Here is a 144179-nt window from a genome sequence, read left to right on the forward strand (position 1 = left end):
ATGTCCTGATAAGAACGCCCGGCATGCCTGTTGCAAGTCCGTCAATATATACACTTCCTCAGGAACACGGATGGCGTATCGAATTGCAAGAGCAACACCGACAATTTCTCCGTAAGCGGTCTTTTTTCCGCGCATTGCAGCAGAGTCTCTCCGGGATTCGGTGCCATCCAAAACTACCGAGGTATAGCCCTCTTGAGTGCGTGATGTGTCCGTGTATAAAGTATGTGTTTCCGGGATGTTTGCAAGCATGCGGCCAATGTATCGTACACGGGCTTTGCGCCGCCTTTTGTCATGCTCGGGGTGCATATTACGTGGCAATGGATGAATACTTAGTGCTTGGCGTATCGCTGACGACAAGATCGTTGGACGGGTTTCAGACTCAAGGGGTGGGACAGAATATCCTAGCCGTGTGAGAAGATGGCGGCCAGTAGGTGTGAGTAGGAGGCGATGGCGATGGCTGACCCAATGTGCCTCTAGCAGCTCGCCTAGTGTGTTATGTGTCCCTAAGTTAAGGAGACGGCGTGTGGAAGTATAATTCGGGAAGCCATGGGCCAGCTTCGTCGCTTTGCGAATCATTGCGTCTATGCGAAGTTGTTGCGCTTGGGTCAACCGCTGAAATGGGAGATGGTATGTAAGGCGGCTGAGCACGCATGCCTCCACCAAGCGCAGCAGGTCCTCTTCTCGAAGGACCGAGCGCCTGTTGGAGACCCTCCGGATCATGGCCAGAATTTGCTCAATCTGTCTGGATAGAAGGGAAACAGTGTAGTTTGACCTGCCATCCGCTTCGACGTGTAGGCCGAGGATACGAGCACGATTAACCTGTGGTATCGGTGTGCCATCCACGTGCACAGTGATAGGGGGAGTGGAGGAAGGGCTCCGGGGGCGAATGATTATGAGCTCCGACTTTTCCCGAGCGCATCTTAAGCCGCATTTTCTCGCGTACTAGGAAACTGTATCGACTGCTTGCTGCAGTCGGTCCTGGATGGCTCCGTCGGAACCCCGTGTCGACCAGATAGAAATGTCGTCCGCATAAATAGCGTGGGCGACATCAGGGGTCTGGTCTAGTAGCCGGGGGAGCCCTGCGAGCGCGATATTGAATAGAGTAGGCGAAAGAACTGAGCCCTGGGGTGTCCCACGTCCTACAAGGCGAATCGTACCGGATCGATGCGGTCCCATTCCTACGGTGGCTGTGCGATCTTGAAGAAATGCGCGGATATAGTTGTACATACGAATTCCACAGTGTGAATGTGCAACATTGCGAAGGATGACGTCATGTTCAACATTATCGAATGTCCCTTTTAGGTCTAAGGCGATGAGTGCTCTCGTTTGGACGGACGACGGAGGTCCTATGACTTCCTCCCGCAATTGTACAAGCACGTCTTTGGCAGACAGATGAGCCCGATATCCGAATTGAGAGTTAGAAAAGAATGATTTTTCTTCGAGGAAGGGCTGCAGAAGCCGCAAGAGTACATGCTCCATGAGCTTACCAATGCAGGATGTTAGGGAGATGGGTCGTAAGTTTTCAACCTTAACAGGCTTGCCCGGTTTGGGGATCAGTGTGATGTCGGCGTGTCGCCATGCTTGGGGAAGCTTACCCTTGCACCAGCAATCATTGAGGATATGGGTGAGGTGGTTAATATGTGCGTCACTGAGGTTACGAAGGGTGGCGAATCGGATGTGGTCGGCTCCCGGTGCCGTGTTGCGGCGTAGGTCTTGTAGGACGACCCGCACCTCGTCAGATGTGATGTCTGCATCGAGCAATTCGTTCGCCTCGCCTACATAAGGATAGTCAGGGTACTGCGGCGGCGGGCCTGTGGGTATGAAATGCTTCTCTAGCTCTCTGAGGAGTGTCGAGACGGGTCATGCGTCCTACGTACTCCTGAGGAGCAGAAGCTTTCGATCAGCAACGCCGCGAGGAGACCCGGGAACGAGCTCGTCTACGCCGTGCTGATGCTGCAGCGCGGACACAAGAACAGACTCGTGCAGCCGAGCGCAAGCAGCAACTGCGTACCGAGGATCCGGCAGCTTACTAAGCCATCGTTTAACGAATCGCTGGGATTAACCCAGTGGCGAACACCTGGTCCGCACTTCTCAGCTTCGCTGATTAACCAACTGTACGAAGTGCTGGGCCGGAGAATCTTCTTTTTTTTTTTTTGCTATGCCCGTGGCTTAACGCTCCCTCGCCCTCTATGAGGAGGCAAAACAAACTAGTAAGGCATGTGCTGACGCCTGAAATAGGAAGGCTACGAAACCACCCAATACATAGTTTCATAGACAACTCAAACGATAGTGTATACGCGAGCTGCAATCGGGGCGGTTTAGACAGCATTGGAATGATGGGAAGTACATGGATTCACCCAAACTTTGTCATTCTAGCTTTAGGCGTCTTTTCGACTGTTTAAATCTGTCACTTTCAACAAGTAGTGTGTAACAAATACTAAAATTTCAAAATAAAACGCGAAGACGCCGCCTTGCCCGCAAGGAATTCATAAGGAGATTCTGTGCTGTTTGTCGATGCGTGCGACCGTGGCGTAATGGTCTCAACGTCTGGCTGCTGTGCTAGACGTCCTGTGTTCGAATCCTGCAATAAATATTATTAAAATCATCTGTCTGGAATATACGAACACACGACCTCTTGCGTGCAAGCAAACGTCGTGAGACGGTTGGCGCGTTTCAATTTGGACATCACCAATGCTGCCTCACTTCGAACGAGGGACTCCGAAATTGCTGGAAAAATGGCTATTGCACTAGCCCTGCTGGATAGCTCACAGAATGTCATCTATAGTGATTCAAGGTCTGCAGTCAGAGCATTTGAAAAAGGCACCGTTTCCAAACAGGCCCTCAGATTTCTTGGGGGCAAGGCAATCCCGCACCACTTCATTTATTGGTTTCCCGCACATCAGGGCCAGATAAAGGGTGCTCCTCCCAACCTCAACGAGTCGGCTCACGGGGCTGCGCGTGAACTTGCCCACCGCGCTACCCTCGACCAATCGGAAGTCGACTCCCCAGAGAACAAGGACACGCCCTCCACCTACTACGAGATTACTAAACACTACTATCTCAGCCATAGAACCTACTTTGTTTCGCATCCGCGACTCAATAGAGCTCAAGCATTAAAGGTCCGTCTACTACAAACGAATACGTATCCCAATCTCTCGCTCTTACATAAAATCTATGCGGATACTTACACCAATGATACTTGCCGCGACTGTGGAGAAATAGCCACGTTAGAACACATGCTCTGGCGGTGTGCCCGGTCACGCTCTATCGTCGATAACAGCTCGGTCAGATGGGAGGCGGTTCTCCGCAGCCTTGTTCTGGCTGACCAACTCTGGGCTGTCCAGCAGGCCCATGATTTGGCCGAGAGGATCCGCCTTCTGGTTCCCACGCGGGAGCGGCCTGCTTCGTGAAGGCTCACGATCTGCAGGACTTCAATAAAATTTTATCATACCATGCGATACCTCGACAGCCATTAGCCATTAGTAGCGATTGTGCATGCTCGCAGAGTATTCTACACACGCGGTAGGTAAAGGTACCCTAGATAAGTAAACCTGAATCATGGAGTTTTCCGTACCAAAACCATTTTCTGATTATGAGGCACGCCGTACTGGAGGACTCCGGATATTTCGACCACCTGGGGTTCTTTAACGTGCACCTAAATCTAAGTACACGAGTGTTTTCTTTTTTTTTTTCTGTTCTCTCTTTCGCCTTGGAGGTGATGCATGTCAGTACGCGAAACATTGGTGGCCCTGCCAGCGAACATAGTTGAAAACTCAAAACTTCGTTATAGTTGTGACTTAGCCATGCGAAGTGTATACTGCGGCTATCGCCATAAAAAGAAATCCCAGGTGTACGTGCGAAAAACACGATATGATTACGAGGCACGCCGTATCGTGGAAGTCCGGAATAATTTTGGTCACCGGGGGGTCCTCCTACGCGAACCTCAATCTAAGTATACACGAGCGATTGCGGCAGGTTCTTGTGCTCGGATTATGCTACGTCTTGCTCCACACGTGCCCTTACATGACGGCGAAACGAGCAGCCGAAAGCAGAGCCGTCATGAGCACAATACTCGTTTGATGCTTTGAAAACTGCTCACGGAGCGAAGAAGGTTATACGGCCCGCAGATTTCGAAGTGTAATGCGTTTCCGGCACATTAAAGGGACACTAAAGAGACAAATGGTTTCTTCTGTATCAGTAAATTACCTCTCTAGGACACCGAAAACACCACTATTACTGCGATAAGACGCTTGATAAGCCAGAAAAAGCGTAAGAATGAAAGACGGGTGGCGACGCTCCTTGAAGTTCTCGCACCGGTTGGCTGTGACGTGGCGCTAGGCGGGAAAGAATGGCGTGCGGCGCGTCTTGCACTGTAACGAATAAATAAAGAAGCGCATGTTATTATGTTAGACGATAATAATTGCGCTGAGCTTTGCTCATCCGGCATGCACACGTAGTTTAACGTAGTCCGTTAAGCATAGGCTGCGGGCACGCGCGGCCTAACTCCGCACTAGAACTAAACTTTTCAGCAGAAGAGTTTGGTGCCTCAGTACCAAAGGCGTGTTAGCTGCCGTTTCTTCTACGAAGTAGAGCTCAGCGAACCGGGAAATATTGTTAGCACGGGCGCAGGCTTCGTCAATGAAGTGCGCTTAGTTTTCCCCAGAAAACAGAAATTAGCATGAGGTAGGATAATTTGCAGTGTTCAAAAATAGAACAAAGAGTGGAACTGAAACTGAATAAAAATTACAGTGAAATCTGTTTCCCAGGCCCTGATAAGTCTTTTTTTTTCTTGCAAGGCATACTTTATTAATATTTAGTAAATGATTATATATCATCTCCCGCTGAAGTTCAATGTGCATCATTGTTATATTTATTGCGGTATCTATATTTCACCACTCTATTTTCTCTCTTTCAATTTTCTTCTACACATGCATCCTTATTGGTTGCTTTTATTTCCCATTTATTCTTCTTTGTTTTCTAAAACTGGCGACGTTCTTCATATATTTCAGCTTTTTTAACCTTCTCCTTCTCTTTCTCCTCTTTTTTTTCTCTCGTTTATAAAAAAACCAGAGCGTATGTTTTATTCCTCCCTGCTATGTGGAAGAATGAGTAAATGTCAGGTAGTCTTTCAAGTAATAAAATCTGCAAGGAACCTTCGTCCAGGCTAAGTTCTGCTGCAGGCATAGTTCCAACAATTAAGAGAAGCACGAAGATTTAAACTATAATTACAATCGCAAAATGATGCGTGTTTGTGAAGATATTCTTTTCATGTGCCGTCTTCTACACGCGACCAGTTATGAAATATCCACGCGGAAGCAGACGTTGTCAATATATTAGAATTAGTTTTTCTTCGAAAACACTCTTTTTTTCTATAGGGCGTCTCTTTACTGTTGTTAGTTTTAGTGGTGCTCTTGTCACAGAATTAAGTTGTGCTTGGACCAGAGTATCATCTCAGCGTAATGAAATAAATAACGTTACCGAAACCTGGAACACCTTACCAAAAGAATACAGACAGAAAAAAAAACTAAGGAAAAAAGAAGATGATAGTGCTGTTAAAATTTGTTGCGGAAGAATTCCCTGCGCATAACCACACCATCGTCGTAATCCATGTAAACACTGTTTCCGTGGATTTGAGAGCGTGCAGGGAACTTACACGCGAAAATCGGAACGTCAAAACAACGGGAAAGGGACGAAGAAAAAACGCCAAAGCTGTGCTGCAAAAATTTCGAGCCTCTGAGGTTCCGAGGTTCGATTCCAGGGCGCGAGACAAGGACGCTTCACCGTCGCCGCGGCGGCTCCACGCTTCTTGCCTACAAAAGCTGCGCCCAGTGCGCGCGACATTTCGCACGTCGCGTCGCAGCCGTCTGCATGAGCCCAGATGTGCGGAAACCGATGGCCCAATCGGCAAAAAGGCCATAAGGCGAAAAGTATAATCGAACATATCTCGCCTAGAATAGAGGTAGAAAGCAGCGGCAGCTGTCTTAACTGTCTTTGCTGAACTATTTTTTTTTTTGTACAAATAGCTAAGGCCTCTTTCAACTCATCCACATTCTTTCGTATTTCCTAAGTCGTTCTTTGAAATGAATTTCACTCGGAGCTTCCCTCATTTCAAAACATGCCCAGTCCACGTCACCCTGTAGGGCTTCGTCTGTAGTATTCCCGTGAGCGCTTAATGCAAGGCGTTCTACTTTCGTTGCTATCGAGTTCTCAATGTCCGTCTGACTTCAAGAAAGCAACTGCATTTCTGAATGTAAGTGCTGGAACCATGACACTTTTCTACGTACCCGGGAGCACCTCATATCTATTGGGTCCCCATAGTGATATGTTTCATTGCATCCGCCTTTCTCTTCGCCTTTGCTTTTAGAGACGTTTTCTTGTGTTTCTATGTATCTGTGGCCCTCGTTTATCCATACTCCAATGCATTTGTATACTTTTCTGCCGATGTATTTTATGACCCTGTATTGCCCCTTTCTGTTCCCTATTTTCATTCAATACCAAAAGGTAGATTTCTAACGCTCAATTTCAATCCTAAGTTCTCACCTTCCTGCCCACAGGTATCAGCCAGACGTTCCATATCACGTAGCCTGTTTTCAAGCAACAGAACGTCGTCCACAGAAGACAAACCAGAAAGCTGCTTCTCAATTATCGTTCCCGCCTGTTTGCATCCGACATTAAGCCCGATATTTATTCCTTCTAGCGCCCGTTCCACCCTTAACGTGTACATCATAAACATTATTGGAGACAAAGGGGACTCTTGTCTTAGTCCTTTGGAGATGTCAACTTTAACGTCATCCTTTCCCATTCAAGGCAAACGGTATTTTCAGGTAAATCTCCCTCAAAACTCGTATACAGTCATTGCCTCAGCTTTCTCCTTCCGGAATGTTGCACTTAACCTTGGCACGCTGTCCGGAAGTGTCTAAAAAGCCACATATGATGCTCTCCGTTCTTGTCAGTTTATTTCTATGCACTAAGTAAGAACAAATAAGTTATGATCCAGACGACTACCGAAGTCCTCCTAGTATGCCATTATCTCCTGCCCGTGCTTGCAGTTTTAATTTATTTGCATACATTGCAAACGTGTATATTACCGATCAAATCGACAACAGTCTATGTGAGTAAATTCTATATTTTCCCCCCTTACATTTATTAAAGTGACTCGACAACCCTGCGACATTGGCTGTCCAGCGAAGCTCTTGCAACACCACCACTGAAACTGTTGAGGGGGATATGCAATGCTTTATTGATGGCTCGGATGCTTGTTTTGAGCTGTTGCTGAGCTTTGAGCTTTGTTGCGAGGTGGCGGTTAGGCCAGGAATCCACCAAGCCCGTCTACGAATACGTCCGGTAGCAGGAGTGAAGGAAAATGGGTTTATTTTACATTAATTACAATTGCTCCAGAAGTGTAAGCCTATTCTATGCAGGAGCATATTAAATGTCTCAATTCACATCAGCACACGTCAGCAGCACTCCCTCTGTGCGAAAGGTCTGCGCTTTCAATGCCACTGTCTTTCCGAGGCTACTCGACTCGCCAATCTGAAGCCTTTATCCCGGCCAATGACAATCGTCGAATCGGTCTCGATATGCCGCCCCATGATATCGCATCGTTCCACCGCACTACACCTCCGATGATGCTAAATAAGCCCGCGCATATTTAGCAAGCGCGTAGCATTCTGGGAATCCAAGGTCGGCGCCGTTCTTCGGCAGCCGTCGACTCGGGCCACTTTCATTCATTACTTCATCTTCTCAACTTCAGATAGAAGGGCCTTATGTGCACCTGTCAGCAGTCAGTGCCAACGCTGCGCTGACTTCCGAATAGGCGTTTATGAATCGGTGGGGTTGCCTCGTAGAAAACGTCTAATGAATGCCCTTGGCCATGTTGAGACGCAACAGACACCTCCGCTGCCAATAGATTCGACCTAAGGGTGACCAGCTGTCGGGTTTGCCGAAGCATCAATGTTCGGTCGCGACCTCGGGGATTGTTCTACAACTGATGGCTGATGTCACACTGCAGCTCGAGGGACCAGCCCTCGCTTCGTTGTCTCCCTCTCTGTGGGTATACACAGGCCCACAGACAAACTGGTCTGGGTATACACACAAATTGGTCGGCGTGCTCGAGCGACGCGCCTACCGGACGCAATGCTCTCCGCATCGCTTTACAATGCTCTACCCCTCTCGCTGTCTCGCTCTTTTTTCTATCATCGTCAGCGGCCGGCAGGACATAAATAGGTTGATAGGTGTCTGAATAACATCGATAGAGATTCGTACAAAACACGTTCCTAAAATATACCCTCAGTTCTTTTAATAAAATCCCCGGCTCAAGCCATCTCCATTCTTATTCTGGCTCTCTTTCCTGTACTTGACCTCGAAGTTGTATTCCTTCCGAATGAGACCATCTACGCAGTCTCCCTTTTTTAAAAAACGAAGCTTTCTTTGCCTTTTCCTTCGACTTTTTCACTGCTGCTGCTGATTGACACACCGCGTCGGGGGGTGGTTTAGAGCTTGTGTATACATGACAGGAGTGAGGCGGTGAGGAAAGACGATGCGAGAAACTCGTTTTTACCTTTGCACCACGTGGAATGTGCACGATGCCCTCTTGAGCTCCCTGTGCGTCACCGTCTTAAACTCTTGATAGCTGTAATTATCCGTGACGCCCCACAAACGCATTGCAGGAATTGCAGCGCTTATCTTTCTACTAGCGTGCAAGTCATGAGAGAAACTAGACGAAAAGGTAAAGGAAGCAGAGAATGGTTAGAACAGCCTTGCCAGTTGCCATAAAAGGGTGAAGGGGGGGGGGGAGGAGGCGATTTGGAGAAGGGGACTTGAGAAGGCAGGAAAGCGCTACGACAGTGGTGGCGGGCAAACGGGATCAATTTAAGTTCAAGGTACGGTACGGTATGTTCCTAACATTTCTCATAAATGAACACAATGCAAATTTGTCAACCGGACAACCTACGCAGGGCAAGCCGAAGTAGAGCATTACTAAAGCACACTTTAGGATCTAGGCGACACTACGGAAGCGGTCGCATGTCATATCAATGCTTCTGTGCCCGCCACGGTAGCTTTGTGGCTATGGCATCGCTCGAGGTCGCAGGATCAATCCTAACAGCGGCATTCAGATTTCGGCAGGAGCGAAATGCCAAAAACGCTGCTGCACTTAGATTTAGGAGCACGTTAAAGAGCCCCGGGGTGTAAAGATTAATCCGGAGTCCGCGACTATGGCGTGCCTCGTAATCTCATCGTGGTTTTAGCACGTACAGCCCCGTAATTCAACTGAGGCTTAACGCTTCTGCTACGATGTGATGTGCAACGTAAGGCAACGATAATGCTCAACCTTTTCAGAGATTATGAACAATGGCGTACCACAACGCCTCAAGCAAACAAGTCTCCCTGTGTGTTCTGTGCACTACGCAGACAAACGGCAGCGTGCACGTGAAGTAACGTTTAACATTAGCTCGCCATTACGCTGCAGAAATCAAACATTCGCCGTCAACGTCACCGCTAATAATTGTCCATCAAAGCAAACAGAACATAAAGATTCGCTTACATCGATTCCCACAGTGCGTGAGATGCGCATTTTCCCCCCGACATTTGCTTAAGCCATGCAAGAGGGCAATGGTCGTTCTCTACCCAGAAGTTCGTTCTTTGAATATAGCATCTTAGGTTTTGAAGAGCCCATACTATGCACAAACACCCTTTCTCCGAGGTACTATACGCCTCTTATCGCAGTGTCAGTCTTCAACGAAAGTACAGCACGGAATGCTCTTCATCGCGCTTGTTAAGCTGGGCAAGGACGACACCTAGACCACGGGGTCTGGCGCCACACTAGAGAATGATTTCTCCGTAAGTCTGGCGAGACAAGCACAGGTCGCGCAGACAAAGCTGTCAAAGCAATCCACATATTTCGAATAAAGCTCTGCAGATTTTTGACTCTCGTGCTACTCACGCACTAACATTTTCTTTCTCTCGTCCACAAAGGACCCGCACTAAAGAAATAATTTTAAAAGGTTGCGTAAAATACGCGCTCGAAACTACCCCAAGATTCGACCTCATTTCCAAACATTACCACGCACGCTCTAAGCGATACTCAAAACGCTGTCGGCTTATGACTGAACGTGCGAGACACGCACTAACTCTTTGCTTTTTCTCCGTGCTAGACGCGCCTTAAATTAGCAGCACAAACACTTTCTAAATTGTGCGGTTCACCCATTAGCAGCAAGCGTACTTTTAAAAGTACAGTACCCTTTTTATGGATACATATTTGAAGACAAAACACACAGTGTTCCTGGATACGCCATATTGCTCAGAAGGGTCCTGCGACGACGACCGCATTGTAGTTTTTGTCAGCTGCAAGATGTGTGATGTATTCATCGCCAAACTTGTCACGTGCTGAATATACCAAGTGCTGCTGTACTTGCTGTTTCCTTATTTTGTCAAGCATAGCATACGCTTCTCGAAGCCGAAGTTTTCGGGTAAGCTTTAGAAAAGAAGGGTGTAAACGATGAACTTATGATATTTCATGCACAATACATATTTATACCGTCGCAAGAACATGAACGCAGGTGTACTTTGTAAAGTACGTGAGCCTATATGTGTATGCAAGAGGGGTGTACTTGATGTCGAAGCACACGCGAGGTTTTTTTTTACCTTTATTTCGTCAAAATATCTTTTGCTGGCTACAACAACTTCAGAGACTGTTGCAGGAAAGAAATGCATATAGGATTACATCAACATTGCTATTTTTCCTCCTGGTGTCTTTCTTGCTGCCGACAAAAGTAATGATGCTCTTGTAATCTGAGTGAATATCATAGCGAGCAGTGTTAGAGTAAATTTATGTCAATAGAAACCATTTAGACATCATATGAAGAATATTTAAAAATATAACTCAGATAACTAACCCAGGGCAACCAAGATTGGTGAACCAGATGAGGACCCCACCGCTTCGAAGAACACGAAATTCTAACAAAAATGACACCTAGAAATCATACAACAGCATTGTAATGCAAGAACTGATTATCGTTGGAGGAGCTGTCACCAGCCTCTTGAATGTGTCAATTACCACTGAACCCAATGCTGGAACCCAATGCTTTAGTTTTGAATTATTGTATTCATCGCAAATTATCGCTTATAGATTTGCGTCAATAACATATTCGCGTTGCGCGTGCCTATGAAAGCAACAGCAAAGCCCTTCCTTGCTACTTGATGAAGTCATGTTACACATTTGATAAGTAAAAACACCTCCATAACAAACAATATTTCCCACTAAAATTCTAATTTTGCTGCCAGAAGGTTACGCTGGCACACGCGAAATTTCGTTTGACTCTTCGCTGCAAGCCTTTTTTTGTTTTTGGAAGCTCCAAGGTGTAGCATACACATTTCCTACCCTATAGTAGGTTTCGCTTCCATAAAGAGCCAGCGTACTTTATAAAGTACACTATCGTAACGTTTCGAAGAATAAAGCGCCCTTCAAAAACATTCACAATGTCTTTACAGTGTGAAAAGATCGTCTGACACGGAAAATCAGCAAAATGTAAATGGTATATTTTTCTTGGGCCTTAATAGGTTAAACAATGGCTCCTCTAAATAACGTGTTTTGCTTTCAAGGGAAAGTCTCACGAGCCTTTCAAAAAGTGAACTGACACTCAAGCGCGAGGCTACACTTTTTCAGCAAATAACCTAGACTTTGCGTTCTCAGCGTATCTTACAAAAGAATTGAAGCCTATATGTTTAAAAACAAAGAACTACCTATTTAGAAAACAAAGTTTCAAAAATCTACGCGCGCCCAAGCCATCTCTTTCAGAATATCGACGAGCTTCTAAAGCAATCTAAACGAAGCTCGGAACTTGCTTACCGAAATGATCTCTACTCTGGGACATCTCACATTTCACGAAACTCTAAATTAAAGAAACGAACAAACTGTTGTTTCTACAAAGCCTGATCGTCGTTATTCATCCCGGATAACCGACGGTTGCGCCATCTCTAAGCGGTACGCGAGGGGGGGGGGGGGCGCGGTCTGAAACCTTTTGTAAACCACGTCAACCAGGGAATGCAAAGGGCACGTAGGCCATTCCCCTCGTTAGAGACCCCTGACACGCCTTCTAAGCATTGCACTACGAAAAATTGGTATGACAATTTCGCGTCGCCCTACCATCGCGCTTTCCCGTGTCATACAGGTTACACTTCGAAGCGAACTCAAGGAGGGGAAACACAATTGCCCCCATGGGTCCTTACCCTTCTCGGCGTCGAACGTCGCTTTCTTTTCTTTCTCATCAGGCGGCTCGGAGGCGCTCTGACTAGAAACCTTAAACGCGCCCTTCGAACTCTTTCCTTGCGTTCCCCACATGGTTTAGTGGTTTTTGATATATTCGACCGCGTGGCCTTCTCTGTCGCTTTTCTGAATTTCTGACGCCTCTTGCTCTGAGCACACTTTGTGGTGCTTATTTCCGAGTGCCTTTCTTCCAGTTGGTGGCTTCTCAGCCTGACCCTCTTCGTGAATTTACATCGAGGAAATCGCCACGATTTCCCCCTCCGGCTGAACTACGTCTCCGGAGCTGGCTGTTTCTTCCTTTTTCCTTGCACTGTGTTTAGCGTCGAAACACAGCGCCTGAGCCTCCTCCTGAATTTGTGTTGCGGAAATAGGAAAGATTTCCTCCTGCGGCTGAACTACTTCTTTTGAGCTAGCTTTTTCTTTCGTCTTTCTATGCGGTTTGCTGCCCCCCAGGGCAAGATTGGGGCCGTGGGGAAGGCTTTTGATCGTATTGTGCGCTACTGCGCTGTGGCCTGACGCCACGACTTGCCACATACTCATCGGCCAGCTGTGCTGCACTCCTTAGAGACACAGCATCCTGCCTGTCCTTGACCGAAAGGCGCACGTTATTTGTCAGGGTGTCGTCAAACCCTTCTAAGCAGATTAAATTTCCTGTTTACTTATGTTAGCCGCCCCTGTTCCATTCACCCAATCTGCAAAATTATCTTTTAGCTGACACGCAAACTCAACAAAGCTCTCATTAGGCTGCTTTCTTTGCTCTCTAAATCTTTAGGAGATGCTAAAGAGCATCTCCTCTTTGCTTAAACAGTGTGATATCCATGCTGTTCCGAGAACTGGCTACAACTTCACCTGTATTGACCACACACCCTGTGGCGATCAATCAAAGTAATTTTCCGAAAGAACCCTGTCGTTTTCGTCTGGCATAACGTAGTCGCTCTAACATTCACCCTAACTCGAGCTTGCGAAGATCGTGTTTACCGGAGCTACGTTCTCAGGTCCGCCAATCCCATACCATGAAACTGCCTTCTGCTGCTCATCCTTCAATTTCCCACCAGTCATCCAAGACTTCACGCCTTTACTGGGACGGTTGTGCCTTCATGAGCTATGAAGAGAAGCTCTGCTGATACCGGATTCCCAGAACTCGCTCTTAGGTCCGCAGTTTACCTCGATCTTCCGAAGGTCGTGCCTGCCGGAGCCGCGTTCTCAGGTGAGCCTAGCCCAGACATTGAGGATGGCCTTCTTACTCGCACCGCTACCAATCACTTTGTTGCTGATCGAGGTGGCGTTTGGACCAGGAATCCACCAAGCCCCTGCATGAATACGTTGAGTAGTATGAATGAATGAAAAAAGGGTGTGGAACCACCAGCCACAGTTAATTAAGTGCAGGGGGATTCATCTTCAAGAAGACGAAGTATCTTCTTGGTAGAACGCTTCTATCTGTATTCTCTGGTTTCCGGCGAAATCTTCGGAATTTCCTGGTGCCTCTGCTTCCGGTCTTGTGGCCATGGACGCGGAGCCTTCCAGAGGCCCTCCTGGCCACAGGTCATTAAGGCCGTCCTTTACGAGGAAGAAAAGAAGCTTGCTCAGTGACACCGAGGACACTGAGCTGTACTCCGTGCCGGATGAAGACTCATCGGATGATAGCTTCATCACTGTCCGCAGAAAGAGGTCCAAAACAAGGACTGTCAACGCGAATACATCAACGCAAGCTTTGCACGGAGACTCTGAAGTCAAGGCCTGAACGCTGGCCTCACGCCATCGTGTTCGTACCAAAGGAACCCTCAAGCAACCTCCGATTGCTGAACAGACAAAAACTCTGTTTTCTTGGAAGGGGTCGTGCCGAATGAAATTAAGGACATTCGGATAAATACACGCAAAAATTTCCTTTTAATCGATGTTTCCTACGGGAGTGCGCTCGAAAAACTGAAGCAAATCTCGGAGCTAGGGCACATCAAAGTGCGTTCCTATATCCCGATAGATGATGCCTCCACAACAGGTGTAATTTATGACATTGATGTCGCCATTCCCAATGCGTACTTGCCTATCCTCGTCAAACTAGCAAGTGAGGGTGATGTCATCACGCGTGTGAGCCGCCTTGGAACTTCGCGCTGCGTCAAATTGATTTTCAAAGGAGATTGCCTGCTATCTCACGTCAAAGTCGGTCACTTTCGATACCCTGTTCGGCCCTTCGTACAAAAGCCTCTTCAATGCCGTCAGTGCTTTAGGCTTGGACATGTTAGGGTGTCTGTCCAAACTCGTTAATGTGTCCCCGGTGTGCTGAACCTCACGTGGAGGACACGTACCGGGTACTGCCCTAAAGTGCGGCAACTGTAATGGTTGCCATGCTGCCTCGTCTAGGGACTCCCCTCGCATCAAGAAAGAGGTCGCTGTTATCAAGAAAATGGTTTGGGACAATTCGACAGACAGGGAGGCTGCGGAGACGATCCGGCGTCGGCGTGGGCGTCATCGAACCTCCTCAAAAAAGGCAGAGACGCGAAAGGAGAGGGGCCCTTCCATTGTAGCTCCCACATTCTCGAATCAGGCCAAAAAGGGGCTGAACAGCACAAGAAAGTCAGCTGAAAGCAATCTTTCTCAGGAAGAATGGCCTGCGCTTCCGAGCCAGCAACATCCCACAGAACCACAGATTGTCAAGCCCGCTCGGGAGCCTATTCCTGCCGCAGATGACACGCCCAAAGCACATCGAAAAGTCATTTGAATGCTACGTACCCTCATAGATGCCATTCGAGTGATTCCTTCGAACCTTAGAACTACGTCTGCTCGAAGGGCACAGAAAGTACTGGACGCCTTAAGCCCATTGCTTGAGTCTCTCGAATAGACACATGGTCAACCATCGCCCATCCTTTCGAGAAGAAATCAAGGCGGCGTCAAAAATCCAGTGGAACGCAAGAGGTCTAAAATCACGCCTTTCAGATTTTCGTCAGTATGTATATACTAATTTGTTCCCAGTCATTGTCATATGTTAGCCTAAGTGTCAAAACCAGTCAGGTTATCGGTATACGAAGTTGTTATATCCGCAACAACTGATGCATGCAGCAAAGTCATCGTTCTTATTCGTCGAGAACTGACCCATGTTCGCCAGCCGATTCCGCCTCATGATAGCAATCAATGTTTGCCTAACAGTTACAAAAGGCAAACTCATGTTTACACTTGTAGGCGTTTATATACGCCTTCAAGTATTTTTGATCCCAAAAAATTAACGAACATCTTGTCGATGTGCCCTGCGCCATATGTCATCATCGGAGATGTTAATGCGCACCATATAGCATGGGGAAGCACGACGACAAATACAAGAGGGCAAAGACTTGCAAACTTCGCCTGCAGCCACAGCCTTTCACCCTGAATGATGGCAGCCCAACGTTTATACGAGGCGTGAATTATGGCAGCTGTCTTGGCCTAGCTTTCGTCTCCAGCTCTTTCACAATATGTGTTAAATGGTTTTCGGATATCGAGACATTCGGGAGTGATCACATTCCCACGTACCTCGTCATCAAAGGGATGTCCAGGTACTTCCCACGGAACACCATTCGATTAATTGACTGGACTAATTTTACTTCCGCCATGGAAGATGCTTGTCGAGAGGGCTTGTCCTCTCGATTAGAGGAAACAATCAAGCATGCAATGAGAGACGCCACGCGCACGGTCACGGCTTCGTCGAAGCACACGGAATCGGATATAGAGTTGGAGCGACTTCGTGCACTCCGTCGACGTGCGGAGCGGCGTTACCGGCGTAAAAAATCCATCGAAGACCTTAGGACAGTCAGACGACTAAAACAGAAACTTTAACGTCGCACGGATAGATTGGCATCTCGAAGTTGGATACGTTTTGCCAGTCACTAGACTTCCGAGAGCCACTTTCCCAGATCTGGAGCCACGTCCTGTAGACCGCAACGTAGACCACGTCCCATACGTGGTCTACGTTGCCTCCCTGAACAACGCTTCCCATTCAAAGCGCTAGCGCTCTTCCAGAGGCGACTGGATGGTGTTGTTGCAGAAGACCTTTGTGCAAGGATCGCTGGCCAAGCAGCCGGTCCAGCCTTTCCAGCCCCCAGTCACATCCCTGTTTCACGGAACTGGCGCATGGACCTTCCTTTCATAATGGAGGCACTAGAAGCGGCTCTTGCTCTGTGCAGGCGTTCTTCATCCGCGGGACCACATGGAATATCCTACCGCGCCTTGAAAAACCTGAGTGATGGCGCACGGAAAGAACTGTTACATCTATACAACGTATCTTGGCAAGATGGCATGGTTCCCGAAGGATGGAAGACAAGCCGCTTGGTCCCTCTCTTGAAGCAAGGCAAGTTCCCACATGAACTCACCTCATACCGCCCCATAGCGCTGGCCAGCTGTGTGGGAAAGATAATGAAAAAGACGATCCTTGCCCGCTTGGAGTTGTACCTGGAACACTACAGCATGTTACCTAATTGCATGGCTGGTTTTCGTCGAGATTGCTCATCAGTAGACAGTGTTCTTGATCTTGCTAGGTATTTCCAGCATCAAAAGTCACGCAAAAGATTATCTGCAGCTTTGTTCTTGGATGTCAAGGAGGTATACGATAACGTATCTCACGAGGCTATCCTCGATGCTCTTGAATGGTTGGCTTAGGTGGTGGAGTTTTCCAGTGGATTTCTCATTACCATTTTTATGAGATCGTTCTTTGTGTGTACCGGCGATGGTAAAACCGCACGGCACTACACCTGCCGAGGTATTCCTCAACGCGGTGTACTAAGTCCTACCCTATTGAACCTCACACTCATTGGTCTCGTTTATCATCTTCCAGCAGCGATCAAGATATCAATGTATGCAGACAACTTATGTATATGGACTTCAAGTGTGACACGTCCTCAGATACGTAGCAAGACTTCAAAAACTGCTACTCTAACAGCTTTATGCCTCCGCAACCAAGGTCTTGAAATGTCGTCCGACAAATGTGCACTGATGGCATTCACTCGTAAACCACCGACACCCTACGCCATCTCAATAAATGGCCAGATAATTTCTTGTGAGAAGACTCAAATTTCTTGGCATAATCATTGATAGAGATCTCTCATGGAGCCCACACGTGACCTACTTGAAACAGCGTCTGACAGCAATCTACCAGCTTTCCAAGTTTCTGGGCGGAAAGACTTGGGAAATGTCAGTGCATGCAATGTTGGAATTGTACAGGGATCTTTTTTTGGGCTTCGTGAGATACAGTTTGCCCGTACTGACCAACACTTGCCATACAAATCTTCGTGCTCTGCAGGCTATTCAAGCTCGGGCTCTCAGAGTTTCTATTGGTTTGCCAAAATGCACATCGACAGTAGGGACTATTGCGATCGCCCGGGACCAACCCATACAAACACACATTGCGGTGGAAGTGTTGAAAGTGCACATTAGGCACGTTGCCCGAGCCCGTTCCCACCGTCTCGCAACACTACCACCAGAAAGGCTGCAGGCATCATTGTGTACTCTGATTAGAATTACTAGACCTGCCTTCCATCATGCTTCCCCCCCGCAACTAAGCCATCCATTCGTCCATGGTGTTTGGCTCAACCTGCAGTGCACCTCACCGTACCAGGAAACAGGAAAAAATCTGAGCTGTCATCACCTCTTCTTAAACAACTCACTCTGCTCCTTTTGCACGAGAGGGACGACGATCACGTACATATTTATACTGATAGATCGGCAACTCTCCGCTGTTCCTCTGGAGCCGTAGTTTTCCCAGAGAAAGCCAGCACCATCAGTTTCAAGACATGTCACCCAACGACAGCGATGGCTGCGGAACTTGCAGCTCTTCGCGCTGCACTTCGTCTCCTCAGACAAGAACAACCTCGAAGATCGTTAATATTCAGTGACTCGAAGGCAGCACTGCAGACTTTGCTATCAGCCCTGGGGCGCGGACCACACGAGCAAATGGTATTCAAGATTAGAAAACTAATCCATACCTTGACTGAGAAAGGACACCACGTGACATTTCAGTGGTTTCCAAGTCACTGCGGCGTCATAGGGAAAGAACACGCCGATAATGCTGCTCGGTCGGCTCTTCAAGGGGACGACGGGGATCCGATACCATTATCAAGGACAGATGGCGCTAGAAAGCTTCGAATGCTCAGCCATGATATCGCGTTCTCCTTTTGGAACAGAGGAAGTTTTCAAAACAACCGGCTGTACAACCTGTACTCCTCTCTACGCATTTAGCATTCCAGCTGGACTCTGCCGTCGCGAAGCTACCCTGCTTTGTCGAATATAGCTAGGGGTGGCTTTCACCAAATCTGTTGCTTATCGAATCGGATGGGCCGAGGACGCCTCGTGTGATGACTGTGGTAGCGAGGAGACTCTTCAACACCTTCTCTGTGACTGTCCTCGCTAAAATTTACAGAGACGATCGTTCGATATCGCGATAGCGCGCTTTCACCGAAGACCTCTAACAGAGGAACTTATTTTAATATGCCGTCATCACAAGCCATCGCAGCAGAGGGCGACGAGGGCACTGTTGCAGTTTTTAAAGGCAGCATAATTGGACAAGCGGCTGTAGCCTGAACAGATGTTTATAGTGCTGCAAGTGCTACTGTGCTATGCTGTGACAGTATGCGGCGACAGTGACCGACTGTGACTGTATGTCTATGCTCCTTTCTTTCTTTACCTCTACTTTGTTTTCACTTTCCCTCCCCCTCCCCTCTCTCCCCAGCGTAGGGCAGCAAACCGGATCTTCCCCTCTGGTTAACCTCCCTGCCTTTCCCCTTGTCTATGTCTCTCTCTATCATCTCTTACGCCATATCCCACTACTCACTAATGTCTAAAACCAGCAACGCGCCATAAGAAGAAGAAAAGTTTGCCACAGATACCCCCCCCCCCCCCTTCCTGCGGACAAGTGGCCGTGCATGGTCACTTGAAGAGGTGGCCAGACGGAGCTTTCGATAAGGGCAGCCGGTGCGATCCTTGCGATAACAACTGTTTCTTCACGCCCATTCCACAGGATTGTGAAGTGGTGTTCAGAACGTTTGATGACGGTGAAAGGACCGTCGTAGCGGACCAGAATAGAACGACGAGTCGAGTCAACAAAGACAAAAAGGTGTGAGGATGTTTTCAGGCTTGAGGTAGGGAAATGTCGTGCTTGCTCGTGTGAGCAGAGGTTGGCGATAAACGCAAGTGGGGCACGAAAATGCGCAGACGCTGGACGAAAGAAGATGGACCTTGATCATTCGGCATAGTTCAGGGGTTGACTAGGTCATCGGGCAAACGGATTGTGCAGCCGTAATCATCATCATCATCAGACTATTTTTGTCCACTGCAGGACGAAGGCCGTAAACCATCTCAACTACAGAGCAGGCGAGTTCTGGTCAGAGTGTTGAACGAAGACCGAGCACCTTCATCAGAAGGCGCAATACCCAATCCTCCGCGTGAAACTGAGCGGTGAGTGCAGCTTTCAAGTGTCGATGCATCCTCTCGACGGTGACGCTGGATGGAGGATGGTGAGCGGTTATGCGAATGCGCAATAAACCCAGAAGAGATGTTACAGACGTGAAAAGTGCCGGCTCAAACTGCCTGCCTCGATCAGTGATCACCTTTGGTGGCGTACTAAAATATCTAATCCGTGTAGACAGAAAAATATGAGCAAGTATCTCCGCCATTATGCCAGCCATCAGAGCTGCTTCAGGCCACTTAACCAAATACGTATAACCACGGCATGGTGACAATGGTCCAACGATCTCTAAATTCATCATCATCAGCCTGATTACGCCCACTGCAGGGCAAAGGCCTCTCCCATACTTCTCCAACTACCCCGGTCATGTACTAATTGTGGCCATGTTGACCCTCCAAACTTCCTAATCTCATCTGCCCACCTAACTTTCTGTCGCCCCCTGCTACGCTTCCCTTCCCTCGGAATCCAGTCCGTAACCCTTAATGACCATCGGTTATCTTCCCTCCTCATTACATGTCCTGCCCATGCCCATTTCTTTTTCTTGATTTCAACTAAGATGTCATTAACGCGCGTTTGTTCCCTCACCCAATCTGCTCTTTTCTTATCCCTTAACGTTACACCTATCATTCTTCTTTCCATAGCTCGTTGCGTCGTCCTCAATTTAAGTAGAACCCTTTTCGTAAGCCTCCAGGTTTCTGCCCCGTACGTGAGTACTGGTAAGACACAGCTGTTATACACTTTTCTCTTGAGGGATAATGGCAACCTGCTGTTCATGATCTGCGAATGCCTGCCAAACGCACCCCAGCCCATTCTTATTCTTCTGATTACTTCACTCTCATGATCTCTAAATTAGCGGTGTCGAAACGTGCATCTAGGAGAGGGAATTTGCCCCATCGAGGCTTGTTGTGTCGTTTCACTTTGATACGTTGACACGCTGTACAAGTGCGCATCTACGCAGTCTCGTATATCAGCGCGCATGCGCGGCCATAAGTAACGTTCGGTAATAAGGTCTTGATTGGCACGTACGCCTCGATGGCAGATTGAGTGCAGTGTATCGAAAACAGCACGACGATGAGCAGGAACATAAATGCGGGTACTGTTAGGTGAAATGTCACACGAGAGTGTGACGTCGTGGTCAGGAAAGTTGACTTGCTACTGTCAGACGGATGTAGAAGTTTGGAATCGTGGAAGTTCATCGCCCGATGCTTGAGCCGCCGCGAGTGAAAACAAGGAAAGGTGGACAGAACTTGTCGTGGGCCCCAACATTTTCATTTTAAATAAATGACAAGCACATGCCTTCGGCATAAAGACAAAACAACACTGGGAAGGAGGCACCTGACGCACAAAGCGCTGGAATTTAATCGGGGCTCCCAAGGCTTTAGCAACAATTATTCGTGTGGTGCAATTCCCGTGCTCCAAGGTTATTCCCTCTGTGATAATGGACGCAATATTAATGTAATCGAGAAATAACATGGTGCATACAGTCCAAAGCCTTCGCGTTTACGAGAGATCCAGCAATTGTTGCTACATCACCGGCCTTAGGTATAAGTGCATCATAATATACCTTGAATGGCAAGAGTAACATTTCCTTAAAGTTGACTACAAGAAGTGGACGCAATTCAGGTACGCGGCTGATAGCATACTTGGTCCGCTTGACCGAGGTTTACACGTCACGTGGTTTGCTCATGCTTCGACAGCGGCCACACCAAGCCGACAGCGAGCCGGGCACGCTTCTAGCCGGATAGCTTCATCAAAGCTATCTTACATACGCCGTGTATTATACAGCTGATGTAATTTGCTCAGTTTCAGACACGTGGCACACTTGCAATGGTGACGAAAGCGGTACCACGCAACCTACACCTTTTAAGAACAAGTCCGCGCTGCCCATGGCAGACGCTACTCATCACGTCACTGCTCTAACGGAGCCGCCATGCCGACCTCGAGTTCTCCTTGTGCATTTGCGTCGGCGCAAGCCAAATGGCACGTGCTTCCTTAGCTTGTGTATATTGCAGAACTTACTGTCGCTAAAGCTACGATGTTTACTTCGGGGAGAATATAACATATGCTGCTTTCGCATTTGTTGCACCGCCGCCATGACGTCACTGTGATTTTTATCTTTCTTGAATTGCTGCCGCGTCCTGAAGCTGCTACTCTGACGTCAAACATAGCTGACATCGGCTCACAAGGAAGGAAATGCCTTTGTTATGGCGCTCGCACGACTTCTCAAAAGAAGACAATCGCCCGCGGAGTCCGTCTGTAGAGGAAGGCTGCAGAAGCTGACGCCGACCAACATTTCGTAGCACTTCTTTCGCCTATTATTTCTCCTTTTTCTGCTATTGTCTACTTCTTCTCAAGATCAGGAAATTCTGTTTCTGTAGCTTGTTTTACCACATATCTTTATATCAAGGCTTAAAAGTTATAGTATGCCAGTGCTATGCAGCATCGAAGATAGATGTATCTCGAATACTATGTTAGATACTCTTTGAGTATGTTGCATCTGTGTCATGATACGTCTGGCAAGACGTGTGTCTGTGTTGATGGAACATGGTTATAACGGAGTGATTTGAGGACATGAGACAGAAAGAATGCTCACAAGACAGCCGCCAAACATCAGCTGAGCTTTACTGCGTAAACAATATACGAGCAACAGTTGCTGCGCAGAAACTTTGGAAACAATAGTTCCACAGCGAACTTTGTCAGCACAAAAGCAGTTCATCAGGCCACACTTCACTACTCAAAGTCCTGATCTGCGCAAGAGTAAAGACAAATTTGTAACCACGCTATAACAGATTCTACGCTTCTCATGTCCGTGGACTTCAATACTTATTGTGCAAATATATCTGTTGTTCTCTCGATACATTAAGCGACCCGGTGCTAGATCAATCTTCTCCCTCTTTTTTTTATGCCTGTGTCAAACAATTCCTTCACTTTATTTAGAAACTTCCGAGTATACAAGTGCCTCTGTACACTGGAGTAAACGGGCACCTTTTGCAATGGCCAGCCAAGTGACCCTCCGCTACGAAAGCCTGCACATTTTCTCGATGCTGCCAAAGTACGCTGTGGCAATATTGTTTCTAATGTCTCTGCGCAACAACTGCTACTCGTGCAATTTTTACGCAGTAAAGCTCAGTTGAAGTTCGGCAACAGTCGTTTGTGCATTCTTTCTGCGTCCTCTCCCGGAATGGCGCCGGTATAACCATGTTCCATCAAGCCAGCAACCAACTAGCCCATCTAAGTCAGTTAATCAGTATCTGTATTTCCGATACAGGAAACAATTTGTCGTGTTTCTTAAGTTACAACGATAGCCGTCGCAACGTCACCGAGCGAAACAGTATAGGTTGGCTGAACTTTGCTTCTCAGGACGATACTGCTGCCGCTAAGCCCCCAGAGTAAAAGTAAAGAATGCTGCATTCTTTCTTTTATCTTTCCGTCACAACCCTCCAGCGAGGACAGGCGATCAGGCATGCGCGGGCCTATTGGTGTAGCAGAGCCATGGGCAGGCGTTCGCGCAGCCTCGACTAAAACAAGCGCGCAAACGTCAGCGCGCAGCCGACCTTTCGTATTCTAGATTTTTCTGTCTTTAGTTTGGTCGGTGCAATTGACGCTTGCTCGCAGCCACCGCGCCATGCTGCGCATACTGATGCGTGCGGCGTCTTTCGCGCAATATCTGATGCCGCCATATTGTCGTCATAGAAGTTGCTCTTGCGTGGTGCTTTGTTACGAAGTCTAAAGAATGCAAGAGCGGCGTGGCCTTGCGTCCACTGGATTTCACACAGCAGCGACTTGAAAGGTCTCGGGGACGTAAGTTTGACTGCTCTAAACCAAAGCATGGATTGCGCTGCTTCCGGGAGACTTGTGCATAAGGCATTTATTTTGTGTGCGTGAAATCACTTTTGTGGACTACGTTACGTGAAAGTTTCTTGCGCGGCAGATGTTTTCTCGTAGAAGAAAAATCCTAAAACGACTGTACGGTAATGAATATGTATTTAACTAACGCATTCCGCCAGTAGATAAGTAGAATATGAAAGGTCATTGCAGCTTGAAGTGCTCTCTGCATACACGAAGCGTCACAAAAAAATCTCGCCATCAAGTTTCTTGCTGTTGTACAGCTGTACAGCTGTCCGATAATCCGGCATTGCAGAAACGGTGTACAGGGAGCGCGTTGCTTTTGGAGAAAAGTGGTGTATAAGCACGTCGTGGCGAGCGACATAAGTAGAGAAAGGACTGCGTAGTGGGGTCGGCCACAATCTGCGCAGAGATTCAAGACGCCTGTGACGGTTAGCGATCGGCGCGGAAATTTGCGCCTATCAATGGCTTCTCTTGCGTCGCTCCCGCAGGTTTTGAGGTTGCGTTTGTCGGCACGCATGGTTTCCTGCACGCATAGTCTACTAGCAGCAATACTAGTAACGCTGTGCGCAGCGCTACCATCCCCCACGCATTCCAAGAAAGCAAGTTACCGCGCTCTTAGCAGCAGAACGTTGCCGTCCAACCCAAGACAAGCCTCTTCCGCATTCCAGGTGATCACAAGACCGCGTTCATATGGGCATTATATTGCGGTTGTCGCTACTTGTGACACTAGTAGTCTAGCACTTCCCGTATTTGACGGGATCGTGACAAAACATCCAACAAGCAATGACATCAAGGAAAGCATAGAGAAAAGTACTTGATGTCCTTAACTGAATTATTTCAGTGTTTGGTGTCATTGTTAGGTTCTTATGATATCAGTAATAAAAAATGGCACCCTCGGATATCTTTCCTCCCATTTATTACACAGTGAGGGACTTCAGTCTGGCAGCGTTGATGCCTTTCGGTTTCATGTGTCGGTTTATTGCCCAAATGCTTTCAACCCCCCCCCCCCCCCCCAAAAAAAAAGAACCTCACCTAGACGTAACGCGGTCTTCATTGCCCGAGCATGTGAGCGAGATAGTCACTGGCCTACGACAGGAACTAGCGGGTCTCCGAGCGACCATACAAGTGCTTACAGCGCAGCTTAATGACGCGAAACAGGAGATTCAAAACCTTAAAGCTCCCAAACAAGCACCACCCCAGGAGACAAATGTAAAGTAAGCACAGCGAAACGCAAACCACCTCCGCTCCCAGAGACGGAAGAAGAGTGTAATGTACCGCAAGACACCCTGGACGAAATTCTGCGCCTCACGCGAGAGAACCTACAAAGTATTCATACCCTAGCAAATCGTGTAGAGGTTGTCGAATACAAAGTCGCCATAAAAATTAAAAACAAAGCTAGCCAGCCACAACAAATGGACACGACTACGCACCCTTCGGCACCAATAAATTCCTCCCAAAACCATCATGGCTAACACGGCACGGGATACTTTAGAAATTTGGCAGTGGATTTGCGCTAGCTACGCGAAACGCAAATCCTCACTGCAACAGTACCTCAAAATTCAACCCAAAAGGCCGCACGTAATACTATTACAGGAAACCCTATGCGAAACCCTTACGCTCTCAGGGTACTGCACCGTCTCAAAAAGAGGAGAGGACGCCAGGAGAGGCATCGCCACGCTCGTTAGTAGAAAATTCGCGCACATCGTTCACGACGTCCTATCAAAGAACCGTCGCATCGAGGCGATCCTAATCAAGCTCGTACCTAACCGATTCTTAAAATAAAGTGTTTTTGTAATAAACATCTACAGTTCCCCCGCGCACTACAACCAATACTTCCACGCGATCCTCACTAAAGCCACGTCATTGGCACGAAACTCACCGCTCATTATCGCTGGTGACTTCAACGCCCCCCACACGTCGTGGGGTTACCCCACAATCAAGCCTAGCGGCAACAACCTCTCGCGCGCAATAGATAACCTGTCCCTCACCCTGGTGACGGACCACAGGTTCCCCACCAGATTGGGTACGTCGACGCAGCGCGATACTACGCCGGACCTCACGTTACTCCGAAATGTTGCAAACTACACATGGACGAACACGCAAGAGAATCTGGGCAGCGATCACTTCGTCATACGCACAGAAATACCGAACACGACGGCCCCACCCCGATCTTTCACCCTCACAGACTGGCATACCTTCCGTAAGTTACGGAAGGAAGATACGAATACCTATGACTCCTTCGCGGAAGTCCTCTCTGCGATAAAGGGCGACGTAACCAGAGCCACAAAAACCATACAGACGGAACTGGAAGTCCCAAGGGTTGACCCTCACCTCGCACACTTACTCGAGGCCAAGGCTTCGATACTTGCGCGATGGAGAAAGCAACGTCTCAACAGACGCCTGCGCAAACGCATCGCGACCCTCAACCGAGACATAGACGATTACTGTACGGAGCTCACATGACTCCAATGGCACGAACCCTGTTCGGCAGTCGGCGGCCGCATGCGGACAGGAGGTAAGTGGAACCTCCTGAAACGCATGTTAGACGACAGCCAAACGAAGGATAATCAAAGCCACGCGCTAGACCGACTTCTACACTCACATAAAGGGAAAGGGGAAACGGAAGAGTCCTTCCTGGAAGAAATTGCCAAACGGTACCTTCCGCTAGGCGTCGCTCACCCCAACGATTACCCGATCCTAAAGTGCGAAACCACTCCCGAACTAGACGCTGCCTTCACAGAAGCAGAAGTCCGAGAGGCGCTACACAACCTAAACAGCAGGTCTGCTTCAGTACCCGACGGTGTAACCAACCGACTGTTGCGTGACTTAGACGACCAAGCCGTTACATTACTCACGAAAGACATCAACCGCGTGTGGGAAACAGGAGAGGTACCAACGCAATGGCGCACTGCCATGGTGGTCCTCATCCCAAAACCCGGCAAACCACTTAACCACGACAGTTTACGACCCATCTCTCTTACGTCATGCGTGGGTAAAGTAGCCGAGCACGTAATTCAAAACCGAGTGTCATGCTACATTGAGGAACACGAACTCCTCCCACACAACATGATAGGGTTTCGACCCTACCTATCCACCCAAGACGTAATGTTGCTCCTAAAGAGACAGATCTTCGACGTTAAAACAAGTGACGTTCGAGCCATCCTCGCCCTCGATCTCACGAAAGCATTCGATACCGTCTCGCACCGCTTCGTACTGGAGTCTGTGGCAGGCCTCGGCCTCGGCCAGATATTTCAGGAGTACGTACGCTCCTTCCTAAAAGACAGAGAAGCCCGACTGCGAGTCTCGCAACTTACGTCGTACCCCTACACGCTGGGCTCCGTCGGAACACCACAAAGCTCAGCCATCTCTCCATTACTATTTAATATAGTGATGAAGGGACTCGCAGACAAACTACGACACATCCCAAACGTAAACTGCGCTCTATACGCAGATGACATTACCATCTGGAGCCCGGCAGGCTCCCTGGGAGACATGGAGCAGGCATTACAGTCTGCCCTTGATGCCACGGAAGAGTACCTATTAAACACAGGAATGAAACTATCCTCAAAGAAATCGGAACTATTACTATTTCGCAGGTCTTGCCAAGGAGTCCGCTACCTAACACCTCAAGACGAACTTCCGCTCGCACCACACACAAGAGACGGACAACAGATTCCGCGAGTCAACCACATACGCATTCTTGGGCTCCTAATCGAATCCACCGGATGCCACGGACACACGATCAAACACTTAACCGCCAAAACCGAAAACATGATCAGACTCATACACAGAGTCTCGGGGCGCAGGAAGGGTCTCTGCGAAGATAACCTTCTACGCGTATACCACGCGTTCCTTATGAGTCACATTAATAACGTCGCCTCTGCCCACAACTGGACGAAAATAGAAAAGACGAAGCTAAACACACTCATGCGCAAGAGCATCAAACAGGTCTTGGGAATTCCACAAAGAGCAAGTACAGCAAAGGTTGACCAGCTAGGCATGCACGACAACATCGACGAAGTGATCGAGGCTCAGACTATGGCGCAAATACTCCGCCTATCCTCGTCCAAAGCCGGTATGCTAATCCTAAATGAAGCCAATGTCTCCCCTTCTCCCTATCTCGAGCACGTGGTTACCCTACCGAGCGAAATTAGAGACAAATACAAAGTCACCGTTTCCCAGAAACGTCCACCCACAACACAGCGTGGGTAGGCGCCGGGACCGCGCCCGCGCGATCCTCGACCGCATCGACGCGGATCGTGAAGCCACCGCATTTGTGGACGCGGCCCAGTACGGCAGCACATCCACTTTCGCAATAGCGGTCGTGGACGGCAACGGAACGCTACGATCATCCGCATCGGTTAAAACGGGCACCAGCGCTAAAGCAGAACAAATAGCCGTAGCCATCGCCATGGCAGACCCCACATTTACTTATGCCTTCACGGACTCGCGTGCCGCAATTCGGGCCTACGAATGCGGCAACATATCTAAAGAAGCAGCACGTATACTACTAGCGAGCTCAAAAGAGAGCAAACGGTGCCTCTCCTGGTTCCCCGCTCACATGGGGAAAGGCATTCACCCGCAAAAAGCTAACCTCAATGAAACGGCCCACGACTGTGCGCGAGAACTTGCCGGCCGCCACGGTCCCACGGCCTCAGAGGGGCTGGACATTCAGGTTAATGACCCGCTGCTCACTTACCTAGAAATCACCTCCCACTATCGGAAAGGTAGAACCAAATTCCCGCTCCCACACGCCAAACTCGAACGCGCGCAGGCGGCCGCGTTTCGAATGCTACAAACGGACTCGTATCCGTCACGAGGCCTACTAAGTCACTATAACTCAGAAATCCCGGCAAATTGCCCAGACTGCCCAGAAATTCATTGCTCACTCTCGCACATGCTATGGCAATGTACCGCGTTACCAAAGGGCCCTCTCTCCAGTGAGCCCGAATGGGAAGAAGCCCTCAAAAGCCCGAACCTCAAACTCCAACTCAAGGCCATCCAGAGGGCCCAAGAACTGGCGAAGCGTCACCACGTTCCCGTCCCGGCTTGGGCGTCGCCTACGGTTTCTGCCGGAGGAGTTCCCCGCGTGGGATCTCCAACGGATTGAAACTCCTCAGGACTTCAATAAAGTTCTTGACTGACTGACTGACCTAGACGTCGCGCCTTCGGCAGAAACTATGTTCTACGATCTGGCGCCAAGGCCTTCACTGGTGGCGCTAGCAAACTTTCACAGGATTAGTGCAAATATATAAAACGTACGTACCCCACAAAGTGCAGGCGAATACGGCGCCGTGGTAGTCCGATAGGTAAGAGCATCGCACGCGTAATGCCAGCACGTGCCTTAGTATCCCATGTACTGCCAGTTGTTTCTTCATCCACTTTCATTTCCTTTTATTTATATTATCGTTAGTTCAATTTAGTACTACAATATACCCTATTCTGCCTGTGGTGTCATTGCTAGATATATATGTGTGTTGGTCAGGCACGTACTTAGGGCGGCCGCACCCCCCCCCCCCACGACTACACCACCACTCCTGACACACATTCCTAAAGCGCTGACAATTAAATCAATCTATTCGGTAGTCAACATTTTGCTGCCTTTTACAGCGAGAGCTCTATATGACTAACCTTACATAGTTTTTTCGCCATCCGTCAACAGAAAAAAATCATCACGTGGGCCGATCCTGGTGATAGTGCAAAACGGACCAAGCTCAATGGCGTATACCCCTGTGGTCTCGGGAACCTGTAACGCGCCCTTCAAAATCATCGGGATGGGCCCACGTATGCGGAGAGCTTATCGCCTGCTTCACCTCCGTGGCGGGTAGGCCCGGCAATGCACTACCGCCGGGCCGACCCACGGCGGAAGTGAAGCACTTTGCTTTTCGTTTGAGAGCTTGGACTGTCGTCGGCTCTCGCCGTCATTCCATCTTCACAGAGTGGAATGGTCGTCCATTTTTTCACTCACTTTGGATGGCGCTAGTTATCGGCATCTCCTGGGTTGTGAAGGCCAGTTTTCTCGTCGATTCGGTGCCCGCGCGAATAACTCAATATCAGTTCAGTTGTCACCATCTATTCAACGATCAAGCGCATCGCCGTTGCTTTGTTAATTCAACCTTTGTTTAGACTGATCCTGAGACCAGGAAAGGGATTCGGTTCGTAGTCAGCTGGTCTGTATGCTCGTGGAGCGAGTTGCGCCCGGAGAAAACGCCAGTTACGTTAAACTTTTCCTTTTGCTTCATTATTTCCTCGAGTGAAGGCTCGCCACGACGCTGGCAGTTCCTCGGAAGCGTATACCCGCGATATGGGTTAGATAGCGTGTAAAATAAAATAAATTGCGAAACAGCGTCCATCGTCAAACCCTCTAATAACCGTTAAAACTATAAGCCATATGATTGTCACCCATTACCTCGTATGGCTTTTCCGTAATTGTACAGCGCTTACCTGCGAAATTGGCAACTGGAAAGAAGTGCCACAAAAAGTTGAGAAATTTAGCGGTCTACTAAGGGAAAGAGCCAATGCAACAGCCAAACAGGAATGAAAAGGGAAAATCAACAAATTTAACCGTTATTTGTGAATCGTCGTGAATTATTCGTCGTGAATCGTCGTGAATCGTGAATCAGTCGAGCCGCCTGACGTAGCCACTTCTGTGCTGTGCTTGTTTTTGTGTTTCTGTGTTGTGCTCGAGTGTTTTTCTAACTTTCCGCGGTGGGCGCAATTCGTCTAGAACCGCAGTGTCCTGCGCTCTACGCGGTTGTACGGGACTGGTGACCACGCATCGTTACGCAACTTCCCAAATAACAGCACGAGTCGGTTTTGGCGCTTAAATTGGTACACCAGTAAACGAGGGATGCAAAAGAATTGTGATTGTTCCGCAAACATATATATTTCTCTATAATTCTTCCATGGCTAATTCAAAAAACGCTCCTAGAAATCTTTATTGTATACTTTCGATTGTTTACTTGTTCTTGGTAGCGTTCTTTCTGCGCTTCTGTCATGCGCGAGTCCATTTGAGGTGGTTCCTTGTTTGCCAAGTAATGGAAAGGTGCGTCTCACAGGCGTACCTGAGAGGCACACCTTACTTCAATTCTCTTTTGCGGGTTTGCGCGTCTTTATGGCGAATGATGGGCATTATTATTATTTTTAGTAGTAAAGCTACCTCCCCCCCTCATTTGCATAGAATGAGTTACCTTGGATTGCCCCCCCCCCCAAGAAGATATCCTGGGTACGTGCCTGCTGTGTGTGTGTGTGTGTGTGTGTGTGTGTGTGTGTGTGTGTGTGTGTGTGTCAGCTGAAGAACGAAGTCCTGCTCCTTCTCCCACAACCTCGCCTCACCAAAGAAAGAAAATAAGATATCTACAGTGTATGCAATAAATCACGCTTTACTATACGCTCTTGTTGCTCATTCGGCTCTCTTGTAAACTCGTTGGTGTGCGTCCCCTTACCTTTGGCGCACAAGATCAATTCTAAAGATCCCTTATGTGTAGGGTAATCACTGCACTTTTTCTTCTTTTTAGAATAGAAAAATGTTTGATTTATTTATTCAAGCAACCACCAGCAATTCCGACATTTTTTTTTTCAACAGCTGCGCAGCGCAAGTCGCTACAAAGTGAGTGGAATATCGTGGTTAACAAATGCTCATTCAGGAAAACATGACTTGGTGGTGGAATAGGATCGCAACGACGTGTTCGAAGCATCTTAGTGGAGCATGCGACATAGCGGCACCACAGGTTTAGGCAAGGCACCCTCAGTTACTTCCAATTTCCCGCTTTAATATTCGCAACGCACGACACTATAGACACGCAGATACGGTGCACAGAGAGGGCTATTTTTATTTGTCTGATCTTTCTTTCCCTACAAGTTCTCGAAACTGTCTTTTGAGATAATACTTAGCCGGTGCATAGACATTTTGTCCGAGTCTGACAATAAGCATATCCACGCAGAAGCGCGGGCACAGTGAACGAGTACCACTCAAGGCAGCGAAAGAGCAACAGGCTATCGCGGAGATTGTAATGCGAATGACATTGAGAAAGTGATCAATGATCAGAAAGATTCTGATCTTTCAGAAAGAATTCTGATCAGAAAGAATTCAAAATATCAGACAGAAGAGGAAAGAAACAAACGACAGATTATATATGAAGAAAGAATGCGCACCGCCGCGAACGCTTTCCTTGGACTTTGACGCTCCATGAAAAGGGCACACATATTCCTCAGTGAAAAACGAATATGTAACGAAGCACGATTGTAAGAGAAAACGCTAACACAAAGATGACATTTTCAATAACCTGCAGCAACGAAAATTTATTGACATTATTGGAATCCAGATTGTGTGTCTTTAATGTCAACTGTCGAAGGGAACGCTGCTCACCTCCAGAGATCTCGTCAGAACCTGCCTACACTGCGGACATGCGATGGTCTGGGAAGACCCGAAATCGTTGTTTCACTTACGTTGTCAACTCTTATCGGGTTCGCAAGTGGCTGCCGCTACTGCACGTCGTCCTTCTCTTCTTCGCTGCCCTCTTAATGTTCTTGTTGCTGCTGATGCTGCTGCTCCACTGCCTTTGACGCACTGTAACATGGCTCCCCTCGCAGACGGAGCCCAGTGGGCGAGTCCAGTGCGAACGCGTCCGGTGCACTGTAACGGTAGCCTTTCTTATATGCACGTTCGGCATACAAACATAGATTTAGAAACACGAACATCCTGCCTGTGTGGCATTTATCATAAACAAATTCAGTCTTCCGTGGAACCTGCAAAATCGACGAATGAGTTGGAACATTCCCATTGCATTATTGAACAAAAACTCAACCCCACCAATGCCTATGGCCCAATTCTTACAACATACCAGAGGATCACTGATACATTGGCAAGGTCGGAGAAGTGACAACGTATGTTAGGTACACGCAAAACATAAAACATGATTAATCACAGAAATGAGGCACTTCCGTGTTCCAAGGTCTCGAATAACTTTTAACTAAAGAAAGCAATAGCACGCACCTACGAAGCAAAACGTTTCTAATGCACATTCTAGTTTTGCTTTCTGACCGCCTGTTATCACACATCCATCACTTCATGATTCAGAAAGTTGGCTGACACACCCACAGAAAATTTATCTTGTTCTTAATGATGGTCAATACCTACTTGATGGGTTCTCACAGAACTCAGATTGTGTGCCTGTAACATGAAGCTAAGACAAAGAAAAAACATTAACAAGAATGTTCTGCATGACTGACAAATGATCCTAGTCCTCCTTACGGAAGCCTTGTTCGTTAACACTAACTTCTCGAAGCGGAGAGCTTAAGCATGTAGTAGTACCTGACCAGGGCATCCTGCGAATCTTCTGTAGTGTGCATGGCAAGTGACCCAACATGCTGCCATAAAATCGACATAGCTTTGTTCAGAAAATAGCAGGTCCAACGGATTGGAACTTACATACAGCAGAGCTTTGACTGAGTACATAAAGTGCCGAAAGAGGAGTTTGTGTTTTTAAATGTACGCACAAAGAGACAGGGATGGCTTTGTCCGGGCATTGTACATATCCTAATGCGATGTCTTCTAAACGAATCACATGTGGACTAGATCGTGGGGCATCCTGGCGTTTTTCCTGTTCTTTCTTTTTCTTTCACCCGTATGGCCGCCGCCGCCGCTGCCAAGGATGCATGACTGGACGGACGTTATTAGCGTGCCCTTTCCTAAGGGGCGGAGGGTTGCGCCACCAAGCTCTCATTAGTTTATTGCCTAATGTCCTACCTTTGTTAAGACAAATAGAAAAAACACGATGAATTCCCATAACCAAAATTTCTGAACCCCCATTGTGAACTTTGTTTTTGTATGCCTCCGTCGTTTGTCGTGTCTCTACTTTTCTTTCACCACCCTTCCAATCGCCTCTTAATAAACTCTATTGCGGATATGTTTGCTTTCGTCCTGCTCTCGCTGAACCCAAGTGCTTCCAGGAAGCCAATGGTGCCTAAATCGACCACTGGGTAGATAGCTTCACATTCTAATAAAAAATGCTCCGTCCTTTCCCTAGCTTTATCGCACCCCCCAGCACGTGCTCCATCCTTGTTATATTTCTCTTCATAGGCGCGCGTTCGAAGGTATCCTGACCTCGCTTCAAGGAGTACTGAGCTTCCCTTTGAGTTGTCATCAATTATTTCTTTTCTGATTTCGTTTTTTTTTCTCTTAAATATTTACTCATGGCGGGTTTCTTTTCCATTGCCGCCACCCACGAGAGTATTTAGCCTCTCAGACTTTCCGCTTGACGTTCTTGGTTGCGGTGTTGTTCACCGTACAGGCCGCATACTTGCTGGTACGCTTCCCAGTTCTTTTCCTCCACTCTGGATCAATGTTTTTTTCTGCACAAGGATGCGCGGAGGCTAGCGCCACCTGGTGGCGGTGCAATTAACCGAGCGGCGGCGACGTCGTGCACGCCCTCCTCTGCCATTTGTTGAGCTATTCGGCAAGAGAACTGCTACGCAGTACCCATGGTACCGCAAACGTGGATGCGCTCGCAGAGAAAAGCTCCGGTCTCCAGAGGTCAATGCTATGCTTAGAGGTTGCCACGTGCTTCACAAGTGCGTCGTAAGCGACATTGTTTGTTTTGATGTGATATATGTGGTGCTTCAAGGAGTTTTCGAAATCACCTTTTTTTTTTTAATTGAAAACGTTGTTGTGGCTGCAAGCGCTTTCAAAATTCCTGCTTTTGCTTATGTAGAGGGAGAGAGCGAGAAAGGCTCTCTGTTGGAGAAACAAAGATTTTATCCCAAGCGTGTACACAACCATTGGCATGCGACTGTGTATAAGGATATGGAATGGGATTCAAACATTCCAGACGAGAGTGAAAAAAATGATCGAGAATTTCCCGACCACTTTGTCGACACTAAGTGACATTGTACCATCGTCTTTGACTGAACGTTGGATACATTAACAATTACCTGCACTGCATAGGGTTTGCCACTACTCCCTTGTAGAAAAGTCCACGCGTGGTATTATTTATATAACGCTTAAAACTATTCCTTCTCCAGTGTCTCCTTGACACTCTCTAGTTTACGCTATAGCTAAACTTCGCGATGGCTCTTACCAGAGCGAGGTATCCACGTTCGTTTCTGGAGTAATTCTGCTCAGAACGAGAAAGGAGTCGGCTAACGTACGCAATAGCGCGCGACAAACCATTCTGTCGTTGGGCAAGTACAGCGCCGATGCCATGACCCCATGCATCTGTACGAACTTCGGTTTCAGCGGTCGGGTCAAAATGGGCAAAAATGAGTGGGTTTGTCAGTCTAGTAATAAGTTCGGAAAATTCGGTGGCCTAATCAGGTCTACACGAAAAAGAGACGCCTTTCTTGAGAAGACGAGTCAAGGGACGAGCGATGTCCGCGAAGTTGTCAATGAAGCGTCGAAAGTAGGAACGTAGTCTTATAAAGCAAGGAACATCGTTCGACGAGCGTGGAAGCGGGATTTTTTTTACAGCACGGACTTTGTCAGGATTAGGCTGTATGCCGGCAGCGTCGACCAGGTGATCAAGTACTTCGATGTGACGGCGCCCGAAATGGAATTTAGCAGAGCTGAACTGTAGACCAGCTTTTCCGAAGACGGCAAATACGGTAGAAAAGCAATGAAGATGGCTTTCGAAGTTGGCCGAATAAACAAGAATATCATTGAGGCAGCAAAGCCTTATGGAATTCAGACCTCGAGGAAGAGAGTCATACGTCCGAAGTTGGCAGGGGCATTACTGAGCCCGAATGGCATAGCTTTAAATTTGTAGAGGCCATCAGGTGCACCAAAGGCTGTTTTCCGGCGATAGTGGTCGTCAGCAGCAACGTTCCAGTACTGTTGCGACTGGGCGTCCGAAGATGTGGGAATGTACATTGCTCCTGGAGGAGTAAGGGAACGTGAGGCTGGCCCGATATTCAGGACGTTTTACAAATCCGTATATATTTTCACATTTACAAGAAACTTCAAAGTAATACAGAAAAATTTCATGATGCAGTTGTAGCAGCCGACAACTCCCGCCGGCCGTTGCTCATTTTATGCCCTGCGTGGTCATTGTTCAGTCACTTCCCCAACCCGGCGTCAGGAGACCGATGATGTCAGGTCCCATCAATCCGGAGGTCGGCTGCCCTTTCCCTCCGAAGGGAGCTTTGTCGGCAACGCACGCACATCGCTAGACACAAACAGGGGAAGCTGACTCCGATTGTACACTGACTCCTTCCGCGACGTGGACATGCCAATTAGAGCAGCTTACTATAGATAGATCATATCATTGCACTGACCCCGTCTCCGATGTGGAACTGTCAATTTTTGCGGCTCACAAGAGATGGCCGTATCCTTCCTAATTGCCCAAACATCTCCTGACCGAGGTGATCCCGCGATGGTCATAAATCATCTGTTTTGAGAACCATTTTGACGAGACCGTTGGCCCGTTCTCCATGATAATGCTAGCCGCGACTGGAGGGTGTCGCGGGATGTACGGCCGATCGCAACATCCCGTCTGTCGCCAGGAAGAGGGGTCGCAAGGGGGCAGCCCATCAGTGCCCCATGAAGAGGCCTTGGCTGCTCAGCAGGCTCAGCTCCGGCTCGAAGTCCCGGGCTCACCCGGAGGATCACGTCTAATGGCCATCTGGGACGGTAAGTTAGCTGCAGGTTGTAAGGGAGGGGGGGCTGGGAACTGGCATTTAGTGATAAAATACGCTCAGCGCCCGAGCAAAGACACAGCAAACGCACAAACCCCCTCCGAGATATGCCAGATAATCACACCCTCTCCCATAATTAATCCCAAGGTTACAACCAGAACAGCACCAGAAAGGCAGCTAAGGGAGCGCCGCGCAAGCGACCTTAAACAGGTTCAAATAGTAGAGTGACGAAAGTTTTGATCAATTTGGTTTTAAGCGCGTCTTAAAAAAGGCGCAACCCACGCAGCTCTGAGACAAACGACAAATAGAGGCCGTTTAGAACCTACAACACACACACACAAGCAAACACTCTTTATGCTCCCTCTCGGGGCATAAACGCTTATCGAAAGACATAGCGCATGAAAATGACAAGAAATGGAAAAGAAAAAGAATAAATAAAGGTCTGAATCAAGTCAGCCCAGCCGAACTGAAAGGCCTTACCTGAGGACAACTGCATTTTGTTATTTCCTTGCCCCGCTGTGCAGTGAAACTTGAAAATATGCTTGACTGAGTCACCCTGTCATAGTATGCGACTGTCTAGGAGACATACATCACAGCTGTCAAAATGGGCAATTAATTGAAACGCTGTCAGATGTGAGAGGCATGCGGCGCAGAAAGAAAGGAAGAGGACGATGTGTGCGTATCGGTCCGAATGGCACGAGCCCTCGAGGCGCGTGACCCGTGCTGTGAAGCAGCGCTTAGCTGACATTATCGACTTGGCTCTGGGCCAAGAAGGTTGTAGCGTCAGCATCGCACTGGCGACGGGAGACATGGAGGTTCGGTCACGTCCGTGACGCTGGCGGTCCAGGGTGTGGCCGCGACCTCGGCGACGTTCGAGCGAGACTTCTCGCACCTGCTGCAGCCTCTCACGGCAGTGCCGGGCACCCCAGGAACTATCTCCCTTCAGAGGCAGACCAGCACGTACGATAGTCCCCTGGGCCTCTCGTCGGTACTCAAAGAAATAGTGGCGATACCCGGAGTTAAGCCTAACTGGTGTTACGTTTCGCCTACAACGCGCGGTAATGCCGGCGCGGATGCAACGGACGCCGGGGCTTTGTTCAAAGCGGCGGACATTTTGGCCCGTTCAACGACGCCGCAACGCCTACCCGCCAAGCGTGTCCAGGCGTGTTTCAGTGCCACGTGTCTTCGTGTGTGCGTGTGTGTGTGTGTGCCCTCGCTTGTCAAAGCGCGGCAGCCGGGGAGCGGAGTTCCCCGAATGAGGGGCCTGGAGGTCTCTCGGCTCAACCGCTCGCGCCGTCGTGGGCCCCTGCTGCGCCGTCCCGTGACCTTCATCCCGTGACCTTCCCTCCTTCCCTTTTGGACCGCGACGCCGAGAGTATAAGAGCAGCTGCCCCCGGACGCCAGGGGAGAGGCTCCGATTTGTACTATTGAGTTACGTGCTCTCCCGTCTCTCCACTTCGGTCGAACTGACCGGCCGCTCTTTTGCTATGTTAGAATAAACAAGTTGTTTTGTTACCAGTCTTCTCATGCTTTGCCGGGACCTTCGGATGCTTCCAGTGCCCCAGGCCGTCAGGCCAACGCTACCCTTGGGGCTTGCGACCCATTTGCAATAACGGGCGTCAGCACCGAGACCCCAACAAATCGTGCCAGCGGTGCGATTCCAACATCTGGTTGCCAGCGGTGAGATCGCGACAACGGAGGCCAGCAGCGAAGAGATGCGGTTGAATGTATGCTGAGCAGCACAACGACCATCCGGGAGCAGTGCAACGAGCCCTGTGTGATGACTGGTTGCCTGCAGCGGAACGACTGCGCTGAAGTCTTGGCTGCGAGGTTTGGTGAGTGCGGGACTTTCTTCTTCTGAGTTTTGCCAGGCTTTTGTTAGTGTTAGAAACAGAGCTGGTAATTGTGGTTGTCGTTGCTACCGGGTTAGTTTGCGGCAAGACAATAGTAGGCAGTAGAGAAAGCAGCATTCAGAGCAGCCATGGATTTGAAGTCGTTGCGCAAACCGAAATTGCTGGAGCTTGCGAGAGAGTTGGGTCTGGATGTCTCAGACAAACTCAGAAAACCAGAACTGCTAAGGGCTATTCTTGAGTTAGAAGCTGAGGATGACGAGCTGTCGGAATGCCTTGAGACCATTGAGGAGAGGGAGACGGCAAAAAGACAGGAGCGCGAACTTAAAGAGCAAAAAGAGAAACAGGAGCGCGAACTTAAAGAACAAAAAGAGAAAGAAAAAGAAGAGCGCGACCGTCAACACGCGTTGGAAATGAAGCGTCTCGAGTTAGAGATGGAACGCGCTCGTAATGGAAGTCAGGCACACGGTGCAGGAGAACGAGTATTGTTCAAAATGACTGACCTGATGCGGCCGTTTAAGCTTGGAGAGGACATTGGTTTGTTCCTGGTTAACTTTGAGCGAACGTGCGAGAAGCAGGGGTTCTCTCGGGAAACGTGGCCACAGCGCTTGCTCACTTTGTTACCCGGCTAGGCGGCCGACGTAGTCGCTCGCTTGGAGAGAGAGGAGGCAGAGGATTTCGACAAAGTGAAATCGAGTCTGCTAAAAAAGTACCGGCTGTCAGCGGAGGCGTTCCGTCGGAAGTTTCGGGAAAACGAGAAAGGCAGAAGTGAGTCATATACAGAGTTTGCGTATAGGCTTATGTCAAACATGCAGGAGTGGCTCAAAGAAGAGAAAGCGTTTGGTGACCACGAGAAAGTTCTGCAGTGTTTCGGGCTGGAACAGTTTTATAGTCGGTTACCTGAGAACGTGCGGTACTGGGTCTTGGATAGGCCAGACGTTAGTACGGTGGCTAGAGCCGCTGAGTTAGCCGAGGAGTTTGTGACGCGTCGGGCTCGTGGAGCTAAGGACGGTCAAAAGGGTGAATTTGGCTCCAAGTTTGAGAGGCCAAAGTTCACGCCCATGAGAGCAAAGGGGGACACACGTAGTGCGGATGCGAGTGAAAGCAGTCCGACCGAACGTAAGGAGACGGCGGCAACCGAAGCCGAACGCAGAAAGCGGTTCGAGATGAGGCAAGCGCGCGTTTGTTATACGTGCCAGAAGCCGGGTCACTTTTCGGCGCAGTGTCCAGAAACAAAAACACAAGTCGTGTTTTTGTCTATATGCAGCACTGACGAGAACATGAAGCTTCTCGAGCCTTACATGCGAGACCTCCTCGTGAACGGGAAAGAGTGCCGAGTGCTTCGCGATTCCGCAGCTACAATGGATGTAGTTCACCCCTCTTACGTAGAACCCGATATGTTCACGGGCGAGTGCGCATGGATCAAGCAAGCAGTGGAAGCTCATAGCGTGTGTCTGCCGGTAGCAAAAGTGCTTGTTGAAGGACCTTTCGGAGCACTTGAGACGGAGGCCGCAGTGTCATCTATGCTGCCCCCCCAGTACCCGTACCTATTTTCGAACAGGTCCGATCACCTCCTGCGCGAGAAGGGGCTTTTGTTTGGTGAGGCTAGCGTTCAGGCCTTAACCAGATCGAAGGTTCGGGAGCTCGCTGCAAAGGCGGTAGTTGCGGGGCCGACGTTGTTGAACGATGAAAAAGGGTCAGAGGCGCAGCAAGCTAGTATTCAGAGCACGCCCGAACGGGATAAAATTGAGCCTGTAGCGTTAAAGGCACCAGATACTGGAGAGGAAATTCCCGATGCGGGAAAGTTAGAAGAGCTTCCGGTCGAGCTTCCGGGACTAGGCTCAGTGACAAACAGGAAAGACGCCGATCAAGTCATTAGTGACTTAATAAGTAAAGCATCGCTGTCGCCTGAGCAGAAAATAGAACTACACCAGCTCTTACAAGAGTTTCAAGGTCTGTTCTCTGAGAGGCCTGGTAGGACTTCTGTCCTTACTCATGACATAGAACTTACCTCCCCAGAGCCAGTACGATCCAAGGCGTACCGGGTGTCACCCCGCCAGAGCGATATTATGGAGGCTGAGGTAAAGAAAATGCTACAGCTCGGTGTTATTGAAGCGGGTGAGAGTGATTATACCTCCCCTTTGATTTTAGTTGAGGTACCGGGCAAGGAACCTCGTCCTTGCGTCGACTACCGCAGGCTTAATTCCATCACTAAGGATCAAATTTATCCGATCCCTAACATCGAGGAGCGCCTTGAGAGAGTGAGTAGCGCTCAGTTTATTTCCACCCTAGATCTTGTCAGGGGTTATTGGCAGGTTCCACTTACAGAAGAGGCTAGTAGGTATGCGGCGTTCATTTCACCAATGGGGACATTCCGTCCTAAAGTTTTGAGTTTTGGTTTGAAGAACGCGCCATACTGCTTTTCAAGCCTCATGGATAAAGTGTTGCGGGGACAGCAAGAATTCGCTTTACCGTATCTAGACGACGTAGCGATATTCTCCGCATCCTGGCCTGAGCATATGGCGCACTTGCGGGCAGTGCTAACCCGCCTGCGCGATGCGGGCTTGACAGTCAAGGCTCCCAAGTGCCAGTTAGCACAAGCCGAGGTTGTCTACCTCGGACACGTGATTGGTCGGGGTCGACGCCGCCCCTCTGAAATAAAGGTGGCCGCTGTGCGAGACTTCCCGCAACCGCGTACGAAGACCGATATTCGGTCGTTCTTAGGTGTCGCCGGCTACTATCAGAGGTACATCCCCAGGTACTCTGATATCGCGGCTCCCTTGACGGATGCTCTAAGAAAGACAGAGCCGCAAACAGTCGTCTGGGATGAGACAAAGGAAAGAGCTTTTAGCGCCCTTAAGAGCGCCCTAACAAGCCAGCCTGTGCTACGATCGCCCGACTACACAAAAGGGTTCGTTGTTCAGTGTGATGCTAGTGAGCGAGGCATGGGCGTTGTACTGTGCCAACGGGAAAATGGAGAAGTAGAACACCCCGTCCTGTATGCTAGTCGTAAGCTGACGAGTCGTGAGCAGGCGTATAGCGCCACCGAGAAAGAGTGTGCGTGTATCGTGTGGGCCGTTCAGAAATTGTCATGTTACCTAGCTGGCTCGAGGTTTATCATTGAGACGGATCACTGCCCTCTCCAATGGCTGCAGACCATCTCTCCCAAAAATGGTCGCCTCCTGCGCTGGAGCCTCGCTTTGCAACAATATTCCTTTGAGGTGCGTTACAAAAAGGGGAGTCTCAACGGTAACGCCGATGGCTTAAGTCGAAGCCCCTAACGTGGGAATCAGCCTCAAAATTGCTTGTTACTGATGTTTTTCTTCCTGAGGCAGGATTTTTTTTTAACTTATTGCTTTTGTGTAGTGTTTCAAAGTGATGATGTGCTTTCTAGTGCAATTTTCCGATTTGTGGACGCGTTCTGAGTGCTGCTAAACTACTGTAAGGAACTAGGCAGCAGTAAAAAAGGGGAAAGAGCCTGGCAGGGCTTAGTGAGGGTTGTGCCGTGCTTGCTGACTGAGCGGTTGACTTTTGGCGTGGTTCTAACGCTTGCCGGAAACGAGAACAAAAATGTCAACTCTCCCGAAGTCACTTTGCAGTGTCCTGTGTGCACCTGAACGTGAGAACGAGGGCTTCTCTGTGCGCTGCGCTCAAGAAACGCCAAAGGACGCCCGACTTCGGTTATGAGCATCATCGAGCGACATCCCTCCGGACAGCGGATGCAGTCCCCTGACCATCGGGATCTCCTTCCCCCGGCGGGGCGGTCTGTTACGTTTCGCCTACAACGCGCGGTAATGCCGGCGCGGATGCAACGGACGCCGGGGCTTTGTTCAAAGCGGCGGACATTTTGGCCCGTTCAACGACGCCGCAACGCCTACCCGCCAAGCGTGTCCAGGCGTGTTTCAGTGCCACGTGTCTTCGTGTGTGCGTGTGTGTGTGTGTGCCCTCGCTTGTCAAAGCGCGGCAGCCGGGGAGCGGAGTTCCCCGAATGAGGGGCCTGGAGGTCTCTCGGCTCAACCGCTCGCGCCGTCGTGGGCCCCTGCTGCGCCGTCCCGTGACCTTCATCCCGTGACCTTCCCTCCTTCCCTTTTGGACCGCGACGCCGAGAGTATAAGAGCAGCTGCCCCCGGACGCCAGGGGAGAGGCTCCGATTTGTACTATTGAGTTACGTGCTCTCCCGTCTCTCCACTTCGGTCGAACTGACCGGCCGCTCTTTTGCTATGTTAGAATAAACAAGTTGTTTTGTTACCAGTCTTCTCATGCTTTGCCGGGACCTTCGGATGCTTCCAGTGCCCCAGGCCGTCAGGCCAACGCTACCCTTGGGGCTTGCGACCCATTGGCAATAACGGGCGTCAGCACCGAGACCCCAACAACTCGTGCCAGCGGTGCGATTCCAACACTGGTGAGGTCGGGGTGCCATGTCATTGACAGAATTCGGGACGCCAGTGTCAGGGACGGACGAGTCGGCGGGCCAACACCAAGGTAGCAACGCTTGCGAAGTCGGCGAGAACAGCGACTATGAGTAAGATCTGAATCGCATCGGACTCGGAGGATACGTGTGACGTCTGTAAGACCGCTTCTTTCTCTTAGTGCAGAGCCATAGGCTAGGGTTGCCTAAATTTCGAGTAGAAAGTGCCAAGGACTGACGTGACCGGCAATACGGACATTTTAGTCACTGTTAGGTAGGTGGCATATCTACTGGTTGTTGTTCACATGAGTTTTATTTTGGCTATGGGGTAATTAAAATCCCTTTGCTGAGCTGCTCTGCGTCTTCCAACCGTATGTCTCGTTGCATCGGCACGTCCCCGAGATCGGTGACGCACGACAATTGGCAAGCCCGCGAGGATCCGTTCAAGGATACGTGCCAGGATTCTATTTCGGCCCTGTCACTGTCCTTCAAGTTTCAAGTTTCAAGTTTATTCATCAGCGATGTGAGTTTTTACAAAGAATTGTATACAGAATTAGCACTACACAGGGAGTCCCAAAGTTAAAAACTGTCAGGGGGACTCCCATACATGAACAAAATAAAAAAAGAAGATACAGATCAAGCATTGGTTACGGTCACTTTACAAACAATTTTATAAAAATAAGGAACAGTGTGAAAAAAACAAGAATATAAAGGTGTTTAGTAAAACAAAAATTGCGAAGAAAACTTCTGTAGTGAACAAGTAATGCGAATTTACAACACAATAAAAGTAGGAGTAATATAACATAGTACAATAGCCAAGTGAAATATTATTACAATCACAAAAGTCAGTTGTTAGGATGAAGAGACTTGCTGCTTAAAATATTTCTTGACTTGGTTCTTGAATATATGCTCTGTGGGGGATGATTTAATGGTATGTGGAATTGAATTCCACAGTTTTATTCCCGCAAATGTGGTGGTGAACTTACCATAGTTTGTGCGCACTTTAGGTAAAAGACGATTATCGAGTTCAGAGAACCTAGTAGTGTTAGTATTTACAAACGTTTCAGCAACAAAGCCATCTATATGTGCACTTTGCGAAATAACTTATAGATCACGATTGTTAACTTGAACTGAAAAAGCTGGTGAAGAGGCTGAATGTTTAAACGGCAATAAAGTGGCGTAGAATTGGATAGAAAATGGCTGAAAGTCATGAGACGAAGCGCCTGATTCTGCAGGCGTTGAAGTTGACTGAGGTGAGCGAGGTATGTGTTTCCCCAGGCTGATACGCTGTAAGATAAATGGCTGTGAACGTGCGCATGAGAAAGGGAATGGATAATGTGCGGCTGAAAATATGAGCGAGTTTTGATTATGGCGCGTATTCCAAAAGAAATCTTACGGACAAGTGACTGCGCATGGAGAGTGAATTTCAGATGCTTGTCTAAAACTACGCCAAGAAACTTTGCGCTATCAGATATTGGTATTAAGTTGTTGTCGAGACACACAGATATAGATTTCGAAATTAGTGTCGGGAAGGAATGAAAAACCATAAAAACCGTTTTTAGCGGATTGATGCGCAACATGTTCTTTCGGCACCAGGAAGTTACGTTATGCAGATCAATGTTAGTGTTTCGCTGAAGCTCGTCGACATTATTAGCGTAAGTAAAAATAGTCGTGTCGTCTGCATATAATATACAGTCGGTAGTGGTCAGAACATTAGGCAGGTCATTAATAAATAGTAAAAACAGCAGCGGACCAAGGATCGAGCCCTGAGGAACGCCTTGACATATGTTCTTAGAAGATGAGAGTTTGCCGTCAATCTGAACAACTTGGGTACGATTGGTTAAGTAGCTAGAAATAAACTGAAGTGGCGGGCCAGTTATGCCGTAAGATTCGAGTTTATGTATTAGAATTTTGTGATTAATGGTGTCAAAAGCTTTTGTTAAATCTATAAATACACTTCCAACCAGCAAGCCTTGGTCGATTGCTCTCTTGACTTTATCGGTGAAAGTTAGAAGCGCAAGCTCAGTTGAGTAACCCTGCCGAAAGCCATACTGTTTAGGTGATAGTAGATTAAATTTTGCTAGATAGGATGATAAACGTGTATGAACTAGTCGTTCAATTATTTTACTGAAAAATGAAAGAATACAAATAGGCCTGTACTTGTTCAGAAGTTCACGATTGCCTTTTTTGTAAACAGGTGTTTTTTACCAACTTTCAGAGAACTGGGAAATGTGCCTGCTTTAAACATTTTGTTAACAATATCTGCTATGATAGGAGACAGTTCATTAGAAACTAACTTGATACGAGATGGATGAACAGAGTCTAGGCCAGGTCCTGTAGACCTAAGTGAAGATATAACATGAAGAACTTCCTTTGCATTCGTAGGTCGCAAATAGAATGAATGAAGATGACGAGATAATGTCGGTAATGGGGGATCTGTTAGAGAATCGCAAGTACTACTAAAATACTCACTGAAGGCATTGGCGATATCAGCAGGGTGGCAGTATGTTTGTGTCTCAGTTTTTATTTTTGGTAAATTCTCATCACATTTATTATTTAGGAATTCATTGATGACCTGCCAGTTGCGCCTCGTATTATTCCCATTATTCAAAATCTTCTTCTGAAAGTAATCTCGTTTGGCACATTTAAGTGTGGCTGCAAGTGTGTTAGAATATGTTTTGAAACGAGATTTAAGTTCACAGTTAAATGGCTCACAAATTACCCTTTTGTGGAGCCGATTTTTCTTCAAGATACATCGAAGTAGCGCTCTCGTTACCCAAGGTTTTTGAGGGGAACTGAAAAAAACTGAAAGGAGTTATGATAGCTGTAGTAGTGCATTCATGAATACAGAGTGGTGGTTGATGGTTTAAAGATGGAGTGGGAACGTTTGTCGGCGATCAATTGCCCTAGGCAATTGATCGCACTTTTCGATGATCGGAGGGATGATCTGGATGCGTATTTGCATCGGTTTGAAATTATAGCAGTCGGCCAAGGCAGAGAGAGGAGCGAGTGGGCTAATGCTTCAAGCCTCTGCTTAGTGGGCGAGGCTCTGAGTATCTTTGGGCGTATGCCAGCAGAGGAGTCGTTAGACTATGACAATCCGAAGAAAACTTTGTTGCAGAGATACAGGTTGACCACAGAAACGTTCTGGGAGTTTAGGTCATGTAACCCTGAAGATTCCGAAACAGGGAAGCAGTTCGCATGTCATCTAACAAATTATCTTGAGAAGTGGATAGTGCTGTCCGAGACGGACAAAACATATAAGGGGTTCGCTACAAAGTCGTTGGTGAACAATTTCTTGCCCGGTGTAACAGGACTTGGCAATATCGTTTAAATGGGGATATGAAAAGTACAAGCTGTGGAGGAGATGGCAGAACAAACAGACCAGTTCGTAGATGCACAAGGATTGAGAAATTTGATAAAGGGGCAACAAAGATGCGCATCGACAGCAGTGGGAGAGATGAAGAACCAGGGGCAAATTAGTAGACAAAGGGGACCCCAGAGATGCTTTCTATGTTACCGGTTGTGTCATTTAGCGGTGAACTACAGAGTGAGAGGTAATTGTCACGAAGCACCGGTGGTGTGCCAGTTGTGCTAAAAGAAAGGTCACAGGGCAGATGAATGCAGGACTAGATCCGTGGATAAGACGGTATGTATAATGAGGTCAAGAAAGGATAGACAAGAGAGAAGAGTATGCCTGTAATGGAAGTCGAGGTACAAGTGCGCAAAGCTACGGTCTTGAGAGGCACGGGAAGCAATACTATCTTAGTAAGGAGGAGGCTAGTACCACCAGAAAGCATGACCGGGTACTTTAAACGAGTAATCTTGGTAGATACGTCCATTAAATCTCTGCCAGAAGCACGCATTAAAATATCGACACCCTTCATACAGGGCTGGTCACAGTTAGATGTGTGGAGGAGCCCCTTATAATTTGATTGTGGGAATTGTACCTGAGGTGAGGAAGGCAGACGATCCAGACCCAAGTTGGAAGAGGACAAGGAAGGACGTGGAAGAGAAAGAACACTCAGAAACGCAAAAAGGGGGTATGCAAGAGACAGACGTAGCGGCTGCAGTACAAACACGAGCAGTAGTGGTACCAAACCTCGGACAGTATTGCAGGTTACACCCATTATTGGATTAAATATAGCAGCAGCAGAATTTAGAGAATTACAGAACGAGGATGAGTCAATACGAAAGTGTGAACAAAAGATAGGGGAACTGCTGCGAAGGAAAAGGAGCAGGGCAGTAGTGGAGTTTATAATGAAGAATAACCGATTGTGCCGGAAGTGTGTGTTTAGTTCAGCTAGGGAAATGCTACAGTTGATGCTCGCGAAGGAGCTGAGGGATACAGTACTAAAGATATGGCACGATAGTGTAATGGCAGGTCACCAAGGAATAAAAAGAGGTTAGAAAGGATCACCGAAGAGTTATTTTGGATCGGGGTGCAGATAGATGTGAAACGGCATGTCATATGATGTGATGTATACCCAAAGATGGTGGCTAAGGGACGTGTAGGAAAGGCGATAGAAAAGGGGAAGAACGAGGAGAGGACTGGAGTTTGCATGGTGATTGCCGAAGAGAAGGACCACGGGGAGGTGCACACTTATATCGATAAGAAGACCATGGGGGTAGAGAGTATTAGGTTGAACCAATCCCTAGCGGCAACATAAGTAGAGAAATTGAGAGGGATAATTCACAAGTTTGAGGAACTGTTTACAGATCACCCCGGGCGGACAGTAGTAGTGCGGTGCGAGCTACAGTGTTCAATAGCAGAAGCGGTGCATGTAAAGCATTATCGATTACCCCTTGCAATGCAAGAAGTCGACGAGATGTCGACGCAAGGGAATCATAGAAAGCGCTAATTCTCCTTATAACGCGCCATTAGTGGTGCTTAAGAAAGCCAGCGGTTCTAACAGAGTATGTGTTGACTTCAGACGTCTCAACAACGTATTGAAAACAGACGCAGAACCAATCCCCAGGATAGACGCGGTAGTAGCAAGAGTGGCAAATCAGCTATAATTATCAAAACTCGATTTGCCAAAAGGAGATTGGCAGATTCCTATGAAAGAAGCGTCCAGAGGTGGCTTTCTCCTGCTCAAAAGGACTATTTCATATAAGTATATGCGATTCGGTCTAAAGAAAGCGGAAGCAGTGTTCACAAGATTGATGAGATGGGTGCTACACGGTGTGCCACACGTTGAACACTATACTGACGACATACTGGTTTCCACTGATACGTGGGATGAACACCTTAAGGCCCTTTGAAAAGCTGCTAACGAGAGTAAAGGACGCGGGGTTGACGATAAAGCCAACAGAATGTGAACTAGGGTACAACGTCATGGAAGTTTTAGGGCACAAATTGGGAATAGGACAAGTCGAGCCCAAGTAGGATACTCTATACAACATAAAAGCAGTAGGTCTAAGACAAAGAGACAAGCGCCATGTTTTTGGAGGCTTACAGGATTTTATAGAGAAGTTATCCCAAAGTACTCTTAAGTAGCCGGACCAATAATAAAGTTTACGAAAAAGGGGGCAAACAACGTAGTGGAGTGGAGTGAGCATCAACAAAAAGCGTTTGAAATGCTAAAGAAAAGCTTAGCACATCCACCGGCGCTGTTAGAACCAGACATACGGAAGGAGTTTCTTCTACGAACTGATGCCTCCGATAAGATATCAGGAGCGGTACTCCTGGAAGAGAAAGACAAGACACTCTATCCGGTATTTTTCGCTAGCAGGTGAATTAACAATGCAGGACGGAATTACTCAACCGTAGAGAAGGAATGTCTCGCCCTTCTATGGGCGAGACATTCCACATCTATTTATTTGGCAAACAATTTAGGATGCAGACAGACCCCCAGCCCTTAGAGTATTTGAGCAAAGCTAGCTCATGGCATAATAATGGGATGGAGGCTCACCTTGCGAGAATACTGTTTCCACATAGAATACAACAAAGGTTGGCAGAATCTGGGGGCGGATTCCATGAGTAGGGCGATGAAGTAATGAAATATCGAGAGTGTAACGCGGTCGGAACAAGCGTAAACGTGTAAAGTGGTGGGAACAATGAACTCGCAAGCGTTGTGCACGGTGCTTGTGATGAAATGTGGGTGAAAGTGTGGTGATGTGTCGTGAGCCACGATATAAAAAGCACCCAAGTCACAACAGGAGAGTCAAATTCGCCACCAAGAAAACCGACAAAAGGCAGTTTTTTTGAAAACAAAAACTCCTGAAAAGGGGCCCCATGTCACATGTAAGAGGCATGCGGCGCAGAAAGAAAGGAAGAGGACGTTGTGCACGTATCGGTCCGAACGGCATGAGCCCTCGAGGCGCGTGACCCGAACCGTGATCGAGAGAGAAGCGGCGCTCAGCTGGCATTATCGACGTGGCTTTGGGCCAAGAAGCTTGGAGCGTCAGCATCGCACAGGCGAACGGATCCATGGAGATTCGGTCAAGTCCGTGACGCTGGCGGTCCAGGGTGTGGCCGTCGACCTCGGCGACGTTCGAGTGAGGCTTCTTGGACCTGCTGCAGCCTTTCATGGCGGTGCCGGGCACTCCAGGAAGGATCCCCCTTCAGAGGCAGACCAGCACGTACGATAGCCCCCGGGGCGTCTCGTCGGCACTCGAAGAAGTAGCGGCGGAAACCGGAGTTAGGCCCAAGTGGTGAAGTCGGGGTGCCACATCATCGATGGAGTTCGGGACACCGGCGTCAGAGACGGACAATATGACTGCCCAACACCAAGGCATCAACGCTTGCAGAGTCGGCGAGAACACCAACTATGTGGAAGATCTGATACGCATCGGACTCTTAGTATACGTGTGGCGTTAAAAGTCTGTAAGAACGCTCCTTTCTGTTAGCGCGCAGCCATAGGCTAGGGTTGCCTAACTTTCGTGTAGAAAGCGCCAAGGACAGACGTGGCCGGCAATAGAAACATGTTTAGTAACTTAAGCAGGTGGCATAGGTGCTGGTATCGCTTCATGGTGTTGTAGTTCACAAGAGCTTTATTTTGAGTTTGGGGTAATTAAGATCAGTTTGCTGTGCTGCTCAGCATCTCCCAACACCATCTCTCGTGGCATCCGCACGCCCCCGAGATCGGTGACACTAGACAAACGCGTGCAGCCATGGAGCAGGCAGACCCACTTTCAGCCACCTTTGTACCTCCCCCTTGAAACGGCCCGAAGACCGCTGTCAATTCGGTCACGGTACGGCGATGTAGAAATTCGATGAAAGAATTGGGACCCTCTCCCGCCAACGTATCCTACGTCTTCAAACTCTTACCTTTCCGAACTAACATTTCCCATATGTGGCGAATGTTTCTCAAGCAGCCGAAGAAAAAGAAAACAAAGGCTTCCCTTCTGAACCACGGGGTTCGGTACAGCGATTGAAATGGTCAAAAGGATCAAGGTCGCGTGCCAAGTTGCTCATTTGGTCAGTGCCGGCTGGCAGTACCAGCGCCTCGAATGCTAAACGTACTGCGCTCTGCTGACCGCTTTTCTCGAAACTAAATTTATTCCTACAGTGGTATTTGCAACCTAAAAAAACAAAAGCTGCACTCTATCAGCGCGCAAGAAACCTTAGAAAGAAACGCTTTCCTATCGCGAAACTATTAGAATAAAAAGTAATACGACCTTAAAACTAACACAAAAATTACATTGCGCACTAATTACAAACAAAAACAACAAAAGAAATTTATGGATGGGTCCTACTCGACAATTACTCTCTTAATGGTGCTCGACTGGGCCGCTGACTGACAACCTTTGGGCCACGCTGAGCACAAGTAGTGCGAGACCTACATTTCTCTCCGCCTTCACCTGCCACTCTGTGCGCTCGCGGCTTGCTGTCTCGTCCCTGAGGGGGAGGCCGTAAACGCGGCAAGAATACCCATTCTCCCTCCGTCTCTGAGTTCGCGGCACATTCCACCTCAGTGACTGTTCGACCGACCTAGTTCCGACGCGCCTGTCTCAGCCCAGTTGAACTTTTCAGCCACACCCCCTTACTCGCAAAGACGTGCCCTCTCCTGGCCTTATCAACCTTTCGCGACGCCTCTGTTTCCTGAATCGCCGCAACGAACCTTTTTCGGCTCTGCGAGATGGCCTGTGTCTCTGTCTCAAGCGCGACGATGTGGCGACTTTCGCGAGTTTTTGAAGCGCCGAATACTTAGCTCTTTTGAGCCTGTGCCACCTGAACCGATTTTTCGCTGCCAGCTGGTCACAGAATGTGGCGCTAGAAACCCCGAGCGTCGGGTTCCTGCCCGGCCTGGCCGCTTTGGCATTCCCTTCTTTTGGCGATTCTGGAACGTCGCTCAAGTGCGGTGGTACGTGGAAGGTTTTCAGCGCCTCCTTTACAGTGTTAGGTTAGGAAAGGCGTCCCCGCAGGGGCCGCCTTTCGTAATCGTCACTGTCTCTACATCTTTCTCGATTCTCGGCAATGCCAGAGAGTCACTCAAGTGCTGACGCACGAGCAAGGTATCCAGTCCTACACTGACCCTCATAGGGTGTCTGTAACAAGCCTCGTCCCCGCAAGAAGGGCTCTTCAGGATGGCCGCTGGCTCGGTTTCGGCGAACAATGGCATTACACTGTCACCGATGCTGGAGCCCTGAGTGATCTCCGCTCCGTTCTGCTGCGTCGAGGACTTTCTTGGCTCGGCCGCCACCGCATCTGGGTCTATCGTAGACGATTCCGGAAAGTCGCCCAAGTGCTCGGATACGCGAAGGTCTCCAGCGCCTTCTTAACGTTCACATGGCCACTGGAATAAGCCTCGTCCTCGCAAGGGATGCCCTCCGGAATGGCCCATCTATGTAGACCGGCAAAGGCCTCGCTCTCGACGGGCTCTGCCTTTGTCGATTTCGCCACCTCGCACTTTCCGTGCTCTTCACTTACTGGCGCAACCTCAGTCTCTTCGAAAGGACAAATTTTGTACTGGTCACTTCGATGTTGTCTCTCGCTCTCCACAGAAATACCGAAATGGCGCAACAATGCCTGTTCAGCCAGGTCATGCCTCTTGAGGTCGACATCATAAACGCGAGCTAAGCAACAGGACACGCCCCAGGAGCGTATTTCCAATAGCTAGTAGGTACAGCGGGGCGTGGCACTTCCGGAGACGACGGACGTTTGCGCGCATGCGCGAGTAAGAGCTGATGCGAGAGAAGAAATGCGGGGAATTTTGCTCCCTGAAAATACGACTCTGCCTAGGTACTACGGAGGAGTTTCTTGGTGCACGTTGTATGCGCTTGTCCCTAGGCGTGCCGGCAGAAGTCGCGAGGCGCGGTAGTGCTGAACTTGGTATCGCAAGATGGCGGCTCGACGCAATTATGTTTACTTAATCATGTTTGAACTATTGAAAACAACGTGTCATTATTTTGCATTATTGGCGGCGTCTCCAAGACACCAAATCGGCAACGGGGACACCAAAGCTAGAACTCGGACTGGTCCGTGGGTTGGGGCTCGCCGTGGCCTGCGCGTACCAGGGGCGTATAAGATCGGCTGTCCGCTCTCGCGAACAAACATTTTTTTTAATGTGAACACCCCCTGACACGCTTCGGCCTCCGCGGTCCCTACCCACGGGCCGCCCTGCTTCCAGCTTTGATCCACCCGCTACAGCTTGAGTGCCCCAGAGATCCTGCGCCACCTGCCTTAATATAACCTCAGGTGCTCTCCTGAGGCCTCCGTTTGTGCTTGTTTGCGTTTGAGCAGCGCTTGTAAAGAATCCGATCAATCGTCGCAACGAAAAAAGCTACCCGCGACTTATACAGCACCAGTCAGAACATTGCCCCTTCAGACAAAGAAATCACCAAGCGGCATCCGCGCCCACTGCCTCACCATGCGGGCAGCCAGTGACGGAGCGTATAAACAAGACCGCACTCCGCAATGCCGTCGTGTCTAGGGGACAAACGAATACAACCCGCGCGAAGAAACCTCATCCGTAGTGCCTAGGCTGAGCCATATATTCAAGGAGCAAAAGCCCCAAATTTTCTCTCTCGCGGCCGCTCTTACTCGCGCCTGCGCAGAAACGTCGAACGCCGTCAAAAGTGCCACGCCCCGCTGTACCTACTAGCAATTGTAAAAACACCCCCCGCGAAGTACCCCCAGCAACTCTGCCGACCAAAAGTCGCGGTGCAGCTGCACCTCTGTGCAAACATTCTCGGAAAATTCAAGAAAGCATTCTATGTTTTCGCAATCCTCGAAATCGTGCAGCCTATACTGTGCCTGCAGCGCCTTGAGCTTCTGGATTTCCTGTCGATTTCCTCTCTGTCCCTTTCGCGTTCTCTGTCCCGCCTTATGTCGGCTTCTCTCTCGCGTTCGCTTTCATCCTGCTCTCTCTTTCTCTGGTACTCGCGTTCATCCTGTCCCCCTTTTTCTGGTCCTTAATATCCTCCCAAGCCTCCGCGATCTCCTCGTCATCTCTGCCGCTTGCCTCCATCCCATCAATGACATCCGCCTTCTTTAGCTTCTTCCCACAATCAATCCCGAATTCCCCACATATCGTGTATAGGTCCGTTCTGCGCGACTTCCTCCAACCCATGGCTACTTCTCTTTTGCCGACACGTTTCTCAAAGAATTAAGTGTAGAAGCAAGGTGTCTTTCGACAAGGCTTCTAACACGCTTGTTACCAGGAAGAACCACGTTAAGCCTGGCAACTCTCAAGGAGAAAAGGTCGTGCACTCACCATGCACTCACCGCTGCCATCCAATGTTATGACTGGGGGTCCGAAGACCTGGAATGTACTTTGCTCATGGAGGAGTAAGGAAACTTGAGGCTGGGCCTGACATTCGGGACGTTTTACAACCCCGTTTACATTAACATATATACAAGAAAATTCAAAGTAATACAGGAAAATCCATGATGAAGTTGTAGCAGCCGATGACTCCTGCTGTCCGTTGCTCCTTACAGGCCCTGCGTGGTCATTGTTCAGTCACATCTCCCAATCCGGCGTCAGGAGACCGATGACATCAGGTCCCACCAATCCGGGGGTCGGTTGGCGTTTCCCTCCGAAGGGAGCTTTGTCGGAAACGCACGCACATCGCTGGGCACAAACAGGGAAAGGAGAGAAACGCTGACTCCGATCGTATACTGATTCCGTCCCCGGCGTGGACATGCGAATTAGGGTGGCTGACAGGTGATGGACCGTATCATTGCACTGATCACGTCTCCGGCGCGGACCTACCAATTCGTGCAGCTGACAAGTGATGGCCGTATCCTTGCTAATTGCCCAAACCTCTCTTGACCGAGGTATTCCCTTTTGACGAGGCCATTGGCCCGTTCCCCATAATCGCGCGACCTCTGACCGGTGGTTGTCGCGGGGTGAATGGCCGATCACAACAGCCTGTCTGCTGCCAGGAAGAGGGCTCGCAAGGGTGCAGCCTATCGGTGCCCCTCGAAGAGGCCTTGGCTGCTCAGCAGGCTCAGCTCCGGGTCAAAGTCTCGGGCGTGCCGGGAGGAGCCAACGGCCGATCACAACGGTACCTAGAGCGGAGGTCAATAGAGAAGTAACTGGCGCCGTGCAAACAGTCTACCGTATCGCCGACCCGTGGAAGAGGGTACACGTGCTTCTTAGTGGTCTTGAATTGGCGATAGCCCACCCAAATCCTCCAAGTGTTGTCCTTTTTCTTCACCAATATGACTGGGGAGGCCCAAGGGCTGGAAGAAGGCTCTACGATGTTCTTTTCAGGCATTATGTTGACCTTGTTTTGGATGGTGGCGCGTTTGGGTGCTGCCACACGGTAAGGTCTCTGGTGTATGGGAGGGGCATCGCCTGTGTTGATGCGATGAGAAACCAAGGTGGTCTGGCATAATGGACGGCCACCAAATCGAAAATATCTTGGTACAAACCTACGAGGGAGCAGAGAGCATTTGAGTAGTCAGGTCGCAGGTCAGGGCAAATCGCTCGGTGCAACGGGTCCTCATGGGTCCTCATAACGTGGAAGGAGCGTTGCCGGCTCCTCCCACGATGCCAAGTGTTGGTAACAAAAATCGCGGATGCAGCATGCACAGATTGCGTCTTTAGGGATTCCGTTTTTTTTTTTTCAAGAGAGTGCTCTACTTGATTTCGTTAATAATACTCGCGGGGGACGTTGAACTAAATCCAGGGCCAACTAACACACCGGAGATGGAACTGCTGCAATTTTTGCACAATGGGCAGGTTTTAATCTGCCTGGGTTATCTTGGTGCAATGATACGTGTATAAGTTCTGGCGGGTGCATGAACCTTGCGATGAAAAATATCGTAGCCACGTTTGGTCTGACGCAGTACGTTACCAATCCTACTCTCAATGACGCTGTGTTAGACTTGCTGTTTTGTAACTCGCCAGATTTCGTAAAGAATGTGACTGTAATTCCGGGAATCAGTGACCATCTGGCTGTTGTTGCCGGTATCCGTAAAGAAAAAAACCGTGTGAAGTTCTCTACGAGTAGAAGGGTCTACTTTTATGAGAAGGGTGACTACGATGCGATTTCTGAAAAACTTCGCAATTTATTTTCTATTTTCGAGTGCTTATCTGAGGAGCGTAATGCGAATGATATGTGGGAAAATATTAAGAATATGTTACTCGAGCTGGCAAGTGTACATATCCTCAATGTTGATTCTTCACGACTTAAAAAGCACAAACAGCCATGGGTAACAACACATATACTAAAACTTATCAAGAAAAGGATGAGGGCATTTAACGCATTCAAGAAAAGCAAATCAGCTGCTCATTTTTCAAAACCACATACGATTACACGCGAATATAAGCTAAAAATAGGTAAAGCTAAAGATGACCACTTCACCGAGCTGAGCAACAAAATGAAATCAAACCCTGAAATGTTTTGGAACTACTTAAAACAGTGTGGTTCAGATTTCTTCGGAATACAGGAGTTAAATTATAATGGTAACATAATTACGGAAGACAGGGATAAAAGTGCGTGCCTAAACAACTTTTTTCATTCGGTATTCTTACCCAACCAACCTGTCATATTCATCCTCCTCCAGCGAATATTTCGCCTATGCTTCCTGTTGAGCTTAGTGTTAATGGAATGGAAAAACTATTGAAGGATATTGATGCGAGTAAATCTAGTGGTCCGGATGGAATTTCCCCACGTGTGTTCAAATGTTACTCGGGGCCAATTTCTATGTACCTTTACTTAATTTTTGAAAAATCTTTATCGACAGGTATCTTACCACATGGCTGGAAAATTGCACGCGTTGTTCCGATACATAAAGGTTGGTCCAAAAAAGACGTTGGTAAGTACAGGCCAATATCACTTACGTCTATCCCGTGTAAAATACTTGAACATATCTTATATAAACAAATACGAAATCATTTAAGTAAGCATGAGGTACTAATTCACGAGCAGCATGGATTTCGTAGGGGACTATCTTCCACAACACAACTAGTTGAGTTTTATAATGACATAATTTCCAGCGTAGATGCAGGAGGACAGGTAGAAGATGTGTTCCTGGATTTTCGGAAAGCCTTCGACACGGTATCGCATTCACTCTTATTGTTTAAGCTTAATACCCTAAACATTGATGCAACTGTTTTAAATGGATTGAATGTTACCTTTCCCAAAAAAGGCAATGTGTAATACTGAATGGAAAATGCTCCGAATGTGCAGATGTTACGTCAGGAGTCCCACAGGGCTCTGGTCTCGGTCCGATATTATTTTTTATATACATTAATGCTATTCTGCCGAAATTTCATCTTCTATACGGTTGTTTGCGGATGACTGTGTTGTGTACAAAAAAATGCCCATCACAATGATACAATTGAACTTCAGAACGACTTATCACTTATTCATGATTGGTGTGCTAAATGGAAAATGACTTTGAACATAACAAAGTGTGTACATCTCTCACTTACTAAAAAGAAGAAACCAATTCAGTCGCGGTATCATCTGAACAATGTACTATTGAAGCAAGGCAGTACGTATAAGTATCTAGGTGTGCTACTGTCGTCAAAATCTTCGTGGAAACCTCAGGTAGACAGTATCATAGCCAAAGCTGGTAAAGCTTTGAATTTAATTCAGAGAAACCTGCTCTGTTCACATGTGAATTTAAAATATATGGCATGTACAACTTGTGTTCGACCACTCTTAGAATATGGCTGCGTTGTGTGGAACCCCCACGAGGTAGCCTTCACTGTCGCTCTAGAAAAAATACAAAACCGTGCTCCCAGGTTCGTCTTGGGTCGGTACGGAAGGAGGCAGAACTGCACTGCAATGAAGGCTGAGCAAGGATGGGAATCTCTTTCTGGCCGCCGCAATAACCTGAGATTAAAGTTTATATGTTCGATTTACTATAATAAAATAGGAATTAATATGGAAAATTATCTACAGAAACCTCATTACATTTCAAAACGAACTGATCATAGTTGCGAAATCCTTGAGTAGGCTGCCAAGACGAACATGTATGCCAATTCATTTTTTTGTTCGTACACTTAAACAGTGGAACAGGCTGACTGAAAAGCAAGTGCATTGTGTGAATGAAGATGTATTTTATTACATGTTATAACCCCCCTGCTGTAACGCCTTTGGGCGCTGCAGGGTAATTGATGAATAAAGAATAAAGAAAATACGTAGAAATTGAAGTCGACTGTACAGCAGTGAAGCTGAGAATAAGTAGCCAGTGTCAAAACAGTACAGCGCTGCAATGAATTCACCGTAGCTAGGGAAATATCTAGCGGAAGAACTTGGGTCAACGAAGTAAAGTTCAGAATGGGAATGCACGCTTAATTATTCCGAACTGTAACCATGGTGTTAGGTAACGTAACATGGCGGGTTAAGAGAACCTCCAGAACAGGATATTCCGCGTAGTCTCCCTCAGGGAGAGCCGGGAAGGGCACCATTGAGAGGTATGGTTCGACCTGGGGTGGCAGACGAACGAATTGACCCCACCCAAGACGGGGCTAGTCTGCAATGTCGTCGGCAGTACATTGGTGTCAATATTAGCACACGCCAGGACACGGCCGGTAATGTTAATACGGGCAGAACATAGGCCGAGTACGCAGTTCTGCTGCCATTGGCAACTCGAACGGGAAAGGAGGCGCCAAGTGTGACCACTTTCTTAAGACGTCGGCCGAGGGCGGAGCTCATTACAGATGTCTGGGCATCTGTGTCTATTAGAGTGGTTATGAACAGAAAATCAATGAAAACTTCGATACGGTTGTATCGAGGAGGAGAGGTCAAAAGAGGATCTTCGTTTCGGGTCGTCAATACAGCGTAACCTCCGGGCGCTGCATTATTTAGTTTTCCGAGTTTCGACTGGGATACGACGGAGGCGGCGAACGTCGACGCGGCGGTGAGCAGAACTGTCGAGCTTGAGGCGAGGGCGAAGGGCTTGGAATAAACGAAGGAAGGGGGCGTCACCATTGGAGGATTGGAGCGAGCATAAAATTGGCCGCGCGGGTTACATGCCGAGCTGTGATGAAAAGTGATGTTGGGACGCGGAGATGAGTACGAGTGGCTGCGGCCGTTCATGTCACGTTCGCCATTTACCTGGGCTTTGATAACGCACTGGTGAGTACCGCCGACTCGGTGCAGCTGAAGCGACCACTGGAGTATTTGGGAGTGGATGGCTGCTTCCTTGACTGTGGCGACCCATGTTGGCAAACTCTTGTCGAACGAGAGATTGAATGAGTGATACGGTCGTCACATCATTGTCGTGCGATCGAGGATAACGGATCGCTGGAGCAATGGCTTACAGTTCCCGACAGACAGTCTCTGTCACGGTAGGTGAGCTTGATGGCTGACGAAGCGTTGGAACGTCAGTCCAGGAAGAAATAGCGGCGGTGATTGGCAGGCGATCAAATTTCTGAGCATTGCGCCGGCTTTTAACTTGTTTAAGAGTCAGTACGCCGAAAAAGCGACATCAACTGTCGCACAATCCTTGCACAAAAGCAAATTGAATGTTTCGTTTGCCATTCCCTTTAGCACATGGCTGACTATATCCGATTCCGACATATCTTTGTCTGCTTTTTTTACAAAGAGCCAGCACGTCCTGTATATAGGAAATATACGAATATGTGGACGATTCAGCCCGTGCCGCACGCTCTTGTCTGGCTGATAGCTGACGACCTTGAAGGTTTTCCAAATACGTCACGCATCTTTTGTTGGAAGACTTCCCAGCTAGTCAGGTCTTCTTCGTGTGCGTCATACCACATGAGAGCCGTGCCTTGGAGATAAAAGATTACGTTGACAAGCATTATTGTCACCATCCGTTATGGTCGCGGACGCGTTCATGCCAGGTGAGCCACTCTTCAACATCCGTGCCATATGTGCCGGCGAAAATCTCTTGGTCACGAGGACGCGATAGCACTAGATCTCATAAAGCCTGCGGGGATGTAGACCCGGCGGGGTCGTTTGAAGACATCGTGACGGAACCGATGTGGCGTTCATAACGGAGATACAGCGCAGCGTCGTAGTGACCGTACCCCGCACTTCCCACCACATGTGACTGCGTAGAAGGTCTGCACCGGTATTTACTTAAACGCAACAGCGAGGGCTCCCAACCATAGCATCGGGTAGGGTAGGATATCCTTCTACGATGGCGCGTACTTACTGCAAGCAATCGGTCAAGAATTGGATGGAATTAGGAAGGTTCTGTTAATACAAATATTGGTAAAGGTGTCAAGTGGAAATGTACAAAGATAATGTTTGAAGAATTTAGGATAATCGTCTTGAAACAACTATGACTTTTTCCACGGCTGAGCAAATATTCCTGTGGTAGTTTCCAAGAGAGGAGGTTCCTCGAGAAAGAATATTTGGAATGGAAAAATGTAAACCAAGTTCCTTGAACGTTAATTCTAAAATGATTTTCCTTAAAGAAGAAAACTAAAACGGCGGCCTAATAAGAAAAAAATATCTATGGTCTCATCTTCTGCACATGCAGATTGGGCATAGCGTGGAGGGTCCCAGACCAGGCGTGTGACGATAAACGTTTAACACTGGTATTCGACAGCCTAATCGGGTAAGGATTACTTCAGTTTTGTTGTTGTGAAAGGAATTTTTGTGCCAAGCGAATAGGAGGTGGCAATATTTTGAAAAATTTGCTATCGCTTGGTTCATGAAGTCTTGATCAATTTCATATATCCTAAATCAAGCGGTAATTAGCTAAGCTGATGTAGGACGTAATCATAGTGCAGGGCCATTGAGGGCCGCTCTCGCGAGACTGTCATCCATTTCGTTCATTTATAATCCTTTATGACCTGGCATCCAAAGTAACCTAATTAAGTTCATGTGGGCATGCACACCATAGTAAAACAGTCAACATCGTCTTCTTTCGTTGTCGCGCTGCCGGCATATACCATATTGCAACAATATGTATGATGTCGAAAAAAAGAATTTCAAGCGAATTACAAGGGAACAATAACGAGGCGGAGCACTGGGCCGCCTCGTTTAAAACACTCACTGAAACAAGGCTCCCATTAATACCAAGAAAAGAAACTGAATTCAGGCAGTATTTCGGGGTGAATGGAACGGAAAAGCTTCACTGCTCTATATCTCAGAGAGATTGGCGGTGGGCCGGTGTCTTCATGTCTTGAGTCCTGGCCGCTTCACAAGGTTGGCGCCCCTATTCCAGGGCACCGCTGAGTCTTGCTGCCTCGCAGCCTACTGCACAATTGCCCATTGGGCTGCGAGCTCGCTGCTGGTGAGCAGACCCTCCCATTATTCCGCACTTGGGTTATTTACTTTATGGAATGCGAAATTACGTTTGCATTCCCACGTGATGTGGTATAACGTGGGGGTTGCCCCGCACCACGGACATATATCCTTGTACTGCGTAGAGAACATTTTGTGTAGTGTGTGCAGGTTGAAGAGCGTGCCTGCTTGTAGTCTTCGCCAGCTGACTGCCTCGTGTTGTGTGAGCGATGTGTGGGGTGGGGGGTATTTAAGTCTCCTTCCTCTGTAGTGGTTAAGTATTTCTGCATACGTCGGCTCCACCGTTAAGTAGGCCTCTAGGGTTTCCGACTGCCCTGCTCGGTGCGTGAGTTCGCGAACTAGGCTGTCCACCCTTGAGTTGCCCTCTGGGAATTCCTTGCTATCCAGGTCACAGCAAAAAGTTGAAGCACCATAATGACAACCATGCACCTGCATACGCAAAATGCTGCGTTATAGGTACTATTACATACTTGAGGTTGCAGCTTCGAGCAGCTAGTCTATTGAAAAAGGCTTCCGTACGGCAGTCGAAACGTATAATTCTTATTACCACAGTTTGATCGGCCGCGACATCCTTTCTCTTTTATTATATGAATTCTAGAACTAAGAAAAATACGAGCCAAACTCAGCAAAGAATCATCACCGCAACCATATATAGGAAACTGACTCATTTCGCCAAATACCTGAGCTTTGCTCAGATACATATACACCTCAAGGGCCAGAAACGCTCGGTGGCGGCACCTTTTTTCAAGCGGGCTTTGTACCGACGAACGCTTAAGTAGGCCGAAAGCGAAAAGAATAAGAAACGACCTGGCAAGCAATGGCTACCTCCGCAAACTACTACGTCAGAAAGAACGCCGTTGTACTGAGCGCCTCCGCACCACCACTGCGCACTCCAGAAAAACAGCACCCACTCCGTATGCTCCCTGTGTAAGTGAAGCAGTCGCAAAAGTGTTCAAGGACTGTAATACAGTCAAACCTCGATATAACGAACACGCATATAACGAATTATTGAATATATCGAACTCTTTCGAAATATTTTTGTCAAACACATGTATTTTTAACTTCCTATAGCGAACGCGGTTTGGCATAAAACGGATATAACGAACTTCGCGACGCCAAGCCCTACCTCACTTTAATAGCAGGCGGCAGGCTTCGTTGCACTACAAGTGTGTTGTGACGATGGTGATCGTCACCATCATCACCATCAAGTGACGATGGTGACCATCCCGACGAAGCAGAAGCAGAGCTCCGCGAGCTCGATGAGGCCTGGAACAATTTTTCGCGTTTTGTTGGTGACATGCCCGCAACAACAACACCCACTCCGTATGATCCCTGTGTAAGCGGAGCAATCACAAGAGTGCTCAAGGACAGTAATATTCAGATTGCCCACGTGCCCACGCACAAGCTAAGGAGCCAAGTGGTACGCATAGAAGATTCCGCGCCAAGGCTGTGGTGCATCGTACATCGGAGAAGCAGGACACTTCAGATATTGTATCATGCGGCACCAAAATGACGTATCCAAGGGTCGCGCGGCCGCCAACGTGCTTGCCGGACATCATCTTATATCAGCTCAACTCATTCAATGGCATTTTGCCGCTATCATCGCCGCGGAGAAATCAGTCTCAATAGGCATAATATGTATTCAATCCAAACTTCATACGCCTAATCGGGTACGCGGGAACCAATAAAATAAACATTTAAAGCACCTATTTTATCTGTCGTTTGTTAATCGATCTGTATCTAGTTTAAAAGAAAACAGTACAGTGGGTGGTTCGGTCTCACAACTTGGCACAACACCACAGTGAAAAGTGTGATTAATTAGCAACGAATCAGCTCTCGATATGAACGTTGTTTGCGGCTTGATTTTACACCTGACAGCGCATTTGCGAGGCTGCTCAATGTGTGGATTCAGGAAGAAGCGAAAGACGGGCAAATAACGCGTTGGTATGGCGGCTTCATCGGTCAGCCAGCGCCGCGGGAGAAACACCTGTTGCGACAGCCTGCATAAATCTGACCAGGTAGAAACCGTAACTTCTAAGTTGTGCAGCCCTAAACAAGAGGGAATAACGAGAAAACGACCAAGGCCAGCGTCCTTCCATATTGCTTCGCGTTGCACCACACCACTTATAAGCATCAATGCCCAGCGTGTTACTGCGCCCGATCTTTTGCTATAAGAAATATCGTTGGACTCACGTATCCATCTGTCTGAAATTAGCGTTCAAACTAAATATTGTGCAGCTGCTCTGCGTAGCCAGCACGTTTTCTGTTACCCACCACTACAAGTAATGGCTACAGAGTTCCTGAGGCCGCGGTTCGATACCGGCCGAGTTGGCCGCATTTCAATGGGAGCGAAATGCGAAAACGCTCATTTACTTAGACATCGGTGAATGTTAGGAACCCCAAGTGGTCAAACTTATTCCGGAGTTTCCACCTTGCCGTGCCTCATAATTAGATCGTGATCTTCAAGAACATTCAGTAAGCAAACAGAAAGGTTAAAAAACATCAATTCTGTGGTTCTGCAGGTCAACACCGCGATCTGATTATATATTATTTAACACCTATATCCGAATAAGGATCAGCACAGATATAGTCTATACGTTTTCGCAGGTGGTTTTTTAGTCGTCTTGAAACGACGGTTGAAAGACGCCTTAGCTACACCTAAACAAAAGGCACTTTAACAAAATGTCTTCCAGAGATTGAAAAAGGACGCTTTGTAGCTGCCTTTTTTGCCCATTTTGACTGGTCTCAAACGACTACAAAACACCTTGGGTTCAGTGGGCAAGAAGCTCCTAATCGGTAGCCAGGAGGTGCCCAACCTGACTGCGAAAGCTATTCCAGGTTTCATGAGATCAAGGCTTGCATTCATTTGGGAAAGAAAGGTTGACAATCCTCTTTATCGTTAGTTGTGAGTGTGCACAAGCAAACGGGTGCAACCATTTTCACAAGTCTTAATGAGCCATAAAACGTCGTCTGTTCAAAAAGTTGTCTTCAATTTGAAAAGGTATGTTTGTATCGTTATGAGGACTCTTTTGAGTAAAACCCAAAGGGGTAAAGCACTCCCTGAAAACTGCGAGACCCCGATGAGCAAGTGAAATATATCTTCTCCACTCTATAACTTGTATTTTACTTGCTCATCGGAATCTCTCAGTTTTAAAGAGTTTTCAGTTTCTATAGGAACTCGTCCTATACAGGCCCATCAGGAGGGAGCCCAAACTCCAGGGCTCGATGCCGCCGTCGGCAGTCGACATAAACCTCCGCACGAGTAACGGTAATCCTATTCTCGTGGTGGACGTCCTCGGCATGCTGACAGAGTCGAACGGCTGTAACGGTCTAGCGATCAAGAAAATCGCCACGAAGACGGAGAACATGATCGGACTAATCAACAGAGTCTCTAACAGGCAGGGAGGCCTCAGAGAAGACAACCTCCTCAGGCTTTTCACGCCTTCCTCATGAGCCACATCCCGCACTTGGCGGCCATGCATTGCTGGCAAAGCCGCGAGAAGAAGTCGGACACGTAACTCGATAGAGCATAAAGAGGGTGCTGGGCATTCCCATACAAGCCAGCACCGAGCGACTCATGCAGCTACAGGTTCACAACACCCTGGAAGAGATCATCCATGCGCATGAATCTGCCCAAGTAGCTCGGCTGTCTACATCCTTGTCTTCTGCATATTAATCTATAACCCAACTCTTTCACTCTCTCTGTTAAGGTCCTGAATCATTTGTTGTAACTCGTCTGCATTGTTGCTGAATAGAAGAATGTCATCAGCAAACCGAAGGTTGCTGAGATATTCGCCATCGATCTTTACTCCTCAGCCTTCCCAGTTTAATAGCTTGAATACTTCTTCTAGGCACGCAATGAATAGCATTCGAGAGATTGTGCCTCCCTGTCTGGCCCCTTTCTTTAAACGTATGTTCCTGCTTTTCTTGTCTCGAATTAAGGTAGCTGTAGAACCTGTGTAGATATTTTCCAAGGTATTTACGTAAGCGTTCTGTACTCCTTGATTACGTGATACCTCTATGACTGCTGGTGTCTCTACTGAATCAAATGCCTTTTCGTAACCTATGAAAGCCATATAGAGAGGCTTATTGTAGCCGGCTGGATGCCCGCCGTCGTTGCTCAGTGGCTATGCTGTTGGGCTGATGAGCACGAGGTCGCGGGATTGAATCCCGGCCACGGGGGCCGCATTTCGATGGGGGCGAAATGCGAAAACACCCGTGGGGTACTACGATTTAGGTGCACGTTAAATAATCTCAGGTGGTCGAAATGTCCGGAGTCCCCCCCTACGGCGTGCCACATAATCAGAAAGTGGTTTCGGTACGTAAAACCCCATAATTCAATTTATTTTACGCCAGCCGGAAGCAAGATTTTTGCAGTACTCGGTCTCAACCCCACGCTCGTTGCGGAGCGGTGACATCAGCTTTCTGACGCTGAAAGGGCCAGCATTCAGGGCTCTCATTTTCCTCGCAACGTTCATCCACAGCACAGCGTCGGCAGGCGCAGGGCCAGTGCCGTGGCGCTTCTGAGACACGTTAGGGACGAACCTCGCTCAGTTTGCTTCTTAGATGCCGCCCAGTATGGCCGCTCGACTAGGTTTGCTGCCGTTGACATCGATGACGAGGGTTCGACCCTCAATTCCGCATCTTTCAAAGATTCGACTCCATCGAGTGCCGAGCAGGCGGCCATATCTCTCGCCCTTCTGGACGATATTAGATCACAAATCTACAAAGGCTATAGATGAGCAGCTTGGGCCTTTGTTGCTGGCTCTATTTTCGTCGAAGCCAATGAAATTCTTGGCAATAAGATTATATCCCCGCGCACCATTACTTAGTTTCCGGCACATCTCGGTTCTTACCTAGACTTCCTCACCAACCTCAAAGATGGCGCTCACTCTCCGGCGCGCGCCCTAAACCTCCGCAGTAGGGAGGACGCAGGTCTGCAGGATAGGTACGGGGAATTTAAAGACATTTTATTCCCCTTTAACGAAGTCGCTTAGTACCCATTCTGTCATCCTAATGGTCCAACGGTTATCTAATCCGCGCATTACATGACCTACGCAGCGCCATTTTTTTCTCCTAGTGTCTATTAGAATATCGTCTATACCCGTTTGCTCTCTGATCGAAGCCGCTCTCTTTCTGTGTTTTAATGTTATGCCTAGCATTCTTCGTTCCATCGCTCTTTGCGTGGAGAAGGGAAGCGCAGTAGAGAACGGCAGAAGACTAGTTGGTGTGACGAAATGAGGAAATTTGCGGGTGCTATTTGGAATCGGTTGGCTCAGGACAGGAGGAATCGGAGATCGCAGGGAGAGGCCTTCGTCCTGCAGTGGACATAAATAAGCAGCTGCTGCTGTTGCTGATGATGATTATTATTAATGATGTCACCAAGTACTATCAAATGGGAAGGGAGGGCTTTCCCGCCTCCGCACGGTAGAGTCTCCAGGTCTCACGAAATTACACTCGGAATGTTGCAGGCTAGGTCATATCCCAGTTTAGATTTGCTCGGCATTATTGCCCCGTACGCCTTCGAGTCTATCTGCCCGGACCGCGGGTCAATTAGCAGCTGAGAACAGATGCCCTGGTGGTGTCCCTCGTTACGGGGACTCAATCGAGTCACTGAGGAGGAGTGGAGCTCTGCCATCAAGAGTTCCGAGCTTCTCCGACAACTCCGGGCTGTCCAGAGAGCCCACGATGCGGCGGTGAGGCTAGGCCTCACCGTCTCCATGTGGGAGCGGCACGCGGTGCTGCTCTGAGTGCGGCGCTTCTCAGAACCTCATTAAAGTTCTTTGTCTGTCTGTCTCAACTCTATAGTCAATAAACACAAGATAACGTCGACTTTGGGACAAGTCTTAACAGTGTTGCGACCATCTAAAGGAACATGTAAATTATGTCATGGCGAGCAAGATGAAAGTCGGTGAAAGTGAGCATTAATCTTTGATCGCCGAGATCTGAACCATAGCATTGTGATTGTTTCCCTACTTCTGACGAATGTACATTAGTGAAAAGCATCCAACAAGGCTAACAAGGTCAATATTGCAAGTTCTTTTGAAATGGGCAATGCAAGAATGAACGTCAGCGGCCCTTGCATGTGTTTTCCTGGTAATTAATTCAAATATATTTATGCAAATTAGTAATGGGTGATAATAAACAAAAGTCATGGTCGCAAACAGGCTTATCCTCGTATAAAGCTTTCAGTCGCCTCTCAGCGCTGTCTCTATGTCGTGTATCTCTTTTTGCCCTCTTTGTTTGCACTACAAGGGCCCTATAACGTAAAACTATTCCAATATGTTTTTATTCCAATCTCCTGATGTCAAATTTGCGTAACCGCAGACGCAAGCATCGGGCAGTCACCCGCAGGCTTGTCTGAACAGACCAATCAAACGCTCTCCTCGTTCATAGGAGGTCACTTTTGTTTGCTTGAAAAACGAAAAACATTGTCTACACTGAGCGGCTTGTCTTATCTTATTGGCTGACAAGAGGCGAGGAGCACGCTCAAGTGGAGAGGGATTCGATAGGGCCGAGCCACTGCACTGAAAATCGATAACCGGATGACGAGGGTGGCGCCGGCGCCTGCGATTGGTCCGCTTTCCCTTACTTTGCTTGCGGTGGCTCGTCGACAATCGCGGCGGCATGCAACGGAAACTTAAAAATGACACTAAAACGGATCCTCAGCAAAGAAGAGTTGGCAGAACGAGGTCGCAGACCTGCCGGAAGTGCTCGAAAACGTTACACGGCCACGCAAGAAGTTTTATTACACGCAAATAAACCCATGCTCTCTGACAGGAGCGAGTAGCCAATGCCTGAGCGATCGGCTGCAGCCATCTTTTATTCCTTTCGGAACGGGGCAACCTGCGCCTATTCAGAAGAAAATTCAGTTTTGTTCGGCCTTTTAATGCATCTTTATAGCGTAGACGTCACTTTGACGCGGTGAGCTTTTGCAGTTTTGTGACGTCACGTGAGAGGCAGGTGAACTGGGCGCAGCCCGATAACTTTTGACCAATAGCCGAGGGCTAATGGCGAAGAGGCTTCGAATCAGAAATAACTATTTTTCTTTTGTTCGGTGAAATCATGCATAATCCGTGTGAACGTGCTATATCAGATGGGGAGCTATGGCGGTTTTCGTGACGTCGCGTGATAGGCAGTTGAAATGGGGGCGGACCAAAAAAGTTTTTGCCCAATCCCGGAGGGCTGATTGCAGAATTGGAATAGAAAAGTTTGGAATAGTCTTACGTTATAGCGCCCCAAGTCAGTCATCAAGAACTAACTGGTCCAAGAGCGCTTGAGTAAGCACATTTACCAGAGGTAACATAAGTTAGTATAAGTCAGCGTAATTAGGCATCGTTCTTTTAAAGAAGTGTCTTGTTGTCTTTCTATTCACATTTTTTTCTAGAGAAGAATGTTTGCCAAAAGACACACGTGAGGTCGCACTAATGCAACCTTCAACACGAAGTGATCTGTCACAAGATATTTTAACAAACTTGACGGAGAATTCTGAAGCTTCTGATAAACCTCATTACGCGAATTTGCGAAGCTAACAGTCAACAAGTAAAGAGTATAGCCTCACTTTTGCTGAAAGTTCGGCTTCGGAAGGAGCCGTTTTGACTGATGCAATTTCTTTCGAGCAAACAGCACTTCTTGAGACAGACACAGTGTATTCGTGCTGTTAGAATTGCAGATACTGTATGACTGTAGCTTGATCTTCCTGATACACACGGAATTCTAACTAATAAACACGAGGCAATCTATACACGCGCACGTGAACGCAGTAACACAAACATGGTTAATTAGATAAAGCCTTTATATAATGTAAAACTCCATTCGTTATAATCAGGTGCAAGTGAAAGGTGTTGGCACTTACTAAAAAAAATTTAAGATTAGGAGTTTATTGGATGTGTTGTTTTTTGTGCAGTGCAGAACAACGGCTATCATGGCGGATATCCGTCTTCCGCATCTCTTACTCGGCCTGTTTGCGTTAGCAGCATTTGCCGGATTTCTTCTCATCCGCTTTGGATACATGAATGTGGATGAAAAATTGCACCAGTACCGTAACAAGGCCGAGGTCAATGTCCAGGATTCTGTCGCCTTAAACGGCGTAACACTCGTCAAGCCCACTGCAAGGTGAACATTTCTCACTTTCTCCCCGACAATCTCATTTACCTCTTAGTTCAGATAACAGAAAAAAAATCCGCTAGAACCCAACTCAATATCGCTGTCGAGGTTAACGCTATTGGCATTCAAGCAGTGCAGTGACGTACTGTATACCGCCGCCGAAGCGCATCACGGCTTAGCCGTCAACAGCCGGGCGTCTATGTTACGGTTTCCTCTGGGGACGCTGCGCCATTTACCGTCACTCACGCCAAGCCATCGTGCCTTTGCCTGGCCTGCGATATTTCACCGGCGGCTCTCCGGTGCGTGCTAACACTAACAGTTATTCTCCAGGTGCTCGCGAGCGTCCGTGTCGCAGCGCTGAAGCTTAAGTCTGGCTGCATCACTAAATGAATTTTAAGTATCTTCTTGTTAATTATTGAAGAGTCGCATAATTCCCATATCTTCTGCGTACTTTTTATCCTTTTTGCAGAATAAGCGGAGTACGTTAACCAAAGTGTACAGGCGTGTACTTCTTGTTTACTTTTGGGGCATGCGAGTTGTCAACCAGCTATATAATTTTCGGTTGAGAAGTTCCGCTGCATAGCTGAACAAGGCACGAAGAAACGCGATGCCACACACAGGGTGAAGCGCAGTGTAACAACTGTTTTATTCTAAGGGTTGTGGCAGTAATCGCAATATTGAATACATATCCAGCGAACTTTTCGACTAGATTCATAGTTGATTCGATGTTCACTGCTCAAATTTGTCGAATGTTCGTTCCTTTTTCTTTTTGTCATATGGGTGATAACAAATCGATACGGCGCCTATTGGATGTCTACAGAGCGTAAGACCTATCCAAGTGGAGACAGTTCTGAATGCTTACGTTACAGGGGAACCATTGTTGTTCCGGAGAGGCACCATTTGTTGAGTTAAAGCGATAAGCTTCTCGCTTTTGCTCGAAAGACTCTAATCTTTCAATAAGGGTGCCTGACCTTCTAGCTGATGTTCAATAACCTGGCTGGAGAACGGGAATTTTTTTATTGGCAGTCAGCCTCTGAAGCCTATGCAAGGGTACATTTATCTAGGCTAGTCAGTCAGAGGAGACCCTGATTATGAGAAGGCAGATTACGGATGGAAAAATGTGTTGCAGTTCACATGCGAAAACCAAGCCAAGATCAGCAGCTTGCCGCTTTCTTTAAAGGAAGTGCTTAACCATTGCACTCTACTGGCACAAACCTAAGACCAGAAATTTGAAGGTTTAAAGAAACTTTCGAAGTAAGGACCGTACAACGAGCGATAGACTTAGACGTTATGCGTAACGTTTAGAGACAGGAAGATGTGGACTAGAGAGCAAACGGCAATAGCCGATGTTCTTGTTGACATTGGAAAGAAAAAATGAAGCTGTACAAGCTTCGCAATCCGTAAAGCAGATAACCGGTGGTCTGTTAGAGTTACAGAAAGGGTACATAGCAAGAGAATGAAGCTCATTCGAGGACGGGAGAGAATCAGTACAGAAAGGGTACATAGCAAGAAAATGAAGCTTATTCGAGGACGTGAGAGAATCAGATGGTGTGATGACATCAGGAAATTTGCAGGGATAACTTCGAATCAGCAAGTGCACAACAAGGGTAATTGGAGGTCGCTAGGCGCAGCCGTCGTTCTGCAGTGGACATGAACATAGGCGGCGGCGGCTGCTGATGCAGTGGTGGCGGCTGCTGCTGCTGCTGATGCTGCTCATGAAAGAAGAGCAGGAAGTTAACTCAAGTACACAACTATTTTCTCCGAGGCGAAAGGTTACTTTACATCTAAAACGAGTTACTTTGTTTTACAGCGAGAGAATGACCCTGGTGTTCGTCATATGCGAGAGGCATTTTGATCTTGGCATCGTTGCTGTGAAATCAGCTGTAGCCTACTCAACGTCGAGGCTACACCTAGTCGTCATCACAGATAAACAGAACGAGGAAAAGATTCGAAATGAGGTAAGCCGGTAACGTATGTCGTAAATGCCGTATGTTGCACAGATGCGTCAGCTTTTTCTGAGAGTCACGAGATTTTCAGGCGCCCTAGCGAGAAACTATTCGGGTGGTTTTCCGAGTCGAGCAGCAATTCTTAACGATCGATTCTACCCATACACTCGAGAGGCAAAGCGGTATTCGCTTTCTTAACAACCTATATAATGGTGCAAAATTCTAGTTATTCAAAATATAGTTGAACTTTCGTGTCACAGGTGTGTCCCAGTCTCTCCATTTGGTATTCGTTTATGGCGCGCTACCTATATACCACATGTTGTATTGCCAAATCGCTGAAACCGCATAGATTATTTTGAACTGTATTTCAATATAGTTTGTGACTTCATTTTACGCCTTGGGTGCTACGGCCTTCCGCGTAGTACAAACAGATAGTGTATAAAAGCGAAAAAAAAAGATCCCTTTTCTGAGGGTGTATTTTACGTCCTTTCTCTACCGCTAGCCTCATCGCGGCGTCAGTCAGCGGAACAGGACTCTTCCCAATGACGTCCACTCCTTCCTTCGTGGTTTTGTTTCTTCAGTGGTGTGCGGGACTCAGATGTGCAAGATCCTCAATGAAGAATTTCATCGGCGAGCACGCCCCTACAGAAAGAGCCCGCCTAGTTATATTGGAGTCTCTGCTATGCGAAGTAAACGTACCGAGCACACCATGGCACGAAAGGCTTCGCTACCTGGTGAAACGTTTACCACATATATTGATAGGATGCTCAAGATGTGCAAACTAGTTCACTTGTGAATTGCTCGAGGAACATAAAGTCGATCATCTGCTGATATGGATCGCGCAGCAGGTTTGTAAGAGTGAGTGGTAAAAAAATTGTGGGGCTCTGTTTCAAACGTTACACTTTATTGCCGCATTCTAAATATTGGGATAACGCATAGAATATTATGGAGGTTGCATAACATGAGGGCACAGTTGTACGCACAGCATTTAATTGCATAGCAGTGTTTTACCCCCTTCACCTAGCCTTTGCTTCAAGTAGATTCCAACGTTTTAGTTGAATCAATATCAAGGCGAAAGCGTTAAGGGGCTCGTTGCAATGGCCCATACCCGGAAAATAGTGGAATCTGGTCCAGTGATACAAAAAAAGCAGACGAGTGGCACAAAAATATCATCGTTAGCAATGGCTCATACCAGAAAACAAATACCATAATCTGAAATGCATCGTACCACCGTGGACCGTGCTTGCCTAGAAATGTCGGCCAGGGGGCTCCCGGACGTCTAGGGGCCCAACCACATTTAAATAGATCCGATAAAGTTTTATCCATCCATCCATCCACCGTAAGCACACATAGATGCAATGGCTCAATGTGAATGAAGGCATCACAGAAAAAAAGGAATGAGGCAAAGAAAGAAATAAAATATCAAAACTACGAATGGCTTATACCCCCGCAAGCGAGCTGATACAATGGCTGAATATGAAACAAGAAATGAATTAAACAGAGAGCGAGACAGAAAACATTTACTTCTGAAGAGGTTGGGTGATTTCCTCGTTAGTAGAATAAATTCGTTCAGGGCCCCATTGGCTCACGCCACTCCCCGTGCCCGCCGGACAAGCCGTCGCTGCTTTTGCGGGTCTAAGCTGGTTAGCGCAGTCTCCCGGGAGGAAAGTAAAAGTGAAGGAATAGGGGAGTAACCCGGAGGGTGTGGGAACTCCCAGGTGCAATAATATACTGTGGGCTTTGCTCCACAGTAGGAACAGTATGAGGCGTATTGCACGGGGTGGAAGAAGTGAAGATAAAAAAGACAGGGAAATAAATTAGCTTGAAGCTGTCGCCACGCAACGGCATCTGCTCGGTTAAGGGAACCGGGGGGGTCTTCTGCTATTTCTGTAATGCTGTAGATTTTCAGTGTCGTTCAGTGGTTCTGTCGGTGCGTCGTCTCGGTTGGACAGCTCTTCCAACGGCGCCCGGCTAGTGAGCTCTCGAGCTACCGCATTAGCGCGTTCATCACCATGGAGAGAGGCATGTCCAGGTGTACAGACAATACGTACCCTGCGTAAGGATGTAAGGTGTAATCATGTAAGGATGCAGTTTGTGTAGGATGTCACTATCCTTTGTGCCAAAGTCCTGCAGGTAGTCTGTAAATCCGTGACCAATGTGATGGGTCCATCCGGTGCCGGTATGATCGAAGCGTCTACGATGGCTAGGGCGATATCAACCTCTTCCGCTGTGCCACTGTCCCCAGTGAGCCCACAGAGAGTATCTGTACCCACGTCTCCCGAAGTAGTGGACCACGTCGGTGCATAAGACCACCAGTGTGTTCGATCTGCCATAGCCAAATAATCGAGAAAGGGTTTGTGCTCTTGCCTTTCTTCGGCCTTTGTTACGGTCAGCGTGCATATTCCGGGTAAATGGGGCCACGTGAATTGTGTTGTGAATGCTGAGCTGAAGAGGTTTGCGGTCTTCCGGTTGTGGCTATCTTGGTGTTTGGTATCATAGCCGGGATAGAATGGGGCACCCCTGCATTGTTCATTCTTATTGCAAGGAATGAAAGAAAAACGAAAGAAAGGACGAAAAAAACGAACCGAGAACAACGAAACAAAGAACAAATGAAAGAAATAAATAGAGAAAGAAAGGAACAAAGAAAGAAAAGGAAAGAAAAAAGAAAGAAATAGAAAAGTCTTCAAGTAAGATAGAACGAAATAACCTTTAGATATTGCATTAGGTGCCCGCATGAGCCGTTGAGGAGATCGAAATACAGCGAATTAAGTTTACTTCATAGGGCAGCTCGTCATGTCATACAAGAAGTCTGACCTCTCCGATCGGACAAGTTAATCAATTACCAGGTGTGCAACAGGCTTTTGCCTTCACGTGTAAAACAAGTGTAACATGTGGCCAATTTTTTTTTCAAGGTGGTTGGTTCCCTGTTGTTTAAATGAGAAATATTGTTGATATTGCGAAATAATTAGTCTGAAATATCTCCTCCCTTAAGTTAAAATGCAACAACTTAAACTTTTGTTCATATGAAATATTTGCTGATTCATCGTGTGTACTTGGTATACGTGCTTGCAGACTAAGGTTAACGTACTAATGGGCATTTTGCAGACAATATATCTTTTCTAGCTTTTGATATCGTCTTTTGTTTTGCCTTGGCTACCACACCCCCCTTGTTTCAAGTACTCCTCCTGGCCAGATAGCGTCAGAAAACGTGTGAGCTGTGAGGTGAAGTTGGAGTGGTTCCCCAAAAATCACTACTACGAGTGGCGCTATATGTTCAGACCTTGCACAACTCAGAGGCTTTTCTTACCGGTAAGTATGCGTCTGAAGGTATATCCCCTTCGAGTACAACCCTTAGAATAGATTGTACATTCTCAGTGCTTCAGAGAGAGATGTCCAGCTTACAGACTGCACTGCATGCGAGAACGTTTTGTGTTTGTGTGTGAACTATGAGATGATGAACTAATACTGCAATAGCAATTATAACGCATTCCAGGCAAATTTTCGCCGTTGTGCTGATGTTCCGCATATATATGTTTATAGAAATATTCAAATGAATAAGTAAACATGAATGAAATGTCCACCGGCGGGATTTGATTATGATAGCTCGAGCACAAAAGCCCGTTACCTTAACCGTTATGCCCCACGCACATGCCTCAAGGATCAGAATAGAACATCCTTAAAAATGTCCGTAATGAAAGCCAGCGCGTGGAGACGCTTGTAGCGTTTGCCGAAGGCCGACGGATTGCCGTCGGTCTCACCTTGTGCACCATCCATGTGCGACACGTGAAACACCACGCGCGGCGCCCTTCAACATGCCAGCGTTGTCAGAGATTTAGTAAGAGACAGGATACTGTTACTTCTATCCAGCCGGAGTCACCTTAAGTGTTGCGACTCACCTTATCTCATTGGGGTTGGAACAAATAAAATCTGATTAAATAATTGCAGCGTCGTGCAATGACGTCGTACCCGCGTACACGTTAACACTCTCCAGGAAGTCCAAACACAACGCTGAAGCCGGAGCTATCGTTGAAGCTATCGTTGTCGGTAAAGGGAGGGACTGTGAGTTTTATTTTTGGTTTGTTTTCTATTTAAGTTTGTAGTGTATTGCAAAGCACCCATCCAGTACCTTGGGAAATATACTTGACGTAAAACAGGATTAAAAACTACGAAGTGAACCCACTGCATAATGTCATACTTACATCATTAGAAAAAAACCGCTTTTCTACCTTTCAGCTCAGTTTCCTAAAACACTTCGCACACATAATACGAGCTTGCTGCACAAGCGCATTCAGAAGTTTCTAAAGTGCAGCCACGTTTTACGTACAATTATTTCGTAAGTGGGTTTGCCTTTGATGGCCAATCTCGGCGTGCACAATGTCCCACAAAGCGTGTGATTGGGATACGCAGATAAAGACGTGCGTGAGCACAGTTATTCATAATAATATTAGCCAAGCTTCTCTGCCTGACAAGAACACCACCGCGGTGGCAAATTCTTCATGCACGGTCCTCTCCTAAAATATGTCAATTATTGGCGAAATACATGTACCAAGGGCTAGTGTTCTCTTCGCCATCGCGGCTCCAATGTCGTGTGTTTTTCTGCAACCTCTGCATTGGCCCGTACAGACCACTGCGCAGGGGCACATATAGCCCGTGTTGTTTACACTGAACTGACGTTCAACTAATTAAAGAGGAGATAATTAGGCTTGAATATTCGTTACAAGAACGAGGACTGAAACTTGACGTGTAAATGCCAAAAACATCACTTTTAACTAGCGTTTTCTTGGCTTCACTGTATGATTCCCAGAAAATATCGTCAACAGCGCAGCATGTTGTATATTTACTATAGGTGGGCGCATGTGAACTTTTCTCGAATAGGAATCGAATTAGAATAGTACATACTGAATATGGAATCGAATATCGAATTGTCAGACGAATACGCATACATTTACAGTACAAACATTGACGCGTGTACTTATCTTTATCGGGCGACCACGTTTCGCCGCCTAACAAATCTAATCGCACAGCGCGGGATGCACCTGCATGTATCGGAAGTTTCTGGAAAGTTATCGATGCTTCTATCCGGCTGTCTGTTGTCGCCGAACCTTGTGTTATCTGATTTCATCGCGTGACGCGAATGGTGTAGAACTTTGTGGAAGGCACGCGGGTCCGAACGATTAGTCTGGAACATTCGACGACTGCTGTATAAAAGCCGACGCGCTTGACCCGCTGATCAGATTTTCGACGATCGCCGACTGTGTTCGCCGCTCTCGTTGTGCATTAAGTGTAGCCTGTTTTTGTGGGCACAGGTTCGCCCAATAAGAGCTAGTTTTGCCTTTCATAGTATTGCTACTGTTCGTTGACGTCACGACCACGTGACAATATTTATTTCGGTATAAGTAGGTGCCGCGCTTATATTGACTAGAGAAAAAATGACTCCAATCTATTCCCGAAATGTAACATCTGTTTTAAACGCACTATCACTAACTGTAATTACGATAACTGCAGGAATAGCATCTCAACATCTTTAGAGCGTAGTTGCCACACGCTTTCGAAGAATAAATTGCTCGATGTGACTAGTTTTCGAAAAACGCAAAATAAATAGTTCTTCATTAAAGATCAGAGGCTGTGGAAAAAGAGAAAAACAAACAGATGCTGCTGAAGAGCTTGTGTGCCGTCGAAACATGTCATAGTGCCAGTTTAAGAATCACGGGTCTCAGCGTAAAAGATGGTGCTACAAGGATAGGCTACAGGAAACACTAAAGTGCAGACTGCGAGCCAAGGTCACAGGTTATCACGTAGGCATCCGCTCGGGAATCAAAAATAGAATTATCAGTATAATACCCTGATGCACTGAGCAAGTAGGCAAAGTAATACACATGCAGGCGCAGAAAGAAAAAGAACATGCTTAACGCACTACTTACTGAAGGATGTAAAACTACAATAAAAAAGTAGCAATACATATTTCGTCCCTTCCAAGGTATCTCCCAAACGGGAAGCCAAACCAGTTTCTTGCAGAAAAGCGAGCATTGTGCCGTGAGCTTGGTCGTCTTGAGATCAGCCATTCGAATACATGAAATGCTCAAGGCTCCTACACTGCAGGTCACGTAGGCTATAGTCCCTTAGTAGCGACATGCACTGTGAAATAAAAGTAAGGAACTGGAATATAAGGTGATCAAGTACTTTGCAGAAGCACCATTTGTTCAGGCAAACCTGTGTTAGCGATAAGCTTGCCGGACCGCCAGTCTCTATCTGGCACTCACGATATTTCTGAGGAACTTGAGACGTCCGAACCCAAAGCACGGCTTAAGCGTGAGATTAGCCCATCGTATTGCTTCTTCAACTTAGTGCAGTCGCTTTGAGGAGTTTCATAAATGGTTTGGAACAGACGACTACGTCAGCAAGATGTACTGGATAGTTCTGCCATTTCATTTCGAAACGAACAGTGCCCGCCATTTACTGGGAAGTTGCGGGGGCGGAGCACAGACCAAACAGAAGCACTCTAAGTTCGTCGGTACAGTCGACGTTGCCACGCTCGTCTACCTCTATAGACAAGAAAACAACGCAGGGCGCAGGGAACATAAGTATCAACCCATGTGTGAACTGTGCGGTGGCCCACACCCAACGGCGGACAAAATTTGTAAGCAGCGCTATACAACTCCATACGTGGTCAGAAAACGGAGAAACGAAAGAGCACTAGCAACCAACGTCAACAAGGAGAATAACGAACCGCCAGCAAGATCAAGGTCCCGCGGCAGGTCCAGGTCCCGCAGTCGCTGACGCTCCTGGGCAAGAAGCGTGTCCAGATCCGGACCCAGATCCAGATTCCAATCCAGGGCGCGATCCGGATCAAGAGATCGCAGTCAACAGGCTGCATCGAAACCCGAGGAAGGAAGCAACGGTTCCACGTGGGCCGACAAAGTCAAGGGAACGGCTATAGCGGACAAGACGCCGCCTCACCGGGACACCAATAAAACAAGACTTATCTGGGCTGACGACGCGCGTACCGATTCGGTAAATGCTACGCTTTGTGACCCACCCCCAGAGCAAAGTAGGGATCGTGAAATAGAAAGACTTAAGAAAGAAAATGCTGAACTAAAAGAAATGAATCAGAACATTAGAGAGATGACGGCAATAAGGAAACTCTTAAGCGAGGCTAAACAAGCAGAAAACAAAGTTAGCACTAATACGCGCCAATAAGCCCCTGTCCCCGCGCCCGCTGGGGAGGGACCCATGTCAGCCAAGCGTAGGGCTCTTGAAAGTAAGCTCAAGAACACTGAAACACAGATGGAGGAAGTTAAACAAGCGCTGGCGTCTTTCAAAGACCACATGCAGATCCTTATGGAGAGTGTCTCACAGTTGACAATAAATGTAGGCCACATACAGACGGCACTGAATGACCCTAAGGAGGGGCTGAAGGCTTTTGGGGAAAGAATCAAAACCCTGGAAATGATGACTATGTCAATGAACGTAAGGGAACAATGCGGGTCGTCATTCCTCAGGGCTACATTAACTCCCCAGGCGGGGGAGTTGAATATGCAATACGGCTCACTCTAAGAGGGAATTTCGAATATGGCAGTGGAATTGCTGGAGGTACAATAACAAACGTACCATCATCCAATACCTTAGATCACTTCAGTCTAAAACGAATATTATAGCACTTCAAGAGACAGGATATGGATATGTCACACTCACTGGATACAAAGCCATAGAGTGTCAAACGTTCAGTAGGGGGCTGTACGTGCTTGTAAATAAGCAGCTTACACACATCCCACATGACTTAGGCATCATAGACAAAAATTTGGAGTACCTCATGGTTCAAGTTGTAGTACCAACTTCACACAAAAATCAAAGGAACAATACCTTATTCGTGCTCAACGTCTACAGCAATCCGAAACACCAGAAACAACACTTCAAGAGGTTATTCGAAAAGGCTACTAATCTATCTGGAAGTAGACCTCTGGTATATTAGGAGACTTCAATGCAGCCCACGAGTTATGGGGCTACGTTACAACGAATATCAAGGGCAGGATCCTGTGGAACCACGCGGATGAGCTAGACTTGGTCTTAATCACGGATAAGACACATCCTTCAAGGATCGGCGATCCTGTCTGCAGAGACACCACACCTGGCCTTACGTTCATTAAGAACGCAGAGCATGTTTCATGGACTAACACAAACATGAATTTTGGCAGCGATAATTACGTAATAGAAATAAAGTGGATGTTGAGAAAGGCCGAACTCGAGATTTCGAGGTCGTAGATTGGGACCTTTTTCGTAAGTTAAGAGCCCAAAGCGGAAAAGAAACCACCAAACTCAATCTCAGAGACTCGTGTAAGGGCATCAGAAGGGACATCAAAACAGCGTCCAAAAGGATTGTTACAGACACTATTATAGAGGCAATGGACTCGAAACTTGCCCACCTAATGGAAGCCAAGGAAGCCATGACACGAAGGTGGCGGGCCCAAAAGCTAAATCGTAGGCTGGGAAAAAGAATTGCAGAACTTAACAAACAAATCAAACAACACTGTAAAACCCTCTGCCAGCAACAGTGGGACAATTTTTGTGAGTCGATCGATGGACAGATAAGGAACGGCAAGGCGTGGAAATTGATCAAGCATCGGCTGGATGAAGAAGGCAGTAAAGCCAACCAGAGACACAGCCTTACTCGAGCTATACACGTAGCCCTCAAGGATCAGCCCATCGAAAAGGTTACCAAACAAGTTAAAAATGAGCAGGACCAACCACTTCCACCAGAATACAGGGGAGCCGCTCAACCTGAACTCGACCAGCCCTTCACCACATCCGAAATCTGGAGGGTGTTAAGTGAACTAAATCAAAAGTCAGCCCCCTGTCCTGACGGAGTAACAAACAGATCGCTTAGCAGTCTCGATGAGCCGTCAATTGAATCGCTGACAGACTTCTTAAATGAAGCATGGATTTCAGGCGAAGTCCCAGAAGAATGGAAAACTTCACAAGTTATACTAATACCGAAACCGGGTAAACCTCCCAGCTTGGACAACTTAAGGCCAATATCGCTTGCATCATGCGTGGGGAATATCGCTAAACACGCAATCCTTAATAGGCTAAAAGACCACTTAGCGGACAATAATATATACACTCACAACATGCTGGGTTTTAGGTCCGCACTTTCCACGCAGAATGCCATGAAGCAAATTAAACACCACATACTCGACGGATATTCTAGAAATACTAAGGCTATACTCGGGTTAAACTTGGAAAAAGCGTTCGACAGCATCAAGCATGAGTACATCCTCAAAACGATACAATACATTCGACTCGGGTTGAGGATGTTTAAATACATCAAATCCTTTCTCGAAGCACGCACTGCGAAGATAAAGGTGGGCGACACAAACTCGGAAGGGGTTCAGCTCGGAGATCAAGGAACCCTCCAAGGATCGGTGATCTCTCCCGTCCTTTTCAACCTGTCTGTCCAGAAAGCTGGGCAACATTAAGGGCATTGACCATACCATATATGCTGATGATTTCACTGTATGGTGTGCTGGTGGCAGTGAAGGGCAGATACAAGACGCACTGACTGAAGCGATCAGGACGGTGGATGAATACCTGAGACCCACTGGACTCAGGTGCTCCCCACATGAATCAGAGTTGTTACTTTATAGACGTGAAAAAAGGGGCAGGTCAAAGTTGGAAACCTCTGTCGGTTCCCCCTCTGTCAAGGTTGGAAACCTCTGTCGGAGAGCAATATACACCTACATACAGAAAAGGGTGTCAATATACCCAGAGTCAACGAGATCAGGGTACTGGGCTTTTTCATTGATGCAAACCGGGGAAACCATACGGAAGTCAAGAAAATCACCCTTAAAACGGATAACGCGTGCAGGATGATCAGACGCCTTGCAGGAAGACATAAGGGGATGAAAGAACATAGCCTCATCAGGTTAACCAACTCTTTCGTGCTCTGTCATATTTCATACGCTGCTGCCATGTACAACTGGACGCAGGTTCAACTCAAGAAGCTTGACGCAGCGATCAAGAAGGTCGTTAAAAGCGCATTGGGCCTCCCACTTCGAACCAGCACTGAAAAATCGCTCAAGTTAGCAATACACAACACGACCATGGAGATCGCGGAGGCTCAAGAAACATCACAAATAGCGAGACTATCTACAACCAGCATGGAAAGATCAATCCTGCAAAGATCATGATCAACCCCATTACGGATGCAGCAAAGTACACTAAAGTTCATCAAGAATTCGCAGACAACATAATCGTCGCACCGCTACCCAGCAATATGCACCCAAAACATGACATCAACACGAGAGTTGCACGAGCCAGGGCCTTAACCAAAAAAATGGATAAAAGGGGCAGAGGAGCCTGCTTTGTTCATTCGGCTGCCTACAAGGATCGAACTAAGTTCGCGGCGGTGGTAGTGGATCATCAGGGCAAATGCACCAACACCGCCACGGTCTACACTCGCGTACCTTAGGTCGCTGAATAAGTTGCCATTGCATTGGCACTAACAGACGACAGATTCACAGAAATATATAGTGACTCGAAAACAGTTATTAGAGCTTTCAATAGGGGAAAGATTGCCCCATAGGCTGCGAAAATAATTAACCAAATGCAAACGAATGTTATGCGTTACATTTATTGGTACCCGGCACACCATGGTTCACTTGATGACATTCCTGTCAACCCAAATGAATAGGCCAACAGCGTCTCCCACGACCTTACAGACCGGGTCGCTTTTACGTATGGTTTTGATTGTACTGGATTGGAGAACCTGCAGAGAGAGACGCTCATTACATACAATGAAAGCACATAACATTACTATATAGGAAGGAGGGAGTTCCCACCCCCTCACTATAGGCTCAACAGAGCACAAGCAGTTACATTTGGGCAATTACAAACACAGCCTTATTATTCACCTGCACAAATAAAGGTATGGTATGACATTGCAGGCATGAATATTATATGCAAAGCATGCGAAAAGGAGATTTGCACGCTTGAATATCTGCTCTGGGAGTGTGGGTTGCTCGGCCTGGCATTTCCCAGAATGGGTTTTTAGGAATGATCAGATCTACAGATCATATCCCTCAAGTCCTGGCTGTCCAGTACGCCCGTGATAGGGCAAGGAGGCTTGACCTCCCGGTCCCAACATGGGACAAGCCAGGCAGGTGGCAACACCTTGTACAGGACTAGAATAAAGTTTTTTCCTCCTCCTCCTCCTCCCTCCGCATGCGCGTCGAACTTTGTCTTCGGAGTCATCGGTGCGTGGCACTAGGCAGACGTACTATCTAGTTATTTTCTTGAGCTTTCTGAAATGGTCACGAAATAGTAGCGCCCTGTCTTTTTTTATTATTATTATCACGACCGCAGACGCCCATGAGCTATAGAAAGCATTCATAACGCCGTCATCGAGGATCTTTTGCACTTATATACAATTCAGTTCGCGTTCTTTTCTCGTCACGAGGTAGCGTTGTTAGTGTAATGGACATTCGTCATTGTACAGTACGATTCTGTGCCTTGGTTTAAAAGTGTGGTACACCTTGATTAAACTTGCCAAACACTCATTTATTTCTACACGCAACTCACGACTAGCACCCCCCGTGGCCTCTGCCGTGTCTAGTCACTCATCACAGCGCTGGGTATACCTATCAGTATAGTTGGAAACTTGAGAAGGGCTATGAATTCGGCCTTGTCGGTACGGCATACCGAAAGTGAAACGCAAAAAAATACAGAGACAGATGGAGGGTTGGCGCATGTGTTGCACCCTGCGCCTGACCCTATCCTTTGCGCTTCCCCCCACTTGGAGCAAACGTCGTCCCTTCCGGAGGCCGTCCCTGAATACTACGGCTGGCCAGATGGACGAGAGGTAACCCGGACATAGCTGGTGTTTCTGCTCCTTGGGAGGGTTTGCTGCAAAGGTGAAAGATGCTCGGCACTTCGGTAACCTTTATCACCTAGTTCTAATGAAACCTATAGGATTTATGTAAGCATCTGTCTCACCCCGTCTAAAAGTAAGTTGTGCAGATCCCACGCACTGTGGGAATCGACGTAATGATAACTATTTTGCAGTCAGCTGTCTATGCAGCATTCTTTGTGGTTCCGCAATGCGTAGCCAGGTTTACCAATGTGCTTGTGTAAATCCAGTATTTGTGTGTGTGACGCGAGTACAGTGTACTAGAATTAGCGCTATAGGGCGCTTGTGTGACGACAGCAGCAAGGTCACGACGACGGTAACGATGGTTGTATGATTTCTACGAACGGATGAATTGATGTGAAAGAAAGTCGGGGAGGTGTGAGATGGGTAAGAAACGCAGAAAAAACTAATTGGCACTGACGGCAGCGCGTGCTATCACGTAGAGGGCACAACCGGGTGACTTGACGGCGATACTGTATCACAACCTGCAGCACGTGTTCTTCTATAGCCATTCGAACGAGTGGCAATGGTGTGGCTGTTCGGCTGGGCCGAGCCGTGATGACGCTGCCATATTGAAATTCGATGCAGCGTCGCGAGCATCAAGTTAGAGCACACCTCGATGTTTATTTAACCGGCGTGGTAACAAAAATAAGGGCTGTGAAACACGCGCAGGGCACCCAGAGTGTTACATGCACGGAAGCCTAAAACGGCATTTTTTCCTCTTTCCATTCAATCTGTATCGTAGAGACCATCACTTGACGCCCGTTTGGTATGAGAGATATAGGAATATGGTCAGCATAAAATTATATACAGAGCCACCACTCTACGTAAAGCCATTTCGTTCATAGAAACGCCAGCCAGTGCGATTGGCAGCCTTCTATCGAGAACGCTGACGTACGAATGTTGGCTTCGCATCATGTCGCCGCTTCCAGGGTTCTTCTGCGCACACTATGGGAACTGAAAAGGGTTTCATTTCAAACACCTATGGCAAGAACTTAACTGTAAGAGTGGTTTTATTCATAATTGCTTGTCGTTTAGTTCAATCCAGTGTTCTGGTAGTGGCCACACAGCATAAGATAAGACATCATTCAAGGCTCTATAACATATCAAGTCCTACAAAAACTCTGTAGCAAAGTCAACTAAAGAACTATTGGAAGAACACCACCCAAAATCAATAGCCTTCTACTTATCCTCGGAATAAACGCCATGTTTCATAATACAAGAAGAACTAGATACTTCGATAACTTACTGGGAGCCGACCAAGCGACAGCTCTTTCAAAAATGGTTCTCAATTGTCACAACCTGGACTACTTGTTCAAAAATCTAATGATCGAAAGAGAGCTTCCTATTTCAAGTTTCTGTAAACGTTCATTTGGCACTCACTAAGAGACAACCATTAAGAATTATTTTACAGTTTATTGACTGAATACTTCATCTAAAACTTTCCTCCTGGCATATTTCTGTGTTTCAATGTTAGCTCTGCCACTGACGTTTACAGAAGAGGGCTACCTACTGGATGCTCTTTCTGAAGCAGCGGTTCATCTCGCTCACTTAGTGCGTAGGCTTCAACATGTTGCGACCATAGAAGTTAGCATTATGAGCCCTCATGGTTTAACAATAAGTGAATGTCCACGAGCATTCAGCTATTAGCAATGCCTATCGTCCATCACGCTAACAGGTAAAGCGACAAACCTGCCGAGGAGCTATCAATTGTGGAAACTCTACAAGCCAGCTTAACGTCGTTTTCACAGAGTATGCTTCCTAGCGAAGATGCCGTCATCTACGTTGACACAGATGTGGTATTCTTGCACCCGGTCGAAGACTTTTGGAGAAAGTTCTACGCCATGAACAAGTGGCAGATGGCTGGCATGGCACCGGAGACAGAGAACTTTACACAGAACTACTACTTGACAAAAGCACTCCACCCTTTTGTGCAACCATTTGGTAAGAGCCGCTGTTATTCCAATTGTAAACTTCTACATACGCAGCACGTTAACCCAGACAGAGCTGTAGTTACGTTACCTTTGTGGCAGTTGTCCCGAGATGCCATAGAGAGCATTAATAAAAGCGGACAGCGTAGTAGGCCAGCGCTATAGAGCTATTGCTACCATCATGCGGGACGACGAGCCCGTAGAATCGACATCTTGCATGCACACTGATGCAACTTGCTAAGAAAAAAATTTCTTGATGTCTAATTGTCAAGGCCTATACAACTTTTAAACAGTATTCCTTTATAAAATGTCTTGTATAAGCAAGTGTGTCTTTTGCAGTGTCTAGCAGAAAATAAATTTGCGAACATTTGCGTATCATCCAATGTTCTAACGTTTTATTTATTTATTTATTTATTTATTTATTTATTTATTTATTTATTTATTTACTTATTTTCAATACTGCCAGTCCCATCAGGGACCATAGCAGGTGGGCATACAAAACAGAAATACATAGTAATAAAAGTGCACGTACAAATTGCGCGTCAATAAGCCAAACAAGAAACGCAAAACAACAAGGTTACAATACATCTAAAAAAGCAAATATAAATATCACATGGGCAGGAGACATCCACAGCAATACAGAAAATACATCATGAAAAGACAGCAAACGGGAACCAAAATAACAGTAAACACCTTCAGATAATCAGCATCGCTTCCAGGAGTTTCATAGTATATTATGTGAACAAGACTGCGTTATTGATTGCTTGATAGGTATTCTAACCGTGATGTGAACTGAGATAATGAGTCTGCAGAAATAACTTAAGGATCGAGCTGATTCCATTCCTTTATCACGAGGGGGGAATAAGAGTATATGAATGTTTCATTATGGCATGAATATTTTGTTATACCGTGTACATGTTTATGTCTCGATGATCGTGATTGCGAAAAACATATGTATTTTGTTAGGTCGATCTTATTAGATGTTAGGTCTATCTTACTGCCTGCCACGTACGGAGGCGCCGCGTTCGTCAAGCCTGAACATGGCTAATTGTTTGCATCCTCCACATTGTCCGTTTCATACTCACATAAAGTTGATAGAAAGATTTAAGTTAGTGCAGCCATGCGGCGAGGTCGAATATGTGTATGCTGTATTCTATGCATCAAATGCTTATATCGCTTTGAAATGGCCCATAGTAAGCGACTGATGGTGTGAAAAGGTAGTCGTTCGAAGTACAGACACAAACGACGCGGATAGGACAACACGAACTGCAGGAACAAATAGGACAACACAACACGGTGGGTGTGTGTTGGCTTACCGTAGCTCATGCGCCCGAATTTCGTACGTCTGCCTCCTCACACAGTGAATCCCTGCGAAATTTGCCAGGTTCCTGTTATTATAAGCGATTGGTACAGATTTGCCGTAAAGGATGTTTGTGGCTCTACGGCAACATTATTCGATTTCTAACCTTTCGTTTCAAACGTTTCGTCAACTACAGCAACTATTGGACTAACCTGAATAGAATTTGTGGGCTCAGCGTAGATTCCGTAATCATAGAGGCTGCGAGAAAGCAATCTTTTTGTTGGATGGGCGTCATTTTATTTGCCTTAGAGCAATCAAACACTGCTCGACTCTGAGTACATCTCGTAAAGCCTGAGCCCACACCCGTAGCAACCTGTTCCCACGCTTGTTACGAAACACAAGCAATCGTTACCATTGCATTGGCAGTGTAGAAAAAAAAACGTTTTTTTCCTATGACTCTTCTCGGCACCATCGGCTGCTAACTATTTCCCGCAAAATGTGCAGACCTCCGGGACTCCGTCCTACAGCATTGCAATAACACACCGTCGTAATTGCAGTAACTTCCCGCAAAAAAAAAAAAAAAAAAATAAGGACGTCTGTAGTTTCACTCCACGGCACTGCCAGAACAGACCATCATATTTAGAGCAATCGCCCGTAAAATATACCGGTTTCTGTAATTTCATTGTACGGCACCTCAATTGCGTGCTGTCATATTTACAATTTTAAGAGTACTTTTGTAAATTCCCAAACTGTGCTATCCGATGAACATGGACCTGTTACATTTGTTCATCATTATTTGAGTATCCTGTTTACTTGAGATGTGTCTTGTATTACACTTGCTGCGGAGTCTTGCCGCTTTACCAGGTATCACTTACATTATGGTTTAGTAGTTGCACGTTTCGTCTGAGGCAAGAAACATTGAAAACACGCTGACACAGGTGGCTGGCAATAAAACCAAAACAACAGCTAATGCCAACATGAAAATATGTTAGCCCTTGTTTGAAGTCACTGTAACTACAGAAATATAATATAAAGCAGTTAAAGAAATAAATGAGACAACTTCATAGAAAAGAAGAACGAACGAGTGTAATTTTCTAGTGTTAGGCTACAGTGCACCAATACACGCCGATATCTCTGACTGTCAAACTATGTTCTATTTTGCAAAACAATGCGTATTGTGCTTAGCGAAACACCACCGGAGCAACGCAGTACAATAATGCCTTAGTTTATCGCTTTTTCTTGGCAGTAATTTAATGACCCTACAGTATACACAAAAAGCAAAGTTGGCAGCAAGCTTGGTATGTACTCCCTACATACATACTTCAATGAAAGCATAAAGAAGCACCTTATTCCAGAATACTAGCCAGTGAAGTTTGCATCGCCAGACATGCTATGGACAAAACTACTATGTTAAATTAGTGAGAAGGTAGAAAGTAATTCGTTTATTGTTGCAAAGCAAGCAATGAAAGGAGCTGGTTGGAGCACTTTCATCATTACGTTGCAATCAGTTCTACAACGGAAAAAATGCAAAAGAAGAAATTGTACTTCGCCCATTGCGCCTTTGTTCTCATCTTTGATGTATACTTGCAATTGGAAGACAATGCGCAGCAAAATCATGAATGTATCAGGTAGTATGCTGGCAGCGACGAAGGAAAAAGGCGTATGAGGCTATGTAGTTACAATCTTGGTTAAGTCCACGCTGGAGAATCGCAGGATGCTTGAGCTTCGAGGCAAAAAATGAACTCACACTATAAGTTACGCATCATGAAAGTTTACGCGCAGTGCCCCCCCCCCACCCACCCAGGCGCGATATAGTCACGCTACAACTCACTTTCATTTTGACATTCGATGAAAGACGCTTGAAGTAGGGGAATGATATCATTCCATCATGTCCCTGTCATCTTCAATGATCCGATGCTCAAGGTTGAGCACCTTTTTCTGACCCGATGGTGTTGCCGTTCATTTTGTGTCACGACCTGGTTTGATCCCCAGAAATTTCCTGTAAGGAGTTAACTATTTCTATCCCATCAGCAACAAATGTTGCCTTAATGTAAAAGAATGCTGCGAAGTCTCAGCGTGTCGCTCAACTTTTACGTAGCACTCGCGCTTTTCGAGACACTTCGACGTTTCAAAATATACCTAATAGATGTCACTACCTCTGCTGACAGCAGCGCCACCAGAGAAAGAAAGATGGCGCCCTCTTCCAAGTACTCAACTTATTATCTACTCGAACTTTTTTTCAATTTGTAATGAAGTATACTAATTTTTTTTCCATTTTCATATTTCTGTAACGAAGGAGCAATCCACAACGATAATTGTTATGTAAAATTTCTAAAGTGTTTTTTCGTCCCGCCACGTTGTGTTACGCACAGATATGCTGCCGTCAGGAAGGTGGGGTTCCCTACCTTCACGTGTAGCAGCGTGAGGCTGCCTTGTTGGTCGCACCCTATCAAAAAATGCGGCGATATATATATATATATATATATATATATATATATATATATATATATATATATATATATATATATATATATATATATAAATAATGTGGTTTAATTACCATCGCTTTCCTTTGTTCTCGTTCATTAGATAGCGAGGGTCCCGAATCCCGCAGGACTTATACCTTCAGGTAGCATCTGTGGGTTTATGCTTCCTGTGGGCTTCCCCCAAAACGTTCACGCACAGTGACGCCTGCGGCAGAAAGGATGTTCCACATCCCCCGCCAAAGGTTGGGTTTGGTGGTGCTGGCTAAAACTCGCAGGGTTAGTTCTAGTAGGAAAACATAAATACCCCAGACAGTGGATGGGAAAATGGCGCCGCGGTAGCTCAAGTGGTAAGAGCATCGCACACGTAATGCAAAGCCGTGGGTTCGTATCCCACCTGCGGCCAGTTCTTTTTTCATGCACTTTCATTCTTATTGTTTTATCATTTCCTTATTTGAAGTAATAAGTTGAAGTACTTCCACTATGCTGTTCTCGGCGTCTGTTTGTGGGCTCTTCTTAGAATGTGACTTATAAAAATAGGACCCCCTCGGTTTCTTTCGTTCTCATTCATATATATATAGTAATGTGACTATTCCACCCAGAGCTGGTGAAGAAAAAGACGGCTCAGGTTCTTGTAGCGCGAGAGCAGTGGCTACGGCGGCTAACTCTTCGCGCCTCCTCGCACAAATTGGTGATACCGTACGAGCGGACCGAGCCATGCCAACATCCATGCAGACACTCTACCAATGCGGGAGGGACGTGGCTTGACGCTGTCAAGCAGACTTCCCTCGTTTGTAGGCGTGGGTGTCCCAGAATTCTACGTAGACATGCCGAACGAACAACTGGTTCATCCAGCTGAACAGCCACTTCCGTATCAAGGATGTTCCAGGCTCCGGCTGCGTTTCAGGCTCCAGCTGCCACCTCACGGCGCCGACTTCCACAGGTACTTGCGTGCAGTCACGCGTGCTCACTACACCACCTCGAGCGCTCAGTCACAACAGCTCTCGCAGTTTGAACCGTCGCGTTATTCCGCGTCTTGTCGTCCCACGTCGCCTGCGTCCACCAGTGCCGATCAGCAGCACGCGCCTGCCCGAACATCAAACCTCTACTTGGTCCGTAAGTCTTATCTCCATCACAGAAGAAACTGTGCGACGATTCTTTCCAAGGAAGCCACTGGACCAAATGCAAGCGCTTTCCGCTACACTACGGCCCGCCGCTCTCCTTCCTTGGAAATTCGCTCAAGCTATCCGCTTTCAGTTCGGAGCACCTCACCGATTCAGAGGACCTCTCACCGGCTCCACTAGGCGCAAATTTCACTCTCGCAGACACGGCGACGCCACAAGCACAACCTTCACGATGCCTTCAGCGAACACCGCAACCCTGATGATATCGGAATTTGGGATTTCGCCGCAAACAGCAGCAGGCGAGACTTCCGATGCTCTCTGCTCGTGCCTTCCACGGATGCATGGCACTGAAGTTTTGCAGCAGCAGTTCTGACATCCGGTTTCTGCAGCTCGAGAATCACTTCTACGTCAACAATGTGAGTGACTAGTACTTTTGCTATCTCCACGCAAGTCGCGAGCTGCCAGATGATTCCTTCCGGATCTCCGACTTCCCCCAGGCCCGGGCATATACGAAAACCTGCGGCAAGTCGTAATTTTGCACTACGGCATCCCTGTGGCTCCGCGTCGCTCACAACCTAGGCTCGCTGTGCTGCCTGGTTCATCTCTTTCTGGTTGCGGGAACCCGACACTAACAACGACGACAGCATCTGTCGTCGTTGGTAGTGCCAAATAATACTAAGACGACAGCGCTCCAGTCTGTATCCCCCTTTGGTCCTGTCGTACAGCGCTGTCTTCTGCTCGTAATCCCGAGCCGACCAGGCTAAATGCGTACCTTTCGGCAGCATTTGATTCCCGTAGCTCCTCTGACGAAAGCCCTGCCAAATTAAGAAAAAAAAACGAGCAGCCGGACGTACCATACCATCTCGAGACCAAGGTCTTGCTGGTCGTCCCAATACGCCGCCCTACACGACCATACCTGCACCTGAAATGGGGACGTAGCATGAATTAGCAAGGGCAACAAGGCAAACTCGCGAGACTCGCAATTCTCCGCCACTGCCACCGTTGCACGCCGTTCGACCACACCGTCTTCTACGTCATTCCCATTACCGACCTGAACTTTCGACATGCGCCAAGAAACGGCCTAGGGCACGCCTCAACTTTGGTTGCCGAGTTACACCGCACTGCGCGTGAAGACCACTCCTAACCACGACGACTAGAGAGCAATTTGAGCCCTTCGCCGCAACACGGACTTGCACTTTATAACGGACGCAACGAATTGCGGCTCATGTATATAGGCCTGTAGTCTCTATTGTTTCTACACGCACGCCTTTTGCACATATTTCAATCGAGCTTCGCAATAGGAGGGAGGCCCTGTAGCAGCGTGACTGTCACCTCCAGAGCCAGTGATTAAGAAGCGGCTCACTTGAATGCAGCGCGAGGATAGGACACCCTGGCGCGCTCGACCTTAGCGGCCGCGGGGTTGGCTATTGCCGAGATCCCGCGGCACCATGGCTGGCCCGCCTAAATAAACTGTGGCTACGGCGGCTACCTCTTCGAGCCGCCTCCCACAATATATATGCACCAGTGGCGTAGCTAGAAATTTTGTTCATGGGGGCAGTTCAGGGGGAGGTCCCATAAGCAATCCCCCCTCCCCCATGAATACGCCTCTGATGTAATCGTACTCTTGCGGTTTAATGCTGCACGTTATCACTTTGCAGGCGTACATTAGATACATTAATGTTCAAGATCGGAAATTTCATATATGACTATATATATATATATATATATATAGTCATATATTACTACGATATCATCGAGCGATGCTCAAGGGACAAGCCGCCGCGAGAACGACGACGAAGTGGGTCTGTGCCCCTGGCGCGAGTGAATGTCGGCCTGGTGCTCTGGCTCCAGTGCAGTGTAAATAGCCTGTAAATAGCCTCTTTCGTCTGTGTCTTTTTACATATCCAAATACGTTTCAGACGACCACCGTGACTGGGACCAGGCTCTACCTTACATCACCTTGGCGTACAACCCTTCCCGTCTCGACACTGCTGGCTTTTCTCCCTTTTACCTCTTGTATGGCCGTGAACCGACGTTACCACTGGACACTGTGCTTCCGTCCACCACAGCATCAACTAGCGCTTATGCCCGTGATGCTATCGCCCATGTTGACCATGCTCGCCAACTTGCGCGCGGTCGTCTACAAGTGTCTCAAGACAAGCAGAAGCAACGCTACGACTTCCGTCACCGTGATGTCAATTTTGTGTCCGGCACTCTCGTGTTGCTTTGTTCACCATCGCGTAAAGTTGGCCTTGTGAAAAACTGCTTTCCTGCTACACGGGCCCCTATCGCGTGCTTCGCCAAGTGACCGATGTCACCTACGAAATCGCTCTAGCCACGCCCACTACGTCCTCTGCTGTGACAACCAGTGACATTGTCCACGTCGCCCGACCCAAACCCTACAACTCTCCACGCCCCTTGGATATTAACAGCACCGTGACGGCGCTTTTGCCTCCGGGGGGTAGTATTACGATATCGTCGAGCGATGCTCAAGGGACGAGCCGCCGCGAGAGCGACGACGAAGTGGGTCTGTGCCCTTGGCGCGAGTGAATGTCGGCCTGGTGCTCTGGCTCCAGTCCAGTGTAAATAGCCTCTTTCGTCTGTCTCCTTCTACACGTAACAATATATATATTTTTTTCTTTCTTTTTTTTACACGTGTACTTGTTTATCGGGTGACCACGGCGCTCGACCCTTCCTGCCATAGAGAATGGTCGGCGTTGCGTTGTGCTCACTCGTCTTTCGATGGGCGTTCAGGGCACGGGCTTCTGTCCCAAGCTCATCATCCCTGAGGAAGCCAAGTGCCAGTCCGGGGGACGCTTGTTCCCATTGCGGCGAACCGGTGGGTCACCGCCGGCAGCGAGATTCGAACCCGCAACCTCCCGCAGTCGAGGCGGGCACTTTATCACTGGGCCATGACTCTGGTGTGGGTCGCAGGTACGAATCTCACTCCCGCCGGTGACCCACCGGTTCGCCGCAATGGGAACAAGCGTCCCCCGTCCTGGCACTTGGCTTCCTTTCGGGTGATGAGCTTGGGAAAGGAGCACGTGCCCTGAACGCCCGTCGAAAGACTCGTGAGCGAAACGCAACGCCGACCATTCTCGGGAGGAAGGAAGGGTCGAGCTCCGTGAGACCATTGGTATGCGGGTGGTAGCCTGTTGTCTTCCTGTGGCTTGCTGGCTGTATTGAAGAATGGCTTGAGTGAGCTCTGCTGTAAAGGCCGTTCCTCTATCGGTGATGAGGACTTCTGGGGCACCGTGTCGCAGCAGGGTGTTCTCGACAAAAATTTTCGCCACTTGGGCTGCGCTGCCTTTCGGTAGAGCTTTCGTTTCAGCGAAACGGGTGAAGTAGGCCGTCGCCACGACGATCCACTGATTTCCGGATGCTGATGTCGGAAACGGTCCCAACAAATGCATCCCGATCTGCTGAAATTGTCGGCAAGGAGGTTTCATCGGCTGTAATAATCCTGCTGGCCTTGTCGGTGGTGTCTTGCGTCGCAGACAGTCTTGGCATGTCTTGACGTAACGGGCGACGTCGGCGGTCAGACGCTGCCAGTAATACCTTTCCTGTATCTTCGAGAGCGCCCGGGAGAATCCGAGGGGCTCAGCTGTTGGATCGTCATGTAGAGCGTGCTGTACTTCTGGACGCAACACTGTTGGAAGAACAAGAAGGTAGTTGGCACGGACGCCGGTTGTTTTGTAGCGTGAACGAAGACAATGCGCGCCCAAATGCCCTAGGGACAACGTCGGTGTTCCCTTCCAAATACTCTACGAGGCCTTTTAGCTCCGGGTCTGCTCGCTGCTGTTTAGTGAAGTCTTCCGCGCTTATTATTCCAAGGAAGGCGTCGTCGTCCTCGTCGTCTTGCGGCGGGGGATCGATGGGGGCGCCTGCTAGGCAGTCGGTATCAGGGTGTTTTCGCCCGGACTTGTAGATTACCGTGACGTCATATTCTTGCAGTCTGAGGCTCCACCATGCCAGCCGTCCTGAAGGGTCCTTTAAGTTAGCTAGCCAACACAACGCGGGATGTTCGCTGACGACTTTCAATGGCCTGCCATATAGGTATGGGCGGAATATTGCTGTAGCCCAAATGATGGCGAGGCATTCCTTTTCAGTGGTAGAATAATTGCCTTCCGCTTTTGACAGCGACCGGCTAGCATATTACCCGTTCAAGTCCGTTTTTCCTCTAGAGCAGGACGACACCGAGACCTAGGCTACTGGCGTCAGTGTGGATTTCGGTATCGGCGTCCTCGTCGAAGTGTGCAAGTACGGGTGGCGACTGTATGTGTCGTTTGAGTTCTTGAAATGTGTCGGCCTGCGGCGTTTCCCAATTGAACTAGACATCGCATTTGGTTAGATGTGTTAGTGGTTCCGCGATGCGTGAAAAGTCCTTGACGAATCGCCTATAGTAGGCACACATGCCAAGGAATGTACATACTGAATTCTTGTCGATGGGCTGCGGGAACTTTGCGATGGCAGCTGTCTTGTGCGGTCGGGGCGGACTCCAGATTTGCTGCCGACGTGGCCTAGTAACAGCAGCTCATCGTAAGCGAAGCGGCACTTTTCCGGCTTCAGAATGAGCCCTGATGACTTGATGGCCTCTAATACTGTCGCGAGCCACCTAAGGTGATCGTTCAAATTTCCGGCGAAGACAACGACGTCAGCCAAGTAAACAAGGCACGTCTGCCACTTCAATCCTGCTAACATCGGGTCCATCACGCGATAGTACGTTGCAGGCGCCCAGCACAGTCCGAACGGCATGACCTCGAACTCGTAGAGGCCGTCTGGCGTGATGAAGGCGGTCTTTTCACGATCTCTTTCGTTGACTTCTATTTGCTAGTAGCCAGACTTGAGGTCCATCGATGAGTAGTATTTAGCGTTGCAGAGCCGATCCAATGCGTCGTCTATCCGTGGAAGGGGGTACACGTCCGTCTTCGTGATCTTGTTAAGTCGACGATAATCGACACAAAAACGTATAGCTCCGTTCTTTTTCTTCACCAATACTACAGGAGATGCCCACGGGCTTTTCGACGGCTGGATGATGTCGCGCAGCATTTCGTCTACTTGCTGCCTAATGGCGTCACGTTCTCGCGTCGAAACTCGGTAACGGGTCTGGCAGAATGGTCGAGCGCACACTTCACTTATTATGCGATGCTTTGCGAGTGGTGTTTGTCGAATCCTCGATGACGTCGAAAAACATTCTTTGTATCGTCAGAGAAGAATTCTGAGCTGTTGCTGCTTACTCATGGGGTTACTTGGATTTATGTCGAAGTCTGGTTCGGGAACTATGGTCGTTGGGGTAGATGCGGCAGAATCCGAGAGGACAGACGCATTGGTGGTTTCCAGAATTTCCTCGATGTATGCGATGTCGTGCCCTTTTTGATGTGCTTGAACTCCTGGCTGAAGTTTGTCAGGAACACTCGTTTTTCCTTCGTGCAGTCGAGCGATGACTCTTGCGACCCAAATTTGCGATGATATTTCGGACCCTACAACATCATCCGACGTGTTGGCGAACGGGACTATCAGGTCGTGCGAGATCGCATTTCGCATTCACAGCGGCGCCGCGCACGATCTGAAGTGGTTCACGTGGTGCGTCTTAACCGCTTTTACGGACGGTGACGAACTTCCTTAGTTTGTTGTTTCTTTGCTACGGGTGTTTTTGTTTATTACTTTCGTTTGTTTGCAGCATCGGGTTGACGCTTCTTAAGAGGGGGGTATTGACACGTGTACGTGTACTTGTTTATCTTTGTCGGGTGACCACGTTTCTCCACCTAACAAATGTTATCGCACAGCGCAGGACGCGCCTACATGTATAGGAAGTGTCTGGAATGTTATCGATGGTTCCATCCGCTGTCTGTCACCGAACCTTGTGTAATCTGATTGCATGTATGCACGACGCGAATGGTGTAGAACTTAGTGGAAAACACGCGGGTCCCAGCGATTACTCTGGAACATTTGACCACTGATGTATAAAAGCCGACGCGCTTGACCCGCTGATCAGACTTTCGACGATCGCCGAATGTGTTCGCCGTTTTCGTTGAGCATTGGGTGTAGCCTGTTTTTTCTGTGCACAGGTTCGCCTGATAAAGTTAGTTTCACCATTCACAGTTCTGTTGCTGTGTTCTCAACCGTCACTACCACTACTCAACCACTACCACTACCAACGCTCTCATCCGCAAAGTAGTCAAGAGGGCTCTCGGGCTACCCATCAGGACCCATACCGAGGATCTCCTCAAGCTGGGGGTGCATAAGAGCACCACAGCGGCAGGTAAACACATCCTCGAAGAGCTGGGTTACCAACCTGCGGGATACCCGATGGTCAGTACCCCGATCCCTAGGTGCATTCGAGACAAGTTCGAAGTGGCCCCTGTGCCCCGAAACGTCCATCCCATCCACAACGAGGGCAGACGCAAGGCCAGAGCAGCAGCCATCCTCAAACAGATCAAGCAACACGACATTAGAGCAAGCTTCGTCGACGCCGCGGAGTACAGTGACGGGAAGACCTTTGCCATCGTTGTGGTCGACTCCAGCGGCAATATTTCCAATAGCGCCTCGATTCGCACTTCAGACCCCGGAGTCGCCGAGCAAGTCGCCATCGCCCTCGCCCTGTTATACGGTCGTGGGTCCGAAATATTTAGCGATTCCAAAATGGCAGTTAGGGCTTTTCAGAAGAGTTGCATTGCCAAGCAAGCTGCTCGTCTCCTTAGCAGCTCGACTCGATATGCTCTCACGCATCATTCAATCCACTGGTTTCCCGCTCACGTAGGATCGGTCGAGGGTGCTCCCCCGAACCTCAATGAGTCTGCTCACAAGACTGCGCGTGACCTCACCGACCGCGCTTCCTCTGCAAGCAGCACCGACTCCCCTCCTCCCTACGGCCACAGGGACGCTCCTGCTACCCACAACGAGATTATTAAATTCTTCTACATGTCTAGAAGGGACTTTCCACCCCCTCACCCCAAGTTCAATAGGGCGCAAGCCGTTTCGCTTAGGCTTCTATAGACCAGCACGTATCCGTGTCTGTCCGTTCTCCACGAGGCTTACCCGGACCTGTATTGCGACGACGCCTGCCCCTCCTGCGGGCAGGCCTCCACTCTAGCGCGCATGCTCTGGGAGTGCGGGTCGACATCCCCCAAGTTCATCAAGGAGGAGTGGGACTCGCTTCTGCGTAGCCCCACTCTAGAAAAGCAAATCCTGGCTGTCCGGCGTGCCCGCGACCGGGCCGGTGGGCTAGACCTGCCGGTCCCGACGTGGGACTAGCCGGGTGCGCGACGAGTTCGCGTCCTCCCCGGACCTGCAATAAAGTTTCTTCACTCCCTCACTCACTCACTCACCACGTGACAATACATATATATATATATATATATATATATATATATATATATATATATATATGGGCACGGTGCACCAGGAACTCCCATGACATTGACAGAAGCCTTGTTCTTCATTGTGCTGGGCTTTCTTGGATCGCCGTGGTACCAACTTCTGTTCATGAACCTCTCGGCGAACATCGTTTCTGCGATGTGCGCATATGCACCATCGGTGGTGATATGGCGCCTCAAATCTCCATCGTCATCTCCAGACGCAATCCTGCTCCTAGCGGCCCCTTTTGAGCGCAGCACTGTGACGTCATCGGTGGTCACCTGTATAAAATAAGCGCCGCTGGAATTTTCCTTCTGTGGGCACGGTGGACCAGGAACTGTCATGACATTGACAGGAGCCTTGTTCTTCATTGTGCAGGTTGGTTCCGATACAAGCTCCTTGCGTAGCGATTATCGTGTTGTTATGGTCCTGCCGTGCCCACGGCGATGCCTTGCTATGGCTTATGAATGTCTCGTTGTGTGTACATTGCTACTTTGCGGTGATGTTGAAGTAAATCTCGGCCCTACACAGACCGAAATGCTTAAACAGTTATTAGAGGGGCAGGATACTCTTCGTAACGTGAGAAGCTGGTTTTGGAACTTTACAGCACGCTTAGCAATATGCAGACGCAAATCATGCAAACAATTGATACCCCAGTAACAAACACCCATAGTTTACAGTCTATTGAGCCCTTGATCAGGTTCCAGGCTAAAAAGCTAACAGACCTTGAGGATCGAAGCCGACGATCAAATCTGATCACTCATGGGATACCTGAAATTCCATATGAGACAGAAAATGCACTCAAAGATATAGTTGTTAAGGATGTATTTAAAGAAAAATTGAATGTAAAGTGTGATTCTATCGATCGGATTCACATAATAGGAAGGCAAGGTGACAAGCGACCGGTAATCGTGTATCTTCAGAATTTTAATGAAAAGAAAGAAATACTGCAAAATGCAAAAAAAACTGAAGGGAACTAGTATTTTCATTCAGGACGACTACTCACAATCTACCTTAAAGAAGCGCAAGCTTCTGTGTGAAAGTGCAAGAAACGATAAACTTCAAGGAAAGAAGGTGTCACTTATACACGACAAGCTCAAAGTAGACAGGCATGTTTTCTTTTGGGACGAATCGCAAAACAAACGGGTACAGGTTGCAGAACTTTCAAGGAATAAGCAACTACGATTATTAAATATTAATGCTAGAAGTATTGTAAATCAAGCAGATTCCTTAGAAATACTGTAGCTTCAACACGACCCTCACATTACTGTTATTACCGAAACTTGGCTTCGCGAAGGCATTAACGACCAAGACATCTTTCCTCCCTGCTATAGTGTTTATCGCGTGGATCGGTCTTCTAGGGGAGGAGGTGTGGCGGTCCTAATTAAAGATCCGATAGAGGCTGTCGTTCTGGACATAATACCTACGTTGAAATGGCTATGCATTAAGGTGTCTCTTTGGGGTTATACCCTCGTTATATTCGCAATCTACAGGCCTCCTGACTCCCCTCCTGAATTTTCGCATGACTTACGGTCTTGTATGAATAACTATTTACACAGTAAGATTATCATACTAGGTGATATTAATTTGCCCTATGTAGACTGGATGCGCCTTCAGCCTGGGCCACATCACAGTCAGGATATTAATGTACTCTTTGATATCATGTTAACACATGATCTCAGACAAATTGCTCTTGAACCGACACGTGTGCAAGGTTCTTCATCTTCAACTGTGGACCTTGTTTTCTTAGCTAGGAAATTCGCTGAATTCACGGTGGTGATCGAGCAGGGGCTATCCGACCACTGTCTTGTTTGTGTTTGCTTACAGCTTGTTTCCTGTGCTAAAACTAAAAAATCCTCTGCCCAGTTTGTCAAAGATTATCCTCGCGCGAACGACGCATGCGTGATTGATTACTTGGAAAGTTGTCTAACTGATTTTGACAAAAATAATGTTAACTTACTTTGGACCCGCTTTAAGGACATGTGTCATTTTGGCCTTGATAAATTCATACCAAATAAGAAAAAGCAAGTTCACAAGCAAACACCACGGATCAATCGCAACATCATTCATATGAAACGTAAAATTAAGAGATTAAAAAAGGCCCGTACGCAGCCAAACTTAATATCTGAACTACAAGACAAGCTTGCACTTGCCGTGCGTAAATCAAAGGATTATTATTTTAACTCATCTCCGCCTAATTTTATTACAAACGATCCAAGTAAATTTTGGAATTACATTGCCGAGAAGAAGAAACCAATATCCCACATTACAATAAATGGACAGATGGTTACGCAGAAGGTTGAACTTGCTCATCACTTTATTATGTTTTTCACAGTGTCTTCTCAAATCCCAGTAATTATTCATGTAACTGCCCAGTGTACCAACCGTTTGATGTGAATTTTATATCGTATGCTGGTGTACTGTCTATGGTGCTGAAACTAAAACCGAAATGTTCAAGTGGGCCTGATAATATCCCTAATTTGTTTCTCCGTAGATATGATGTAACCTTATCAAAGTTTCTTGTTATAATATTCAGTGCTTCATTATTGTCGTCTGAATTACCGACTGGACAACAGCCCGAAAGCACCAATTCATAAAAGGGAGACCCTCTACTTGTAGATAATTACCGTCCTATTTCTTTAACGTCATCATGCTGCAAACTCATCGAACATACCATAGCAAAAAGCATAGCCACATGTCTAGAAAAGCATTCAATATTAACTAACCTCCAGCACGGGTTCAGAAGAGGGTATTCGACTGTCACACAGCTGGTCACTGTAGTTCATTCCTTTGCATCAACCCTTGACAAGAACGGACAAATAGACATCATTTTCCTTGACTTCCGTAAGGCATTCGATACGGTCCGTCATGATAAATTAATTCTAAAACTTGAAAATGCAGGAATCCCTCAGATGTTTATCTCTTGGATTTATGCTTATTTGTCTAACCGGAAACAATTCGTTGAGATAAATGGCGAGAAATCGGGCTGCCTTCCGGTCACATCGGGTGTTCCCCAGGACACTGTGCTCGGTCCTCTTCTTTTTATTCTATATATTAATGATATGGTTAACACGGTTGAAGGTGGTGTACAGATTCGATTATTTGCCGATGATGTTGTGCTCTTTAAAGATATTGTTTCTCTCCATGATTAAACTAGTTTGTGTTGTAGTTTAAATAATATTCTTGCATCGTGCGGGTGCTGGGGAATGACACTAAACACAGATAAAAGCGTACTACTGCGAATGACACATAATAACTCACCCCTGCTTTATACATATAAGTTAGGTCCATCACCTCTTCATGAAGTCACTAGCTATAGATACCTAAGAGTGACCCTTAGGAGTGACCCATGGAATGATCACATAACTAACACTTGCGCTTCAGCCTTCAGAAAATTACGCTTGTTGAGACACAAACTTAAGAAAGCCCCACCTAACATTAAAATGCTATGCTACATCTCCCTAATTAGACCTAAGCTGGAATATGCTTGCATAGTTTGGGATCCATACACAAAAACTAATATCAATAGTATTGAGAGAATTCAGAAAAAAGCGGTCAGATTTATATATAACAAATTTTCCAGATGTGATTCCCCCACCGAACTTATGGAAATTAACAACCTTGAACGACTCGAACTTAGAAGAAAAAAACAGAGACTTGAATTTCTTAAACTACTTCACACTAACAATTTATCCCTTGACTCATCTGAAAATTTATCGCAGCTATCGACCAGAACTACAGGCCAGCGCAGACATGATGCATTAACCCCTTACTTTGCGAGAACAAACACATATAAGGTTTCTTTCATTCCTCGAACTGTAACCGAATAGAACTGTATAAATTGAATCCACATCCTAATCTTCTTTTTCATGGGTCTGTTTGTTTTGTCAATCTGATGTTCGTTTTATGTACCATATGTCGCCCTCCCTGCTTGGACCACGTGTCTGCAGTATTCAATAAATAAATTATATATATATATTGTACTTGACAAGAACGAGCAGCATGCACTGCTTCTCGAAAGACGAGGCCTTGCGCCTGTGTTGCCTCAGCTGTGTGACCTCTCGCTGCGGTGCTCTACTCTCTGACTCTCTGAAGGTTTCATCAATTAAACCAGAATGCCTCTTGAAATTTGGTGGTCGTGCTGGGCCGTTCACAAACGTGGAACTCCGCACCGGGGCGATCCCTACCGTTTCTTCCATACCTCAGGACGCCGCATAGCCGGATCCTCCCCAGACATCGCCTAACGTCTGCTCCGGTGCCCTAAGCAAGAATTGTTTCAAAGAAGTCTTCGGTCGCCCTGATCTGCGCAAGCTTCGCGGGGAACAACGCTTGCGTGGTCGCCCTCAGCAAAAGGGCGAAAACTTCACCAGCTACATTGAAGACGCAGTTGAGCTTGGCCCACAGACAGACAAATGTAACAGACAGATGGTGCCATGAAGCATGCATTGGCCCCTGCGCTTATCCTGAATGCACTCACTCGATCTCTTGGTTAAGCTACAGCGAGATACCTAGTTTACTTCTCAACAATAGAGTGAAGTAACTTCCGATAACACCAGCGAGATTAAAGTTCACTTAAAATGCAAAACTATTCAATATCATAGGTGCTTGATCATTATTCCACAAACTCGATCATACGTGTACAAGTCTAAACAAGTGCAATCGTGAACTTCGTGTCTATGAATTCGAAAACATCTGATACGACAATGCAGCATAAGCCACACACAAACACACACATACGCGCGCGCGCGCTCGCTCTCTCGCTCTCAATCGGACTTTATAGGCCGAAACAACGATATGACCATGAGGCAAGTCGTAGTGGGAGACTCCACTTTAATTTTGACCACCTGAGATTATTTAACGTGCACAGAATGCAAGGTTCAATGGAGTTTTTGAATTTAATTCTGGAGTTTTACATGCCACAGCAACGATTTGATTTTCAGACACGCCGTAGTGTCCCCCACTACATGGACACTACGGATGAATTTTGACCACCAGGGGATAATTAACGTGCCCCCAATTACACGGGACACAGGCGTTTTTACATTTCACTCCATCGAAATGCGGCTGCCACGGTCGCGATTTCACCCCGCAACATCGTGCTTAGCAGCACAACACCGTAGCCGCTAAGCCACGGTGGCCGGTAAGGGCGTTTTAAAACGAAACATCCTTTAGCTCTTCCTTCGACTTTTGCGCCGCCGCCACCGCTGCTGCTGCTGCTGTTGTGGTTGCTGTTGTTTGTCTTTGTGTTGTCGTGTTGAAAGTCTTGCACGCTGCGTTGGAGGCTGCTTCGGAGCCTGCATATGCATGGCAGGAGCGTCGCAGAGAAGAAAATCGACGCGAGAAACTCATTTGTACCTTTCCGTCGTGTAGCATGTGCACAATGCTCTATGGAGCTCCCTGGGTGTCGCCGCATTAGTCTAACCGCTGTAGTTATCCGTGACCCCTTTCGAAAGCGTTCCTATATGAACACTATTTGAACAGATAAATACAATTTTGCGCCGAAGTAGAGCTTCGGTTAGAGGAATGAGCTTTAGCTCGTCATCTGTAAATGCATATCAACGGAGATATCATGCTGCGCAGCAACAAGGACACCAGTTTGTATGAAGTTTGCCGAAAGGAACAGCCAAAATGTAGCAAATATAGTGAGCCTTTTTTCTTTATTAGCACCTGTATTGTTTTAGACGAATTCTTTGAAATTGCTAAACTTCATCAAGATCATCTAATTCAGTTTACAACTCCAAATCCGCGGCAAACAAAAACTACAGTGCAGTCTTGTAAACCCCACGTAGTAATCGATCTAAGGTGCGCAGCACTGGTGTATCTATCGTACACCGCTCTGAAATGTAATATTGGAAGCTTCGTAGGACGTGGCAGCAGCCGCGTAAACCTTGTAACAAATTGACGTAAAGGGTAAATCCAGTAATCACATTTGCCCACTTTACTGCTCTAACAGATGCAGTTTACAGAACTGCGACAGCTTTGTTGGTGCGGTGTTCCGAATTTGCATATCTCGTGCTTTAATTTTCTTTCTTTTTCTTTCCTACTGATTTTTGGTAATCTTGGTAAAATAAAATTCGAGATCTCAAATCAGGATTTCTCTTCATTACGGGTAGAGAATGTAATTTTTCTTCGTAATTTCAACATATTTCATTCTAATCGGTCCGGTGGTTGTCTCCGAAAAGCATATCAGCGTTTCACATGTGTTTTAATGGGGAATCATGAGGCACCGTGCCTGTCCGTATACGATGTACCTGTGATTTCAGATATATTTGTGACAAAGTGCCTCCTACTCCTCTTCCTATCTGTTTGATGGTGCAGCGTTGAATGCTGGTTTGCTGATGATGAACCTTACGCGCATGCGTGCCTTTGGCCTGGAGAGACGTGTACTGGAGCTCAAGCGGGAGTTCGAGGGCCGCATTCCGTGGGCTGACCAGGATTTGCTGAACATCCTGTTCTATCGATACCCGCAAGGGATATTCACGTTCACCTGCCGCTGGAACTTCCGCGGGGAGCACTGCCATGGTGACGCCCTTTGCACTGACGGCCCAGTGGCAGTGGTGCACGCCTCGCGCAAGATGATTCTGGAGAAGCTCGAGCCGGCATTTGTCGTGCTCCATCAGGCCATGCAGAAGGTAAGGGCATCGTCAGTGATGAGCCCAGTCACATTGGGTTTTTTCTCTATTGGTCGTGGGAACCAGTATGCGCCAGGGGCGCTCCGAAACGTCAATTGATTGTTGAACGAAACTTGATTGTTGTCTTCGCCGTCATTCTTGTTTTTGTCGTTGTCGTTGTTGTTGGTGGTGGTGGTGGTGACGGCGCCCTAAACAAGTCATTCATCGCACCGATTGTTCAACCACAGCCCGCTCCTCTAGCTGCACCACCCGAGACGTATACGACATTTTACGCAATCCGATACAGCTCACGCGTCTCGCTTTTAAATAAAAGAGTGATAAGGATGACAGCTCCGGTAATGCGATAAAAGAGGAAAATGAAAAGCAGCGCATACGTATAACTCCGTTCTATAGAAGTTGTCCTTCTGGTGCTCACACAAGAAAGGAAAGGCGGGAAAAAAATTATGCATAAACCATCGACAATGATTGTCAATTTAAGCAAATGTCCCGAATGAATGAGCGAGTAGTCAACGGTGTCCTGCCCACCTCCTTGCCGCCTATCCCAGAAGCTCGGTTGCCTGAAAGGGCGCGCCCTTTCCTTCGGTGCCTTCGTGTAGTTCTTTCGTACCAGACGTGAAGCATCCACTTGTTGCTCTCCTTGGTGCATCCGCGTGAACGGCGTCAACGTTTGACAGAATACAAGCCTGCGCTTGCGCTGGGCTTTCCATGGGCGAGAATATGCTATGAATTTTCGGCCATGGCGTATACAGTCCACGATCGGCTGGCCGCCGTCGGGTGGCCAAAGAGACGCGCGACGAACGCACAAGCGACAGCCTCCCTTCCTCCTCTCTCTCTGCTTGCCGACATAATGTAGCGCGAAGACACAATTACACAGAAGGGACACCAATTAGCCCAACAACACACACAGAGAAAATGTGTGCATCAAATTGCTTAAAGCCCTGCAGCCTTTGAGGCGGAACCTCAATCGGGCAACCCCTGAAATTAAATGTCTTGCTTACAAAACTCTTGTTAGACCAATTATTGAACATGCTAAAATTATTTGGGACCTACACACCATAGCTAACTGTTCTGAACTTGACCGAATACAGAGGCTAGCTGTCAGGTTTATATTTAATAAATATCGTCGCATCCATTCTCCAGCACAGTTATGTCAATTAGCTGATGTAGCACCACTTGAGCTCAGAACAAAATACAAAATTCAAATTCCTTTTCGAAGTTATACACGATCAAGAAGGTATTAAACCAGATGATTATTTTGAGCTCCCTATGAACGCGTCAACGAGGCATCGTCATAGTATGTACATTCCTCCTCCACTCGCCCGCAATGATTGATTCAAGTTCAGTTTCTTTCCTAGGGCGATAAGAGAATGGAATTTGTTACCCGACTCTCTTGTCCCCTCGATGTCTTTAACTGCCTTTTGGATAGTCTTAAAAGCACAATTTTTTGCAATAACACCTAGTGCCCAATATGTATGCCCACTGCCCAATATGTATGCATTTTCTTTTAGATGTGTGACACTTATTGTGTCTATGACGACGCGATGCCAAATTGTGAATGGTTTCCTTATTATTTTCCCATGTATGTTGCATTTCATACGTCTTTTCCATTCTAAGACAAGCTTTGTGAGCGAAAGCTTGTAACTCGGTCACATTCTATGTTTCTTGTTGTTGTTTTTATTCTCTACTCCTGTAATAGACGTAAGAAGGCTGACAGTATAAATAAATGAATGAATGAACAAGTCCTTCTATAGAATAGTCCTCTCTGGCTTTTTTCCCCGACACTCTCTTGCCCAAAATCTCGCGCCCTTTCCCTCTCCCAGCTGCGATGAACGAGCGACCATGTGCCCCTCTCCCTTTCACTTTCCACGTTCCCCCCTCGGCCCCCTTCGCAACTCGATTGCCCAACGAGACGCGTCTCTCTGTCACTCTCTCTCTCTCTATCTCTCTCTCTCTCTCTCTACCTATCTCTCTCTGACATGCCGTCGTGCCCCCGGCCTACCATGAAAACGATCGAAAGAGCCAAAGAAAGCTATTCGCTTTAATATTATAACCTATGCACCCAATAAATTTTCTGCAGTGCGCTGACGCTCATGAACCGACTTAAGCCGCACTACATGGACGACCCGCTGTAGCGCGTGACATGATTGTGACAGAGACATTTCATCGACCCAGAGTTCGTAGCTAAGCTCACCTGTGGTTCGATGAATCTCGTTTTTATTGCGATAGCAATTATATGGACACTCCGGATGCATTTCTGCCGCCGCTGTTACCGTCGGCACCGTTATGAGGTTCCGTATAATGTCCTAGGTCGATAAAATCGTCGCCGTGCGCCGGATGCTGTATGTGCGAGTGAAAGCATGCGAGGGTGAGCCGCCGATCGCGGCCCAAGCTCGTGCACGCTACGGACGAAAGCGGGGAGGAAACGCGCCGCCTTCCGTCGCGCGCAAGGCTTCGCGGGAGAGGGTGGAAAAGAGGGGCGCACTTTCAACTTCGGCCGGTCTGGTCGGCCGCGCGAACCCGGCCCTGACGCTGTATCTTGAAATTCATCAGCGACGCGTGCAGAGTCCGCATTGCGCTGCATTTTCGCGACTTCCTGTTGATGCGAGCGGCTGCACGAAGGTCAATTCGATCGCGGCTGCTGCCGCGTTTACTCACTGCAGCATTTTTACAGCGAGTTTCTCCGGTCATCGAGTGAGGTGTGTTCATGTTTGCTTGTGTGCGCGTGACACCATGGTTGTTAATTTAGTTAGTATACCTATCTTGCAAGTTTATACGGCGGATAAAACTACGATATACCCTTACTTCGTCTGCCTAGCTGTCCCCTAGTTTGCTATCGCAATCGATGCTTCGCCTTTCGGGCAAAACTGCGGCTTTTTCGATCTTTCCCACTGCCGACATCCTTATCGAGGAATGTCATTGCTTCGAACAAACTAAAAGCAGCTGTATCACGCATCAATTCGCTCGTCAGTCCAATACCGCCGCGACGTCCACATGTGAGTACCATCAGAGTCACCCGAACACCAGCGACAACATGATCCCCATGGTCTCCGCCACGAGCTCGAGGCCGCCTATTTGCCACCCTTCTCCGCAACGCCTACCGATCCGTCACCAGCCACAAATGGGACAGATGCGACCGTTGTCTTACACGAATATGCTAATATGCGAATATGCGAACTTTGTTCACGATGGTCCGCTTTCCGTACCTCGCATATTACATATGGCATACATGTTCTCATTCTGGTTGCGTGTCCAAACAATTTTATTGCGACATGAATTAATCGGGCGCTCCAGGCGTACTTCCGCCGCCGTCATTGGCGTCGTCGTAATGTTCCGTATAAAGTTCAAGTGCGATAAGATCGTCGCCGCACGCCGTATGCTGTATCTGAGAGTGAAAGCGTCTGAGGATTAACCGACGATAGTGGCTCAATCTCAAGCACGCAAACAAGGAAGGCGGAGACGTAGCGTGCCGTCTTCCTGCATCGCGTGCAAACGCGCTACTCCAGTGGCAGCTGCGTATGGCGCGGCCACGCAGGCCCTATTTCGAAATGCATATGCGATTGAGACAAAGCGCGCTAAGTGCTGATAGCTTCGTGTGCGCTGTGTTCTGGCCGTTTAGTTCGCACTAAAGCTAGCGGCAGCACGAAGGCGAATTCGGTCGCTGCTGCTACCACACTTCCTCACTCCAGCGTTATTAGAGCAAGTGTGCGCTGTCATCGAGTGAGATGTGTTCATGTTTGCTTGGGTGCGCGTGACACCATGCTTCTTAATTTAGTTAGTAAGCGAATGTTTACAAATTTATATGGGCATATAAGGTTACTGTCCTTATTGGCATAGCTGTTACGTCTCAGCACCACCAAGGGTGTTAATTGAACGTTTGCCACGTGTCAAACCACCAAACCTCCTATTCAGACGTCAACGAGACAGGGACGACTAAAAGCGCTCACCCCACCATTACCTGGAAACTGGAGAAACGGATGAACGAGTTAGGGGGGGGGGGGGGGGGGGCAACGACGAACGAACCAGGTGTCGCCGGATGATATCTTTCCTCAGATTCTAAACCAGTTTCTTCAAAGCGGAATTACTGCGGGTTATGGTGAGCGTGGGCGTGGTATGGCAACGGAGTCGACGATGGGGATCTGCTGCTTGACAAACTTCACATTCCCTAGTCGACTCGCTTAGGGAAGAGGACGAGATCAAAACCAGGTACTTTTCGAGAGTGAGGACAGAGAATCTAGATGTGAATTGAGACCTTTAACTTGCTCCTGCATCGAGTGGGCTTCCGTACTGGAGCTGTCTAACTAAGCGAAATAAACCCTTTTTCCTCCATTTGCTACAACTTGGCGTCGTAGTCGATGGGCTTGCTGCATTCTATGCCCTGAACGCCACCCTAGCCGCAACACTGCACACTAATTTGCTGCCGCAATCGATGCTTCGCCTGTCCGGTGAAACTGCGACTTTTTCTGACAGAATGACTAACATGAATTCCCTCACTTTCACATGTAGCCTCGCGGATTTTCAATGTAGGCTTTGTTTATATTGAGTTGGAGACAACAGTATGTCTTCAACGTACGGGAAAAATCACTCGGCCTGTTTCCACTTTGCGTGTCTTCCATTGAAGAGGAACTGCTATGTTGGATACAGCAGGCCAACGGAGCATGAAAAGAAAATCTATATTTAGAACAAATAAAGCAGCCGTACGGGAGCAGCGTTTTGCCGCGGGTGCGAAAAGACGGAAGGAAAGTGTTTGCACCACTTGTGCTGCCCATTATCATTATCAAGAGGTTAAGAAACAGCTATATATTTAATATTCGGCTGGATCCGTTCTCGCAACATCAGAATAATCTGTGCAGAATTTCTGTTATCTCTTATATCTTGTCCAAAGAGCCGGCCTTGAGTCGGGTTCCTGGCAAGAGATTCCGCCCGCACTGCATAATTAGGTGCTTTCGACAGCAGGCTCAGCGGTACGTAGTCGATGGCCACGTGAAAGCCAGCGAAATAACATCCCGCAGAGCTACGTACGAAGACCGTTTCTCAACTCAATCCTCAAAGTAAGCTGACCAATCAGCTGCACGACAAAGCGACCAAAACAAGTGGAAATGCAACTAAAAAGCGCCTAGTGTGACACGTATTTCAAGCAGTGAAAGTGTTACCGTGCATTCGTGAGATAAAATCGAATGCGTGCTTATACGCAACATTCCTACCAAACACTATTCATTTTCATTTATTTCATTTATTGATACTGTCAGCCCAACTTTGGGCTATTGCAGGAGTGGTAGGTCACAATACAAGCAAAAATATGTTTACACGATAAAGAAAAATAAAGTACATTTTGGGGAATGCACTGATAGTAGCCCCATGGCAAATACGGCATGTAATACGATATCCAGGTGTACAGTATAACCATTAGGCCAAGTTATGGTATGCATACACATGTGCTTTTGACATTTTCAAGGAAATCGCGTAAAGATGATGTCCTTACTATTGAGTCTGATAATAGATTCCATTGTTTTATTGCTCTCGGAAAGAAGCTGTATTTAAAACAATCATTGCGATTAATTGGAGGAGGGATATACATACTGTGGCGATGACGAAAATAGTTACGAGGAGAGAAGTGAAAATAGTCATCTTTATCAATTTTAACATGGCCATGAATAATAAGAAAAAGAAATTTCAAACGGTCATACTCAGTTCTAGACTCTAGAGAAGGAAGTTCAGCAAGTTCACATAACTGGGTAGGAGAGTGGGAACGACGATATTTGTTAAAAATAAACCGTGCAGCAAGCCGCTGAATTTTATCCAGCTTAGACTGATTAGATGAAGTGTGTGGGTCCCACACAATTTTTGCATACTCCATAACCGGTCGAATCAAAGTTTTATATGCCAGGCATGTTACTTCAGGGGTAGCATTATACAGATTTCTTCTAAGCGACCACAAGGCTTTCTGGGCCTTGGTAAATACGTAATCAACCTGTTCGTTCCAATGCAAATCCGAGGTAAGCTTTAAACCCAAGTATTTAAATGTTGACACTCTTTGTAACGCGACACCTTCAATGGAATAATCGTAATCAATAATACTTCGTTTTCTAGAGATAGAAATGTAAACCGTTTTGTCAGAGTTCAGAACCATTTGCCAGCTGTCACACCAGTTTTTTACCTTTTGCAAATTTGAATTTAAATCCGTCTGATCGGCAGCTGATTCGATACGGTTACATAATACGCAATCATCTGCGAAGAGTCTGATGGGAACAGTAATGTCATGCGGCATGTCAATGATAAATAATAAAAATAACAGGGGGCCTAATACACTTCCTTGGGGTACTCCAGACTCCACAGGCGAAAAGGAAGACCGGTATCCCTCACATGCGACATATTGGTCTCTATGGCTTAGGTAGGACGAAAACCATTCAGATAAGCGAGGGTTTTTGAATATAGTTTTAATTTTTAATAGCAACTTTGGGTGCGACACCTTATCAAAAGCCTTGGCCAGATCTAAGAATATTATGTCTGTTTGGCCTCGGTTATTTATTGTATATGCGAGATCGTGAACAGTCTCTATTAGTTGAGTAACTGTAGAGAGTCCCTGACGGAACCCGTGTTGGCATTTGTTTAGGATATGGTAGTTGTCAAGGTAGACCAATAATTGCTTAGATATGATATGTTCAAGTAGTTTTGAACAAGTGCTAGTAAGGGAGATTGGCCTATAATTTTTAACGTCTGATTTGCTGCCACGTTTATGAATTGGGATAACTTTAGCACGCTTCCATGCCCTGGGAAAGGAACACTGGTTAACAGATGCCTGAAAAATTACAGTTAGAAATTTAGAAACCCACTCTGCATACCTTTGTAAAAATTCATTAGGAATTCCGTCAGGGCCCGTACTTCTTTTAGTGTTCATGAGGAGTAAGAGATTAAATACACCCTGTTCGTCAATTTTACATCTTGAAAAGGCGGCCTTTCAGATTCATCTGTAAAATCGGGCAGGAAGCCGTTATCGCGTGTGAAAACTGGCGAGAAGAAAGAGTTGAAATCCTGTGCCTTCTTTAGAGCGCTATCTCCAGTTTCATGCGAACGAGAAGCAGCTGGGGGGGGTCTACTAAACGGAATCTACTTCTACAAGAGAAAATTTTACTGCGCGAATCGATAACCCCGCTCTCCTTTTGTTCTTTTTGGTTCCGTGCCTATTTTCACTAAAGAAAATTGCAGCTTACTTTGGTTCCTCCAAAAATGCAAGTTTTTCTTGACTTCGCAGTCGTGCAAGGAGGGAGAACATTGGCTGACGCAGCGGCAAAACAGAACAGACTGTTCGGGACAAACCACAAGGAAGCCTGAAAAAAATTACGAGCATGGGTTTGCGTCACTTCTCCTGCAAAACAAAAGATTATTTTAAACGGCAAAAAACTGAAGACCTCTTCCCAGAAGTCTCAAGGAGACGTATAGGCAATTAAAAGCTCTAACTGCATCTCAAGGCAAAATTTGCTTCTTTGAGTCCGTCACTCTATATTTGAGTCAGAGCACCGACGAATCCCTCGGTTTGCGAATAACGTGTGCAGACCGAAGAATCCTGACATATACCCAACACGTATATCATCAGCCCCTAAAGCTAAGGCATTAAAGAAGGGATAAAAATATTGACGCCCACTCAAAAGTGCTGTTAAATATTGTACTATTTGAAGGTAAGAATCCGCAAAATTACAAATGCTTATATATTATGTCAAAAGATAATTATCGAGTTTGTCAACTGGTATGCATAAAGCTCTCTGGCATTGGCATTGTTGCTGCTTTGTTGGGAGAAGTGGTGCCGTTGGCGACGGAGTTGTCACTATGCTTAGCGGCACGTCAATGATAGGTACAAGATCGCAGCACTGCAGATGCTAATAATGTTCATAAACCGTAGACCAAGCCCTCACCCGTCAGTCGTGTATAACAAGTACCGGGCTGCAATTGGCAATGACCTTATTACAAGCGTCGGCCACCTTGTGTTGCAGCGCATCGGGAGATGAGTTCTGTCGTAATGTTTCCTTCTGTTCAACATTTCAGTTCAAGCTTGGACAAAGTCTCGTGGATGGCTTCATTGTTCCTGTGAGAGAAGGCCTCCAGAAGGCGCGTCCGACGGGGTGCACCAAAGAGTTAACCAAGCAGCTGCCTCTACTTACGCTGTCTGCAAGTCGTGTCGACAACGTGACTGGCCGAGCTACGGCCGCGAATAGAACGTAGCGGTGGAGTGCATCTCCGTGCGGCTTTAGTGACGCTTACCGGTGGCCATATTCCGTCATGAATTAACTACGCCCCGATAGTCTTGTGACCACTGTTCAGTCAACTGACTGGAGCAGTCGGTTGTTAAGAGGACGCTGTACCAAGAGCGAAACACCGATGGAATCTTCAAACGCATGCAAAACGCTGAAATTCTCTCGGAAAAGTAACCGCTGAATCGACTTGAGTGAACTTTCTTGCATTCAAGGGAGGAAGTTGCATTTTACAGGCGACAAGACGCAGAATTTTCATTTAATGCATTTCATTTTAAAAGAAATTGTCAGAAATCGGTAAGCTTCTAACATGTAGAAGCACGACGCTTCCATATCCGCAACTTTCCACTGAGAACAGACGTCGCCATTTAGTTGTATACTCATCAGTAGCATATCACATATTGGTCTGGGATATATCATTATTATTCAATCCAGCTGTCTTAGGTGATTTTTACAAAATATAATATCTTTTTTGTTGCTGCGCTACAGAGTGTTAGACTTAATGGTGTACATGATAGAGTGTGTAAGCGCGACTGAACGACGACCTAGAAAGTAACAGACACGCAGAGACAGCGCTTTCTTCAACTAAAGTTTTTATTTTCGCACGCATCGTTAAATACATACCGAACGAGCGGAAACAAATGGGACAACAAAAAAGAACATTCAGAGGTGCATGTCCATTAAAACTTCTTTCTGGGCGAGTTGGTGCATACTTGACATAAAAATTGTTACAGCGCAATCACATGCAACCACAAGTATGCATGCAACCACAGTACAGCGCTTGTATCCCGTCCTTCATACTTGTGGTTGCATGTGATTGCGCTGTAACAATTTTTATGTCGTGCATGTCCATGAGCCGCACAGGTGTCCAAGGTAGGATCAAAAACATACACTGCAATAGTTACAGCTACAAACCGAGGAATCGTAGCTCTTTCTTTAGATAGCAACGCTGTTGGCTTGATAAAAACAAGGCAGAATAAATCCAGTATTCAAAAATGGTGACCATGTGTTGAACTCAGAGACGCGTTTGCATTCGACCCTTCTTCTGCAAAGTTATTGAACGGCTGGTACAAAAGCGCCGAGCTATTTACCTGTCGAAATTTAGTCCACTTTTACCTTTCCAATTGGGCTGCCGTAAGGGCTATTCAACTGAGCCTGCTCTCATCGCCATAACCGAACAAATAAAGATGGCAATTGGCAAAGCCATGTATGCTGTATCAGTGTTAGTTGGTCTAACTAACGCCTTCGATGCAATTAACCACTGCATTTTGTCTTTTAAACTTGATTCTATCGGAAGAACAGGTCGCGGCTGCTCTAAGAGTGATAAAAAATTACTTAAAAGATAGAACACAAATAGTAAGAATGAATTATGTTCTTCCTAAATCAATGATAACAAACTTTGGTGTACCACAGGGATACATATTTGGCTCACTTTTGTTTGTAATATATGTTAACGACCTACTTAATTGTCAGCTTTCTCCTAACTGCATCCTTTATGCAGCTGATACAAATATATTTAACTCTGACAATTGTGTAAGTAAACTAGTTTCGAAACTTAATGCTGAGTTAACCAACATGTTAAATTGGCGCAACGTTAACCAGCTCGACATGAACCCGTCTGAAAGTAAATCTGTTTTATTCGCGTCCCAGCATCGCTCATCCGCATTCATGCCTGCACTTTACCTTGGTGATAATCCTATCGCCCTTACTTCTTCCTGTAATTATGTGGGTGTAGAAATTGATAGTAATCTTAAATTTCATCAACACATAGCCAACATTAGACAGAAGGCAACCTACGGAATAAGGACACGTTTAAAAGCTCGCTATGTCTAGAGTCATGAAACATTACTCTCTCTATACTACTCATTTATCCATTCTCATATAAACTATTGCAGTGCATGCGAGGGCAATACGTATGCTAACCACTTTCTATCATTACAAGTCTTGCAAAACTAGGTTGTTAGAATTATCAATTTTAGTCCTAACCATTGCAATGCCAAACGTTTAATACGTGACTATAGCATTCTTACTACAGACAAACTCATTAACTGTAATCTTGGTACGTCTTTATGCCGACAACAAGCTTACTCTCACCGCAACAATGTGATACCTCGATCTTTTCTACTGAATATTATTCTTGCGCGATTTTCATTGAACAATAATTTTACTTTTCTCAAAGTACGCTCCAATTAGGCTAAGCAGAGTGCCCCTTCTTTGTTTTGTTTTTCTTTGTCCGTTTCCTTCTGGAAGACGCTACCTCCATTAAGTGATGTATATCATTTTAATTTAAACGAAAACTGAAAAATCGTATTTTATCATCTACAATCACTTAGTTCTGTCTCTTCTTTTTTTCCTTTTCTCCCTCCAAATGTACATTTTGTTAACACATACGCTACACAAATAAAAATCCGGCTGGTTATGCCTCATTGTCCATTTACTTATATGATGGCGTTATAGTCACTTCCACCTCTATTGAGATAATTTTTCGAATTAGTCGACTGTAATAATAATGATTATTTTTGTAGCATATGGCGGCATTTTTATGTGCTGTATGAATTAACAGGTGTACTTGCAATTTGTAGCCGACCCGCCGTGGTTGCTCAGTGGCTATGGTGTTGGGCTGCTGAGCACGAGGTCGCGGGATCTAATCCCGGCCACGGTGGCCGCATTTCGATGGGGGCGAAAATGCCAAAACACCCGTGTACTTAGATTTAGGTGCACGTTAAAGAACCCCAGGTGGTCGAAATTTCTGGAGCCCTGCACTACGGCGTGCCTCATAATCAGAAAGCGGTTTTGGCACGTAAATCCCCATAATTTATTTTTAATTTGTAGCCGATTTGTGCTAGTACTGTCGTAAACCAATGTTATGTTTACTATTTTTTATTTTTTTACAATCATTGTTCCACTTGTCGTTTATACCTTTACTTATACGCTATACAGGAGGTCCCATTAGGGTCCTTGACCGCGGGCCCTTGTCCTGCACAATATTTCTTTGTGTTTGTAACGAGTGTAATAGTAATAAAATCAAACTCATTCAAAGCCTGATTCATTCTGTGTATGCCGAGCAAAACGATTTTTCCCCTCCTAAGAGAAGCTGGTCCTCTTAATGGCTCATTCACACCTGCCACTTGAGGAGGTCGCGCGACCATTTGCGACTCGCGATCAAAAAACGACCGAAGCTGACTGATGTTCACACCGGCAAGCCCGGCCGAACGCGACCCGCAAGTCGCAATACCGAAGATTATCGTTCTCAGCGAGAACTCTCGGAATCTACGCAGAATTTGCCGCGACGTGGGAGGAGGCCGGATGTAGACATATAAAAGATCACTTCCGGTGCGCCGCTGATTGGTTTACCAGTTTTGCGACCACGGTCGCGCGACTGAAAAATCGCGCAGAGAGTGACTGGCCCAAAATGGTTACTTTTCTAGAAAAGCGACCATTTGCGACCATTTGCGAGTGGTCGCTTTGCGACCAACTCGGTCGCGCGACCACTGTCAGTCGCCGGTGTGAATGAGCCCTAAGAACTAACGCACTTCATAGGGATCAGCCACGCTAAAACGAGGCACAATATGTCACGGAATGGTTTAAAGCCACTGCCATGAACAAATACTGGGAACGGTGCGTCGAATAAGTGGCGCAAGCGACTGCTCGTTGCAAGCCGCAACAGCAAAGCCGGCGTCTGTATTTTATGCACCTGAAGTTCGCTATTTTTTTATTTTATTTATTTATGACATACTGCAGACCGTGAGGCCCAAGCAGGAGTGGAATACAAAAATTTAACAATGTTCAATTGTAACATCCAAATTCAAGCAAAACGAGCAGTAGGAAATAACTCTTAACAATACTAATTAAACAACATGGTCACTTATAACATCAATACAATCCACACAGTCCGCCGGCAAGGCGTTCCAATCTGTGATTGTCTGGGGAAAGAAAGAACGTTGAAATAAATTAGTCTTAGCAAAGAACGGGGAAGGGAAAGGTTGTGGGAATGTCCGGTTTGTCTAGTTGTCGAAAATGCTACGCACAGTGAGGAACTTAGTTCGACTTTCTGGTTACTCAACAAATATAAAAACTTCTAACGAAAAAACTTGCGGCGGGACTGAAGGGTTGGGATTAAATTCGATTGCATTAGTGCTGAGACGGACATGCATGGTTCGGCTGTACGGCGAAAAAATGACACGGACGGCTTCCCCTTAGATTTTCTCAAGTGCTTTTATATTATTGGTAGTATGTGCGTCCCAGACAATGCACGCATATTCTAATTTCCGCCTTATAAAGGTTTCGTATGCTAGTCTTTTAACCTGGATTGGCCTATCTTTTTGTTTATGGCGCAACAAGCAGAGGAGAAAGCATTAGAAATGTGCGTGTTCCCGCTTAAGTTGCTTGTTAGTGTCACACCGAGATACTTAAGTTCATTTACTTCTGTAATTAGCCCTGAACCCAGAGACAAGGGCAATTTAAATGGATTGAGTTTTCTAGTAATTCGTTGTAGAACTGTCTTTTCTGAGTTTAGTATCACACCCCATACACTGCTCCACGTGAGGATTTTGTTAAGGGCCGTGTTTAGTGCAACCTGATCATCACCTGACTGGATCTCATTGAAGATAATGCAGTCATCCGCATACATGCGAATCTGCACAGGTTCGTTAATCACATCGACAATGTCGTTACAGTATATCAGAAATAGCAGCGGCCCAAGCACACTGCCCTGAGGGACGCCAGATGTGACAGGAAGGGTACAAGATTCTTCACTGTTTATTGATACATATTGGTTACGCTCTTTTACATACGTTGAGACCCAGGCAATAAGAAAATCGGGCAGTTTTATAATCTGCAGTTTCTCGATTAATTTGTGATGTGGTACAAGGTCGAAAGCCTCGCTGAAGTCCAAGAAGATTAAGTCTACGTGGACGGCCCTGTCAATGACGGACGCAAGAAAGTGAAATACGGTGAGTAACTGTGTAACTGTCGAAAACCATTTCCTAAGGCCATGCTGGTGTTGCGACAAAACATTGTTTTCCTGAAGAAATCTTTAAATTATCTTAGCTACAATAAGCTCTAGGAACTTAGAACAAGAACATAATACAGATATGCGGCGGTAATTGCAGTGACAAAGAAAGCGGGTCACCTTTCTTCAGGACGGGAACGACACGTGCCATCTTGCAATCGTCAGGTATGGATGCAGTTTTAATAGAAGCTTGAAATAGAACAACAAGGAACTTGCTGAGGGCTTCCGCGGAACGCGAAGGAATGCGCCTGGAATGCCATCAGGTCCCGGTGAAGATTTAACATTTAGGCTAAGCAGCATGTTAAGAACGCCTTCACGGGTAATAAAATCGGTCACATTCGAGAAATGAGAGGGAAATGTTGAAGATAATGGCCCAGAAGGCGTGGAAAAATACTGTGAAAGTAGTGATTAAGATGCTGCGCAATAGTCTTGGGATTAGTTATTACGGCACTGTTATAAGATATTTGTTGCACATGCGTTTTACTTCCTTTCATAAAGTTCCAGAAGCCCTGAGGATCCTCAGATAAGAAGTTCGGGAGGTTTGTGTTAAAATAGAAAGGCTTAGCGCGAGTAATGGCATCGGAGAGAGACGTGCGAGATTCAGTGAAAGCATGAGATACTGTTCTTTCCTTTTGTAGTTGTTTAGTCTTCCGTTTGAAATGTATTATATGCCTGTTCATCCATGGTGTAGATTTGGCCGTTTTCCCTGTCTTATCAGGTACAACGTTACGTAAGCAAAAATAGCACACATTCTTAAACTTGTTCCAAAGAACAGCAGCATCACCATAAGAGAAGTCGGCTAAATCGGACTCTAAGTAGTCTAGAATGGCGACATCATCGGCACGTTCAAAATCTGTCATCTTTTTGACAACTGGAGTACTATTCGTACACTTGGGAGCGAGTGGAAAGTTATGTTTCGATTATCGTACTTGTAATTTAATAAATAAAGTGGTGAACTAGATGAGCTGGTGAAGAATCCTGAAAGCGTGATAGGACAAGAACGCTGCTGAACAGACGTCTGATTCTTCAACCGTGCTGTGTATTACATACTAGTGTGCCTGAACAAGGTGTCGTCGCCAAATCTTATTCATCTTTATTCTTCTTATCTTTCTATTACAATATAATATTTTATATTTTGTAAATAAGTGTTTAGAAGTGCTAATATTGCCGGAAGTTCACCTACAACTCTAGGTAAACTTCAAAGGAGGAAGAAGTCACATTTTTGAAAATTTAAAGGCGCACTGCTTATAGACCATATTTTGGTACTTCTACAAGAGGTTTTGAACAGTGGTAAAGAACAACTATTTTGCATACGACTAAAACATTGTCTACAATTTCGCGGCACAACAGCGTCGGTGAACACCGTGACTGCTGCACCGGAGCTACATTACAATGGGGCTGCCCTAAATATACAAAACGTAAATAGCACAAAGCAAACAGACGCGCAGGCAGCAAAACGAAACATGGTAAGGGCTCAGCTGGCTACCGCGTAATATTTATAGTAATACTACGTCGTACTATCCACCTGTGACCAAAACACAGCTCCGGAACACAATTGTTTTGCAAGTTGGTTCTTATTACCTGCAAAGACAGGAGCTCATAAGAAGATGGAGGCTTGAAGGACTAAGCAGTGATAAAACAAGGAATCTTGCTATAGCCTCATTACTTGAGGATTTAGTGACATTTCTCATCGGACTACTGCTAAAAAAAGTGACAAATGTCTAATAAAAGCGAAAAAGCCTTTTAGAACTTAGTTCGTAGGCACCCATTCCTGCGTTTCGTGTCGGCGTCGTCGCTTTGCGTAACCGAGCGAACGAACGCAGCGAAAGATGCAAGAGCGAACGCGTAACGCAGTGCGGGATGAGAGACGGCAATAGCGTAGAGAGCGCGATGAGGAAAGCGGAGGAGGAGGGTATGGTGAAAGCGTGAGAAGAAAAGTGTATTGCCGCGCAAGAAGATCCCTGCCGCGATGACCGCTATAGAGATGGCGCCATACAAGCGCGCCGTGGTCTTTTCACTGACGGTTTGCGGCAAGCGCGTCCACCGATGTCATATATACAAACAAAGCATTGCATGAGCGGAGGCCTGTCTGCGGCGGCTGCTGTGAATCGCGCCCACGCCTCACCCACGCGCTGCCTCTCCCGATCTCCCGATTAGCGAGGCAGACGCGCCACACTTCGCTCCGTTTGCAATGTGCCGCACGAGACAAATTGTCTGCGGCAGATGCGACTTCTTTATTTGCACAGATACAAAGAGACGGAGGTGCGTCATTGCGTGATACGTTGGCATGTTGATGTGACATTCTGTGTTTTCGTGTCAGGTAACAGCATTTGGTCTTCACGCCTGGGACAAAAAACCGCGTTGAGCCACTTGGTGTGAATGTTCATTAATGAAAACGGCAATAATGCAACTTAATCAACTTCCATACAGGTGTAGATGTATCTGACTTTATATCCGGGATAAATATATAGCGCTATCACTTCTTAGTCACCTTAGGAAACGAGTAAAGGCAGGGTACTTCATTGATACCCAGGGACTTAGCCGGCTGCATACACATACTCATATATAGCCATGACAACGAAAAATAGACCTGCTGGATACGCAAGTAATGAGCACAGTGAGCTCAAATAGCTGTCAAGGTAAAACACTTCTTGGTGGGTAAACAAAATCAGCACTTGCAGAACACTTCATTTATGCAATCTGTTCATATGCAAGCTGATTTTTCATTAGAGGGTATTGAGCACGAAAAATCCAGTGTCGGAAAAGAGGCATACCGTGTCCGCCTTCTCTTTCTGCGTTCTTGACATTCTTTAGCGCCGAGTACCCTTGAGCAGGGTTATTTGCACTGCGAGAGAGAAGCTCTTCATTGAAAAGTAGAGATTTTTCCTGGCGTGCATATGACCACTGACACGCTACTTTTAATGCGTAAGCATTTTTTTGCGAATACCAAAGCGAAATCTGTCCGTCGCGCGAAAAGTGTAAAGCATTGTATATGCACAAGAATGCCTTTTTGTGAAGTAAGGACATTTGATCGTTATGATGTAGTAAATGTAGACGATTAGAAGCTTTATAAGTGATAAGGAACAATTCAAACAAAAACAAATTTGGAGGACGCTTAAGCATCGCCTTTAAGAGTGAAACCCAATATCATTCGAAGATGCTTGACTGCTTCTCACGCTTCCCTGCAAATGCTGCTTATGTAACCTAATATGTTCCTGGAAACTCTGGCGGTGAATGTATGCACGAAGGCGAGCTTTCTGGTTCTTTTCTTGTTCCCCCCACACGGCGGGCTCCGCCGCTGCCGCGAGCGCCATCAAGATGGTGTTGTAAGAAACCGAGCGGGGCGCTCCGCTCCTACTAAGACAGACCTCAAACAGCAGCTGGAAAACAGGTTTGTGTTTGAGTTTCAGTGTAGCAGAATTATGTTTTCTCGTATAGTCAAATTAAAATCCGACGCTATCAAATTTAATTAGTTTAGTAACGCGTACGCGCCACGCGGAGGGCCTGCGTGGTTTGGGATGCGTGATTCGGGATGATTTTTCCGTCATGGACAACGCCGCCGGCGCCGACACCGGATTTTCTGCGGCAGGGGGCCCTTAGCGATATCGCGTTAAAAAGTTGATATGATATGATATGATCAGATTTATGCCTACCTACAGTGATACATAGGGCTCCAAAAAAAATGTATGGGGAAGCCTATAGTAAGGGGGCGTCAACTCAAATTTGGGGTAGGAAAAACTTGAGGTTTGGGGGTGGGCCAACTTGAATTATGTGTGTGGGAAAACCTAAATTTATGGGTGAGCCAATTGAAATCTGGTGGTTGGTCAACTTGAAATTTGGAGATGGACCAGTTGGAACTTGTGGGTATGCTCAAGCATATACTTAAACAACTCCAGCGGAGTTCCTTCATATTTTTGTTCATTGAGAGGGCAAAATGGATTCAAATATTTCAGTGGAGATTGGAAAAATAGGAAGAAATAAAAATTTTGGAAAAGTTATGCAGACCCCACGTACTGTGGGTATAGAAGACGCCATAGACTGATATGCACACACACGACCTGTTCTTACGACCTCTTCCTCTAGCCACAAGTGGGTTGCTTTCTATAGAGCAACTTTTTCTACATTGTCCTGGCACGTGAAAGAGATGCTATTTTTAGTCGGTGCTTTCTGCACTGGCCTTTCAATGTTATTAGCATTGATCGCCGACTTACCCCGTTTTGAACCTATCTGTCAGTGTCTTCAATGTTATTAGCATTGATTGCCGACTTACCCCGTTTTGAACCTATCTCCCAGTGTCTGCCTATCAGTCCCCCACTACGGCGTGTCTCATCGTGGCTTTGGCAAGTAAAACCCCATAATGTAATTAATTAATGCTTAACGGAACGAATATAAGCGTCAGTGAGGACTATTTCAAAAGAATCTTCAAAATACGGAAATGTCTATGGGTTTCTTCACAGGAGGAAAGGACAAAGGGGGCCAAGGTTAAGCTTGTACATGATAAAATCAAAGTGAACAATGTTCTTTACGCATGGAACAAACGCACGATGGAGCGATACGAGTGTAATGCGCTCCGACAGAATGACTCTGCGTGAATTTCGGAAAGCGATAGCTTCAAGATATTGAATGTGAATGCGAGAAGCATGTTAAAGAAGGTTGACGATATCGAAGCAATGATTATAGAACATGTACCGGACAATAGAAATATTACTGAGACATGGCTTTATAAAGATATAGTAGATAGCGAAGTAACGCCTAATTATTCTATAATGGTTAGGAAAGCCCGGGAGAGTAGAGGTGTCGGGGTTTTGCTGGTGATTCGCGATAATATAGATCTTACTGTACTCCATGTTTCAGTTGACATTGAGGCTGTAAGGGTTATGACAATTTGAGTAACCACGCTGTTCACATTGTTGGGCTGGCGACTTTGGTGGTGGCGCCCAAAATCGCCAGTACAAGTACTTTTATGTCTCCAACACTTTATGAATTGCAATATGCATCGTGGCGATAATATTATACTTTCGGGGGCCTTCAACCAATCTGGAATAAGCTGTAAAAATTACTCTTTTGGAGCAGCAGAAATTCTAAGTTGTGAACAACTACTAGAACTTGCATCTTGCTTTTGTTTAAATCAGGTGGTGAGCGACTATACAAGAATCAGTGCAGGTAGTTCGTCTGTCCTTGACCTTGTTTTTGTGTATACTCACATGATTCCTTTTCTACTTGACTGTGAAGCCAGTGATCTTACCTCTGACCGTAAGCTAGCAGTGCTGTCTTTACACCTTTTCCCCAGCACCATGCACCTTCCCTCACGAACGTCGTTTTAAACCATGCTGGCGTTGATAATCTTGGGGTACTGGAATTCTTAGAGCACTCTTAAGAGAAATTCTCTGAAATTTATCAGCTTAACCGGAGCCCAGAATATCTCTGGGGGTACTTTTTTAATTTGGTCATGTCTTGTATACAATGGTATATATCTAAGCGCATTAAGAAAACTAGTAATACAACTAAATCGAAAACGTAAGAATTGTAAGAATTAACCTAGTACTCAGCTTCGACACACCATTCAAAGTCTTGGCAAGGAGCTCAAGCAACTTGTGAAATAATTTAAACAAAACTTCTTCGGCATCACTCTCCCAAGATTTCTAAGAGATGTGCCTCCCAAATTTTGGGGATATGTCAACCCATCGTAGAATGTTCGCTCGACGGCACAGTCGAAGCCTCCAGCCACTGAGACTTTCAATGGATGTTTTGCATCTGCGGTCACAGAAGATAATGTTATTGTGACGTAGATAAAGGTTAGGCACAATTATATTTACAAGATATATCCAGAGAAGCCACAGCCAAGATGACAGAACAACCACAAAACACGAACGAGCTCTTTCGATCGTCGTTATCGTCGTCCTGCTCAGCACCTTCTTCAGAATGCGGAAATGGCGTGTAACGTAACCCCCAGCTGTTGGAGCGCCGTCTCGGCGCTTAGACAAGGATAGGGCTGTAGGCTGAAACGTATGGCTTGAGGCGGGACACATGCACGACATCAGTTGGGGGGGAGGGGGCACAGGAGATGACGAGTGACCATCCAACGGGCTTATCTCGAATGTCACCTCGGTGAGCTGGCGTAAAACCTCGTAGGGTATGGAGTAGCGGAAAAAAGTTTCGAAGACAGGCCGACGTGGCGGCAAGGGGTCCAAAGAAGGACCAAGGAGCCTGGTCCTAAGTGAACGGTTCTGTGCTGGCTATTGTAACGGGCCTTTTGAGTCAGCTGCGAAGCAGAGAGACCATCCCCTGAGATATTACGAGCCGTTTGAGCACGAGCAATAACGTCGCGAGCATATTCTGTAGCAGCGTGTGGAGATGATGGAAGTAGTGTATCAAAGGTAAACGTGAGGTTGCGGCCAAACAAGAGATAAAAGGGGGCAACGCCGGCGGTGTCGTGGCGGAACGAGTTGTATGCAAATGTCACATAAGACGAACTTTTCTCCCAATCACGGTGATCTGCTGAAACATGCATGGATAGCATCGTGATGAACGTGCGGTTGAGGCATTCTGTACGTCCATTAGTCTGCGGGTGGTAGGCGGTGGCTAGCTTGTGACATGCGGAACAAGACCGAAAAATATTGTCGACAACGTGTGAAAGAAACGACCGGCCGCGATCAGTGAGCAGCTGCCGTGGAGCGCCGTGGCGGAGGATGACGTCGTGAAGCAGGAAGTCAGCAACGTCCGTGGCGCAACCGGTCGGCAGCACTCGTGTGATGGCGTATCGTGTTGCGTAGTCAGCGGCTACGGTGATCCACTTGTTCCGCGAAAGAGAAGTCGAAAATGGCCCAACGCGATCAAGGCTGATGCGGTAGAACGGACTAGTTGGAGTGTCTATAGGCTGAAGTGGGCCGCAGGCTGAAAGGACGAACGCTTGCGACGTTGGCAGGACTCGCAAGAAGAAACGCAATTGTGAATAGAACGGCAAAGGCCCGGTCAAAAGAATCGACGCCGCACGCGGTCGTATGTACGGGATACTTCAAGGTGGCCGGCTGTTGGGGCATCGTGGAGCTGGTGGAGAAGAGTAGAATGGAGGGTCATAGGTACTACGAGCAGGAGCTCCGGACCGTCGGAGTTGGTATTGCAACGGTAGAGAATATTGTCGCGGAGCACGAACAGGTGGAGGGACGGGTCAAAGGGATTAGAGCGTAGACGATCGATGATGGGCTCAAGTTTGCATCTCTGAGCTGTTCATTGCGTATATCGCTCAAGTCGGACATGGCGAGGACGCAGGTGCAGGAATCATGGGCGATGGAATCGGAAGGGTCCACGGGATGACATGGTAGGCAGTCGGCGTCCTGGTGCATGACACAGGACTTGTAAAGAACATGAAAGCTATATTCTTGAAGCATCAGCGCTTAGCGACCAAGGCGTCAAGCCGGGTCTTTGAGGGACGTGAGCCAGCACAACGCATGGTGCTCCCTGATGATCGAAAAGGTACGGCCAAACAAATATGGTGGAAATTATGTGGCTGTCCAAACTAGAGCAAGGCATTCGCGTTCGGTGGTGGAGAACTTGCGCTCTGAAGGGGAGAGGAGGCAGCTGGCGTAGGCGATGACGTGGTCTTGGCCTTGTTGCTGCTGTGCGAGGATAGCGCCGATGCGGTGTCCGCTGGCGTACACCTGTGTAGGCGCTGCAGGGTCTACCTACTTACCTGTGTCGGCGTTGTGAGGTGAAAATGCGCCAAGATGGATGGAATAGTGAGCAATCTGGTGAGAATTTGGAATGCGTCGGCTTGTTGAGGACCCTATGTAATTGTGCTTTCCTTCTTCAGGAGCTGTGTTAGCAGACAGGCAATGTCGGCAAAGTTCTTGACAAAATGTCGGAAGTAATAACAAAAGCCAACAAAGCACCGGACGTCTTTGGCCGAACGCAGCACAGGGAACTCTTTCACGACATGAATTTTGTCGGGATCAGGTTGGACGCCGCAAGAACTCACACGGACGCCTAGGACAGTAATTTCACGACGGCTGAAGCTGCAGTTCGAAGAGTTCAACTAAATACCAGCACGTTGGAGAACACCAATCACTGCCGATAGGCCAGTGAGGTGACTCTTAAATGTTGGTGAAAAACGATCACATCATCTAGATAACAGAGGCATGTTGACCATTTGTAGCCACGAAGCAGAGAGTCCATTATTCTTTCAAACGTAGTGGAGACATTACATAAGCCAAAAGGGATAACTTTAAATTGAAAAAGACCGTCGGGTGTTACAAATGCTGTTCTTTCGCGGTCCTGGTCGTCGAAAGAAATCTGCCAATATCCTTAGCGGAGGCTGTAAGAGTTGTCGGACGATCCCACCGCTGTCAAACAGATGTAGGAGTCGTCGGACGATCTCGCCGCGGCCACCATTTGAAGGAGTTGACGGTCGTAGAAAAGAACTCGGTGAACAGGATTTATTTACAGGATTTACATTTAAAACAAGACATACATCGACAATCTAGCGTGACTCCCATATGGAGCCCGCAAGACGATGCATACAGCAAACAGCTTACGAGCACACAGCTCACGAGTACATTTCTCGCACGACAACGAGCACACACCTGAAGCAGGCGGGGCTAGCCAGGCATACATAGCCGGCAAGTGTTCCACCTGACCCTCCTTCGAGTTGAGATCAGGGGTGTGTCACCAGGTGTCGATGAGCCCCGTGCCTCGCAAGAAGGCTATCAGCATTCGTTGCGCTCTCTTCCTGAATGCCGCGGGCCCTCCGGGGAAGACAACGTCTTCAAAGGTCCTGTGCGTAAGACCGCTCTTTTGTAGGTTGTCGACCATCGCTTTTCTTTCTGTGTCAAACTGCGGGCATAGCCAAATGAAATGTTCGGTTTCGCCAATGTCACCACAGAAAACACAGAGTGGGGAAGCGCGAAGCACAGTCTTGAATAACCAAGCTGGGGTGTACGCGGAGTCGGTCCTGATGCGGTATAAAAGCGTCGCTTGTTCGCGTGTAAATCCATGAGTCACACAGTATTCGTGTGGATTCTTGTACATCTCTCTAAAGTGAAGGCGGATTGCATGCACCCTTAGGGTTTTGAAAAGCTTTTGGAGCTTTCACTTTTGGGACACATGTCAGCGCTAGGCGTGCAAGGGCGTCAGCTTCCTCGTTTCCATCAATTCCTACGTGTGATGGAATCCACTGAAACCTTATGTCAAATCCTTCGTTCGACGAGTGGCCAATCGCCGCAATGGCCTCAAAGAGCACGACACTTTGCAAATGGTACAAGCCCTCCTTTACAGCCGCATTACATACGGAACTCCTTACCTCAACCTGAAGATAGCGAGAAACAAAAGCCAAACCTTCTAATACGAAAGGCCACGAAGCTCGTCCTAGGACTACCGACAACCACCTCCACTGACCGATTGCTTCGCATGGGTGTTCACAACACCTCATCAACCAAATCAAGAGACTCAAGCTCACAACCACAGCCCGAGCAATCCTCCGACGCACAGGATACGTAACCAATCTAGAACACGATGGCGAACGTAAGGAAAAGGTCATATCGAAACTGCGAGAATGTCTACAAGTTCTTCAGATCCCTCGGAAAATGCATGCAGAACACCATCAAAGCAGACGGCTCGCCAGGGTAAACGCCATCAGGCACAAGCACCGTAACGACCCGCAGGCGTGCTACGTGGACGCAGCCAAGTATCCGGGCCGAAACGCCTTCGCCATCAGCGTCACAGACTACAGGGCGACGACACTGGCATTGGCGACAATTCTCGCCAAACGCACGGACACAGCTGAGGAGGCCGCTATAGCACTCGCCAGCCATACAAGCGAGGATGCCATAGTGGTCTTCACCGACTCTCAAACAGCGGCACGCAACTACATGAAGGGCAGGATCTCCATCAAAGCGATCAACTTACTGAAACGTGGCGATACTCCTCCCCCCTACACATGCATCATGTGGGTTTCGGGACACGAGGGACTCGAGGGGAATGAAGCGGCACACACCGCGGCCCGCGAAAGCATCAACCGGGCTTCCCCGCACGACATTCTAGACAGGTCCCACCCACCCAAATCAGAGGAGGAAACGGAAACAATACCGTTAACTTACCAAGCACTGCTAAACACTATCGGCTTGGACGCAGGGTCTACCCTCCACCACATCCAAAACTAACAAGAAACGAAGGCACCGACTACAGGCGACTCCAGAGCAATACCTTTACCCACGGAAGCTTACTGCATCATTTCCACCCGACGCTATACAGCTACACCTGTCCACACTGCAACGTGCCAGACACTCTGGCACACCTCCTCCTGCAATGCAAGAACACCCGTGCAAGCATCACAGCGCCACAACTGATAGCAGAAGACGCAGACCCAAACCTCCTTGCTGAAACGTGGGAGGCTGCGATCTCCATGCCGGACCTGGTCGACCAGCGCGAACTCGTCGCCCGGGCCCGGAAGGCGATCCAAGCCAGAGGGTTCCTGGAATAAGGGACCCTCAGCCTCGACTGACAAGTCACTACTTCAAATAAAGGTTTCGTTCTCTCTCTCTCTCTCGTTAGGTCGTCAATCAGTGCCAGATACTGCCTTTAAATTTCTCTAGTGGTAGGCCCCGATGTAATCTCTGTAATGCTGACTTGGAATCCGTCAGCACCACGACATCTCGTGCAGAAAACGCCCGTAGTTTCCGCAAAGCCGCGGTGATTGCGGCGCTTTCTACTACCACCACCACCACCAACAGCAGCAGGACCAACGGCTGTTGCAATAGCGTTCGACGTGACCTATACGGCAGGTAAAGCAAATAGGACAGTCATCGGCAGTCCTCCATTCGGCCGGATTGCGACGACATAGCGGCGCCCTCGGGCTGTGAGCATAGGACACTCGGGGAGGGTCAGTTGGGCGCGAAGAAGTGACGGAATACACAGAGCCCAAGCCAAGACTGGACAGCTCCTGACGAGCGATGGCTTGAACAAGTGGTATCATCGGGGACGTAGACTCAACGGCGCGGGAGCACGTGGAAGCAGGAGACATGGCCTCAATTTCACGTCGAACAATCTTGGTGACATGCTCCGCGGTGAGCGGTACCTGTAGTGCAGGTACTTCTTCACACGACGAACTTGCTGTCGTGTTAGGCACACGCATGAACTGGTGAGCAATGCGTCGGCTTTTCGCGTTAAAACGCTTGCATTCCCGTATGATGGGGTCGACAGTGTTGCATCGTGTATTAAGAATGATAGGACTCCGTAGATGTTTGAGCATGTGATGCCAGCACCTTCTTCGCCGCGGCCATGGGACCAATGGCCTTTCCGAACACATCACGCATCTTTTGCTATCAGGAATCCCAACTTTCCGATTTCAGCTACATGATTCCCGAACCAGACCTTTGTTATGCCTTATAAGTAAAATATAAGATTCGCCAGTATGACCGTATCGTCCCATCGGTTGTCTTTACCTACACGCTCGTATAGAGCCGACCAGTCGTCAATATCGACGTCATCAGTTCCGGAAAACGTGTTCTGATCTCTTTGCTGCGCAAGAACAACCGTAGACGTTGCCGCCGCTGTGGAAGAGGCCGCCTCTTCTGCCATTGTGGAAAACTCAACGCGGAAGCTGTGATTTATGCTGCTGAAATATGGCGTGTACTTGTGCACCCGGACTGCTTCTCTATCAGAGAGAGAAGTGGTTGCGCAGAATACTGGGTAGAGATCCTGAAGACATGTCGACATGTTTCCAGGCTGCGAATTACTGTGAAATGTGGTTCCCGTGCTTCTGCTATAGTGAAGTGACTCGATGTAGCTTGCCGAACTCCTAGACACACCCGTAAACTCCGAGCCTGCAACAGCTGTAGCCGGTGGAGGGACGTCGCAGGCAATTTGTGGAATACAGAGGCGGAGTAAGCTATTCTCTGACGGACATGTGATCAATGGACGTGAAGCAGGGATGCAGTTGTTCCGCCCAACTTTTTGCCTGCGATTCTGTGCAAAACATTTATTACACAACTAATGTGGTCCTCCAGCGCGGTCAAATTATGAATCCATCGAAGGTGGTGGTCTAAAATCACGCCGAGAAAACGATGTTTTCGAACCAGCTCGATCTCATGGCCATCTGCTGAAAGACCAAGATTTCTAACTTTTTTCCTTGTGAAAGGCAAAACCGCTGACTTGGCATATCTGCATACTCCGTTCGCTTAAATAATCACCTGTTTCATTCAAAGTTTCCTGCAGCCGATGCTTGACAACCTCTAGAGGCTTGCTTGATGACCATGTGCAATTGTCACCAGCATACGAGGGTTGATCCAGAAGTAAGGTTTCCATCAATTTTAGAAATAGGCACCATTGTTTATTCTCATAAACATTTATATCATTCGAAAGATGAAACTTTGCTGTATTTTTCTACATACTCGCGATCTTTTTGTGCGCATTTTTCTAGACGGTGCTCCAATTTCTGTATTCCAATGTCATAGCACTCCGCCGCCAAACCCTTGAGGGAGCGCTTCACCTCTTCTTTGACTTCACCGTGGCTCTGGAAGCGTTGGCCACTCAAATGTTCTTTTAACTTAGGAAACAAGTGATAACCACTAGGCGCGAGGTCTGGACTGTACGGTGCGTGGGGCATAACAGTCCACCCAAAGTTTGTAAAAGTTCCTGAGTTTGACGGGAGACGTGAGGTCGGGCGTTGTCGTGAAGCAGCGTTACCCCGGCTGCCAGTCGTACTATCCGGTGGTTCTGGATAGCTCGCCTGAGTTTTCTTAGTGTTGCACAACAACTGTCTGAGTTGACTGCTGTCCCACGTTGCATCATATCGATCAGCAGTATCCCCTTACGATCCCCAAAAAACACTGGCCATGACTTTGCCAGCAGAAGGAGTTTGTTTGAAATTCTTTGCGACTGGTGACTCTGGGTGACGCCACTGTTTGGATTTTTGTTTCGTTTCGGGGAGTGAAATGAAACACCCACGTTTCATCTCCCGTATCAATCTCCGGAGCCCAGCGATCCTTCCTTATCTTCTTCACACTTTTGAAGAAGCTGGTGAGCACAGTCAATGCGTTTTTCCTTGTGGTCGAATGTCAATAGCCATGGTACTCATCGAGCACAACACTTGCGATTCCCAATTTTTTCAGTCAAAGCTCCTTCCATTGTACCGTAAGAATTCCCAGGAATCTGAACAAGTTCACGCACAGTGATCCTGCTGTTTTGAAGTACTTCGCGTTGGATCATCTCGATAACCGCCTCCAAAACTGACGGTTTTCTACTCCGTTCTTCATCGCGGCCTTCCTTCCAACCGGCATTAAGCTCCCTGCGCCACTTTCGGACGTGTTGAACGGACACACATTTGTCGCCATACACATCTATCAACTGACGATAAATATCCGCGGGTCAAGATTCTTTGGCGTGCAAAAAGCGAATTACGGAACGAATCCCGCACTTGGTGGGATAAACAATGGGAACCTCCATATCGGACGGCTGCTGAGCCAAGAAAGAGGGGAACAGCGAAGCGCGGCCGGGGGGAATCGAGAGTGAGGGTACAGCCGCGCGCAACAGTGTTGCCGGATTTCGCCTCGCATGTTCCCGTGTGGCTGGAGCTCTTTGGGAACATCATTTCTGGATCAATCCTCATACATAGATATGTTTATGTAAGCTGGAAGTACTGCTGGTAAATCTGCTATTGCTGCATTGAAGAGAGGTGGACTTAAGGCACTTCCTTGCTGAATTCCTTTGTTTATGGTGTATGCATCGCTTTGTCCGTCATATATATATATATATATATATATATATATATATATATCTTTCAAGAAGTGAGCGATCCATTTGAGAACCCGGCCATGCATTCCGAACATTGATAGCATAAGTAGAACATGAAGGTGACTGACCGAGTCAAAGGCCTTCTTAACATCCATAAACCCAGAAATAACAATGTTCCCACAGCCAAACTCGCGATCAACAAACGTTACCAAATCAAAGATGCAGTCCACTGTACATCTACGTTTTCTAAAACCAGCCATTTGATCTGGTAGACAACTGCTGGATTCTATCCGCTATTCCACCATTGCAGTTTAATACCGATCATTTTTTACATCACCTTTGAAACTGGTTAAACTAACAAGACGGAAGGAGACTAGAGACACAGTAACGTTTTGACAGGTTTTAGCAATAGGACCACGTATTAGTGCTTCTCCAATTCACAGAAGCATGTGTTTCCTTCCACATCTTGTTGAAGACATGTAGGAGAATGGACGTGCCTGTGGGGCCAAGGTTTCTCAAGGTGCAATAAGAGATGTTGCCAAGACCAGTCGCTGTTCTTTGGCATGTCTTCGAGAGAGCATGCTGCAGTTCTTTCAAAACAGAATATCCAACTGGGCATAAGGCAAATTGCAAGCATCTTCAATCTGTTGCTGCAGCAAAAAGATAGGATGATCTTGAATTGATACAGGCTGTGCGAAAGTTACTAGTACTATTAATGAATAAATAAATTTCCTGTTAATATGCGGCGCCGTCCTTGCATTTTTTCTTGGAGGCAGGGCGCGTGGTCACAGACGATGTGGATTTCTCAGCGGCTGTGGAATTTTCCGTGGAGCCTCGTCACCACTGTTGTCGCTGTCGCGGGAGCGTTTGCCGCAGGTCGAGTAATCGATTTCCTCGTCGCGAGGGTCACCAGCACCTTTGGGGGTGACAGTAGAAGTGGTCTCCAGGGAAATGCCTACAGCGATTTGCAGAACCTCTCGCTGGGAGTGGGCGGGACATTGTCAGCAGGGTGCTTCACGAGCCACTCGTCGGTGATGGTCACCACTTTGGCCTAAATGATTTCGCTCTGGCGGATCAACTCAAAGCTACTAGGCAGCGGGAGAGCCAGAGAGGCATTCGCCGAGTGATGGTGGCCCTTGCCGGGAGGTCGGCGCAAGGGATCCACAAGTCATCCATGACAGTCGCGAAGCTTGCCTTTTAGCTGCAGCGCCAGCGAGCGCTGAGCCTCCTCTCCGGCGCACAGTGCACGTGCGGCAGCGCGTGCTGTCTGCAGGCAACGGGGCTGCAACGCCCAGCGAGCTCCTGTTCCTATCGCCGCTCACCACCTCCGAGCTCTCCACAGCCTCTTGGAATTTAGGGAAGCGAACGGGATCGCGCCTACCGATAAGCGACCTCACCCCGCCACCCACTGCCTTCATCATCGGCCTCCTCCATGAACGGACGAGACTCCTGCTGCTTCTCCTTCTCTTCCCTTCCTCTCATCGTTATTTTCCACTTCCTCTTCCTCTGACGCTGCGCCATGCTCCCTATAGGGATGCCGAAATAAGCGTCATTTCCCACTTTAAACCCCTACTACTACTACCTCCCTGCGCACCGTGGGCCTGTTGCACGTGCGACGGCGGTTCTCCCCTGTGGGCCGGTGTGGCCTCGCTCGGCGTTAGGCTTAGCAAGGAGGGATGGTCGGTGAATATGAAGCTGGAGCTCTAGATTAAAAACTTATCAGTTTTAAACTAGGTGACATCCGCTGATTTCTCGTAGCTTGCCGATGAATCTGTCGGTACAAGATGGAAAGAGTGAGTGGCCTTTTCCGTGAAAATGAGTGCAAGACGCGGGAACCCATGTGAAGCACGTCAGTACTCCACGGCCCCCTAGCGGATCGTTCGATATCAGTGTAGCGTCCGCGACCACGTTCGCGCCCTTTCCGTTTGTGCTTCGACGCCGCGGTGCTTGCTCGCTGTGCATGTTCGCGGCGTCTCTGCATGTGTAGCAATATGCGTTCGGCAAAGCAACGCCACCTATAGGAAAGCCGACACTCCATGTCACAAACTGGTTGCAGCACTGTAGAATCCACACGAATTCTTAGCCAACAGAGAGGCCGAGTGCCCCTCGAGGTGTGCTCATTCGTGCCGCGTCGTCAGCTCCGCGTCTGCTTTCCATCCTTTTACAAGCTCCATGGTTCGGGTAGTAACATGAAAAAAATGTTTTGACGCCGTAACCATAAGCTGCCTTTACATGCATGCGACAGCTGGGCTTCGCTTTTCCTCTACTTTCCCTGCACTTACGTTGCGGCCTCCTTAGCAAGTAGTAGGGCGAATGCCCCTAGAAATGTTCACCCGCGCCACAGCGTCTGCTCGGCGTCTACTTGGCGTTTGCTTGCTACCGTCTTCACGTACTATGCTACTCACAAAACACAGAGCCTCATTAAAATATATTGAAAAGGCTACAAACAGCTATAGTCGTTTTGATCTACGATAAGATTTAGATTGAATTCGTTCTAAACATAACCTTAGCGCCTAAAATATACTAGTACATATTCTATCTGCGGTAACAGCCCACTATACTTGTGTCGCCATAGTCTGGTAAGCGCATCCAGAGCGTCTGACTCAATAACTTTTTTAGACGTTTCTGTGTGAAAGTGCACAAGTATCAAACGGCATGTTAGATGTACGGTGACCGTCGGCGTTAACAAACGAAAGACGGCGGAGGCAAACTCCTAAGAATATAATAAGCTGGCTTCATTGTTGAATAATTTGGCACCGGTACTTCAACAATCAAAAGTGTATTATCGTTTTCAATAAAGGGTGCGCACACGACGCCTGGGAACCATTATTTCGTGTTCACGCAGCAGGGGCTGTCAGCAGGAGCGAAACGCCGGTGTCACAGTGATCGCAGCACGATGGCTGTGATCGCAGCTGTGTCACAGTGCTAGCCACCGAGGTACGGTGACTTCGGCGGTATTCAAGTAGACAGGCTATAAATTTTTCAGGCATCTCATTCTGTGCTGGAAACACTGGGAGGCAAGAAGTTCGAAAAGAAAAATACGGTGGTTGGCGCACGCAATGTAGCGGTCGTGGGTTCGTACGTTATGCTAGTTGTGTGCGGTTCTAAGCTACTCTATACATTTATTCGATATCAGCTGGAGTCTTGTGCCGACACTGTTTGACATGTGTTTTGTATCACTGCTTTGTTACATCGCCTGTATTGTGTGTTTTCGCTGACGGCTCACTACCACAATGACGGAATCTGCGTTCGCCGCATTCGTTCTCGATGCGCCTTCGTAAGTCGCACGTTCAGATAGCATTGTTTCCGGTAAGTGAAATACTTCGCAGTTTGTTTTTCATGAACAATGTCCGAATTTTTTTAAGTGTCAACCACGACGATTATTGATGGTTAGCGCTTCTACCTTGTAGGTTTTCTTCAACCTTTATTTTTATACCCGGGTTCTGCTTCTTTATAGTATTTATAGTTAACGCAGCACGAATTAACAGAAAGAAGTTCATTAAGATTGGACGCGCTGGTCGTAATCATGAAGCAGACTGTACTCGACCTATTTTGCGTCCTTTTGTTCTCGCATGGGTTACAGCATTGCGTGCGTATGCGCACGCGTGTGTGACTATACAGCTTGTAGCATTCCAACTTTATAGCAAAACAAAAAGATTACTGCAATGCTTACTTGTTTTATGCAATGTTAAATGCAATCGGCTGCTAATGGAAGAATTGCACTGGTTCTTTGTTCTAAGTAAGCTGCAAACCTTGTAGCCTAGTATATGCTTCCTCTGGGAGTGCAATCACGACTGCTTGTCATTAATTAATTGATGACTGTGGTTCACCTGATTTGTAATTGCAAATAGGTCTTTCAACTGACTTGATGCCCTCTTATTTTGTTGTTTTCACTGTATAGACGGCTGTACATACTTTTTGTCTCATTGTGCTAGCTGGATGGCGGGACGTCACCATTATTATCAATATAAGCCAGTGTGCTTTACTCTGTCTGGTCCTCACAATGTTTTGTATATGAGTTAAGACGAGGGAGCACTTCGCGATAAAATATCTAGCATTTAGCAAAGGGGAAATTTTTTTCACTGATCCATAATAAGCTGCCGCTATTATGCCCAGTTTCTCTGCACCGGTGTAAACAGGTTACTTCTGCTACTACTTAGTTTCACTAGACCTTACAAAACCTAATAACTGTAGGAAGTCAGTATTGTGTAAGAACTCACAAAGCAACTCTGTTGTGTAATCATTTTCCGGTGTTTCATACATGAGAAAATTCTGCTACAACAGTGTACGTTGCAACTGGCTCCCCTAATGCACGAATGTGTTCAAGTCAGTATGTGATGAGTTCTGTATTTTGAAACGTTTTTTTTTTTTGTGATCTCGTGCCTTTACAGGAATTCACTGCACGGCATCAGCAAGCAGCCTAATTTCCGATCTTTGTATGCGCGGCAGGACATATGCTTTGCTGCTTTCATTGATAAGATATGGACTGAGGCTTCCATGCAAGAATTAACTTCAATTTGGCTCTAACACCATCGGCACTTGTCTGGCGTCTGCCGAATGAGTTATCTCAGGTAGCTTGTGCAGACTGTTTTTAACCTTACTCTGGTGGGATCGCACAATGATGTGTGGAGGCACATGCGTCTGAGGTACAGATTGTGTTGTCAAATGCGCGTGTAGAACAGGGGCCCTATAACGAAACTATTCCAATATGTTTTTATTCCAATATCCTGACGTCAAATTTGCGTTAGCGCCGACGCAAGCATCGGGCGATCACCCACAGGGTTGTCTGAACAGACCAGTAAAATGCTCTCCTCATTCATAGGAGGTCACTTTTCTTTGCTTGAAAAACGAATAACATTGCCTACACTAAGCGAATTGTCTTATCTAATTGGCTCACAAGAGGCGAAGAGCACGCTCAAGTGGAGAGGGATTCGATGGGACTGAGCCACTGCTCTGAAAACCTATAAACAGATGAAGAGGGTGGTGCCGGCGTCTGCGATTGGTCCGCTTTCCCTTGCTTAGCTTGCGGTGGCTCATCGACAATCGCGGCGGCATGTAACGGAAGCTTAAGAATGAAAGTAAAATCGATCCTCAGCAAAGAATAGTTGGCAGAACGAGGTCGTAAACGTGCCGAAAGTGCTCGAAAACGTTACACGGATACGCAAAAAGTTTTATTACACGCAAATAAACTCATGCTCTCCGGCAGGTGCGAGTAGCCAGTGCCTGAGCGATCGGCGGCAGCCATCTTTTATTCCTTTCGGAACGGCGTAGCCTGCGGCTATTCACAAGAAAATTTAGTTTCGTTCGGCATATTATTGCATCTTTAACGCGTACACGTCACTTTGACGCGCTGAGTTTTTGCGGTTTTGTGACGTCGCGTGAGAGGCAGGTGAAGTGAGTGCAGCCCGAAATCTTTTGACCAATAGCCAAGGGGTAATGGCGAAAAGGCGTCGAATCAGAAATAACTATTTTTCTTTTGTTCGGTCAAATCATGCATAATCAGTGTGTACACGTCTTATCAGATGGGGAGCTATTGCGGTTTTCGTGACGTCGCGGGGCAGACAGGTGAAGTGGGAGTTGTCCGAAAAAGTTTTCCGCCAATCGCGGAGGGCTGCTTGCAGAATTGGAATAAAAAACTTTGTAATAGTTTTACTTTATAGCGCCCCAGACATGATGCTGCGGGTTCCAGCAGTTTGCAGAGGTGCTTTGCAAAAATTTGTCATAACTCTAATTTTACCTGTGCTGGTATTTCTCTCATATATTTCAATAATATCAATCAGAGGTGTTATTAGAATTTAGCAACTTATTTTTCTTGACTCAATGACTAGGCTGCCACGTTTCACCTTTCGTTAGGTGGGTAATTATCACGGAGCAAGAAATATTTAGGAGTGGAAACTCCGCTGTTTGCGGCGACCAGAAAAGGTCACAAGCCCGCGGATATATTTTCATGCTGGCGGCACCTGGCGGCATGGGAAGAAATTACGGCCGTTTCGGTTGCCAGGGCAACCGGTCGAGCGTGTTGCTCCCGTTCGGCCGCGCGCGCCTGACTTCTACTGAGGGCACTCTCTCGCACTTCTTTACCGCTTGTAGCCCGAAGAGCAACTGCTGCTACGCTTCAGCCATTTGAGCACAGTAAAAAATAAAACGCGTTTTCCATGACAGCTATAAGATGATACGTAGCTTCTGGTTGTAGCCAGGGCTATCTTGCTTCGTGGCGGGCGGTTTTCGGCTTTTTGCGCTTGCGAAACTGATGGCTATCTCGTTCCTCATCGCTCAAAGGGCGACCGCTTGTTTCTCGCTCTAGTGCTCACAGGGGTGCGCGTAGGAAGGATGCCGCCGTGCATGTGTTTCCGTTCCTTTTCTTTTTTTTAAGACTCGCGAAAACTAGTTGCCCTAGCTGCTTGGCGATCAGAGGAAGATTAGCGGAAGTTTGCCACACGTGTTGCTTTTTTTGATGGGCACACAACAAAACAGTTTTCTTGAGTGCGCGCACCTACGCAGTTCGATTACGGCGTGCCCGCTGAAGCAAACACCCGTGTCGTCTGCTTGTCGTCTGCTTTGAGCGGGCGCCGCCGGAGTGAGCGCCGTAGCTGCCGGAGCCGCCGAGCCGCCTGCCGGGCGCTGCTTTTTTTTTTTTCCGCTGCGGCTTCTACGACGCGCCGCATGGTGCCGCCACTGCATAGGGTAGCGTCGGCGCATGCAACAATTGTGACGTTATCTGGTCGCCCACGCTCGCTCGCACTGACGGGAGTTTCACCTCCTATATGTCTTACTCCGTGGTAATTATTCAGCATGGACCATTACTTGAATACAATTTTTTGTGTGTAGTGGCTCTCTATTGCTAGAATTGTAGATGCTCAAAATTACGTGTGGCTACAGATGCAATGATCTAATAAATTTGCAGGCTCTTCAAATCACTTTGCACTTTCTGGCGCAACCACCACGTGAACACTTAAAGACTGGGGGCAATGTTCTCGTGTTCATCATGAGATACTTTCAATTTTGTATTACGCATCAGTCAAAGTGACACGTTATTGGCGTGAAGCATTGCCCTAAGCCAATTAGGGTCAGATGAAAATATACCAATAAAAGGCACTGACCCAGCCCCAGAAGCATTGCCTTCTGATACTTTATCACAAGTCCTTTGTATGCTACTTGCTTAACCTGTACTATGTTGTGCTTGAATATGAAAAAAATGCGACAGCTGGACAGTTCAAAATGCCAAACTTCCTTTCGGTTTAACATAAAACGCGATTTAACTTTTTAATCAAGCTAGCGCATCATTTACCCACTGAACGGCTCATTATATTTTGCACAGAGGTTCTCAAAGACTTGTTTGACAAGTTGAAGTGCCTTTTTTAGCCATAAAACACTGTATGTTAATTTGAAGGCCCTTCTCTGTCTGACTCTGCTCTGCATTTTAATAACAATCTTCCAGGAAATATACTGGGGCCGTATTCTGTAGCGGTTCCTTTGGGAACCGGTTCCTTTGGGCTGTTGCCATTGGTCGGCGTTTCGTTGTCGTCATCCCTGGTGGGCGGGACGACAAATTTTGATGACGTCACACAGGTTGCCAATCTTCTGGAAAGGAACCGGTTCCCTGCTAGGAGAGGAACCGCGGAGAAGTGGTTCTCTCGAGGGTCGCGCGCGGGGGCGAGCATGATGTCGAGGGTTGCTAGGGCAACCGTGGCTGCCGGCTAACTTCGCGCCAGCTGACGAGCCGGCACCTAGACGAGACGAGACAGAGACGGCAATGGCGGCTCCTTTGGTTGTGTTGCTGGCGAGTGCCGAAAGACAACGACGCGACGAGAGGCAACGACGCGACGCGTTCGGCATGGCCGAAGAAGAGTTTCGGAGGCATTTTAGGCTCTCCAAAGACATAGTGCGACGTCTTTGCGATGAGCTAGAAGGACATCTCGGACCTCAAAGATTTCGTGGTGTTGACACTACAATGAAAGTGTTGTGCGCGCTGCGGTTTTTTGCCACCGGGAGCTTTCAGCAGTGCGTCGGGAATGAAGAAGCGATTGCACTGTCGCAGTCTTCGGTCAGCCGGATCATCACAGCCGTCGCCAAGGCCATTACGGTTGTGGGCAAGGAAAAAGGATAGGTTAGATTCCCATCCACGGCGCAACAGAAAGCCGCCGTCAAGGAAAGCTTTCTTAGCCGTGGAAAAATTCCAGGAGTTCTAGGATGTGTGGACGGGAGCCTGATAGCCATCGTTCGCCCTAAGAAGCTCGGCCCCGGCGAAACGGAATCCTACTGGAGCCGTAAAGGGTATTACGCCCTCAACTGCATGGTCGTGAGTATTGTTCATTGACAAATATTTTCGATATGTGTTTGCTCGAGTGCACGTTGTAAAAAACTTCGTTTCGTTATTTTTCATCAATTGCCGGTAATACTTGCGTTCCTATGAGAGAAAGTAGCGTTTGTGTTGTATGTGAAATGACGACTTTGATCTTTGCATAGAACACGGCCGCACTTTTTCAGTGCTCTCCAATCACAGTTGAATAGCCTTTTCGATGCTACAATGTAAACACATTACGCGCGATTTAAACCGGAATAGACGCCGTAGCAGTGAAGGGAGTCTTCGTCTGCGAGCGATCCTAACAGAAGACGAGCCCTTGTGATTCTTATTCGACGTAAAACTAAAGCATTGTGGCCAACAGACTGTAAACGTGAAAAGGAGCATCCCATCAATGGAAATGGTGTGAGGGAGAATGAGAATATGTGGACACCCATTTGCTCTAGCTGTTAATACGGCACATGCTGTTTCCGCGTTCTTTCGCTTGTAATAGGCACTTTGTCTGAAAAAAAAAAAAAAAACACAGGTGGAACTCTTTAGCAGAATCTTATACAATATGAACGGAAGAAACCAAAGGAATTATTTTGCACATTGTGTTGTGACCGCACGCCATACATGAGCATGTGTACACATGCCAACATTGCATTTGCAGGTTAAGATGACATTGTTATCATGCTGATCATTAGTTCAACTGCCTACTGCGTATGTTGATATCTCTTTTTCTGTAATTGTATTTGCTGACTGAACAGTAACTGATTGGCAAGTAGTGTTGTAAGCAAAAGATTGTGCCAGATATTTGTTGCAGTGGCACTGACACCTTCTCTTTGCTTTCCCTTATGAGGTGTGCGACGCGAAGCTGTATATCCTGGCAATTGACCCACGGTTTCCGGGATCGTGCCACGATTCTTTCGTCTGGAGGTATTCTGCATTTCGCCGCCGCCTCACTCGTGGCCTGTTACTTCATGGAGAAGTCTTGCTTGGTAAGTGCACCTAAAGTAGCAGTGCTTCTTCCACATGTAAAACATTCACAGACAAATAGTTTTGCATCCTAGCAAGCTTTAAGAAAGCGTGATTTGCTAGAAATGTGTTGTGAATGCAGCAGTACCTAATGAACCTGCAGCGACTATCGAGAGAAACAAGTCTCTCTTAAAAGGCAGATATTTGTACCAGCATGTATACAACAGCTGACATGTTATTCTGTTTATTGATTAATTTCAATACACTGAATGCCACGTGGAGCGTTACAGGCAGGAGTGGAATTCTACAGAACACGTCAAAATGGCAGTTTTCAAGTATGGTGGATGGAAAAGGGTTGGTGACAATGGACTCGGGGACCTGGTCCCTGTCCTTGGAACAAAGGAATAAGCGTGTGCGTGAAACTTTCGGCATCGACGGTAGTGATCGGTGTAGTATATATTGTAGAATGGTGCAAGTTGCGCAATTTTTCTTTGTGTCGCAATGTGTGCGATTTTTTTTGTTGCAGCGACATGTGGTGCTGGAGTGATTAGAAAGGATCAAACGGGTAGCTCGATTTTGGGTACCTTCATGAGAAGAGGTACGAAAGGTAGAGCAAGGATCCCAGATACTGGCAGCATATTCGAGAGTAGACCTTAGAAGTGTTTTATAAAATAACACTTCTGAAGAGATAAGAGCTAATAAGTTTTAGCGGAGGATGTACATTTAGGGAGGGGCAAATGGGATGAACGGAGCAGAAAACCACGAGTATAAAATAAATATTACATGTCCAACTTAACCTGAGAATGAGATTTGCAGCCAAGACAACAGGTGAAATCGGGCTTTTCTTTAAAATGAGTCAAACTTTCTTTACAACTTTCCGGGAAGGTAAATGTTTGATAGATATTGCAACAATAAATCCAAGACCCGCTCCTGTTGTAAAAGGGCCCTGGCGTAGACTGTGTTCTTGCATTGTGCCTTAATGTATCCATTTCGTTCACTGACATGCAACACTTTACAGGGGACTCTGGGTACCGGCTAGAGCCATGGATCATGACTCCTGTGCCTGGTCACCCAAATCGCCTCACGGCAGAGGGGCGCTATAATGAGGCACACGCCTCAATGCGAAATGCCGTTGAGCGGTGCATAGGAGTTGTCAAGAGCCGCTTCCGATGCCTGCAGAGGCATCGGGTGCTCCACTACTCGCCTCATAAAGCAGCCACTATTGTTGCAGCTTGTGCAGCGCTGCATAACCTCTGCCTTGCAGCAGGCGTGCCTCTGCCAGACGACCCAGATGACGACGGTGCACATGACGACAGCGCACAGGAGCCAGCCCAGGCACAAGTGCCGCTTCAAGTACAGGTGCCACCGCAGGCGCACCCTGTACAGCCTTTTCGAGCTTTGTTTCAAAGAGGCCGTGCGGTGCGTGAATCCATAGTTGGTGTGTTTCGGCTGCCCAGAAATTTGCGCATTGCCTACGTGCAAAGTGTGCGCCGGTGCATTCGCTGGCAAATGAGGCGGAGACATGTGATGGTGTAATATGTTTTATCTTTCTTTTCATGAAAGTAAATAGGCCGTGCACTTCAACATAACACATTGCGTGTGCTCACATGTCGCTAATCATAGTATGCTGCATACTGCAGTAGTGAAAAGCACATGATTTGTCTATGTTGAGCATGACAGATACACATGCAGTGACAAATAACCATGTGCCATTATGTTACTCCTTTGCTTTTTCACTGTGCTTTTGAATATTGTCTCGCCAGGGAATTTTTTTTAAATAAAGGTTATTTCCAAGGTGAATGGCAACCAATCTTGCATTGTTGAATATTGCTTTGCAATGCCTATTTTACTGTGCAGTATGCATTGTTCCAAAGCTGTAGACGTCTGTTCATGTGTGACACGCAAGAACAGCATGAGTTACACAGCAACTGAAATGTCGTTCAGCAATCTGTATAGCACATATTGAAACGTATAGCAACAAACGAGACATGTCAAGCACTTATTGGAGCAGGATTTCTTTAAATAGCAGACACTCATGCTTACTACTGCTTTGTTTAAACTCAAGAGTTGCTTCAACATTGCATTTCTTGCACGCATGATTTCACATAATGCTCGTAATTGCTGCTTAACAAGGTGCTACAATATAAACAAAATCATGACAGTGAAACATTTCTTTATTTATTTTTTTATTCATTGGGTACCTGCTTCGTGATTCAGGCATTACAGCAGGGAGGGTACAACTCATATAAATGAACACTTAAAATTACATTCATAAAGCATAGAAGAAATCATCATTTGAACAAATACAGACAGTGTCAGGTGGTAGAGTATTCCAGTCTCTTGTAGTACGAACATAGAAAGAGTAGCGGAAAGTGTCGCTTTTAACCCTCTATTGCATGGCGTCCCATATTTGGCACATACCGGTTACCATTCTTTTTTGCGTGTGTGAGATTCCCAGTTGAGAATGTGATACCGTCAGAGTAAATCTCGTAGTTATGCGCACTTATTATGGGCAAGTGCTGCCATCTCTTGAGTGATACACAAAACAGAGGTGAAGTAGATTTTCGGATGCGACGTGAAACTCGGAGGGGGCAAACACGAGCAATTGGTTTTTTTTTCTCTGAAAAGTTCGACCGCAGAAACATAGAAAAATTATTGTGGCATATTTTTGGGCCTCGCCAATTCAAGGCAGTTACTAGTTTTCTCAATTTTGCCTGCAACTACAGCAGAGAAACCGAAATCGGTGTGTGCCATATTTGGCACAGTATGAACTTGAAATACAAAATATGATAACGTGCTGCCATCTGTTCAATAGCCCGAAGCTGCAGGTCACTCTATCACAAGATGTAATTTTGACGATCGGTACGGTGAGGGCGAATTGTCTACCAAACAGCCGCCTGAAAAGGGAAAAGGAACTGAAATGTAAAGGAAGTGGTGCTTCAGAGGCACTCACAAGCGCGATAGATGACGTAGAGTTATCATGTGTGCGTTGATACGATAACCGCGCCGTGACATTTCTGTCGAGCTTTGTTGGGAGAGATCCAGTCCAAAAGACTCGGCACTGGTTTACCTCCGCCAAGGTGTTTCGCGAAATTGATTGCCCCAGCGTAGTAAAGGTCCATAACAGGCACATGGGTGGTGTCGACCTGCTGGACTCTCTGTTTGGACTTTACTGCATACATATCAGATGTTGAAGAAATGGCACTTTCGAATTTTTACGCCTATGCTAGACTTATCGGTAGTAACAGCATGGGTATTGTACAGGAGGGTGCAGGAGCAGCTTAGGAGGAGACAAGTGCTACCGCTGGCTCAATTAAAAGCAGAAATTGCAGAATGCCTTACCTCGCATAACAAGTGCCTACCCAACTAGCGACCAGGAAGGACTTCTAGTCAGGACATCGAATTCCATGTTCAAGTCAAAAAAGCACAGGGACCAGCGGCCGCAATGCCACCCAAAGACGACCGATCTGACCAAGTCAGCCACTGGCCAGAATTTGACGAGAATAAACAAAGATGTAAGCGACCACCTTGCACAAACAAGTCGTTGGTAAGATAGAGGAAGTGAAACATTCATCTGTGCCTGAACGCAGCAAACAACTGTTTCATTTCATTCCCCACATCACATTAAAAGGCCACCGTCCGTGAAGCTTTGTTTTCCGCCCATGGCAGCAAGAGCGCTCAGCCATCTTCATGGTGTGCCATATTTGGCACAAAGCTTTATCTTTATTATTACAGTCGTGTTTGTTCATTCAATCAATAATGAAAGCTGAAAAAATGACTTTCAGAATTCATGCAATAGAGGGTCAAAAGGAATCTCACATATTTTTAATTTGTGATCTCGCCTTTTAGAAACATATGTGGGCGGCTGAAAATACAATTACCTGACTATCCCCGTATTAGAGTGGTATATGTTATGAAGAAATTTTAATCTGAGATTTCGGCGACGGTGTTCAAGAAGATGCCAATTTGATGCTTTTTTGCTTTCTGTCATGCTAAGCATCCTGTCATAATTGCCAAGGACAAACCGAACTGCCCTGTTCTGCACTTTTTCTAGTTTATCTACAAGTTCTGTAGCATATGGATCCAAGCAAACACACGCATACTCCAGTGTACTGCACACATGTGTGAAATACAGGTGCTCCCCAAGTTTCTGTGGCAAGCTACTAAAGTTACGTTTCAAAAAATCTAATGCTCCGACAGCCTTGTTCCTAACATGAGTAACGTGTCTGTTCCACCTTAGATCAGCAGAAAAAAATACATTAAGTATTTATATTCTGACACTTGTTCAAGAGTAGCATTATTTAAGTGTTACGATTGCTGTCGTATGAGCTCTTCCCGGTAAAGGTGACGTGGACACTCTTTTTCTCATTCAGTGACATTTTCCATTTTTCACACCATATGGCAATCAAATCCAAATCGTGTTGTAGTGCTTGTTGGTCAGATTCGCTGTTGATGACCCTATATACTATACAGTCATCTGCAAACATTGTAAATATTTATTTACATGTACCTTACAGGCCTTCGAGAAGGTATAGTGTAAATGGGGAAATACGGTAACATATTAGTATGGAATCGGGAAAGAAATAAACGTCAGCATAATGAAAGGAGTACGCACAGAACATGGAAAATTATTACATTAGCAAATACAATATGTAGAGCAATAACAATAAATGGTAAACAACAACATAATAGCATAATAACATTGTAAATGTTTTTGCATGTTATACAGTAGTAAGTATTGTAAAGAAATTGGGACCACTGAAATTCTTTAACTTGTAGAAAAAATGCAAGAAAATTACAAAAGACATGACGTGTTTAGACGGTTGAAACGGCATATTGATCGTTTAGCAGATTGCGAAATGCAGTGTGTTTATATTGGCATGCAATGGTATCTGGTAGTGCGTTCCATAAACGGACCGCACGGGGCAAAGTTGAAAAATTAAAAGCGTGTGTGTTGCCATAAATCGCGACAGCGCGTCGACTTGGCGTTGACCTATTGAAACCCATGCGCTGATGTTCACCTCTTCGTCGGGCTCGAAGAACGGCGGGCAGACTCCGATGGCGCTCGCCTTTCAAACTAGGGAGAGGACGCGCCCTCGCGGTCCGGG

At 47.2% G+C, this 144179-nt stretch overlaps 1 protein-coding gene across 2 annotated transcripts; it reads left to right on the plus strand.

Annotated features, from left to right (window-relative positions):
• The first annotated feature begins 55572 nt into the window (after positions 1-55572).
• Positions 55573-114121, plus strand: LOC126534014 (glucoside xylosyltransferase 1-like). Of its 2 annotated transcripts, none has more exons than XM_055072577.1 (7): positions 55573-55638; positions 67960-68168; positions 69970-70117; positions 73283-73414; positions 83759-83951; positions 102520-102833; positions 110871-114121. In XM_055072577.1, exons 1-7 carry the CDS (start codon positions 55579-55581, stop codon positions 111045-111047), a joined length of 1233 nt encoding a protein of 410 aa, XP_054928552.1. In that variant the 5' UTR covers positions 55573-55578; the 3' UTR covers positions 111048-114121. The 2 variants fall into 2 exon arrangements, with proteins under 2 accessions (XP_054928552.1, XP_054928553.1); XM_055072578.1 differs by lacking the exon at positions 110871-114121 and adding an exon at positions 110083-110353.
• Positions 114122-144179: the final 30058 nt, after the last annotated feature.

The sequence above is a fragment of the Dermacentor andersoni genome, chromosome 7 (genome assembly GCF_023375885.2).
Source record: "Dermacentor andersoni chromosome 7, qqDerAnde1_hic_scaffold, whole genome shotgun sequence".
NCBI lineage: Eukaryota > Metazoa > Arthropoda > Arachnida > Ixodida > Ixodidae > Dermacentor > Dermacentor andersoni.

Bases quoted from the DNA above. Each gene is read 5' to 3' on its own strand.
- LOC126534014 (XM_055072577.1), top strand. From the start codon at position 55,579: ATGGCTGGAAAATTGCACGCGTTGTTCCGATACATAAAGGTTGGTCCA. The intron at 73,415-83,758 runs GTAAGTATGCGT...TCGTTTTCACAG, and splicing joins CTCAGAGGCTTTTCTTACCG to AGTATGCTTCCTAGCGAAGA. The intron at 102,834-110,870 runs GTAAGGGCATCG...TCAACATTTCAG, and splicing joins TCCATCAGGCCATGCAGAAG to TTCAAGCTTGGACAAAGTCT.